Genomic DNA, 144,179 nt, shown 5'->3' on the forward strand with positions numbered 1-144,179 from the left:
ATCATGAATGATTGTAAGGCCTCTCAGTCCAGGAATGGGTTGCAATTGATGCAAAAGATGGATTTGTACAATGGCACAAATCTTCCTTGGTTGCTACTTGCTTTTCAAGAAGAAACTATGAGTCCAATCCCATTTAGAACCAAAGTTGGACATTTCTTGACTTCTTGAGGTGAAGTCAAGATTGTTATGGTTGAGCCAGAGCCTGTATTTTTTAAACTTCCAGATCTCCATAGATACAAAGCAAAACTTCAGTACCATGGCTTGGATGTCAAGAATTGAAAGCTCTGACTGGTTATTTAAGGTACCTAATGTTGTGCAAATGGATAACCTCACCCAATGGCTTCAGGAATAGGCAAACAGAATCAGAGAGAGAAATTAGCCATAAAATAAGGCTCAACATGGACTAATGGCTATATGTCTCATTCCCATCACCCCATATATATAACAACCGGAGAACTGACATTTGGAGAAGAACCAGAGCAATATTTTGCTTCCCATTCTCAACCCCCGATTGGTTTAGATGAATGTCATGATCAATGGTACTGATAACTATCAAGTGACCAGTGAGGGACAGGATAGATGTATTCCCACCATGAGAATGATCAATGCTGTTTTGTTGGTCAAACTTGAAACCAAATTAAAAGGGGTAAGATAATTTGGTTCCAGATCATGCTGAAGCTGCATGCCAATCATCTTCCTAGTAATCTTCACACAAAAAGGAAAAGAGGAAATGGAGAAGAAATTAATCAACACTGTGGTGTTCACTGAAGGGCTAACACCTCCTTGATTACAAATGAAATTTGTATTTCTCTCAAGGAAGAGTTCTTCAACACTTGAACCCTCTACCTTTCACTTCTTGGAATACCAGCTAGGAAGGATATGGATCTAATGCATATTGGTTGTACTAATTGTGCACAGCCTGTATCTTCTTTTCTGGTTAACAAAGTCAAACAATTCCATGATAAACTTGCTAGGTCCTTCTTCAATGAACTCAATGAGGCTTACACACCCTGACCCCCTCCAACTCAGATGTGAGGGACTTTCTTTGAATAATCCTCACAGTGGCCCTTCAGGTAACTTTCTGAGCCATCCCTCTCCAAGATGACAGATCATCATAACAGGATTTGCAAATGGCAATTCACAGATGCAATAAAAGTTAAAAAAAATAAATAACTATGCTTTGCTGTTCTTATCATCAGAATGTAATCCTTATTGGATTTATTTTTGGAGAAGTACCTGTGATTGAATTTGCTTAAAGAAAAAAGAACTCTGCAAGCTGAAAAACTATTAGCACACCCTTGTGACGTTTTAGAGATGAAATGAGTGAGAATCTGGTGAAGTCTGTATCCTATGGGAAAAGATACTGTGGAATTGTGAGAAATAATTCTCATATGTGTGTGACCATGTTTCTATCAAAAGCTAATTTTTTAAAAGTAAAGTCTGCCAAGTGAATAAATTGCTACACCGGAAAGCATAGAGTGGACTGTAACTGGATGATACCGTTGTAACTTTCTTGCTAAAAATATTATCAAGTAGTATGGAAGAGGAGGAAAGAGAGAGAAAAAGAGATAATTCTTTCAAGAAAAATGGGTATTACAGCTCTAGTATATTATATGGACCACCAGAAGACTGAAAGTTAATTTTCTCAGTATCAAATGAACCACTATAGCACTTAATTCTTCTCTCTTAGGATGCTCTGGAAACTACTTTCCATAGCATCCCTGTAATTGGCTACTGATATCTAACAGATAGATAGGTAGATGGGTAAATAAGTTAACTGTTGAAGACTGTACATTTCTCATTGGAACATATAGAGATTATACTTCTCCCTCAATATTCATATTTGCAAACTGAAGAATTAAGAGAAACTGAGCTTGACATAGTCACATTCAGACTGTATAAGAATTAGCATCTGATGTACTATATAATAGTTTCCCATGAGAAAGAATAGAGACATGTGAAATATCCATCAACTAGGACAAGACTTCAACATCTGGCAAATCCCAAACTAGAGCAAGCCTGGACAATTTTGGGCAGACTTGAATTCTCTTGAGGTAGAGTAAATGATTCCAAGCTATCCTGGTTTGATTCAAAAACCTTCACCAAACCTGGTTGTTTTCCTTTTCTGTGCAGTAAGAAGAAAGTCTAGTAGATTCAGAGACTGAGAGATCCATTTGCAAACCAGAATAACTCTTGTAATCAGATCACCATCAATTGTTCCCAAAGCAGTATCTTGGGAGTGAGGGAGAAGTCTTGGCAGGGAACAGCCTAGTTTTATTATTCCATGGATTATTTCTCAGCAATAAAAGTATGGCAGTCCACCACCATAAGGCTGTCTTAAGTGAGCTATTTTAATAAAATAATAATAATAATCAACTCTATCACATTAAAGAAGAGGGATCATTATTCTTCATAGAATCATAGAAGGGACTTCTGGATGGGACCTTGGAGGTCTTCTAGTCCAACCCTGCACCTTGACTTCATCCCATCTTTTTGCAGAAAACCTCTTAACTTTATGTAATTTATCATAAATAGTCCTTTGTCTTTATAATTTTCATGACATTGTGTCTAGAACAAAAGTTATGGATGATTTTTATTAACAGTTTTTTAATCAGCTTTTAAACTACTATAAGTTGAAAATTCCAGAAGAAAATTTTACAGTATTAGATTGTAGAAATTCTACAATCTATAAATTGCATTCTTTTTAGTGAAAACCAAAACAAACTAAAATTATGGATCCTTTAGGAATCACATTTTAAAGAAATAACTAAAAATAACCTGCACAATTTTCTGCAAAAATCTGTATATTTTATTTGTTTATAATGGTTTAAGTTTTATGCTAATTTCATCATGTTCTTTAAAAAAAACTTTAAGAACCATTGCATGTTTTTAGTTCTTATAAACAAAATTAGGGGAGATCAGAATTCTAGATTTCCAAGGCCAGAAAATGCTGAGGATGGCTACGTAGAAACTAACGTAGAGCATGATGGGCTATGTCAAGAGCATCAGAAACAGGTCCTGCAGCTTCTGCAGTCTTATTAGTAAAACATATATTCATATTCTTATATCTATCAGTTTGTCTTCGTTTCCCTTCAGTATGCTAAGCCCTTCTCCGTTACACCTTGTTCTCTTCAGCCTAGGACTGAAACCTGTAGCTGATTACTTGTAGCAACAGCACCTAGCTGATTTTAAAAAGATAAGAAGGAATATATTTATTACTACTTGGAGGAGAGATTATCAGGTAGCTGTAACTATGAATTAATCCTGGAAGAAGGCATTAGTAAACCATATCTGTATTTTTTACTAAGAAAACTAAACAGATTTGTCTATGAAATTGCTAGACACTTAAGGATAAAAAATCATCAGAATATTACAAGAGTTGGGAATGTTGGTACATTGGGTAGAACAAAGATAGATAATATAATAGTAAACATTATTAAACTGTAAAGGAGATTAAGCTACATTGGTAGTATATACTTGCATTAAGATTTAATTGTAAATATGACACCAATAATGATAAGGAACCAGAAACTGTTAATGGAATTGTCCTTGATTTGTTCTTTTTTTCCTGTTTTTCTATGTTGTGTATGTGTTTGTTCATTTATTTTAATTATATATTCAATAAAGTTTGCTTTAAAAAAATTGCTAGAAATTGCACTTGATTCACAGACCTTCTTTTGCCTTATTTAAATCTTTACCCATCTTTCTATTCCTGGAATGTTCCAGGCAGCTAGAAACAACCATTAAAACTAATTAAAAGGCAGCTACAATTATCCTTAATCCAATTAGAATCTTCATGAACTCATCTGAAAAGGCCTGACCAAGAAGCTCTTTGCTTTAAAATGGTGAGTGTGGGTGGCTCTTCAGATCCCAGAGAGGGCCCTGGACAGCTTTAGACTAATGAAGTAGCTAATCCTCGGAGAGTCAGAAAATATATTTTATATATACTTTCTTTATATTCCTATATCAGGTTTCTCATTCTCTACCTCTTTTTTCCACATATTTTTTTTTTTTTTTATAAAAGGTCAGTAATGTGCATAATTTTTGTTTCCCTTGCCAAGATTCGAAGATGACTCAATTTAAAGAATGGTTTGTTTGACTAAATAAAAAGAGAAGTTGCCAATGACGTCGAAGTGAAGTGCCTGATTTGTAGCAAGACAATCTTCTGTCTTTTGGGGATTTACTATAGACTTATGCCTCAAGTCATTCTTAAGGAGATTTCGTATGAATAACCCAAACCTGAAAGTGGTATCTCAGGAGGCTGTACCATTGTGTTCACTGAGGCTCCCTTTGAAATAAAACTGCAAGAATTACATCATATGTAATAAAAATAACAGTTTTGTGCAAAGTAGGAATTTTTTTTTTGCAACATTTTATTTTTATGTTTTTATTATTGTTTATTTTTATCATTGCTATAATTTATTTCAAACCATTCAAGTAAATGCCAAGATTCACTGACTTCAATAGGTCATTATTGATACCTGCAAGATAAGTATCATTAGTTCTCCTTGCTAAAGAAAGAAATATGGTTCCCCAATTGGACAGTTTTTGCTGGCAGGGCAAGACTTGGTTTTTTCCCCATGTTTCTTGGGTTCCGTTTCTCAGTTTTGAGTTCAATAGAATAGATGCATAGTTCTTACCCATTTTCCATATGCCAACAGCCCAAATCTTCCCCATTGGACTGCTCACATGAAATGCTGCTTCATGATGAATCCAAGTTCATAGTCACATATTTTTCAAGATCCAGAGAGGTCTGGTTCTGTCCTTCACCCGTTTGTTCTCCTGAATGCCTAAGACTGCAGCTATGTTCTTACAGTGCATCTAAGATGCTTTTCCAAAGTGATAGAAAATAAAGGAAAAGAGCTAGTGCTATTGTTGGGGAAATGTGAGGAACAGCAATTAGGAGAACACAAGTGGTAGTGAGAGAAGGAACATATAAGTGGTAGGAAGCATTTCCACAAGCATCTTGCCAAGCATGCAAGAGGGCCTACATTCAGTCTCTAGAGAGAGTTTAAATAGCCTTCTGTTTAAAATCCTGAGAATCTCTGTCAGTAAACCACTATATGAAGAACAACAAGCTTGGCCTGGATTATTTCATTCACAGTCTATACTGTGGATCCGCAGTGTACTTCATATGGTTATTGACTCTAGATTCAAAAAAGCAATGTAAGTCATTAAGGAGGAAAAATAACCAAGCTTAATGCTAACCAAGCATTACTTTTGTAACTGATCTAACTTAGCATGGAAGCAAAACCAGTGTAAAGTCTGTAATATAGATGAGGCTGAGTTTAGAAGTTTGCTTTAACAGAATAACAGAGTTGGAAGGAAGTTGGGGGTCTCCTAGTCCAACTGCCTTCTCAACCAGGAGGCCCTATATGAAAAAAGGCTGTCCAAATCTCCTCTTAAAAAACCTCCAGTGATGCTGCAAGTTATTATTAGGATTCTGTGTTCTGATTTAAGTGCAATGCAATATTAATCCTGGTTTTCTCCCAAATTTTAGATTTGTTTATAGAAATAATGCATATTTTTTTACTTGTTTGCCAAATACAGAAACAGAAAACAGTCCTTAGTTCATCTGCTCAATAGCAGAGCTATTAATAAAAATATAGATTTATTTATAAAACATGTATGATCTGCTTTCATCTAGTGCAAAATATCCATACTTGGAAAGCTCCACTGATTTTTAATTCAGCTGAAGATCAGTTGATATCATTTAGTTGGCAGCCTTTTGAATAAAGCTTATTTTTTACTAGAGCCTTCCTTTATTTATTTAATTTACAAAATCTTTAGTGATAGGTCCCCCTTCCCCACACAGTGACACATGCACTCCATTTCCATGGTAACAATATTTTTCTCATCATTAGATCAGGGGTAGGGACAGAGGGCTGAGCTGCATCTCCAGCCTAGTCATTATTGTGAATTGCCAGAAAGGGTAGTTTCTCCCACAGCTGTAAAGACACAGATTTCTTTCTCTGCTTTACATGCTGATTGAATTTCACATTATTATTTTACATTTGGTCTGGGTTCATTCTTCTTCCACATTAAAAAAAAAAGTAGAACTGACTTTTATTTTTTCTTCCCCTTGAACGAAGAGACTGGATGGCTCTGGGAAAGCTGGGCTGGATTAAACCCAAGAGAGCTTGTATAGAGACGATTGCAGCCTTATGAATGACTTGATTAATCGGTCAACAAAGAGCACCTGTTTGATCCATTTCTGCATGCAGCTTGGCTGATTTTCTTATGGATAATGGCAAGAGCCTATAGGAGTTCAGCAATATCGAGAGGGTCACACATCGCCCGCTCTTGTTCCAACATCCGGCTCGACCTCTCCTGAGTGATTTTTCCAACTACGGAAAAGATCCGAACAAGAATTGCAGTACAAAACAGCACTTGTGTTAAAGCGGAGTTTAGAAAGCTACATGATCGAGCAATAGCCAAGATGAATAATACCAAAAAAAAAAAAAAAAAAAAGCGCGGAGGGAGAAATCTAGAGAGATAAATCACCCCACAGGAAAGCAAAAGAGGAGTGGGGAAGAAGCTCGGCAGCTAAGGCGAACATGTCCTCGCTTGTCGGCTCGCCCCGGCACTGCGAACTGCAAAGCCGAACTCGCGTTCCTCCAGCCTCTGATACTCTACTGCCACCTTGGCTAAGCCGAGGAATCTGCAGCGCGGCGGTTCAAACCCCGCGCTCCCGCTCGGGTCTCTTCCCTTGTCCTTTTCGTGCAGCGGCCGTGCGTATCAATCCCGCCGTCGTTTCCACGGTCTTGCTAGAAGAGGTTCAGCTCGGATAAAACCTCTTGAGGGCAACGGGACAGTTCCCTCCCGCCCTTCCCAAGGGAAGCTCAGCGACGGTCCTTCCGATCGCCTGGGTCGTTGGCGTTCCACCCTTCCCCTTTCGCCTCCCAAGGCACCTTCTTGCAAACAGCCTCCTCCTTGCGTCCAATTTCTTCGCCAATTGCCTCTCCCGTTTTTCTTTTTTAAGAGACGATAAAATTCGAAGGAATTGAGGAATTCGACGCTTCCACACCAGCAAAATTGTACACAAAACACGAGCGCGCGCCCAACATACCCGAGAGGCAAAGCCACCTTCTTGTCTCCGGTTCGAATAAGGCTGGGAAAAGAGGCATCGAAAGGAACAAGATGCGTGCCGCGGGGTTTACAGAGTGGAATATCTTCCTGTCTCTGAATTCAGTTGTGGCTAAATTGGAGAAAGCCTTTTCCAGACTCTCCTTGATGTCCAGGCTGGCCAATGAAGTATAATGTAATTTGGAGCAAAGTGATGCTTAGGGAGCATTTACCTCCCCCCCCCCCAAACTCTTGGCACGTCAAAGTTAACGTGGCCGTACAGTATGCGCAGACTGACCAGAAATGGGGTGGGTGGGTGAAGGGGTGCTGGTAGGGGAAGGATGCAAGAAGCTTAACAATTATGGCTTGGAGCAGGATTAAGCAGGAAAACAATAGTTGCTCTATAAATGGAGGGATAGATATGAGACTGTATAAAATGTAGAGTAGGAACGAGATAGCGCCATCAAAGGGGTTTCCAAGGTGTACTCGACCCGGCGATCAATTTTTAATTCGCATCTCATCTCCGAACAGCGAAGCAGAACAAAGTAAAACTTTGTTTCCTCTTAGGTCTATTCGGAAGAGAGAAAGGGAGACCTTTGAGTTAAAACGCCTTCGCAAAACTATTTTGGCGCGTGCTCCGATGATTTGCGGGCAAATTAGTCCCGGAAAATGATCGGAACTGTTTTCTTTCACCGGGTGCACAACCGCCCGGGTGAAAAAATAGTGGGGCGAAAAATTGAGCAGGTGGGAAGGTTCATTAAACCGTGATGTCATTCGATCTCCCCTCCTCCAGAGTTAAGACACAGTGCAGCTCTGCCCTTCATTCTTTCCTTTCCTTCCTTCCGAAGAAGGGGCGGCTAATCCGCAAAGCAATTCTACCCGGGGAGGGGCTTTACTTTCCTCCTCTCCCCTGTCTCCCCCCCCCCTTTAGCGCGTTTGCGTGCGTGTGTGCCGCTTCCTCAAACAAGCCTTCCCCAGACGCGGTGCGGCCAGTCATAACAAAACCCCGTCCCCCCCAGGCAGGAGGAACGTTGGAACGCTGCCCCGCTCTTCCTTTTGCGTTGCGCCCGCAAAGGGTTAAGCGGCCGGCGGTGCCTCTCGCTCTTTGCTAGACGGCGGAGTTTCGAGGAAGGCGCTACGCGTTCGAGGCAGGCGACGCGGCGTGTGGCGGCGGCGGCGTTTGCTGCTGCTGCTGCCGTGGCAACTGTTCTCGCTTAGAAGCCTTTCCGGCTCGTTTGGGAAGACGTTCAACCGCGTTTTGCTTTAGGCCCCGGACCTCAACCCTCTCTGGAGAAATCTGTTGTTGGGAGTGAAGAAGAAGGAGCCGAAGATTTCAAAGCGTACCGGCTGGACTTGCGTCGCCGGGCGCTGCGATTGGACGCCCGGGTGAGCCAGCATCTCCGGGGAATCGTCTTCTCACGCTCTCCCGGAGTGGTGGTTGATTATGAGGACGAGCTTGGCTCTTGCCAACTATGGAACCAAGCCAGACCTTGGCGGCGATCCTTAAACCAGTACAATGCCGGGACTGAGATACTTCGCTCTCCACCTTCCTGACCCAGTGGGGTTTGGGTGACATCCAACTGCAGACCAGCCGCGCGACCACAGGTAAAAACGGCATCCTTAAAAAAAAAAAAAGTCTCTCCCTTGCAGGGCTTCCTTTTCCCCAACCGCTAGAAGAAAGGTCGAGCGAGCGATCCAGAAACGAATAAGCCAAGAACTTAGTGGAACGCGTTTCGCCAAAGTTTAAAGTTGCGGAAGGAACGGCCGCGGGAAAGGAGATTAGGTTCTCGGGAACGTCTAGCAAAATCGAGGAATAATCCACCCAGTAATATGAGCGGGATGATGGTGCTATATGATGTTCTTGAAACCACTCACTCCCCGGTTCTTGTTTTTTTTTTTTTTTTTTACGCCACTGCCAATTTGCTTTTCAGCATGGCAGGTTCAGTTCGGTAGGGGGGCAGTTCGGCACATTGAAACACGGCGCACGCCGGCCTGGAGAGGATCAATTTTTCTTACCCAAAAATTCTGTTTTCCTCCTTCCAAAAGATCCACGACGAGTGGATCCTGGCATGTGTCACTAACTGAACTGTATTTTCAATTCCTAAACCACCGCTTTTTTTAGCGAAGACAGGGTGTGTGTGTATCTGTTGTACGCGTGTTGGTTGCGCCGCTGAAACCTGGCTGTATCCAGTCGCGAAGTAGCTCGGGCGAGTTTAAAAGGATTTTACAGACAAGCAAGAGGCATTGATTCAGGCGGGAGAATAACTACTCCCCCTCCCTTATCCCATGTGTAAAGAAACAAAGACCCTACAAACAAGGGGGCGGAATCAATCAATTGGAAAACAGTGCTTCAATCCTTCTGGGACCCTTTTCCCTAGTTAGCTCCCTCCTCTTTTCATCCCAATACTCTGCTGAAAAAAATAAACCCCATTTATTCCCCCATCAGTCACTCTCGTGCCTCGCGAATTATATTTTTTCCGCCCCCGCAAAAGAGAGGTTTCGTGCTCTAGGGCGGCGATTAACTCATTCCAAGCCCTCCAGTCTTCCTCGTTTCCAAGGTCCTGCGAACTAGCAAAACACAGTTCGAGCTCGTATGATAGAACGGCTCCATTCGCCAAACTCCGGGCTCTCCCAGTGACAGAGCTTGGGTGTATCAGCTCGCTGAACCTCCCCCTCCCTTGCTTGGGCTCGGCAGCGCACCAGCTGTTTGTTTCCAAGAGGTGGGTCAGACCCTCATGGGGGGCGGGGATTCCTCTACAGTGGCGTTGGCAGTGGGAGCCTCTCTGGCACTCCAAGAACTGTTTGTTGGGGAGAGCGGTCAGTACTACCTAGTGATCATGTCTGGGCCCAGATGCCACTCCAAGCCTGGCTGTGGGTTTTTTTTGGGGGGGGGGGTAGGTGTTATACTATTAGAAAGCCTTTACCAACCTACCTCAGGTCAGAGGCTTGAACAGCTAGTCCATATAAATCCTGAAGCAATTTGGATCTATAGCAAGCTCCACTTAGGCCCACAAAATACTAGATACTCCTGGTGATTGCATTTTCTTTAGCCTAGGGTGAAGATATTGCCATTGTAGCTGCCTGGCTAGCTATATACAAATGGCTATCAAAGAGTTGGCCTCTTCTGTTAGCAGACTCTATCTCTATGTTTTTTTCTTAGGCTACATTACTAACAGACTGAAAGTATCCTCTGACTTAAGTTTGTGGTGTTGACCTGGGTGAGAAGAATGTGTGAACACCTACAAGGAGGAGAAAGGCAAGTGAAATATTGCCAACCATTTTTTTTAGACTCAGTATAAGACTTCTGTTTAGACAGCCTTGGCGATTTCCTCACTAATGAAATATGGTGTCATTCAACTATTGCTGCACTGATCTAAGAATAATGAATAAGCAGTTATACAGCCATAATGATGTTAGGATGATGTTATAAATCAGCAGGGAAGAAATGGCTTGTCACAATAAAGATGTTTGAATGTTTTAGGCCTGCTGCAGTGATGTCTCTGAGTTGCTTGCATCCTCTCCTTAAAATAAGTTCTAGTGTACTTAACAGAATTCTCTTCCATGGAATTCTTATGTTAGCTAACACCTAATATTTGAGAATTGCTGTAGGGTTAGTTCTGTGATAGATCTTTCACTTGATCTGTTTATTAGTTTGACATTGCAGTTGCCAAATTATGAAAAAAATGCACATAATATATTCCAAGTTTCCCTAGGTCCATCAGATTAGAAAGCTAAATGATAGAGGTGAAGACAAAATGAATAGAAAAATAGTGAGGGCCTTTCAATGCTTAAATAAAATCCCTCCAAAAGTTCAGACACATGGCATTGATCAGTTTCTCCAATTTGATTTCTACTACTCCTGGCACTAAAAGTAATGTAAAAACATGCAATCTGAATAACATATATTTTAAACAGCAAGAGCTAGCTGGTACACCTCTCCAGTCTGTCGCCTGCTTTAGCACTATAACTTTAAAATTGTGTGAATGTATTCATTTTCCTGTTTGGAGAATAGTTGATGATTGAAATCCTGTCTCTCCTCCTCCTTCTTCTCCCCCTTTGGTTTACTCAAAATAGTATTTAGGAGAAGGCCTTATTATTTTTCTACTATAGTTAGGCTCAGAGTCACATGCAGAGGTAATATATATTTGGTTTTTCTGGAGATAACACAAAAGAGATTTCTGCCCCTCTAAGGACCTATCAGTCTATTCCCTGATTTCATTTTGCTAAATAAAAAAAAAATCAGATAAGTGGAGAGAAGAGAACTACAGGCTCCTTAAGAGTACAAATACCCTTTGGTGGAGATTCACCCCCCTCCAATTTCTCTACCATAATTATTTTAATGTGGTTTAGGCTACTGGCTGCAAATCCCCTCTTTCAAAGGATAGTGTAAAACGAAGTTTCAATTTCTTCTTGGCCTCTCAAAATTATGGTAAAATTAACTGGTAGTGGCTGTTGCTTTTGGAGGAGTGAGGGGATTTTAAAATGTTAACACCAGGAAACTTCGAGGTTCTTTTTCTCCAAGATTTTCTGAGCAGGTGAGGGGCAAATCCGAGAAGTTAAAGGCAAAACCTCTGAATAGTGCCTCCCGTATTCTATCTGAAAGATGAGCCCACCAAAAAAAAAAAAAAAAATGGGCGGAGAGAAATTAATCCGGGCAGAAACGCCTCTTTGGAATGAAATAGGTTATTGGCGAAGGGTGGATTATAGGTGTTTTTGTTCTTTCTCTTTTTAAAAAGGATCTTAAACCTCTTGGAAAGCTTTCAGGTTACGGTCCTGCCTTCCAAGCATTCTTTAAACTAGAAGAAACATGGGAGGGGCTCCAGGAGAGCGATAGAGAGGCGGAGAGCGCGAGATGGCTATCAGCTGAATTCATTACTGTAAACATCTCCCCGGGGTATCAAGCGAGAAAAGCTGGGAGGGCGCAGCTTCCATTAGCTGGGAATAGTCGGATCCGGGACTTCATTACGCCGAAGATCAACCTGCGAAGGAGCCGCTCTCCAGGGCGGCCTCCGGCACTTTTGCGAAAGGAAGAAACGAGGAGGGGGTCCTCAGACACGCTTCCCGCTCCGCACGCGGACGCCTTTGCAAAGCTTGGCGCTTCTCGCGTTTGCTCCGGGTCCTGCTTGACTTGGGCTTTCCTCCTCTCCGGGTGATCGGAAGACCGGAGAAAAAAAACTCCGCGGCAGCCTCGAGCTTCCTCTCGGCGTCTCTTTCCTTTTGCCTGGACTTGGGGAGATTCGGCGCCTGTTTCGCGCCCTCCCCCCCCCTCCCCCGCCCCGCTGCTTCCACCCCGCCACTGGGAGGTGGGAAAAGAGGCGTGTGTGTGTGTGTGCGCGCGCGTGCTTGCGCCTGCCCGGGCATTCTTGGGGATGCTGGAGTCCCAGGCTTCGCGTTGGAGGAGAAAGGGGGAGGATGTGGTCGCTGCCTCGTAAGAGAGCGAGGCGAAGAAAAGGGAAGGAAGCGCTCCGCAGAGCCGGAGCTGGCCGCAGGGGCACCGGAGGCAAACGCCACCAGCCCTCGGTGGAGAACAAGAGGAGGAGGAAGAAATTAGGGCGCCGAGGTCGGGATCCCGCCTGTTTTTTTAAGCTGCACAAGGTAGCCCGAGAGAAACCGGCTGCTGCTGCCAAAGTTTGCTCAGTTCTGCTCGGCCACAAGCGCCCGGGGGATTGTATAAGCACTGGAGACGGAGGAGTACTCTTAACCCAGACCTGCCAGGTAGAGTTGAACGTCTCTTCTGTCTACTCTATTCAGCGATTTCTTCCCACACCAGGCAGGTTGATTCTTTTGCCAGACTATTACAACTCCCACCCACCCACTCACTCCCTCACTGTAAAGGAAAGGCTGGAGATCAAGGTGGCACAAGATTACCTTCGTTTCATCAGAAGAGACTTTGTGTGTGTGTGTGTGTGTGTGTGTGTGAAAGAGTGACCTACACGTAGGCAGAACCAGTTGTCTGACAACTGGAGGAACTGGCGACCGTTAGAAGCTAGACCTCTTTTTCTTAGAGTGTGAGAACCCCAGGTGAATGTAGGTAGAATGCATGCTTGCTGATTTCTCCCTTTTTATTTCCCGGGGCCATTTAACACTTCACAACTTGTGATATCAGGCTCCAAGGCTGTGTGCATCTTGAATGACTAGGAATATTTCCCAGAATGGTGGTGGTGAGGAGAGGAAGAGGGGAAGAGGGAGAAGTTGCAAGGAAGGAACAAATTGAATAGTTTCAAGCATAAGAACAGATCTAGGCGTCAAAACAGACAGGCTGTATGAGATTCAAATGAAAGGGATGCAGGAACGACTTGTAAATTGCTTTGGTATTCTTCAGATTCTCATTAATAAAGACATACTTGGTGGCTTGGAGGAGTAGGCAGAAATGGCATTTCAGGTCTATCAAATGCACAGCAGAATAATTAATTTCATGTAAGTGGTCAGAGCTGATCATTTTGCTCAAGCTGAGGCAAAAGGGACATTTGAAGGAAACAGCTGGGGGAAAAAAGCTCTGCAGAATGTGAAAGCATACATTAAATAAAATGCCAGCTGAAAACTAAGGGAAAAGCTATCAACTTTCTTTGGAGTAGAGAATCAGTCAACAGGAGCTTTTAATTAATTTTAATGGAGGAAATGTGTTTTAAGGCTCACAATAAGCTAATGAACTCCAAAGCACAAATCCATGCAAAATCCTTTCCTTGCATATAGAAAGTGCTGATTAGATTTCTGTAGTGGCTGATTCTCCCCATTCCTTACTCACCCAATATACACTTACGGTTATTTTGCTTTGGTTTGGGTTAGAAAGAGGCATTTTAATGTATTGAAAAAACATCTGTTGTGTTTTTCCTCTCGTATGCAATCATATTCCAGAAGTTTATTTACTGCCTTTTAGCTCCCCTGCGCTTATAAACCAATCAAACCAATTTAGAGCAGAAACTTAATCTTCTGCAGGCAACAGAACCTGACAGTCTTAAAAAATGCCTTGATAAAAGAAAGACCTTTCAGTTCATTCATAGATTTATTCCCTGAAAGGTGTGTATTGGGAATCCCTCTCTGCAGAGTTATTTGGGAATCCGTTTGGAGAAAAAACAGGTCCTTGGTCAAATTATGTGTATTTTGTCAAACATACCTGACTGTACTTGGTATTTTTTTTTAATGCAAGCTACACATCCTTGACATTTACAACAAAAGAATATGATGGGTTCTGCTAATTTAGAAGACAATTCAGTAGTACATAATTTTAGACTCAGCAGAAATAAAACTTCAATGTCAATCCTTCAGAAGTGGTGGCCTTTCTTTTAGAATTGTGGCAACTCACTTGATTTTATTTAAAAAAATCAAAAATATTACTATTGTGTAACTATTTTTTAAAATGTTCAGATATGAGGTCATTATCTTAATGTATGTTTGGCTAAATATTGTAAGATACCATCTCTGGCTATTAAAGCTCTTCTTCCTGCATATTGAGCCTTTCATACCTTCCTTTTGTGATCAGGTTTTTTTTTAAAAAAAAATTTAATTTCTTCCACTACTGTACCACTCAAGGAATGTCATAATGCCTATTTTGAGTCCCCCAACTTCCCAAATTTTCTGTGATACATTAATGAGGCCTAGTGCTGTACTTTTATATATTTTATATAAACCTAGCAAAAGTATGATTTTTAAAATAAATGTAGTTATGAAAGACAGGAAGCTACATGTTAGAAGACTATAAATCAGTGTACTGCTATCTGTCTGTCTGTCTAGTTTAATATATAATATTTTGCTTCCAATCTGGTCTCCAGTCAAAATACTGTGATCAGTTTATGGAAATCCAGCACTTAAAGAATTTGTTGGAATGTATACAAGTGGGAGAGGCAGAATGATTGCGAAATGTTATTTTTATCCACTTTTGGCTTTCACTCTGCAATTTTAATCTGAACTCTTTCTGTAACCCATGATCGGTCGGCAGAAGTGTTTGATACAGAAATAATCTTATCTGCAGCAGACAACTTCATCTGTACTCACAATGAAAATGCATGCCATAGACCACAATTTCAGGCAAGAATCAGAAATACAGATACATTTACAATGGTTAGAAAGCATAGGTAAATAGGAAGGTAGGAAAGAAAGCCAATGTTCAAGAACAATAGTGGAGTTTTCTTCTGCTGCACCTTCCAAATAAAGGAAATAGTTCCTCTAAAAATAAAGCTTTAGTTTTAAGAAGGGCAGATTCTTAGTTACCAATGTACCCTGTGCTCTTAATGTGAAAAAATACATTTTTTCATTGGATTACCTTCATATAACTTTGTGGTTTCTGCCACAGTGATTCAAATTCAGTCCATTAGTGACCTCTATCTGTGAGAAGTATACAGAATCAATGCATGTTCTCTTCACTTTTCCTTCTATGCAGTAGATTGAAAGAGAGAAAGTTGAACTGCTTGGGGTCTTGATAATTTAAGGTGATTCCTCTGCCTGTTATTTTCAATTATATTGTCAGAGCATCCACTGTGTTATCAATTAAAAATAATACAAACTAACTTGGATCTGGTTGATATGTGAAGAAAATCAGCCAGTAGGACAATGTTCCATAGGGACAGGTTGTCTTGTTACAGTCAGAAAATACAATATACAGTTTCAGCTATCTGGCAATCTTTGTTCCAAAGGTTGAGCTGATTAAATGATTTTACATATCATTTACATATAGGAACATATCCATGGAAAATTACTTAGTAAAGATGTACAATAATCAGCATCTGAACACAGGAGAAGCATGATCTCTAGGTAATAGCTTTAAAACAAATTTTCCTGTACTGTGAATACAAGCTGGTGATCAAGGGAATGCATTGCTATTAACAGATGTTCCCTTTTAAAGCATTATTAAATCCAGCTTTCTAGTACTAATTTGTCTCTTGCCTACATCCAGATCCATATTTCATGACTGAGATAATTAATGTGAATTGAAAATTGAATACATTTAGCAAATGATGTTTTGGGTATACTGCTGAATAATCTAGTGGCATTAAACATGTCAGAAGACCATATTCTTTTTAAGTACGTCTGTTTAAGAGTTTATTCTTTAACACATTTCCTTTACTTCACATCAGAAAAGCCCAAGATTAATAATTGCCCCCTTTTTCTATGTTTAAGTGAGAAAGAGAGGGGAAAAAAATATAAGAACTCATGGTGGCTAGTCTAAACACTGGTTCTCCAGACTGATTGTATAGCAGCAAATAAGCTGTATATTTATTTTTAATTTCTTTTTTTTTTAAAATAAAGAACTAAGATTTATAACTGGATGTATTTTTTGACATAAATTAAAAACAAAACAAAACCTTTCAGTTTCCTAGGAAAGACTAGCACCCTGAAGGGAAATAATCCAGTCTTGCCGGAATTTTTTCAAGTTCAGTCAACCCATAAAATGCTTAGTTAGTACAATGCGCTTTATTATTTCAGTCAGTGGCCCAAGTTGTTGTGATCTTCCTGTTCTTTGGTCTTTGGCTGGTGATTTACACAATTAACTGGCTTTATTTCTCTTTGATTCCTTCTCTTGACATAGTTCTTTGAATGAATCCAAAGTCAGCACTAGTGAGATCTTTAAACAAAATTCTTTGTTATAGTTAGCATTATATGAAGGTGTTTCTCAAGCAATTTGAAAATATCCTTAATTTAAAATATTATAAAGAATAATTGCCTGCTTTCCAACCTGCTTCTTAAAAGCCTCCTCTTTTGCTTTCAGTGGGATCAGACCTGCATTGCTTTCTTAGTTTAAAATTACCCCATTAATTTAATTTAATGGGATACTTTTCCTCTGCATATAAATTGGGATAAGCAGAATTTTAAAAGAAATAATGTACTTTATTCTCCACATAGATTTTGACTTAAAACTTTATTCAGAACAAACCTAATGATTACATGGGATTAATCCATAGGGACTGAAAAATAGAATCCTGAAAACTTTTGTTGTGGTTTTTCTTTTGAGATTGCTGAACCCACTTCTTTTCAATTCAAGTAAAATTTTATGATGACAATACACTTTAGATTCCAGTCTTCCAATTGTCAGAACTATTGAAGCAAACTTGAATTCTGTACTCCCCAAACTTTTGAATACCTATCACCATATTTCGTTCATGCTTTGAATAGGGAGCTGCTTAACTTCTTACAATCTTAGTCTTTTCTTAACTCCCATTGGAATATTTCTCTAGATGTTATAATACGTATGGGTTTTTGAGTCCTTCATAATTATTATGGATAGCTAATCAACTGATAAATTAAGTGCATTTTCCTATGATGTGAGTATTGACTACTATCACAGAAATTAAAAGTTTCTCAAAAACTCTTGAAAGTAATATTTAAACAGTGTTGATAATTACACAGTCAGTTCTTGATAAACTTTAGTTCATACAGTATCAGAAACTTCAGAATGTTTTACTTCTGATTCTTTTAAACAGTGGGCTATAGAATCAATTTATTCTCTGATTTTGCTCAGTTCTGCATAAATTGTGTATTATTACCACCAGAATCAGTTTACTCATTTAAAGACTTTTCAAAGTTAAGACAAAGTGCCCAGTTTAGAGAGAAGTTACCTTGAACTGAATCCCATTGAACATACTGCAGCTATGAAACCATATATTTTGAACAGACATACAATGTATATTGTGTTTCTCAATTGGTTAGAATGTTCCCATGTTTAAGAACAGCTTCAAATGTTTTCCTGAAATCCTATTAAGACTGACTGAATAAAACCAAGTGTTTGTATGTTTCCATTCTTTGTATGAAAGTATTGCAGCAATTAGAATTGTTAATATAATGGCACTATAATGTCCTATGGGTGGACAGGTTGAAAACCCATTTGATTTTAGGTTTTGTTCCTTTTTCAAAATTCCTTTCAAGCTTTTCAATTTTATTTTAAGCATTGAAAAATCCCTCTAAAAATCTTTTTACTTTGATAAGACTTTTTGCAAGCAATTTTATTTTGAATGTTCCTTTCACTGATACATGCATTTTCCTTTTATTTAGATAAAACATATTTTTGATGAGACAGTTGCACTGAGAAATTCTAAAATACAGATTTTTTAAAGTAATTTTTTACCAGTTCAATAAAATTAAAATTAATTTTATTAGTTTGTATGGAAATGTACATCACTTTTCTCTTCCATCACTAAAATATATATAATGTCTTCTGTTTTTTTAGATACAGGCATACTTCATTGAATTACCACAAGCTTGATTTAAAATTGTAACTACTTTAAAGTGTGGTAGGCAGCTAAACAGTGATGAAGGGACAAAGTATAAAATGTATAAAAGCCACAGACTAAACTGCTTAAGACCAGAGCCCTAATCAAGCTTTTCTTCTTCCCAAGTAATTGCTTAAGCTTTATATGTTAAGCTTTATTTCCCAGATTCTTTTTTTTTCCTTTGATACTTTTGTGCCATCTGAATCAATGCATATATACATATCTCTGAAGGTAGCTGCTGTAAATTGTCTGAAAAGCCAATACAAGATCCACAGATGTAAAAGGTCAATGCCCAGAATGGAAACAAAATCCAGGACCTTATCAGGATAGAAATGGGTTAATGATGCCAAACAAGACTCTCAACTGCAGCTGGTGGAACTTGTCAGTCTCATAAAGAGAAGCAAATGGGAAATTATAGGTCGCCTTGTGAGGGAAGGATCATGCAAACTTAGCATACAGATAATTGTACAGCACAACATAGATGCCTTGAAAATGTTGCCTATGTTTGTTATGCCATTCAACATTCAAGTTTCTTGACCATTATGCATTTGAAAAACACGAATCACAAACAATTAAATGCTACCCTGAGAAAGTTTTTACAAATATTTGTCAAAGCAATACACAAATCTGTTTTTTATCTCTTTTTCTTCAGGACAGAAGCAGCATTCTAGCCCAACAAAATTTGAAAGAAATTTTGTGTTTTAAAATGCAAAGTAATTAATATCAAGCTTGCAACTCAGATCACATTCAGAGTGCTTTGTGTTTCATTAAAAGACATCTGGAAATGGTAGGTTAATTGATTGGTTGGGTTATTGACATATTTATTTAAATCTGAAATACCAAATTATTCACTTGGACAGCTGTTTAATCATAGAACCATAGTGCTAACAGATACCAAACTTGTTTCCAGACCAATTCTTCTTCCAACAATCAGGCCATCTATCTACTAGATTTTCAGATATTTATGCCAACAGTTAAATACTGAAAGATACTTGTAGTTTTTTCATACTTAGAAGTGTGAAAGTTATTGTTGTTTTACATCTTCTTCAATTGTTTCTAGTGCTTCTTCTTCTTTGAACAATCCTAAATCTATTATGAGTCCATTAGTGTTTAAAATAAAGGAAATACAGGATACTCAGTCCAACCGGGGAGGCCGGGGACTGAGGGGGAATCTGAAACCTTTCACTTCTATATACCATTTATGGGTTGGCTGGCTCTCAGTGAATGAATTATCAAACTAGAAGTGAAAGTGCAAGGATTTTTTTTGTATAGCTTTAGCTAAAACAGCTGAAACTGAGACCACTCTGGGTATTTTAAAATAAGAGGAGAGATGAAACTTCTTTTTACACTTCTGACTGTAATACCTGAAATGGTGACTGCACAGCTTGCCTTAACAGTCAAATCGCACAAACTAGATGCCTAAACAGCATATACAGAACACTTTTGCATCTTTTCTGGATATTGTCTTATTATTCAAAGACAGAGCACCAGGTTACTTTCATTCAGTAAACCTTGCTTACCAGTCTACTCTGAAGAGGACAAACACATTTTTATCATACACACACAAACACATTCACTATAAATTAAGGACATATTTTGCGTAAGCTTACAAAGGTAGAAGGACTGAAATCTGCAGTATATCTTCCAGTTGAATTCTGAAAAGAATCACATTAGCTTACGTTGTAGTACCTGCCAGGTGTGTTAAACATTTGTATTACTATGCCAGTGTATTTGTCAAATGTATACACTGCCTGTCTCACCAGGTGTTACTGGGCAGTTTACAAATAAAGAAAATGATAAGTTTGGCATTATGAGAAGACATTAGATTGACTAAGGAAAGAAAAGTAGTCCCACTCAAGGTTTCATTAAGAAAACAGTCTTTGATAGATTGTCTTCCAGGTTAGCAAATAACATTTTAATCCCTTAATTAAATTAAAGTCGCTTTTTTGTCTTGGCCTCACCCATTCATTTCTCCTGCCCTCCCCATATCTTAGGGAATATGATCCTCAACATGTCACACGAAAGCCATGTGTGACAAGTTGCCTGAAAAAGCTTTTGTATCTCTGCCATACACTACCTTAGATACGTGTTCACTGATTTACTCTTGACTGCAGGACACTGTAGACATTTAACATTGTGTCCCCAACTGTAATCTATGGAATGGGCAGTAGAAATTTTCAGTGCCAGGCGTGATTTCTGAGTTTACACTGAGGTTGAATCCCTACGGAAAAAAAATACTGTGTTCAGTTTAAATAGATGATGATTATGATGATTTGGCTCCTGCTGGGCTCTTGGCAGCTTGCAAGAAAGCACACAACAAATTTATGACAAGGCTAAGAGTTTAACTCTACACATACATGGTATGGGAGAAGTCTCATTCAGCAAGGAAAAACTCACAGCAATTTTGGGCTGCATGCCTACATTTAAAAAACTCTTATGCCAGGGAGTACTGAAATACTGTGAAATATTTGGAGTAACATGTAGGATTCCTTTGAAAGCAACAGAACTTGCTTTAGAAAATGCTGAATTTGGATAAATGCAGGTGACCTTCAGAACTGGGATGGAAGAGTAGCCATTTCCTTGTATACTTGCCTCTCGTTGCAAGCATTTTTTCCTACTTGTATACCCAGGCATTCACAATTGTTCATTTTTATTTTTATCTACTTTTTTTTTCTTGAGCTCAGTGCATAATCTTCCTACCTTTTAGCAATTTGAAAGAGGACAGGTCATTTAAAATTAGGGCTTTGAATAAGTGTCTAACAAAGCAAAAAGACATTATTTAAACAACAGCAGCAGTTTTAAACTTCTCCCAAATTCAAAACTGAAGGCAAAGTTTCCAAAGAAAGGAATCAGAAGCTAAGAAAAACTGATCCCTCTCCCCTGAAACCATCTTACAAATTGGGACCCTTTGCTTCTGTCCTCTCCAAATATTTGCTGCATGCTCTAAAACAGAGAGAAATCAAAATTAGCAATTCTGTGAAACAGCTAAAATGTTACGAAGCTGTATCAGGGAATAAAGATCTAACAAGAATATTAGCTATTAAGACATGTTGGTCATTGTAATTGCTAAGAAGGAGCTATTTGGCGAGGAACTGACCATGTATTCTTAATTTATGATGTGATGGTAATTCTTTGCTAGTTTTTAGACCCATTTCAGTTGAATTTTGCAGAGTTCTTTAGGTATTCTTCTGAGGCTTCAAACAAAACATAATATTTTAAAATCTTCCTATGCTTTTCAAGGTAGGATACCACATGACTCACATTAAATAATTGTTTAAACCTTTTCTGCAGAATATTATTGCAGCTTAGACTAGTGCAATGCGCTCTACATAGGGGTTGTTCCTAAAAAGCATTGGGAAACTTCAACTGGGGCGGAATGTGGGTGCATTGTTGATAAATAGTGCCAGATGTAAGTCACATGTAATATCACTACAGGCAGTCCTCGAGTTATGACCACAATTGAACCAAAAATTTACGTTGCCAAGTGAAACATTTGTTAAATGAGTCTGCCCCACTTTACAACTTTTCTTGCCACTTTGTTAAGTGAATCATTGCATTTATTAATAACATGGTTAAGTGAATCTGGCTTCCCCTGTTGACTTTGCTTGTCAGAAGGTTGCAAAAGCTAATCACATAACCCCAGAACACTGCAACAGTCATAAATATTAACCAATTGCCAAGGATCTGAATTTTGATCATGTGACCATTGCAACGGTCGTAAGTGTGAAAAACCATTGTCACTTTTTTCAGTGCCATTGTATCTTTGAATGGTCACTAAATGAACTGTTGTAAGTTGAGGACTACCTGTACCGTGTGAGCTGCATTAATAATCGGTATGTTTCTGGGTGTGATTCCAGGTGCTGGTTTCCCCTTTAAAACTATATAGCTTGGGACTGGATTACCTGAGAAATTGGCTCTCTCTAAGAGTCTCTATCTGTTTAATTCTATTTAGCAAGCTGGGCATGCTGCAGATCCTGTCAGCCAAATAATGTCGACTAGTGGGAACTAATAGACGGGCCTTTTCTGCAGTAGCAACTGCTCTGTGGAATAGCCTCCCTTCAGAAATTAGAATAGTTCCAACACCTATTGGCCATTCATAAGGCTTTAAAAACTTGGCTGTGTTTTGAGCCTGGGCACTGAATGGATTAAAGGCCCTGTGTTCCTGCCTTTAATGTTAACTGGCCAAGTATCTGGCTGCTGTGTATATTTATTTTGGAGGTGTTTTATTACTTATTTATTTAATTTATATGGTGCCCATCTCCCCAGTAAGACAATTCTGGGTGTTATTGTTTTAAAATCTTTTTGTTGTTGTTATTATTTTAATTGTAGTATATATATTTTGAATTGTAAGCCATCCAGACACATTGGTTGAGCAGTGGTAGTATTCAAAAACTTTTACTACTGGTTCTATGGGCGTGGCTTTTTTTTTTGCAGCCCCCACCCATTTTTTGGGAGCTTCTTAGCCACTGAGGAGCCTCTGGGGGGACGTTTTTGCTCCCCCAAGGCTCCTCTGGGGCTCTGGAAGAAAAGGAACAGAGCATGGGAGGGGCATGCAGCACCACTCCAATCTCTGTTTTGGGAGCTTCCTAGCCTCAGAGAAGCCTGGCGGGGGGGGGGATTTTTGCTCCACTAAGGCTCCTCTGGGGCTCTGGAAGGCAAAAAATGGAGGGGGGTGAGCTCCTCCTTCCATTTTTTGCCTTCCTGGGCCTCAGCAAGGGGAATCCCGGCACAGCTGATCTTATCTAAAGCTGATTATCGGGAGGGAAAAAAAAGAAAGAAATACCTTAGGCTAATGTCAGGCAGGCGGGCGGAGTGAGCGAGCATTGGGTGGGAAAGTGACCGGGTGGGGGGCATGGCCAGCCAGAACTTACTACCGGTTCGGCAACCCATGCCAAATTCTTGCTACTGGTTCACCCGATCCGGTACGAACCAGCTGAATACCACCACTGTGGTTGAGATAGCAGCCATAGAAATTGAATGAATAAACAAATAAATTGTAGAACTGCTAACTTCTTGTAAAAAGTGTTTTTTTTTTAAATAAAACTTTTGTTTTTGTTTATACTGCATTTCTAAATTTGCTGTAGTACATTTCTCTAATCTCTGCATCATTTCTCTACATTGGTGGGTAGCAACTTGCATTTTCATTAATGAACAAGCCATGCTTGCATTCCTATAACGTGCTGTTTCAGGTTTACTGATCTGACAAACGCACTCTGTGGGCTGATGTTGTAACTAAAAAGCTTTTTAAAAATTAAGTCTGCTATGTGGAGTCCTGATACAAAACATTCTTTTGACAGATATCACCCAAATAGCCATCATTTTAACTTGCTGTTATCACAGAAATCAGTTTGATTTCTGGACCTGATTTGGTCCAGAAATACCTGTATTGAATTGAGAGGTGAGGAAAATGAATGTATTTTGCAAGCAGAACAAATGTACTGCCAAGAACTATGAATAAAGACCATTGATTTTTAAAAGTAATCCTGTATCCTGATATAGAAGGGTGCAAAAGTTCAGGACAGTGATCAAGTCAATGAGTCCGTTTCTAAATACAGGATGGGGAAGAGGGTGTTTCCTGCCAAAAAAAAATTAAAACACTAAGTGCAGTTCATTCCAGAAATCATAAAACATGACATTCATATTTAGTGGTTGTAAATTTACACTTTTGTTTGCCTTTGCCAATATCTTACTCTTCCAAAGGAAAACATGGAATTTGACTATTTAGTATGTACATTGATAAGTTTCAAAGCCATCTAAAGGAAGGCAGATTGCACTGTTATCCAAGTAAGATAAACATAATCAGCATTGAACTAAAATCTTCAGCCATAAAAGCTCACTGGACTACTCTTTTTCTTTCTCCACCCTATTTCAGAAAATAGTTGTTTGGGAGAAAAAAATTGAAAGAGGCAGTGCTATCTGTACCGTCTTGAACACTTGGAGGCAAGATAGGATAAAAGATCCTCTAGGGAAGGGTGTCAAACTCACGTCAACATGGTGGCGTGACATGCTGTATTGGAACTTTTTCCCTTTCACTAAACTGGGTGAGGGCATGGTAAGCATATGACACATCGGGCCCGCGAGTCGAGAGTTTGACAGCCCTGCTCTAGGGAGAGTGTACCTTTCAAATTTCATCCTAAAATGATGATCAGAGACAGTATTCTACCTATGTCCAGTTCAATAGTCCAGGAATGTTAAGGCCTAAACTTGTCTGTTTTAGAAAGCCTTTCAGGTTTAATAACATGGTGAGTCCTGTCCTTATGTGTTAAACCAGATATTTATTGTTCTTGGTTTTGAAATGTTGTTCCTTTCTCTTGTTATTTTATTTTTGCATTATTTGTTAGTTGCTTAGAGTCTTTTTGAAATTGGATAGCATATGAATTTCTTTAATAAAAAATAAAGCAAAAAATAAACACTAAGCATAGAAGATAAGAATACAGTAGCTATTACAGAGATGGATTTGTTTTATTAATTTCCTGAGTATTTAATTTCATAACAATTTGAGAACAAAATATTGAGATTTCTTAAGAATCCTTGATGGCAGGGTGCAGTTCATAATCAATTTAACACTTCATAATTTGTAATGATGCCTTCTGTTTTGTAAATGAAAGTTATGAAAAAGTGATCGCCCCCGCAGTGCTATTATAGAAAATACATTGTTGTATCCACAAATTCATTAGCACATTCGTGCTGCTATTACAATAACTGAAAGCAAGAATTGCCTAAGAATTGAGTCTACTTTTAAATAGATATCTTCAGACTTGGTTGTATTCTAAGCAATATATAATTCTAACAACATGTAGGATTCATTGTACTCTCAAAGGATATGATTAAGTACATATTGAAATAGGGTGATTCTTAATTCCTACACTATTGAATGAAGATTTTCTTTGTGCTGTGTGTATCTAGTTTTTCTTCAGATTTGCTTAGGATTGGGAATTTTTGTGTCCCCTCATTTTTTAACATTATTTTGAGATTTAGACCAAAATTAATTCCCACTTTCAATAAACCCCTTTACTAAACTGGGCTGATTCCAGTTGTTTTGTTGCCAGAAGTGAGTCTCTGGTACCTTCTTCCAAAACTCCTGCACTCAAGATTGGTCAAGTCCTTTGATATTCGGGGGGAGGTGGGGAGGGAATTGTACAGCACCGTGGTAAAACCGGTTCTGGTCACAATTGTAATCCTTATGCTAAGCAATGGATTTTTATGTTTGCATGCTAACTTTATGGATCTATTTTGTTTAAACTGAAACAAATAATTATAACAGATCCAAATTGTAATATATCCAAAACCTGTTTATTGGTAACAGATCCAAAAACTGATTATGACTTTTGTCATTTAAGCACATTTTGTTTCTTAACAACATAATTAAAGAGATGTGTTTCTTTAAGATAATTGGTTTTACCATGAAGATAGACATTTCTAAACACATATTGTGTGCTATGTATTGTAGCATGGAAAATATTATATTGATGTGTGTTTGACAATAGCAATAAATAAGAAACAAGCTTTGATTCAAGAATTATGAAAATACTGTCTGATATATGGGTTTTTTGATCCAGATTGCTGAGCCAAATCTGCATAGTACCCATAATATGGCAATAATAGCACTGAGGTATTTTGTTCAAGAAAGCTATTGATTTACTGGTTATGGCACTTGGGTAGAAATTTGGAGAGTCTAAGTTCTAGTTGTGTTTTAGGCACAAAGCCAGCTGAATGACCTTGAGCCAATCATATTCTTTCAGCATTGGGAATGGCAAACCACTTTGAAAATCTTGCCAAGAAAATAGCAGAGACTAGTTCAGGCAGTTGTCAGGAATCAACGATGAATAAAACACAAAAACACACAAAAGTTCAAGGGCAATATCATAAACTCCTTTTAAATTGTTTCAGCCTCAGAAACTTTTAACTGTCTGATATGATTGAAATATATCAAAAGTACCCAGGAAACCTTCCAGAACTGTATAGCTGCAAGTTGCAAATCTAGACTATAAATGTAAAATTGTGGATATTATATTTTCTTTATACTGGTAGTAAAATATATAGTTCATCTTAGCCCCTGTTTATGTTCCTAAGGCATATATTAAAGTGTTAACAGTATTGTAACTGGCTTTTAATAAAGCATGCATTTATATACAACATTTCTTTTCTATGTTGTACTACTTTTACTTTTTTCTTGAGCATGTTGAACAGTTTTTGCACAACACTGTTATGATTCCATAAAGAATTTCTGAATAGGGTATCTATTAAAGAGGAGGAGGAGTTCTTATAAAATATCTTAATGGAATTGTATTTACCTCAAATGCCCAAAGAATTGTGCATCTGGGGTAAATAATTTGAATAGGATGTCAGCAGCTGAATAGGTCTGTTTGACAGTAATGATTCCTTAGGTCAAAACGAACTTTTAAAAACTCATTTTAAAGTAAACTGCTCATCTGGGAATAATTTTTAAATTGACAAAATGCATTCAATTTAAAAAGTCCCAACTGGAGCTTGGCTATTATATTTTAAATTAATCAAAGATTTCAAACAATCTTCAAAAAAGTCCATATATATATATTTATATGTATGTGTAGTATGAATGATTGTATGTGTGTGTGTATGTGTGTATGTGTGTATGTGTATATGTGTGTGTGTATATATATGTATATGTATATGTATATGTATATATATATATATATATATATATATATATATATATATATATATATATATATACACATATATATATATATCTCTCACATTATAGAAGTTGTACCTAGATATTAAACAAAAATGGAAAAGTATAGCAATTCAACGTCTCTTGCCCTGTTGTGTTCATATTTTCTTGTTTTGTGTTCTTAATCTGAAGGCACACAATGCAGCCATTTAAAGTTTAACAAATCTGAGTTTGGGTATGTTCAGGATAGGAAAATATGTGTGAAAAAATTATTCTTTTTGTCTCAAGAACTGCAGGTTCACATTGCATTGAAATAAACGGGTGCTTCCAATAGCTGATTGATTCACTCGAACAAAATCTATTTATATTATAGCTCCTGCTTCTCAATAATTTTCTCTCTCTTCTGATCGCTCTGGAAGAAAGCACCCTGACTATCAGAGTACAGTCTGTATCTTTTTTCACTGGTTTCTCATATGCATTTGATCATTATGGGCATTTAAGAAGGTTCTGAAAAATTTACCAGGCTTTCATCTGTCTGTGAGACAGAAGATTGCAGGTATAATGGCTTTTATGGATACCTCTGTAGACATATGGCACTTTGCATTAAATTTTAACTGTTTGGGATTAGTGAGTTAAATGTCTTCTCTTGTAAGAAGCACACCATGGCTTGGAAAATGAAGAGCAGTCAGATTTTCTCTGGTTTTAACATTTTAGCTTCTCTTGGGAAGACATTTCTCTTCTCCTGCTGTGATTGCTAAATAATACCAGAATGGCTAACACACGTTTGATATGGTAGAAAGAATCTTGCTGGAAGTAATGGGAAAGGAACAGGTAGAACTTAATCCACATTTCACAGTTATAGTCCTGAAAGTACATCTGTGACTCTTCTTTTTCACATTCTATTCTCCTTTTAACCTGAACATTTTGTGGCAATTGATGTTTTCATTTTCTTATTTTGTGGGAATTTTCATTTTCCCCATAGTACCTTGAAGGGACTCTGGAGCAAGGACATTGCACAGGGTTCAAATAAGTTGTTAGGGGCTTATGGTTGCTACAAGAATAACATTCTTTTTTTTTTAAAAAAAAAGAGGGCAAATGGAAGAAAAAATAATGGTGAGAATCATCTCATTCAAGAATTTCTCATTTCACTGGAAGTATTGAATTTTTCTCCAGATCCTTTGCTGACAGAGTGGCAAATTTTAAGATGGCATTTTTGCATCACCCATGTAGCTGCAATATAATTCTGTCAAATTATCCTTATGAGATACAAGCCATTTGTTTCTAGAGCCACTATAATTAGAAGTTGCACAGCTAAATTTCCCAGCACAGCTATGTGAGATCTTTTAGCTGAATATTATTACAGTGACGGGATTTTAAGAATGTAAAAACATTTAATCATACACTTATTTCTGTTATCGCAGTCCAACAAATCCTCAAGGACTGCCACACAAAAGAATGGCAATGACTTTTTTTTCCCTTCAGGAAACTAGAATTCAATCTGTTGAGTTTAAATTACAGAAGGATATATGTGGGAGAATATTAAAATAAATGTTTTGACAATAGTTCAAATATGCCTCCCAATCACCTGTAAAGATGATACTGTCTTTTATTGGAAGTCTTCAATCAGATTTTGGAGAATCATCTGACAAAGATGTTATAGTTCTAGGTTTCTAGTTCCAAGTAAAGTATAAAGTTACATAAAGCTCCTTACAGTTTTATGATTTTGTAGGGACTTTTAGAATTCCTCATATTGGCAGCGTCATTGCCAATACACAATGTTTTAATCTACTAATGATAAAGAAATTCTCATCCATGCTGCGACGAGAGTCCAGGATGGGTATGACCTCCCTCTGATGTCATAGAACTGTGTCTGCCACTATATAAAAAGCCAGCCCCTAGCTGGCTCCCCAGCTTTTGACTCAACTTCTTGTATATGAACTAGTGTCTGTGGGAGAAGTTTAAAAGAGTTTTAAGTGTTTAGTGTTAGGAATAGCAAATTTATTAGAAGCACAAAAAGCAGCTTCTACACAGCTCCTGGGGCTTCGGTTGAGCTGTGTTACAAGGAGAGCAGGAATCGGCTCTCCTGCAGCATCGAGACATTGGTGCTGCCCTTCTGAGAAACTGCGGCCACAAGGAGCATTTGGCTGAGCCTCCCACGCAGTATTCTCGTGCGTGTCGAGCTACAGCTCCACAGCTGAATTTCGGGCCGTTCCACAGCTGATTTTTGGAGTTCCGGTTTTACCACTTCACAGATGTTCACTGGTTAATTGTTGGATTGCTCAGGCCTGGTAAGAGCCTAAGGAGGAACAAGGTGATGAGACTATTCCAGGGCTAGTGCACATGGCGGTCAGCCATTTTGAAGGGCAGTTGGCCATTTTGTTTTGAGGAGCGGCCATTACCAGGGCCTCATAGCTATTACTGCTCACCTGGCCCAAGCAACAGGCAGCACTCTCACAGGGGTAGCTCCCAGCAGTTCTTGTGTCTGTCCTGTTAGCAAACTCTCTAGTGAAGTGGCCCAGTCAGACCTCACTGGCCTGGAAGAAGCTCAAGGTTCTCAAGCCCCAATGAGGAAGAGAAGAAGACAAAGAGGCCATTCAGCAAAAAGAGAGGCTGCAGCAAAGATCGGGGCCAAGGCCATGCCCCCCCCCCCCCAAATATCCAAATCCGAGTTCAGGGCTGAGAAGAGAAGGCATGCTGCTTTGGAAAAACAGTTTGCTAAGACAAAGGAACAGATGAGAAACAGGATCCAGAAGACTTCTCAGTCAGGGGAAGTGCAGGTTTTCCCAGAGATTACGCCCAAGACGGGGGAGGCTGAATCTAGTTCTGCCAGCTATCTTCTAGCTTGGTCTCCAGAGAGGTTGGTGGAAGAGATTTTACCTCAGGATTTAAGCAGATCTGGGCCCAACTTCATACAGGTTGCCTGGGCCCCTGGGCCCTCTTACCCACTAGGTCAGGTGATTCAAGAAGGCCAGTGGCCTAGGCTGAGGCAACTTACACTCCCACTGCTGCAGGTCTGCGTCCAGTGGAACCCCTCCCACACGGAGCAGACCTGATGATATCAGAAACATGGTCTCAGTGGCCATCAGGCAGGGCCTCACTGAGGGGTTTCAGCAACTCCTCCACCCCCTAGGGGGTGGTCAGTCTTGGTTCCCAGGTTACTCCTAAGGGGTCCCTCAATCTCAGAGAGGCTTTCCCAGACAACAACAGTTCAGTTACCCATCTACCCAATCAGATTGGGGCGAGGATGAGGAGCGGGATTACACAAACCCCTCTGAACACAGTCGCTCCTCCATGTCAGAGGAGGTGGAAGGGGAGATCAGGGATCCCAATCTATCTGAAGAAGAAGATCCCAATCTACCTGAAGAACTTAGATCTGATCAACCCCCTTTAGCAGCGGTTTTAAAACCTTCCCTGTTCAAACTGCTCCTGCACAAGGCCCTAGTCACCACCCAATTAAATCCTGAGGAGGTGGCTCCAGAACTCCAAGTGGTTTCCTTTAGCCACAGTGACTCTCTTTTCTAAAGCTAATGGTCCATACAAAGGTACTTTCATCCCATCTGTTATTTCTGGATTTGATTAAGGAGCAGTGTGCCTCACCTGGGGCAGGGCCTCAGCCTTCATCAAACTCTCAAGCACACCCACTAGGCAGCAGCTTGGTGGGGGGGGGGGTCTGGGCCTCTACAGCAGCCTCATTTTTTTACGAGAGCATCTCTGCACCAAATGCGCCAACTTCAAGATCAGCTTCCTACCACTGATTTTAGATCACATCAAGATCTAAATAAAATCATTGCAGCAGCAGAATTTATGGTGGATGAATTCGGTCAAATTTGCATCAAGGGTCATGGCCTCATCGGTGGCGGCAAGAGGCTCCTCTGGCTGTGAAATTGACAGTCTGATTCCTGCCAAAAATGGAAGTTGGCCTCCACCTCATGTGCTGTTCGGCGATGCCCTTGGTGGAAACCAGGGAGAAGAGAAAGGTTCTCTCCTTGGTGGGGAAGAAATCAGAGTATTGTCCCGCACTGTGCTACCAACCTTCTTCCTTCCATCCTGAGTCCAACGCTCGTTTCTCTCAGGGCCAGAGAATGTTCCTTCCTCGTCAGGAGCAATGACCTGAGGCTGCAGGTAGGCAGCAGCAGACTACCAGCAAACAACCCTTTTGAGGAGGAGGAGGTCATTCTTTCCAATGCTCAAAGTGAATGCCCTTTCTCACCCACCCACCCCCATTGGAGGTCATTTGGCCTTCACCTCCAGATGGGAGGAGTAAACATTGGATGCCTGGGTGCTCAAGACAGTGAGGTCGGTCTCCAACTGGAATTCCTCTCCCCACCCCCAAGTTTTTTTATCTGCTGCCCAATATGTAGGGACAGCTCCAAACGGGATCCTGATGGAATTGGCCATTCAACACCTCATGGACATAAGAACTATCCAGCCTGTTCCAATGCATCAATAAGGGTTAGGTTTTTACTCTCACCTCTTTGTGATCCCAAAGGCCTCAGGGTGGTGGTGAGCCATTCTTGACCACAAGTATTTGAACAAGTTCATCCCATACAGGCGTTTTAAGATGCAGATCTTGCATTCAATTCTAGAGAGCATTTGGGAGGGCGATCTCTTCTCTTCCATAGACCTCACTGCTCCTCCGGTTTACGGCATGCACATACACATTTCAGCACTTGCTGCCTTTTCGGCACACAGGTGCTGAAAAGGTTGACCACCACTGGCTTAGTTATTGTTGGATAGGATTTAGATTTCTATTTCTAAATAATAAGGTTCTACTATTCATACTTGGGATTTTTTGAGGAAGAGAAGGATGAACATCCTTGAACATCCATTACTATTCAATCAAATGTAACATCTACAATGGCTCCTACATTTTTCTGATTTTGACCTTGCCTGCCTGCCTGCCTGCCATCCCTCTGTCCGTCCGTCCATCCATCCATCCATCCATCCATCCATCCATCCATCCATCTTTTATGTGGTAGAACTATCTAATATTTATTCATATGTTATTTTTATCTGTAATACAGAAAATTATAGTATTAAGTAATAAATAATACTTACATACTAAGATATATCAGAACTAACCTTTCAGGATATTCAGATGACCTGCATAACATGCCTTCTCCATTTTTTTTCTCCTGTATCCCACTGAGTGGTCTGAAAGAGACCAAGTCACCCATAGCTACCTGGTGAATTTTTATGGCTGAGTTGTACTTAAATCCTATCACATTAACCGCACATTCTATGGAATAATAATGGTGATAAATCCATAGAGTCTGCCATCTACCATGTTCAATATGCATCTGATTGCAATATGTTGAAGCCAGTTTGCCAATTATAGAACCTGGGGAATAATAAAGACAACATTGGAAATATACTGAATTTAAACAACTACAGTTAATGTCATGTGCATATTTTCTTTCTTTATAAGCTAGATTCACAGTACATTAGTTTTTCAATGAATTTCAGTGTGTGGGTAGCACTTCACTTTGCATGTACCATGTGTGCATGCATAGGCACTTGCCAGCTTAGCAAAAAAAATGGTTGTTCATTTCCCCTTGATATAGGCAGTGAAACACCCTTTATGCAGTGATGTAGATTAAGCACCTTGTTCATTATCTGATAATGCCTGCTTGACACAGATGGGAATCATTCTTGCAGTATAATTAAAATCCAAAGAGATTTCGGGTCCCACTGCCAGCAGAAGGGTCACTGAGGACAGCTGTTGAAATGAAGGAATTAAAATAGATTCTTCTGGGCTTTCTTGGGACACACACCCAGAACAGTGTTTGCTTATGTAGCTATTCCCCCCCCCCCCCAAAAAAAAAGGTGTTTTCCTTGGGATCCAGTGAATTCAGGGCTGAAATGAAAGCCCTAGTTCATAAAATCAGTTTAGATGCTACAGCATATCCTAGCATCCAAAGTGGGTGTAGTATGACAATGGAAAAATTATCCTCATCTCTATTTGCTATAGAACATTGGCTAAATTTAGATTGGTGTAGCTCAACCTGTTAATGTTGGATGTGGATGCCAAAAGGTTTTCATAATTCCCTATCAAATTTGAGGGCAAAGCAGTTTGTATGAATAAACTTTCTGAATTTCTCCAGAGGAGGAAGGAATTTTCCAACAATTTGAAAATGAGTACAGTTCTGTCTACATCCCATTTTTGAAAAAGGAACAACAAAAATAGTTTATTTACAGTATTAACTCTTCCGTTTGAGGAATCAGGGAATCAGAGGCAGAAACTGAAATGCAATTTCTTCTCATTGTTATGGTTGGTTGCAGTCAGCCAGATGTTTAGACTGGATTTGGCATTTTTATCCACCTATCAAGTCCTTCCCAAGAATGTGGAATGAGCAAATATTGTTGTTTGATGGTATTAAAGATCACTACAGATAGAAGCTGTTCCAAAATAAAGGTCTCTTTTGCAATTGATTAATGGTGTTTTTGTATTCAAGTAGTGCTCCAGAAGTTTTGGAATTGCACTCAAAATGCCTTTTACTATTGATACTATATTTGCTTTCTTTTGCCACAGTTCTACTTTTATTTACAGGTCTTTGTATTTTTTGTTTTTATGCAGTTCTTTTATTTGCTATCTCTAGGCACTATTAAGTCCACTATCCAGACATTTTGTCTTTCTTATTAGAATTGTTAAATCTGGGATCTTATGTGCAGGCGTTGTTTGAATTCTAAAATCCCAGAATGGTGACTTCTTCATGTTCTATTACTTTGTTTATTTTGTGGTTTCCCCCAGTTCTTGCTTGCAGGCAAATCACATTTCTTTCAGGTATCTGCAACTCTGTTCCCTTCACATCCCCCTCCTCTATGTAGCAGCTTTTTACTTGTACTCTAAAAGTGCTAAATTAGTTTTGAAATTATTTCATTGTCTTAGAAGAGAGGATTACTGTTCATTCTATTAAATTGTGTATATTATTTTTGAAAGATAAAAGGTGGAACAGAACTCTGTGTTTGGAAGAAAAAACAAGTGGAATTTAATAAGTAAAAGGTAAAAATAAATGACCATCTAGGCTGCAGCTCATTTCCCTCTGATCACTCTAATCATTAGAGTCTAATGGGAATAGGAATTTAATTTAAAAGAGAAGGTGTGAAGGGCAATTTCAAATCTAATGCCAAATTATAGTTGGCCTCTATTTACTGTCCTTTTTTAAATTCCACATTTAAATAAATTTCTGTCTTCTAAAGAAATTTATATCAGCTTAAAAAATAGACTTGCCATTATAGTTGCAAACAAAAACAAGAAAGAAAATAAGAGTTGAGGAAGAAAATAGAAAAAGGAGATAAATTCTTCAATGTAAATACAATATCTATCTTCTATCTATATAAAATGGATGTGTATGTATATACGTATGTTCCAGCATAACTCTGGAATGCCTTGAGCAATTTGAACCAAACTTGGTACACAGATGACTGGAAAAAAAATACTGTGGGGGTAAGACACTCCTAACACCCCTTGGTGTGTGTGTGTGTGTGTGTGTGTGTGTGTGTATGTGTACGTGTATGTGTAGATTGGTGAACCAGCTAAATCATCTCACCCCTCCACTCCCAGACACTTCTCACATCGCCCGGCCTCTCCTGAGGCCATTTTGGTATCTCAGCACTCCTCTAACCAGTCTCCAATCCCTCTCCAAGCATGCAAAACCCAAGGCACCTCTGACAAGGCACTCGAAGGGAGGATCTGGAGCTACTAAGGCTGCCAAGCTAGGTACTTGAAGGACCCTACCTGTCACCGTGAGTCCAGGCACCTCGGCGGGCGGTGAGCGAGGCCTTGCCTGGGCTCCTCAGCACACAATGGGATTCTCAGAGGCCCCGATCTAGCACCCAGAGCCCGCTCTGTCCTAAGGAGGCTGAGGACATCATTGGGGCTCCTGCAATGAGAGGATCAGGCCCTGTCCCTGTGTGGTGCCATGATCCACGAGCTGCTACCCAGGCGGGCTCTTATTGGATGGCGGCCTACAAGTGGGCACAGTAGCGGGGTGAGGGGCTGGCCGTCTCTCCCTCCACGGGCTTCCTCCTTCCCCACAGGTGTCCCCAGAGCTGCCACCATTCCTGCACCTGAGTGAGGCCGCCCTCCTAGCCTGTGTCTGCTGCCTGGGCATGTTCTATGTCTTCCTGCATGAGTCCATTGAGCAGTTCGCCTAACCACCACTGGCGCTGCTCCCTACCGTATTGCAGGTGCGCCCTTCCTAGCCTGCGTGGTGGACCATGGCACCTGGTGAGCACAGAGACAGAGAGAGGGGGGGATGAATACATTTATTGTTACTCCTGGAGGCTTGGCATTATAGATACAATTCATTCCTTTTCTTGTCTGACACATGATTGGGATAAATAAATACCCAGGCAACGCTGGGTTATCAGCTAGTGTTTCTCTAAATGTGCAGTATATACTTTGGTGCCCATCCTTCCTTGCCTTTGTGCTAAGGGTTTTTATGTCACTACCAGTGACTAATTTGAGAGAAGTTTCCTATGTTAATCCATTAGTATTTTTTTTTCTAAAGCTGGAAATATCGGTTTCCTAAAACCTGTGAGGAAGCCAATCACTACTTTATAAATTCATTTATTAAGAATATAAGTGTATCTCAAGATTAATATCATTGCCATTTTCCCCCCTTCCATTCAATTGTGTCAGATTCTTAGAGACTATCTGGAGAAGTCCCTACAGTTTTCTTGGCAAGGTTTTACAGAAATGGTTTCCTATTGTCACTTTCCTATGGCTGAGAGAAAGTCATCAGCCCAAAGTTACTCAGCTGGGTTTGGGTCTATGGTGGGACTAGGTGGCTTCCTGTTTCTAGACTGATGCCTTAATCACTATACAAAACTGGTTCTCATCATTTTAAATAAAGGACCTCAATATCCAAAAGCTAACACAGAAGTAGAGAAGGAGAGTACCCCAAGTATATCCTTACAAGTGGGATATTATTGTCAAAGTTGTGCTCCTCTCGGTCTCATGGGATTAGGAGAGGTGTATAGGCACAATGACTTTTCAGCAAAAGAAACACTGCTCTTAGCACCATCCATAGGTTGCCTTCCATGATAAGTTGCTTGGAAAGGAATCATGGTGAAGTTTGAAATAAATTACAGCTCAATTTGGTTTTCATTTTGATGAATCCCACTATTGCTTAGAAGCATTGATTCTTTTGGAAATTAAAGTAACATTCAAGGATAAATTACACTGTCATGATATGCCCAAAATGGTTAGAAAAGAATTGAAAAAAACATTTTATGTTTTTCTGCTCAAACTTTTTATTTTCCTTTGGTTATAGCAATTTTCTCCAAATTACATAATCACATCTGCATGGTGGCAGTTTTAGATTTTACTTCTGATATAGAGTTTCTATACTGGAATGCCAATTGTTATTTTTCTTTAGTTTTCTGCCATCTCATATATGTCTGGGGCTGTGGGTTCGATCATAGATGAGATAGCTGGGGAAAGCCATGTGTGGTACTACCAAAAAAGAAATACGACAGAAAGGCTCTAAATGTGGTGTTATTTATTATTGTCATCATTGCCACCATCTTCATTTGGCCTGAATGTTTAGTATGTAAATGGTGGAAATAAAGGAGGGGAGATGTCAATTTTGGAGCTACTTGCATCCCATGGATCTCCTCCCATCCCACCCTTAAACAAAAGAAAAAAGAAAACCCTGAATACTATTGTTATAAATCGATAACATGACCTCTGCTAATGAAAAGCTGCCTGAGGGGCCCATAAGCCATGGCTTGACTACTCCTATAGTAAGAAACATATTGTTACCATTTTCTCTCTGACATGTCATCTTGATCAGCCTTATATATTTGCTTAAGGCCAACATTTCTTCAGTGATATTGGCTTCAAAACATCTAGTTTTGAAAATGGCAGTTGTGAGTTTTGTTTAAGTGATTTATAAATTAGATAGAATAAAAGTTACTTTCTGATTCTTTTAAATCCTTTTTTTTTATTCTGACTTTCTGGAACATTTAACAGTGGTTTATGCATGGAATTGAAAATGAAGCAGCACATTTTTTCTTCCATAATGTGTCAGTCATGAAAACTGTACAACTTCAACTTCGCTTATTACATTAATTATTTATCTATTTTAAGAGCTGTGGTGGTGCAGTGGTTATAATGTAGTATTGCGGACTACTTCTGCTGATTGCCAATTGCCAGCAGTTCAATTTTCACCGGCTCAAGATTGACTCAGCCTTCCATCCTTCCGAAGTGGATAAAATGAGGATCCAGATTGTTGAGGCAATATGCTGACTCTGTAAACCACTTAGAGAAGTCTGTAAAGCACTGTGAAGTGGTATATAAGTCTAAGTGCTATTGCTATTTTATCTTTTTTAAACATAGCCTTGTTACTCTCAACCTAATTTAGCATATGCACTAAAAACTGCAAGGTTCAAGGGCAATAACACTAAACACTTTTTTTTTTACTGGCAATGTATTAGCATTGTAAAAAAAATTCTTTGATGAATGGATTTAGATTTCATATCTGCAGAAACAACAACAACCATAACAACTTATGTTTCCAAATGATTTTTGTTCCAGAGAAGCATTTGATTATAGTTTGGAATAGGTCTGTCTTTATAAAAAAAGACGAGCATTCAAACTTCATGTATTTTTCATCATATGGAATTGTTACCATGGAAGGTGCATACTGCTGAATTAAACTGGGACATACTGATGCCTGAAACAGAAGAGTTAAAATAATAGTATATCACTACCTGTCTTCCAATTTCCCAGAACTATTCTTCATCTGCAGGAGACTTCTGCTTGAAAGTAGTCTTTGAATTTTTCCTGGTAGGCTTTTTAAAAGCATAATTTGTGGCAGAGGGTATAGGTTTTGTTGTTTTTCTGTTTGACATCTGCAGCTTCCTTGGCTGTTCCTGCTCTCCAAATTGGATGGATAAAGGTAGAGCCTTGCAGAGGTTCTTTTGGGATTTAATGGATTGTGAGAAGCATGTAAATTGAGAGGCGGTAGAGACTTTATTGTTCTGTACAGTAAAAGGCAACATTCACATATACATTTCAATTGCTTATAACTAAGACACGCAGGAAATGTTCAGCCCACTTGATAGAATTTTCTTTTGGGGGAAAAGAGGAAGCATTTTTTCTTATGCGCTTGAACGAGAGTGTCTGAAAAACAGCAGAAGTTACAGCACAGCACTAAGCCCTTTTATAAAACTTCCTGAGGCTTTCAGTTAAACAACATTAATGAAAGAGGATTATTTGTAATACCTAATTAGATCATCTATTTACAATCTTTAATCTGCATTTACTCTAAGAAAAGCAGTGGTGGGATTCAATTTTTTTTACTACTGGTTCTGTAGGCATGGGTTGGTGGGCATGGCAGGGGAAGGATACTGTAAAATCTCCAGTCAGAGGTGGTATTTGCCGGTTCTCACAACTACTCAAAATTTTCACTACCAGTTCTCCAGAATTGGTCAGAACCTTCTAAATACCACCTCTGAACAAAAAGGCCTCACTTCCCATGCCTCTCTGAAAAAGGTGAGTGCCAACTAAATGGAAATACATGCACATATATACACAATTTGCAATCTCTGGGTATGAATAGACTTAGTAAATTAGGGAGGATGGGCCATGCTGAGGGATCTGTCATTTTATTTCAGTGTCTTCACATTCAGTAAAACCTGGTTGAATTATTTTCTTGCTATGTCAAAGATGATTTATCTTTCTTGTTAAATACCAGTTTCATAGAGCAGAACTACACTGCCTTCATACATATTTCTTCCCTGCTCCTTACAGATTGATGGAATGTAGGACAGATTACATTAGCATTGTATATTGTGTGACTCTCTCACAAAACAAAGAAGTTATTACAACTACTTCTATGCCAATGTTGCATTATCTTCATTGAAGATATGTTTCACATGCACATCATTTTTTTAAACTGTTATTGATGTCTGTGCATCCTATAATTAAAATGAAATGATGGAATGGATGTAATTATATATATATTGATGTACACACATTTAATGGTATGGTGAAGAATTTTTAAGCATAACAAATTTAAGAACTGTGGTTTTATTAAAAAAGGAAACGCAGAGAAGGTTTACATATATTGGTTTAGCATTATGGGAATGAGCTGCAGGGATTATCCAAAATATTACCTAAAAATAGGCAAAATATCTTTGCTTTATATTACAGAGACAGCACTATTCACTTCTTTGAGATGGGTGTAATTTACCATGTCTCCTGCTCAAAATGTCAGAGGTAGTCTGGGAAGTGATGGGAATCAAAGTAGCAGTTTTGTTTTGCAGTTTGGAACAGCAACAACATTTTGCACCAAACAGCTTTGGAGAGTCATTGTGCTCAAAACATTAAGGAAACAGGACAGCTCTTAAAATTTTTGCTCAACCTTATTTTCAATTATTATCAGCAATTACACTTTAATTATTGTGCATTTGGAGTTTATCTGGATAGAAAGGTTCTTCCTTTTTTCAGTCCTGATATCTAAGGCAATATACGTTTCAATATTCATTACTAAAAGGCATATATTATTATGTTACTATGTCTGTCTGCTTGTGACTGGACTGTAATTTTGCTATCATCTGTCTATCTGTCCTTTTACAAGGTTTATTGAGCACTCCAATCATAACCAACTCATAGGAAACAGAATGTTAGACTACATAGATGTTTGGATTGGTCTGATATTCTTATACAATTTTTGCTTGCTTTTCTGTTCCTTTACCTCTTCTGCTTAGTTCATCCACAAGCAGGACAATTAAAACTTTAATCTTCCATCATGTAATAGTAGAACTATGTGCTATATTGTACTGCACTAAATATATAAATTGCACCCAATTTCTAAATAGGGTTTCTTCTTGCTTTCGGTAGAAGCAAGACATTTTTTTGAAGGTCGCTTCTTTCAACAAATCATGAAAACGATTAATCAGTTTGTCAGGTTCATATGCAATGCAGATAGAAGTGAAATCTTCTGAAATTGGAGAAGTGGGGGTAGGGATGGGGAAGCAGGAAAATATAAGTATGAGTTAGTGGGCTTAGTCAGTCTAGCAAGATAATACTCACAGTGCTAAACAGAAAAATAACACAATTTTCTCCGGGCAATAACTTTCAGTCAGTAAGAAGTATCTTTAAATCAGGATTGCATTGAGAGTCATAGACAAAAATATCCAATTTTTTAAGGTATCTAGGTGCCTACACTGCAGTAAACTATAGTGTTGTAGTTCAGTATTGACCAAATCATTGTATTGTTTCTTGTATTGCTTTTATGAGACATTCTAAGAAATTTCATGTATGTCTCAGTTCTCGTTCAGAAATGACAGAAATTTCTAGGACAGGAAAGGTTTCTTGTTGCAGAACTGAAGACAGGGATGGGATCCAACCGGTATAACTACCGGTTCTGTTTCTCTGCATCATGCACACGTGTGGAGTTGTGTGAGTCGTGTGAGTGCAATTTACAACCTGCTGAGCTGCCCAGACAGCTAAGCAGTGCTGTGTGCGGGTGCACAGCGGTTGGAAAAGCCCTTTTTTCTGCTTTTTCAACCGCAGCTGTGCTGCGCAAAGCAGCTGAGGTTGAAAAAGCAGGAAATAAAGGACAGGTAAAAGCCCAGGCGGGTGGGTAGCCGGCTCTCTGTCTGCTACTCTTCAGAGCTACTGGTTCTGTAGAGCCGGACAGAACCGGTAGAATCCCACCCCGACTGACATATTGTATCTGACACTATCAGAACTCTCTGTTTGAGGTCTTGTTCATACACTGTAATCTTACTGTGTCTATATTTTTAGGCATCTCTGGTTCTATTCTATATATTTCACAATGCAACTCATATAACACTGGAGTTTTTTCATTCAGTAGTCTATCACATAGGTTGGAGGCCAGCATTCTATATTTAAAAATGATGTAAGGCTTTTGGGAAGATTAGAATTAAATTAAGAATCCTAGTTGCTTTCACCTCCTCAGCTGTCAAGTTAGACCTGGTAATATATTCATGGATCCAGAAGAGAAAATGGGCTAGAATTTACAGCACCAAAAATTACAGCATAATATAATTTAAAATAATTGATTTTCAAAGGGAAATATTGACTGATGGTCTTGAAATACTATTTGATAACACGAGTTTAATAATTACATTTTGATTTTTCAATTGTTACTGGAATGCTTAAATCTAGATGATAACTAATGTGATGTTCTCTCCCTTGTACATACATACATAGAGTTATGCACACACAGACTCCAGATTGACCTCCATAGTTGTAAAAGTGAGATGAATTGTGCTGCTTTTTAATTTCTTCATTATGTTTATTTGGTATAATTTTGAGGATTTGCTTCAAGATAACTAACACAGAAGTGCTTGAAAAGATAATAGGGATGTACAATATGCTCTAAGAGTACTTGGCCTAAACCACTTTTGAAATTTGCTACAGTTGACTGATGTTCTTAAGAGTTTTATACAGCTGAAAGTGTATAAACATTTCTCCTGTTACTTAAACTTATAAACCATAAAATTTGAAATTATTGCATTAAGAAATTATTGACATTGTGAATATCAAACTGTGTTCCGTTTGTTCATGTTGTATGTTTATTTGATCAAGCTGCATTTTTAGTATGAAATCCATTAATTTCATGTGGGAATTGGTAATTGATAATTTTGTGTGCTATGGGTAATTAGTTACTGTTTACAGAGTTTGACTTAATATGTAGCGAATACTGTAAAGATTAATTCAATTACAAATAGAAGAAGAAAATAACTGCAATTTTAAACAGAATGACTTGAAAGTCCTATGAATTTTAGTAGAAAATATATCAATGGACAATAATTAGAAAATACAAACAGAGATGCTTTTTAAATTAAACTAATTAAATACCAGCATTTCCTGACTATAAACTAACTTTGGGCAGTATACAATAAACCCAAACAAAAAAAATTACAAAAATTACAATATAATAAAAACAAAGACTTAGAAAGAGAAAGAGAAAAGAACAATAACATATGATGAGTCCGGCTAACAATGCCCACAACCTAATCCAACGCCTGATTGAAGGGACTCAGAATTCACCAACTTTATTAGTCCATATCAGCTAGAGCAATACTATGAGAGGTATGTGGTCTCTGTGCCAATTTGTTTATTACACATACTTTGCTACAAGCTATTTCTGTAAATTAAATAAATTAAACAGAATTGATATATATCTGGAAAAAATTAAATTTCCTAAGACAGTCATTCTCCAAGTCAGGAGACTTGGGTATCCCCAAGGCCCGTTATTGGATCTGTAATATCAAATAAATATTATAATTTTTTCAGTTTTAATTTCTAATATAATAAATATTCATAAACATAAACCAAAGGAATCCTGAGACCAAAATGTTTTAGAATCGCTGCTCTACAAGAAACTTCAATAAGCCATCTTCTGGATGATGTGGAAACTAGATTTCATTGTAGAAAATCTCTCTGGTTTGAAGAAATAAACTGAAGCTTTATCTAGTCTTAAAGGAAAGTAAACATTAAAAAGGTGTAATTTGAGTTGGTTGACAGGTGAAGAAATGCTTGACTAAGACAGAACCCATCATGAAGATGCATTCACCATGACTAAGAATTTTCTAAAGGTCTTTCAAATGATTTGCAACTGAATCTTGAATGGGGACCAGATATCTCATGTTTAAAAAACTTCAGTTCTACCAAGTGAGATGTTTGAACAATGGACCCTGTTTCATTTGCATCCAATGAAAGGGTCAAACATATATTGGCAACATTTTTTTCCTGCTATATCTCATGATAGTCTTCCTCTTGTGCCCAGACTGTGGATCAGACAGTTATCGCTAATGGTATAGGTATTCAAGTATTTTTTTAAACATGTGCTATCACTATTCATGAACAACCTCATGTTGTATAAAATCTCTAAGGGTTTGTCAGCCATTACTTTGGATGGAATCAAGTTATTGGCAATAGGGACAGCTGGTCTTAAACGGTCCTATTTTAGTTTTCTGTCACATTAAGGATGAGTGGGCAATACTTAAATTTAGTATTTTACTTAACTGGCCTGCTTCCTCTGGAAAAAAAAATCTCATTTTGTCTTGACTCTCTTCTTAGCCACTGGGTTCTGATTCATTATGTCTCTCAAAAGAAATCAATTTTAAAAAGAAAAGATTTGGTGTAACTTTACATGAAAGCTTGACATAATCTTGTTCTTCCACAAATAACCTCAATGCAACGTAGGCATGTTTCTGAGTTTCTCACTATCCTGGTAGTTTCATTTATTTTTAATTATTTTTCATCTAATTTAAACGGCTGCCATTTGGGTGGTAAACAAAATAAAAACACAGAATTTCATTAAAGGACAAGCCAACGAAACTGCATCAAAGCTCAGTAAAACCACAAAGCTGCTACAGATATACACCTATGCTAATGCTCTCATCTCAATTGCACGGGAAAATGTTTATGGGGTAAAACCTGTTTAGCTTAGTAGCAGAAGTGCTTTTGACCTGTGGCAGTAAAACAATTACCTCTGTTTTACACATTCAGCTATCAAAAACCATCCACTGAACAATTCAAACATCTGTGGGTTTCCCAGGCCTATACCTAACTTGCTAGTCAACAACCAAATACAAATAAAATAACCGCATTTCATAATTCAGAAGCAAGAATTGCTTTTCATGCCAAATTGAAATACTTTTTTGGTACTCGTAGATATGAGGGAGGAGGAGAATAAAAATAATTTGCTGTCAGCATTCGATTATGAAGACAAAGTAGGTTATTACATAATAAGAATAGAAATATATACTACCTATGTTTTAATAGTAAGAAAAAATACAATGCAAAACACTACTGTCTGTAGTTTCACAGCATCAGTTGGAATTAACAATTTTCTTAAAGCATTGTATTCAAATAGTAAGAGGTCAGTGTGACGATTTTAGGGCTATTTACTGAATAACATCTCTCTTTTTTAAAAGTTGTTATGCCAAAATTCTGCCACAACTATAGCAACTCAGGAATTTTAGTTAACATATAGTTCAAAGAGAAGAACCACCTCTTAGGAAGTTTCTTCTCTCGTTTTAGCCAGTTACTCTTACTGAACTTGTGAAGTGAAATCCAATACTGTAAGTCAGTAAATCAGAATGTGAGAATGTTGAAATTCCAGAACAGATGCTTTCTATACCAGGGCTGTAAAACTCCTGGCCTGCAGGATCACATGCTGGCCACAGCCAGCCGGTTTAGAGGGAAAAAGTCATGATATGTCACATGATGCTGCTGGGATGACGAGTTTGACACTCTTGTTCTAGACGTACCATTGAAATGAATGGGTAAACAAAATCAATCCGTAGTTTGCTTACTGAATAAATTATAATTGGCTGTATTCTTGCAACATGCTAAAGCCATAAGCTCTTTGTACAAACTCCAGTTCAGAGTCTTCTAAGCCATGCAAACCACGATAGAGCTTGACAGAGTCAGAACAATCTGCACAGTAAAATGAGGATACAAATTGTTGGGGGCAATATGCTGACTCTGTAAACCGCTTAGAGAGGGATGTAAAGTGCTGTGAAGCAGTATATAAGTCTTAAGTGCTATTGCCATTTTTTGCTTCATTCCACTGCAACTACAGACAACTGGTGGAAGAGGGCTTCCGTGGAAGCATATTATGACATACTGTATACTTATGTCATTTCATGACACAAATGGCACAGCTTATATTTTTGCATCAGATGTTGTGATACAAGTATTAAGTACTGTGTGTGTCCACTGCATGGTGATGGCATGACAAACCTGATGTCCTTTGTTGTCATTCTAGCTTATGGTTATTACTGCCTTATACCTCTAATTGATGATACAAAGACTGTACCTTGGGATTTCTGTGCGCTGTGCTTTATTAATAAGCTAGGGCAGTTTCTTGTTCCATTCTGCCTTGTTCACTTTGTAATCTGATTGATAGGCTGAGACTTTAAGATACTGGGGTATCACAGTGTCCTGCAGCATCATAAAAATACCTGAAGAGGACATTTGGCTGGATTAGCAGGAAATTGGCATAGCTGATTGCTTTCAGACTCGTGTATTAAAAGGAATAACATAATATACTTCTATGAATTAATCAATTAATTCATTATACCAACTTCACACTCTCTAGATGTGCTGGGAAGGAAATTTATAGTTGCTTTGGCTTTTCTAAACATGTGGAGGATATTGGTTTGATGAAGAATGCATGATGAGACATTTGATGTTGCAGATGACTGTTTGTCACAGTACAGCAGTAATTAAATAGAGAATTGGCTGGAGAAATATTCCATTATTCATTAAAATTTCATATTTCCCAATTAGTAGCAAAAAATTGTGCCTTAGACCACAGTCTGAAATTTACCTACAAAGGACTAAGCTTGTTTAACTGAGCACAGTGGTTTGTAAATTCTGACCAAGTCCTAGGAATTTCAGGATGATTCTTTGCTTGTAACCTCTACGTCTTGAAATTGTACATTCTTGCTTGTGTCCTATATAATTTGGACCTATTCAAGTCCACATCATCAGACAAGGAAAGCAAAGAAACTAACGAGGAACTGAACGATTATTTTCATCTTGACATTGATAAGGTATTGTGTGAAGCAAACTTCTTCAGGCGGTTAGTTCATATATTTTTCCAGAGTAACAGAGTTGGAAGAGACCTAGGAAGGCTTCTAATCCAACTGCCTGCTCAGGCAGGAAACCCTATATCATTTCAGATGAATGATTGTCCAATCTCTTCTTAAAAACTTCCAGTTTTGGAGCACCCACAACTTCTGGAGGGCAAGTTGGTCCACTGATTAATGGTTCTGCCAGGAAATTCCTCCTTAGTTCTAGGCTGGATCTCTCCTTGATTAGTTTTCATCCAATGCCTCTTCTCCTGCCTTCATGTGCTTTGGAGAATAGGTTGACCCCTCTTCCTTGTAGCAGTCTCTTAGATATTGGAACACTGCTATCATGTCATCCCTAGTCCTTCTTTTCCTTTAGTTTGTTTGCTTTTTTTAAGAGAAACTGGATGAATAAGAGTATGCAGGTACAATATTTCAAATTAGAGTCACTGTGCTTGTAATTTTTGTGCTTGTGCTTCTTCCCTAGAAGAAGGGGCTATAGTGATCTGAAATAATGATCCACTTTTCTGTCTTTTACAGTTTTTAAATTATTAGTTTTGACCTTAGGGAGGAGGCTCACCTGTGTTGGTAACTTGGTGAAGATTTTTGGAATTTTCTGAGACACAAAAAAAGGAATTACTCTGCCTTGGCTAATCCTTATAGGATTAGACATTTTCCAGGGGAAAAAAAATCAAAATAGCATTTTGGCAACATTTCTTCAAAAATAATACTGCCTGAATCGGTTCTTTTTAAGTGTTCAGGCTCAGTGTTCACATTTCTTATCCTCAGAGGTAAGCATTTCCTGTGCTAGTTGCAGCAAGAATAGACCATTATTGTGCATTAATATCTGAATTAGCAGTTACCATGTAACTGTTGAAAAACATCCCTTTTCTAAACTGGGCATCTTGCCTTTGTGCATTAGCAAGACTCAAGAGCAGAAGGTGACAAGCTTTCACAGAGAATCATGCTGTTATAATAACTCTCCCTATGCTATTGCTTCTGGCATTGGAAGGCACCATGAATTTGAAAATTGCTGTCATAAACAGTCTATGTTGCTAATATTATTTCTTTAACCTCTTTGAAAGTTGCTTCCTTGGCAAATTCCCATCACAACATAAAATTTTATTGTAATCTGATTCTAAGGATGTTGAAATGATAACCAGTAGCTTTTGCTGCAGAGAAGTGTGATATGTATAGCAAAAATTTGACCTTGTTCCAAGTAAAGTAATTGCCTAACTCTAGAAGCCCAATAATAATAATAATAATAATAATAATAATAATAATAATAATAATAATAATAATAATAATAATAATAGAAATTAGCTTCAGCTGAACAATTAGTATATATTTTTCCAGTTGTTCCTGTTGCCACTAAAAAGTCCCTTTAGCTCCTTTAGCAACAATTTCAACTATACTTCCTACTTTCAGCAGCCTATTGTATATTGCAGCAAAAAAAAAAAAAAAAGCTAGTTAGAAATAAGTCAATTTCTTTTGTTGCCCTGCCCAAAGCCTTAGAAGAGCAGAAAGTTCAGACATGGTTTTATATTTGAGTTCTGTCATTAAGAGAGTCAGTTTGGTACAGTGGTTAAGGCATCAGATTAGGAACCACAAGATCAGTTTAGGTATAGGCATAAAGCCGACTGGCTAACCTTGGGCCAATCACTTTCTTCCAGTCCTAGCAAGGAGGCAAGGGCAAGCCATTTCCCAAATATCTTGTCAAGAAAACTGTAGGGTATTTTTCAGACAGTCAATAGACGTCATAAACTGACTCTGAAGCACAAAACAAAATAAGACCTTGTCATTAAGGGAGGGCAATATTCAGATATAAAATTGCATCAAATTTTCCTCCTTTTTAAAAGGAGAAGGAATGTAAGGGATTGGTTTATTCTTGATGTGTGCGAAGACCACCAGTGAGACTGAAACTTAGCAATAGCACTTATACATATATACCGCTTCACAGTGCTTTACAATCCTCTCTAAATAGTTTACAGAGTTGGTATATTGCTGAGTCAATCTTGAGTTGGTCAAGATTGAACTGCTGGCAGTCATCAGAGTTAGCCTGCAACTATGGACTATGTTTAAACCTAGTGGCACATTATACTCTAGCTAATAATACACACCCTCCTAAGATAGAACTTGAGCTCTTGCGATCCTTCAAACTTTTTCTTAGAAAATTATAGTCACATTTTCCTCTAATATAAAACAAGCAGAGAAGGCTTAAATAAAAAGCCTGGATACTGAGCCAATTAGAAAAGCTTGGTAGCTTTTCAGCACCTACTGAATTTAACTATTTTTTAAAAGACAAGTAGAGTTGATTAGTACTTTGATGGGGAGACTTCCAGGAAATCCTCATGACCATAAACTAGAGAAGTCAGTTGTTGAGACAAAACATAGACATGGTCATGACAAGTTTAGGATCCTTAGTATCAGTGCTGAGCTTGCTGCTGTATAATGTGTGAAATGACCCTGATGCTGATTGTGACAATACTCAACATTGAGTCTTGATGTGTGAAATCAAAAACTTTCAGCAATTTCCTACTTCATTTCTGTGCCTATATAGCCTTATATATTTAAAAAGGCTACATTGAGACCATTATAACATTGGATTATGTACATGTGCAGAACGGGTGATAAATCAGTTTTACACAAAATGTGTATTTTAGATAATGAAGGTAACCCAGACACAAAATAAAAGCTGCTTTTGTCTTTGTATGCTGACTAGAAATCCAAGACCTATACAAAGTGATTTTGGTGTTGTGTGTAAAATTGTTAAGTTTTCTTGCTAGCTGGAACATTTGCAAGTTGCTTTCTGTTCCCATCCCATCCCCCTACACACACTAGCAAAATTGATCTGAGGGCTAATATTGTATTAGCTATCCTATTCCCTATAGAAAAACTAACACATTTTATGGTAGTTTCCTTGGCTATCTTAATGTTCTTTGAAGGTCACTAAGTGACTAGACTTCATTGCCTTGTTGTCCAGGTCTCAGATAATTCTCAAAATCTCTCCTATTTCATTCATGAACTGAAAAGGGCCATTTGATTTCAGGATGCTCCAATGCTTAGTTACTGGATTGGGAGGCTTTTCATAACCAGAAAAAAAAATGAGAATATGATATCAGTAATCTTTATAGTAACAATTTAAGCATTCAAGATACTATCTCCTGTTAACAGTTTGTCAGGAAGTACAAGGAAGATGGCAATAATAATTACCATTATATTATAATAATAATTATAATAAAATGGTATAATAATAAAAAACCCACCAACAACTATATTACTTTATATACTGCCATAAATCTTGATAATTGTGTTGAAATAAATAGGAAGCAGGGTAGTCATTATCAACAGCTAAAAAAACTTCTGGTTTATAAAGTATTGGCTTTTTAGTTGATAATAAAGTTAAATTGACAACTGTTTGCATTTCATTGAAACTCATTATAGGTATATATCATTCATTATAGGGTGTGTAAGGTGGCCATCTCCAATGTACTTATTTTCCATACATGTTAAACTGCAATTTCCTATTGATTGAACACTGTTACTCATTTAATTAAAGTGGGAAATATAGTTAAGGATTGTTAAAGAAAGGGCTATACGTTATGTGCTGGTACTATCCAAAAATAACCTGGAGATGACATAGTAATCTGAAACATTTTATAAAAAGCTATCTAGGAATTAGGCTTCTTGGTTGGAAGAGTAGTGAACATGAACTGACCTTTTTTTAAAAAAATAATAATAATCAAGCATCCATTGTTATCTCAAAGAGGATCATAAAGTCACAGTGCATGATTCTGTAAATTTGTAATGTAAAATAAGGGGTGGGGGAGTTTGATTTGCACCCTGAAATTGTAAAAGTGGGCAGACTGCCAAGCACCCAAATTTTGATTATGAGACCATGGACATTTTGATTATGAGACAATGGCCATAACTTCTATTCATGTCATCATAATTTTAGACGGTCACTGAATGAATGTTTCTTTAGTTTTAGTTTACTTTATTGTCACTGCACCTCATACAACAAAATCAAACACCATCTTCAGTGCACATCATGACCATGAAAATAAATACAAACACACATTCTTCAAACTCTACACATTGAACTGAAAACCCGCAACACCGCACCAACACTGCACTATGCAATAGAATTCAAAAGAGCTACTGCCCTGGGATAGAAGCTGTTTTTCAGCCTATTTGTGCTTGTTTTTATATTCTGTACCATCTGCCGGATGGTAATAGTTCAAAAAAGGGGTTCCCAGAATGAGATGGATCTTTGAGAATATTTTGAACTTTCTTAAGGAAGTGGGAGCTATAAAGCTCTTTCAGAGAAGGGAGAGGGCAACCAATGATCTTCTGGGCAATGATGTTTAACCCTCTGGAGTGTTTTCCTATCTGCCACTGTGCAATTGGCAAACCTTGTAGAGGTGCAGTAAATTAAGATATTCTCTATGGTACAGTGGTACAAGGTCACCATCAGTTTTTTATTGTTGTTCTTAACCAAGGAGTACCTGTATTGATTTCTGAAAGGCAGAGGAAGAACAAAAGGGAATCAGAAACTAATATAATTCTGTACGTATTCATTCATAAAAAAATTAGGGCCACGAAACGATCTTACAAATCAACTTCCTGAAGAATTGCGAATAAATGCTAGCAAAAACATTGGCAAAACAGAATCAGCAAGCTGGGTGGGGCGACTGAGACAATGAATCTGATTCCATGCACAATGCCGGATTCCCAAATTAGCATCACTGACAGGCAGCTATACACCTTGTGTTTGAACACATCCAGTGACACTCTCATTGCATAATTTCTTTGAAGTTTTGCTGAATCTATACCATACATGTCCTGTTCCTGAATCTGTTATGCAAGCTTTCGATCAAAAGTAGGCTAGATTGTTGTTTTCCCCCGATATGAAAAATGAAGGCACTGTGCTGTGCTATATCTTCTTGCAAATCATCTTTGTTACATAATTTCTGTCAAACTACAAATGGCCAGGCTGTACTGACCCAAGGAATATGACAGCAGAATTAAGGCAAAGGTGTCAGAAGAGAATGTTAAATTGCTTAGGCTGTTAAAGAACAGTTTTACTACAGAATTGGATTCAATTTTTTTTAACAGTCCATTTATTGCAGGGAAAGATACTAGTAAAAGAAAGGAAATGTAAAGTACTGAGCAATCACAACTCAGCTGAATCCCCAGTCCTGCTAGGAGTAATATTGTCTTTTATCACAGAGGATATGTTAGTTATTTACTGGTTCTTTAGAAATGAAATTAGAGACAATTTTTCTTGTCCTGAATTTCAAGAATATTCTACTGTGTCAGATATTTGCATTAACAATATGATTTTATTGCATTTTTTTCTGAGAAGTAGTTTGTTAGGGACAAAATGTCAGCTACCCAGAGATGTTTAAAATGGACAACAGTATACATCTTATAAATAAATCTGAGAAATTTGTTAAGTAAGTTTTGCCCCATTTTATGACTTTTCTTGCGACATTTGTTAAGTGAATCACCACATTTAAGTGAGGGCCAGAGGGCTTCTTCATAGACTTTGCTTGTCAAAAGATTGCAAAAGCTGATCACATGACCTCCCAATCACTGCAACTGTCGTAAATATGAACCGGTTGTCAAACATCTGAATGTAAATCATGTGCTGCAATGGTTGTAAGTGTGAAAAATGGTCATAAGTCATTTTTTAGTGTTGTTGTAACTTTGAACGGTCACTGAACGAACTGTTGTAAGTTGAGGACTACCTGTACACACACACACACACACACACACACACACACACACACTGTTTGTTGTGTAAGGGCCAGGTGTGACAACTGGAGCTAAGCAGAAATGACATTTCAAAATTCTCCACCAACTTTGTAGAGTTTTTTTTTTTTGCCTCATTTTCTTTAGAGAAAAATAGTATTTCCAACTATTTCTGAATGACAGGATTCCCCCATAGCAATACATAGATGTTGCAATTTCCTGGAAAAATGATTCTACAATGAAAGATAAAACCATTCCTGTAGACACAGACACACACTGTGCACTTAGCTCTCTCATCCCTAAGTGTAAAAATACCACCTTTCACCAATGAGAATTTCCATGGAACTCTCTTATCTCTTTAATGAAATTTAAAAAGCAGATATTTTTTTTTGTAATCCAGCTGTTGAAAAGAAATCTTTCCATGTTCATTTCTAAGCCAGGAATAAAGAATGTGCATAGTTGCTTGAATCAGAGGTGAAGTTTACTCTGAGAGTGCAATGTACAAAATCAGCTGTTGGAGGCACACACATTGTCTTTTCTAAGAGCCCCTTTATAAATGAATTTTTGCTCTTTGTTCCTCGAAAGGGTACATTGAGCTGGCATTCCAAGAGGCCCCAATCAGTCACCCTGTTGACTAAAGAGATTTTAGATAGACAAGGAGGAATTCTGGAATACTGAATCCAGTTTTGGTTACCATGATACAAAAAAGATACTGAAACTGCAGAGAAGAGCAACAAAGATGGTTAAGGGATTGGAGGATAAAACCTACAATGAACGGTTGCAGGAACTGGGTATGTCTAGTCAAGCAAAAAGTCGGACTAAGGGTGACTTGATAGCAATCTTCCAATATTTGAGGGGCTGCCACAAAGAGAAGGAGGTTGACTTATTTTCCAAACCATCTGAGGGTAGGACAAGAAGTAACATTTCAAAACTTACCAGAAAGGACGTTAATCTAGAACTAATGAGAAATTTCCTAAGAGTAAAAACAAGCAGTGGAATGGCTTGCCTCCAGAAGTTGTAGTTGTGCCATCATTAGAAATTTTTAAAAAGAGATTGGACAGCCATTTGTCCAGAATGGTATACAGAGTCTCCTGCCTGTGGAGAGTTAGATTAGAAGATCTGCAAAGTCCCTTCCAACTCTCTTATATTGTTATACTGAACGTTCATCCAATTACATTGGCATTTTCCATTGCATTTTGATATTTGTCTAGCATTGATTCTGTTGTGTGATTTTGAACATTTTATCTTGATTATAGTGGAAAGAATATGTGCTGGGAAAACATTATTTCCTTCCTACACAATTAATGAAAACTGGGGATAAATGCAAACATAATTATCTGGCTAGATTAAGAAAAAATGCTTTCCCATGCAGCTTTACCAACATCTAATTTGGGATGATTTCTGAATGATAATAACTTGAATTCTTCTTTTCCAATGTTCGGTTCAAGATCAGAACTGTATTACTTTCTTTCCTTCATGCTGTTTTTTATTGCCATGCCCCCCCCCCCATCTCTGTCAGTTTGGGAATAGGAATAAAAGTATTTATAATGAACAAGTGTCAACTGGATTTAACTACCTCATTTGCATTGAAATCTTCTTCTCCCCAAATTTTCCAGTCTTCCAAAACATGATCCAGTGACATGATTAGTAACCTTGGTGGACTGACCCTCTTTTTAACCATTAAATTCCCCTACACCCACAAAATCAGGACATAAAATCACACCAACACACCTACAATTCACTATCCGCAAAGGCCAAATAACTTTAAAATGTTGCTTCCATCCCAAAATAAGTTCTTCACCCATGGCATATGTCATTGAAGAAATATTGCCAGTTCTCCTCTCAGGAATAGTATTTTCCTTGAAGTCTCTAACCCTACTGTTTTCAGACTTGGCTTTTCTGGCAGGACATGATGCATTTTAAATTTATGTATGTCACTTTAAATCTTCCAATTAGGTGACTTATAAAGTGAATGCAATAAATAAATAAGGGGTGTGATTTCAAATTGCCTCTTATTTTAACATTTTGTTCTCTGTTGCTGCTGAACTTAGAATTACATCCAGATTAACTAATATTTTAGGCTTTAGCGTTGATTATGACACATGGTTTTCTTCTTTGTGTGCTACATAAAAACTAATGAGTTTCACACTTACTCTTCTCACTGAAGGCATTGAATTGTTTACAAGAACGTTTGAATGATCATTAGAAACTAAATTATGAACAGTGCACTGAAATATGAACCTCTTACCAATCACATGAGCCATACATTCCCTGCCCATTTTAATATTCTGAAGTCAAGACAGTGCATAATTTTATCAAGTCAAACATTCTTTCCTACACAGTGATGTGGAATGAATTAGGAAAGCATGAAGCTGAAAAGAAGCTGGCCCAGTGCACAGAAACAAATGCCTATCATATTAGAAGACTGACACATATCCAGTTGAGAAGTTAAATGTTTTCATTCATCCTTCACATTTTCTTCCTGTAGTCACAAAAGAATGCACTCAGCATACTAACAGCTGGCAATGCCAGAATGCAAATAATGCAGCTATGACAATCATTTAACCAATATATATTTGAGGGCTTGGAAACTTGAAGAGGACATCCATGCAGGGAATAGTTTTGCAATTAGATACAGCAGAGAAATAATAGATAAATGTCCCTATTGAACATTTGGTTCAGGCATAAGATTGGAAGGAAGGTAGATTCACCTCCCTTTTTGAAGTGATAGATTTAGTGAGGATTTCATCTTCATCCCATTTCTTCAGATGAGCTGTTCAGAGCATCCATTGTTTGGGATGATGCTTCTGTCGCTGGTTTGATAGGTTGGCTTTAATTGAGAGGACGCTCCTCCTCCTCCATGGGACTCCTCCCTAGCGTCCCCTTGTTTTTGCTCAGCCTTCGTGGATATAGGCAGCTTAATTTCCTTTCCCTTGGCTGGAATAGCAAAGGCTTCAAAAGGAGTCAACAAAAAGGTTTGCTTTTAAACTCTAAACAACTCCTTTAAGGCTTTTAGTTTCAATGAGTCAAGCAGCTCCCTACGATATATAACTCGAGCCAAGGGAGCTCACCGTAGCTTCAGATAATGATCTCTCACCCCCAGGACGATAGGAGGTGATAACACCTCAGCTGCATGGCTAACAACTCACATTACGATCTTTTCAAGCCGAGCCGCTACGATCGCCACCGCCGCTACGATCGCCGCCGCCCGTGCCCAACGGGAGAGGCTCCATTTTAAAAGGGTCCAAGGCCTTTTTCTCTACTCTGGGAACACCGTCTGGGGTGGGGGCATCAGCGCCCATCTGCCCCACCGCGCCTTTTTATTCAAGGGGAAACTCTGCAGTATCGACTCCCCACAAGGCGTGGAAGTGCTTCTGAGCCGATTTAACTCATTACGCGCCTAAAGAGATGACGGCTGGTGCCATTGCAGACTCACTAACCATGCGGTAGTGATCTGCATTTTATTTCTGGAACTGTGAGAGGCTTTTCTTTCCCCAAGCAGGGGTCTCCTTCCTGGAACCCGAGAGAAATCACCCTAATACATATGTATGTGTGGATAGATAGATAGATAGATAGATAGATAGATAGATAGATAGATAGATAGATAGATAGATAGATATTCAGATATAATTATTCTATTTTGGACCCTTATTCATTAAGGAGGAAACTGTTGGCTTATGCCCTCACAGAATTAAACAGCAGCACCACAGCGAGTACCAAGGCCCGTGTCCTCCTGTGCAGGAAGGTGTCGCAGGCCTACATCTTATTTCAACAATTCCTCCTTTCTAGGCCTATGAGGTGTTCCTAATTTGGCTAATTCGGAAATAATATTAATAACAAAATAATAATAACGATAATAATAATAGGAACAAGAATAAGAATTCAGTATTCTTACATAAGATTATACAAAACTGGGGAGCATTGTTTTAGGGTTCCCTGGCCATTGCTGGTTCAGGCCCCTGGGCATGCCAACCGCCCAACATTTCAGCCTCATTAACAGTAAAATTTAATAAGCGGTCACAATGGCAAGCGACAGTAGCTCAAGAGCCATGTCAAATTCTCAAAACAAATTGAAGCATTCTAAGTGTATCTCCATAGCAGCAGAAAAAGATGCTAACAAGCGCCATAAGGTACTAGAAAAACACATGAAGAAGTTCATGTGGGAGGATGAAGAAAATTCTCAAACCTCATCTCCTCCAGGCCTACTTCGGCTCCAATCGCCCTCTGCAACCACCCCTGAATATGTCTGTGTAATCCAGATGCAGCGCAGCTGCACAAGATCAGGTAGCCCATCTAGATCAGTACAAGTGACTCAAAGTGACTCTGTGGCCACATTGCTCCAACAGCGGCCAGATTCTGTCAAGATGATGACTTACCGGAAAAGATCCCCACAAAGATGTGACTGTGGATGGAATTATCAATACGCCAATGTATCTCTGCGGAGGTGCAGCATACTGCTCTGAACAACAGAGCGCTCCTTCTGACTGGAATTCCCTATAACTCTGGTCACTAAGCAGGACAGAGCATCCTTACCCTCAGGTATCACTCCACAGGAGATTCTGTAGTTTCAGATATACTCCCGCTAGGTATATAGAAGAAGCAAGGGCTATTGATCGGGTGGAGCCAGAGGACTCTGAGTTCTCCTGCTCAAATTCTAGTTAGATTCGCATCAGCTCACATTAAAAGGTGATGGTTGATGCTACATCTTGACAACTAAAACAACACCGGCATCATTTTGTTTATAAGAATTCCATGGCATTATCTGGTGAGAAGCCACTTCCCCTCACAAGGATCTCTGTGAGGGTCCAGGGGACATTTATGCCGATTACGGACCTCTTTCTGAGGTTGACTATTGGGCTTCCTTTTTCAGTTGGCAGCCCTCACAGAATTCTAGCAGCACAGTAACAGCGAGCACCAAGGCCTGTGTCCGTCTGGGCAGGAAGCTGTTGAGCGCCAGTGACTGCAGGATCACCCAATTGCAATACAGGTCCTGAAAGGTGTTCTCCATTTGGCCTCACAATTTGATTCCATATTCAGTCACCTAATTATGAGTTTGGTAACAGCACAACAATTTATGTTAGTAGCTGTGCACAGTTTTAACAAAAATATTATAAATAATAACAATATTAATGATATCAATATTATTATGATAAGATAAGATAAGATAGATAAGATAAGATAAGATAAGATAAATTTATTGTCATTGTACTCAGAACCTGAGAACAACGAAATAAGGTGCTCTTTCACAACATACAACTGAACAACACCAAAATAATAATAACATAATAACAAATTGAATTTACCAAAAAACGGGGGTGGGGGGAGAGCAAATATCAAGAGGATTCCCTGCCTCTGTTTATATCAGTCCTCTGAACCAGGCAACCAGTCCATTAATATCTCATACACATAGAGATACATAGAGATAGATATCTCACCTTGTGGGCTTTAGGTCAGAATCTTCAAGGGCAACCAAAAACACCCTCAGAGGACAATAAACCAACTCAAAGTAGGTAAAAATGTCCTAGAGAGACCTCTAAGGCAACAAAGGATGCCAAGAGACACCAAAACGTGTTAGATGAGCGTATCTTAAATTTTTTTAAAAATGCATGAGGGAGGTTGAACAGAAGTCTCAGTCCTCTTCCCCAGCCAGGCTAGTCCCAGTTCCAGAGTGCTCACTTCAGCAGCACATATACTAAAATTGGAATGATACAGAGAAGATTATCATGGCCCCTGCACAAGGATGACACGCAATTTGTGAAGTGTTCCATATTTCACCTTGCCTCCATCCCTGGATCTCTCAACGCCATCCAGGAGAGCCTCAGAGAGACCAGTTCAACCCAGGCCTTCAGCAGCGCTACTTGCCTGACAGACAGTTGTGGGACCACACCAGAATTCCTCCTCCCAGAGGATATCCCTGACAAATTGAAGGCCTGGAGGGACATGGCAACTTGAAGAGGCATCGCAGCTGGGGCACAGTAGAAGTTGATGGCTAGGCAGCCTCCACAATCTGACCTCAATTCTCACTCAATTTAGTTACTATGCAGAATAGACCTTCATTACCAGCAGGTACTTCCTTCAGGGGAGTATTATATAATCCAGTTACACATTCACATGATGCACAGGATGAGGGAGAACTAGAGACCAGATGGAACAGGTTGAGGAAGGGTCTACTCACAACAGTGACCAAAATCTGTCAGAGGCAGATCCCCTAAAAAGGGGGGGGCATGTCAAACATTGAAGGCATTAAGCCAGACCACCGACCTTCAGGTCTGTTTTGCCCTCAGACTTTTTTCAAGTCTCTGTTGTTTCAAAAAAAAAAAAACACTACTTCCTGCCTTGATATTCCATTTCCCCTCAGCCCAACAATCGTTACTATAGGGGGGGGGGGGTCAGATGATTTAATCTTCTCCCAACCAATAATGTAAGAGGAAATCATAACTGTCCCACAGAGGTTCTTGGACCTCATCCAGAAACAAGGGGTCTCTTCAGTGGCGTATACCCCTCTTACAGGATATGATAGCAAATTTTTAATTTGGTTTGGTTTGCTAAATTTCTCATAACCATGATAGTAGATAAAACAATAATGGCAATTATCATCCTCCTCTGCAATTCCAACAGAAGCAGAAGAAGCTCTCAAGTCAAAGGATATACAGGGTTGAGTTGTCCCCATGTAGGGCATGTCGATCTGATGTGAGAGCGGAGTCGGCCTCATCCCCCTTTTTTTACTAGATCGTCTCTCAGATTGCTCCGCCATCTGAGGGAGATTATCTCAAATTCCAATATCAGGGCACACAAGATCGCCACAAAACTCTATTAAATTATCTGCTCAAGCCAGGGCATCTCAGGTTACTCCTCACCTACTGCTATGGCTCAGACATTGGCAAGCAGATATCACACAACTAATGGAAGCTTGCTTCCTCTCCAATATAGGGAGATAGTTTGGTTGGTGGTGCCCCGACCTATCTCTGATAGAGACTAGAAGCAGAAAATAAATTCCTCTCTTTTCATAGACCCCAAAATAGTCCTTCCCAGCTTTTTGGAGGGTTCCTTCGTTCCCTCTACCAGGGACTTTTTCTCTCCAGACTCCAGGGACCGTCTGGACGCATGAATCACCAACAGTCAGATAGTTTCCAATCTGGAGATAGATACTGAAGGGGAGGGCAGAGCAAAATAATCTCTTGAGGAACATGAAATAGAGGTCTCCGAGGCACAACATAGGCCTCACGACTGTGCCCCTATTGGTGGAAGGCTCAAGCCTTTCACGGACAGATGGGATGCTTCTACCTCTGTTTCCTGGGTTAGAGGTATCAGAAGATTAGGCCTGGCTATAGAATTTCCATCCTCTCCCCGGAACCTTTACATTACTTGCCTTCTCTCTGGGGATCCTGTTAAAGGGAGCATGATGGAGAAGAGCTATTGTTCATTTATTGGAGATCCAGGCAACCAACCTGTGGCACCAGATCAGCAGGGGCAATTTTAGTTTTAAAATGACTTAATTGATCCATAGTTCATAGGAGGCTTAAGATGAGTATACTGAACTCCATACTTCTGAGCTTCAGAAGGGGCGATTTTCTACCCTCCATTGACTTAAATGGAGGCCCATCCCCACATTCCAATTAGATCCTCACATGGCAAAACTCTTAGTTTTTGTTCTAATACTCAACGTTTTGAATATTTTGCACTGTCCTTTGGGTTGTCATCTGCCCAAGGTTCTTACGAAGGTTCTGATGGCTCTGGCTGTTCATCTCAGGGGAACACCTGTTAGACGGCAGTGTTATTTATATTACATTTCATTATTATCTTGTTCATATAAACAGGCAAAGGGGAGGCCTCAGCATCGGTCATCACTAGGAGAGACTTGCAGTCCATCTCTCATCACCCATGCATATGCCATTTTCTTGCACGGGGCTACAATCTTACAGCCTCCTGTAGTGCTTTGATATCACACGTGGGACCTCAACAAGATCCTTACCGCACTCAAGAAAACTCCCTTTGAGCCCATGTAGACCACAAGTCTTCATTCCTAATGTACAAGGTGATTCTCTTGGTTGCCATTACATCTGTAGTCCACTTACATCTTGGATCTAGTAGTCTAGTCAGTTAGACAGGAGCTCTGTATTTTTCACACAGACAAAGTGGTCCTTAGTCCAGATCCATCTTTCACCCATAGATAATTTTGGGTTTCCACAGACCATAGGAACTGATACTCCCATACATTTGTCTGAAACTGACATAAAATCTGGCACGACAATGCCACAATCTAGATGTAAGGCGAGCTTTCTGCATATATTTCAACTGCACGGTGTGTGTTAGGAAACAAAGGTTCTCTTCATTTCTTTTCAACCACCCACCATTGGGTGCAAGACCCCTTCCTCAATGACCAGTAAGTGGCTGAGAGCACAATTCCCAAGTCCTATGAGACACAATCTCTTCCTGTACCCAGGGGCATCACTGCTCATTTGACCTGGAGTGCTGCGATGTTGACAACATGGGCCACAAGCGCCAATAGCGAAAATTTACAAGGCGACAACATGGGCCTCACCATCGCCTTTTATTTAGAAACTATTAGAATGATGTCTTCGCCTCTACGGAGGCTGCCTTTGACAGGAAAGTGTTACAAAGGGTCCATAGGGACCAAGAAACGGGGAATCCAAACCAGACGGAAGCCCTCCCGTAGGACACGCCAAGCTTTGGTATGTCCCAAACAATGGATGCTCTGAACAGCTCATCTGGAGAAGGGGCGTTGGTACTTACCTGACATGCCCTTTCTCTGTGAGCTGTGAAGAGCATCCATCCCCACCCTTATTCATCTGGTGGGATGCTATTCCGGCCAAGTATTAGAAACTGTGAAGGAGAAGAAATATTTCATCACTTCGACCTCGCCAAAATTGGGGACGCTAGGGAGGAGTTCCGTGGAGGAGGAGGAGCGTCCTCTCAATTAAAGCCCAGCCTATCAAACGAGCAACAGAAGCATCATCCCAGACAATGGATGCTCTTCACAGCTCACAGAGAAAGGGTGTGTCAGGTAAGTACCAATGCCCCTTCTCTATTCGGTCTTTTCATCTACTCTGCTATTAATTTTAATGTTTTAATTTTTAATATCAAGTGTTCTAAAAAAATTTAACATTCTAATTGTCTGTACTATTATTTATGATGTTGTGAGCTGCTCAAGTCGCTTCATAGTGAGATGGGTGGCATATAAAATAAATTTTAAAAATGTGTAAATGTTGATTCAGCACATCTAAAACTTGTAAATCATTTGGGAAAGAGATTCGTCACCTTTCGAAAGAATTTTAAAAAGTTACTTTAAAATAGTGTTATTTTCTGTGAAATCAGAGGTGTATTTGATTATGCCAACTTTACAATTAAGATCACCATCACCACTCCAAGTTTAGATTAAATGTATTTGTGTATGTCACATTATGTTTTTTGACATGTATTTTGCAATGTGATGTTTTAATATGACATAGTATGGGACACCTTAATTACTGTACATACTTTTATGAAAGGACTGGCTGAGGTTGTCTACTGAAAATGTTCTCCCAGGAAAATACAGACTTCTTTCTCTGTAAAGTATGAATTGGCAATTGACAAAAATAAATTAAAAAATCTGTGCCAAATCTTGATTCTTAGAATGGCTTGCTATGGATTAGCAGGATTGACTGGCAGATCAAAATGACAGGCTCTTAAGAAATTGTTGGGTCAACATTCTTTCCATTCTTAGCTGTTTTTGTTAACACTAGTATCCTCTACACATTTGTTTTGGGACTGAATTGTATAAAAGGCTTGAAATAATCATCTTGCACAAGCTTTTCTGTCATGTAAGATTTGATACAACAGGCATTTTTTCTTGTGTTTATGTCATTTACAGAGCCAAATTTTAATACTATGAAGATAATTTTGGTTTTCCATATTATTTCTATCAACTTGTTTTAAAGACCTAATTACAGGGGTGGGATTTTACCAGTTCGCACCTATTCGTTAGAACTGGTTGTTAACATTCTAAGCAGTTCCAAGAACCGGTTGTTAAAAGAAATTACTGGTCTAATCCTGTAAGGAAGGCAGGAAGGAAACATTCTGGTGTTGCTTACAGAAACTGCCTCTCTGTTAGCCCTTATTACATTCTTGGCAGGACTAGACTTCCTGTCTCAGGAACGTCTTTTTTTCCCTTCCTTTTCTGGTACTTTGCTTGTGTGCAGTGACCATTCAAAATTACAATGGCACTGAAAAAAAGTGACTTATGACCATTTTTCACACTTGCTACTGTTGCAGCATCCCCACAGTCATGAGAGGCCAGGCGAGGAGATGCGTGCCTCGATGTGAGTGATATTGAGTTGGCCACACCCAGCCAATAATATGACCACCAAGCCATGTCCACCCAGTCACATGACCACTAAGCCACACCTACCACCTAAGCAACAGAAAACAGAACCAGTTGTTAAACATTTGAATCCCACCCCTGCCTAATTATATTATCAATTCCAGACTTACAAAATAATTAAAAGGAAGAATAAACAGTTTTAGAAGACCGATGACTTTTTTCATTCTGTTTCTGATTTTCAGAAGACAGTAAAGATAATTTTGGCATTCACTGAAAGACTTTAAAATATTTCATTTTCCATAGGGCAGAGTTAATAATCTGACCTTTTAGAAAGCTCCAGTGCCATTTCACCATGGTAAAGGGGACCTCATCCTTTGGAGAAATGTGTGTGTGTGTGTGTGTGTGTGTGTGTGTGTGTGTGTGTGTGTGTGTGTATTATATCATACACACACACACACACACACACCAACCAAACTAATATTTTTTCTCTGATTCTCCTCTCTTTTGATAAAACACTAAAGGAGATACTACTCATTATTCCAGTCTTGAATCTACTTAATTTTGGAACAGCTACCATTCATACTGATGAAACTGAAGGGTTTGTTCCGAAGAAAATCCATCAGCATATGATAATAATATGATGATGATGTGCCATAGGCTCATGATGCTGAACCTATGGCACGTGTTCCAGAAGTGGCATGCAGAGCTACTTCTGCCTGCACACGAGAGTTTGCTCAGAAGACCTCCATTGCGCATGTGCGTGCACCCCCTGCCAGCCAGCTGATTGTCGGGTAACTGCCACACATGCGTGGGGGGTGATGCATGCACATGCACAGAGGCATGTGGTATGTGTGGGCCTTGCATGCACATGTGCAGAGGCGTGCAGTGCACATGCAGGAGGTCGCATGCACATGCGTAGGGGGCGGGAGGAGTCACATGCACATTGCATCATGAGTGCAGGCACACAAGTGTGTGCACGCACACTTTTGGCATGCAACATGGAAAAGGTTTGCCCTCACGGATAGGGCATTGCTTTGTCCTTTTTTAAATCCTGTGACATATTTGCCATAATGACTTTGCTTTGCTTAGAAGTGCAAGTGCTGCCTTTCTCTAAATTGGTACTCTATAGTGTCAACTTCTACATGACTGGCCATAGCTGAGGATTCTTTCAACCAAAGGGCACACAGGTTGAGTAGAATTGGGTGGATTATGGAGAGTTTGTATGGAAGACACTGTAGTGTTTTATACATCCTCATCATAGCAAAGAAGAATATTCTTAACATTAACCATGTACCACTTTAATTTCTGGGATATTTTTCCCTGTCCTAATAATTTTTGCTTATTGTTTGGAAATATATTGGTGTACCATGGTTACATGGTATGATTAACTTAGACAGCAATACTATTAATAACTTAGACAGGAAAGAACTTTCTGCCTTAAATTCATTTTGCTCAGAGCATCTGTTTGAAGGATAAGATGGAAAGGTTCAGGAGGCTGTTTTCTAAACTTTTCTTTTGATACCATCTTGACAAAATAACTGGGTTTTGTTAAAAACAAAATAAGCAGAACAACAAAAACATAGACCCAGTTCTGCAGTCTAAGGCAGGGGTCGCCAACCTTTTGGACCTCAGGGACCAGCAAACTCATAATTTTAAATCCCAGGGAACACCAGTTGGTGACTGCTGGTCTAAGGGACCCTGCTAACGTTACTTGCTTTAATGTTCAATGAAAGCAAAAACATTTAGAAGTGCTGCACTGAACCATTATGAATGAAAGGAATCCTCTTGTTTCCAAATGACACATCATGAATAGGCTTCTGCAGCAAGGGGTGCAACTTTGATTTGTGAGAGAGACAATGCAAAGACAGCATGATGTTTTTTTGTTAAACCCAATTCATTCTAGGCAAAAGATGCTGGTTTGGGATTGCAATACGTATTGAAAATAACCATTGAGGAGGTCAATATTATCAGAAAGAGTCCATCAAAGAGCCACTGTTTATCAGGGCTGTCTGGGCTGCTTGTTTTTCTTGTAATTCCACCAGTAAATGATCAGAAACCCAGAAATTATTGTGCCTGTCACCCTGTTTTAGAGCCAAGAGTGTTAAGCAATTGCTGGGGACCCATTACAATGTAGTTTGTTTCAAACGATTATTCAGTTTACTACCCTTCTTTCATGATTGCTAGGATCATCCTGGGTCATTGGTTATCTCTCCAAGGTTTTACAGGCCATCAACGAAAAGAACCTTTTCAGCACCTTCTAATCTTAAACACATTTTGCAATTCCTGTGTGCACTGCAAGTCAACATTGCCTGTATATTTTAAGTAGACAATTGAATGTTGAGCAATTTTGTGGGTTCCCTGTGTTAAGTGGGATTTTTGCCTTCAAGGACATCCTTGACTCTTAGCTGTTAAAAGGTATTTATTTCTTAGGAGAAGAAAAAAAGGAGAGCCATTTTGTCGGTAATGTTGGTATTTATACCTGTTGTCATATTTACCCATACAGTCACTGACTTTGTAAACAGTGCCTGAAGAGTGTCATGGAATGATTTCAGCCAGCTCCTTTTGAGAGAAAGCTCTGTCTAATGTGTGCTCATATTTTATCCTTTCATCAAACAAGATCAAATGATGGTTGTTAGATTTTATAGAGTATAGACTAGGTGATGATGAATCTTCAGGCTAAATATTCATTTTGTACAGCAAATTAAACACTAAAGTATCCTTTAGAAGTGATATTGTTTTGTCATTTGGGTCTTTAAAGAATCTCTCTAACATCAATTATTGGCTAGTTTTTAATAGAAATAGGTTTTTTTTAATATAAATTTTCCCTGAATTTATTCTTTGTAAAAAACAGACATAATATGCAAACTGAGTCTTACCCAGAAAAATAAATTGTTTCAATCTTTGTTTTCTTACATTTTCAGTTATTTTTGATAAGGTTCAATATCTTGATATTGTACAGGTGACTAAAAGGTTTATTTAACAAGAAGCTCATGTAAACTTTTGAGTTGTAGGACATTGTTGATGCATTTGACTCTGGTCATGTAGCCAATATGGATGCTAAATACTCCCTTTCCTCAAGCTAAACTATCCCCATTCTCCAAAAGACTCAAGACTTATGTGTGATGATGGCAACAGTGCAAATAGTTACAGCAACAGTACAAATAGTTACGGTAAGTAGTGCCTAAGAGTCACTAAATCACAAATCAGCAAGTCCTTGAATAAAAGCAAAGGAATAATTATTTTCTGTGATTAAACTTGCATAACTAAAATGATATTCTGAGGAAATGGAGAAGTGAATAATCAAAATGAAAGATAAGCAAAATCATCTGACTTAGGAATAAGAATACTTAGTAAGTCTAGAAGAATATTTCAAATGTACAATAAGGGATGGAATTGACACATATGATGAGGCATTCAGAATTAAAAGTAATGAGAACTGTATGAACATATACTTTTCCTTGAGTAAAATTAGTATCTCCTGCTGGAGTAAAGAAATATATGTCTTTGAGAAATCATCATATTTTTCCTATCGTAATGCCATTTGGATCTTTTGGATTCCAACTCTGATAATGCCCCATTAATACAGTCATAACTGAATTCATTTAGGGAGGTTGGAAATTATAATCCAGCTCATCTAGATGGTGACAGATTGTGGGATGATTACTTTTTACAAATGAAAGTGTAGCTTCAGTACTTCAGGAAATGATTAAAATTAGATTTTAATCTGAACTATCCTGATGTTATTGTATGTTCCTGCAATGAATTTCAGTCTGTTCTTTGTGTTACTCCTTACAAGAAAAGAGATTATTATTGCTTTATGAAGAGAAATCAATTCTTTCCCATTGAATAAAATCTGAAATAAACTTTTCTGAGAAGATAAAGCAGTGATAAGTATGTAACTATACATCTTCTCAGCCCGCCTCCAGTTCATTTATACTCATTTTTTTTTAAAAAAAATCAGGATTATGGCTATCAATCTTTATCAGTAATGCCAGTTTCTAAGATTCAAAGTCTGTTTTACATTTGCATGCTTATATTAATACCTGCAATAAATTTTCGTGTTGCAGGAGAACACACAAAATGCCTCTGAAGAAACTGTAGTGATGTTTATTGGAAAGTATATGTAATATCACTTGTGAGGCATTCCTATCTCTTTGATCTTTATAGTCCAGACAGATTTGCCTGAAGGAGTTTAGAAGATGCACATTTCAGACACTCCTAGAAAGTTGTCTTTGAACATTACAAAAACCATAGCGAATTATGCATATCATCAGAGAAAAATGGTATTTTATAGGATTTCCAAAAACCAATTTAAAAATAGATTTGTGTCAGACAAGAACTTAAAAACAGGTCATGGAGGAGGGGAGTAGAAAGAAAGGACAGAAGTAGATATGCAGCTGATTCAGTGCAGTGGATCAGACATAATTATTTTTATTTATTTATATTTATTTATTTTTCAATTGCTTACAAGATAATAGGTACAAGTAAAAACATAGTTATGAATACATGGATACATATAAGAAAAATAAATAAAAAAAGAAAAAAAGAAACAATAGGACAGGGATGGTAGGCACGTTGGTGCGCTTATGCACGCCCCCTACAGACATCTTAGGAAAGGGGTGAGGTCAATAGTGGACAGTCTAAGGTTAAAGTTTTTGGGGTTTGGGAAAAAAAAAACTACAGAGCCAGGTAGAGTATTCTAGACATTGACCACACTGTTGCTGAAGTCGTATTTCCTGCAATCAAGTTTGGAACAATTAACCTTGAGTTTGTATCTATTGTTTGCTCTTGTGTTGTTATGGTTGAAGCTGAAGTATTCATTGACATGTAGGACATTGCAATGTATGATTTTATATACTATACTTAGATTGGACTGAAGGCGGCGTAGTTCTAGGTTTTCTAGGTCTAGAATTTCGAGTCTGGTGGCATAAGGTATTCTGCAACGAGTAGAGGAATGGAGAACTCTTCTTGTGAAATATTTCTGAACTTTCTCAACTTTGTTAATATCAGATACGTAATGTGGGTTTCAGACTGATGAGCTGTATTCGAGTATTGGTCTAGCAAATGTTTTGTATGCTCTAGTTATTAATGTAATATTACCAGAGAAAAAGCTATATTAGATTAGGTTAACGCCTTTTTGGCTATGTAGTTACAGTGGGCTCTAGCACTTAGATCATTAGAGATGAGTACTCCAAGTTCCTTGACAGAGTTTGGATCATCAACAAGATCTTGACTATTCAGCCTGTATTTTTTTTTTCTGATTTTTTTTGCCAATATGTAGGACAGAGCATTTATTTGTTGAGATTTGAAGTTGCCAGTTGTATGACCATTCTGATACATAGTCAAGGTTGTGAACAAAATATACCACTTGACCAATGCTCTTAATTTATTCAGCTTTATCCTTATTCAAAAGGACTCTGAAAATTAAAATGTCATCAATTCATGATATTCATTGAGGCTTCCTTTTTGAAGATGCACACACTTAAGATATGGTTGGAAAACTTCTCCTTGACTAGGTTATTCTTGTGCAGATGCTCAACACATAGGGCCTGGTAATATGAGATTGTAAAATTATATCATGTTCAGATGAGATACACTGTTTGGTAGGCATGAGGCCTTTTTATACTTTTTTAAAAAAAATACTCCTATATTTTTACATCACTGTTTATAGCAAATCATTTACTAATTACATTTCTTTTTTTACTCTGTGGCTTTGACCCTATGTCAGATTGATTCTGCGGGACTGTTCTCTATGACCTTATTTTTTCAACTGGTCCAGAACATCTCAATGTTCATATCAGTCTATGGACTGATGACAGTCAAGCAGTGTCTTTATGCGATCTGCCCTTTGAAAGGAGAAAGTGAAATAAGAGAAACCATTATTAATAATTTATATGAGATGCAAAATAATTTTGTGCTTCACCATGTGGTAGGATTTAGCTGACCTTGTCTGCACTCAGAAGCTAAGCAAAATTGGGCCTGGTTTTTACTTTCATGGGAGTCTGTCAAGAAATACAAAAATTTGAAGAGAATATAATGGCAAATCACATCTGCTCTATTGCCAAAAAAAGTACATTGATGAGTCTATGAAGTCACCAAGAGAAAATTCAATTTGAAGGAGATTTTACCTTCAATAGCATCATTTGTGCTGCTAATGTTGCCTTTCTCTGGATGTCAATAGTACAGCATCCAGAGCAATGGTACTCTCATTTCATTTTAACCTTGTAAATCACACCATCCATTTGTACTGTTCCAGGAAACAGAGGGACTTCAGCAAGAGCTTTCATTACAGTCAATTCCCCACTGTGATTTCCATTCCCTGCTTTGCACTTGCATTGAAGATTGGCACAAGAAAATAAAGAAAGGAGAACAGAAACCTAGTAGGTGTGGTGGTCTCTCATGAGGGAAGACACTGAGACAACGTCTTGAAACAAGATCGGGATGAGAGCCCAGAGCAGACTCTGAAACCCTCTTTTATTAGAAGCAATCCTTGTTAACGTAGCAATTTTTGTTAGCGTCCTATCACAAACGCATTACATCACACAAAATGCACTGATTTTTCGTGTAAGCATACAAAGCTGCAAAGTTTAAGTTTGCTACAATTCTGGGTAAGAAATGGCAACAGTTTGTCCTTGTTCCTTGCTTCGTGTTGCGGTCAACCACCAAAAGGCTCCGTTGTCCTAGCACGTACACAAAGAACAAATAATAATTCCCACAAGTAGGGCTATAGGCAAGATAAGCTATGTATCACCATCTCAGACCAGAATGTGGATTTTTTAGGTGTGAAGAGCTGAGTGATTTTAGAACAAAGCCTGCTTGTAACAGGCTTAAAAACAGGCTTAAAAATGTTGTGAAACAGACATATAAGTGACCCTCCCGTAACCAGGTATAATTCTCTAGATGTATTTAGATTACAACTCTAATAATTCCCATAGAAACAAATTGTCATGGAGAAAATCTATGTGGTTGCTAAGAGTCAACACCGATTTGATGGCACATTATCAATAATCCTCAAGTTACATACAGTCCCAATACATCTGGAGAACATCAGGATAGGAAAAGCTGTTTTATGTCACAGGCGCAAATGAAACATTGACAGATAACACAGTTGTAGGCAACCATAATTAAAATATGAATGTCCCCAGGGATTCCTTTCTGCAAATAACATGAATGGATATCATTTCCATGGCTAGTTTTTTATGCCCAGCATGGTGTACCGGTTTCTTTCAATTGAAGCATGGAAGAAAGGGAATCCTTGACATATTTTTAAAACAAACCAAAAATGGTCGTTATATAGCAGAGGTGGAGAACTATGGGCCCTTTATGACTTCAACTCCCAGAATTCCTGAGCCAGCATGCCATATAGGCATATCAGTCCTGAGGGAGAAGCACGTAGGTGGGTTGACAGTAATTTTTTATATAACCTGTTCCTCAAGTGTATCTGCTCTATGCATTATGCTAACTGGAAGTGAGAAATTAATGTATATTGGAGGGAATGAGCAAGAACAGGCTCATATCACCTTAAAAGAGGGTTAATTATTTTACCCAGCTTTGCTCTGCTGGCAACTGCACAACTCAGAAGTTGGTGAGAAGCTGCTGTTTTGATTCTGTGAGGATTACTGTCTGCCTTTGTGATCTCAGTATGGAGCCTCATTGGCAGATAACACACATATATATAGCCTAAGGAAGTTGTTTTTGGTCTGTCACAGGTTGGCTGAGCACCAGCCTGCTGAACACTGAGATAACCCATGGTTTTAAGTAGTCACATATAATTGACTCACAAAACTTTCATGTCTCCACATAATTCTGAATGAAAAGGATTCACATATCTGCGTTATAAAGTAAATAGGAAATAAATCTGAGTTGCAGAGGTATCACAGAGTAAGAAGGCACTCATTTTAAATATATATGTATATTCATTTATCCATTTGAAATTCCCCTGCCACTCCCACCTTGAAGAGGCCCTGGATGACATTGGCAAGCTAAATGCTCCAAGCCTCATTCTGCATTAGGCAAAAATTAACCAATTGTGTCACAAGTATAGCAATGCAAGCAACCTTATTCTGGTGTCTTTGTGCTGTTCTAAGGTGTTCAGTTATTTTTTTATTATTATTTACTTGGATTTGTTTCTGCCCCACTCGCTTCCTGCAGATTACGGTGAATGATTTGGGGATATGATTTGGGGATATGATATGATTTATATTTGGCAAATAACATTTAAAGTTAGGACAGAGTGCTATCGAGCATGTGAAAAGTATTTCTTACAAAATACAATAACTGTTTAGTGCAGTGAAAAAAGTGACCTAAGGATTTAACACTTTTATTGTAATTTACCTTTTTCTTTGCATATAACAAGTATCTGTGACTGCTTGAGTATCTGAACTTTATCCCAAGTCAAAATACAATTTACTGAAGATCAGTCAATTTATTTTGACACTTTGGGGTACACCATTCATCAATAAAGGACAAAATAATTTGATACTCTTTCACAAGGCTGCAAGTCAAGTACCTGAGGATAGAAATTGGGAGGGACATACTGCCAATCTGAAATCCAAGATTTCTGATTAGTTGAAAAAAATCTAGCAGCCTGTTTAATCAATATAATTCTGCCTGGAATGACAGCAGATTTAGCAAACAGCAGTCCCTGTAAATTGCACAGCAATAACAGTGTACACATTCTCTATGGCTGTGAAGCATATGGAAATGCTTCCTTGTCTCTGTGTTACTTTCACTCTCTCTTCTTCAGCAGCAATTAAACATAACTCTCTCAAAATGGGGTCATGAGGATTAGTTACAAACCCTTAGTTGGCCGCAGTACAGAATTTAATCTGTCCCCTAACAGGAGACATGACACAAGGTGGCCCTTTGGGTTAATTTCAAGGAGAAATTCCTTATCCATCTGACTAATTATGTAATTGCAAACATACTAGAAAATTGGCTGAGTTTCCCCAGTAAGATTGGGTAGTTGTACAGTATGATATAGGCAACACAAGTGACTGTTTATCATGCCCTAATCCCAAACTTGTCCAGGCAAATGGATACTTTATTTATTTATGCAAGTCTGATAATGATATTCTAAAGCCTGGCCATTTGAAAATGAGATGTGGCAGGGTTTTTATGCAAATAGGATACTTGGTTGTTTGCTTGCAGAAGTTCCATGACCTAACTAGGTAACATTCAGTTGATCGTTTGAGGAAACAAAAATACCAGAAAATATCCTTTCCAGCAGTCAGATATCACCCAGAAAAACAGAGATTAACACAAGACAATCAAGCATAAGATTGTATCCTCTGATCAAGGAATTTCTAAGGAGAAAACTGCATCCACCAAAACTGGCAGGACAAGCTTTTGTATAAAAACTGGGATCAAACCCCACACTCACTTGCACTGATGTTACCTAATCAGATTGCACCAGAGATTCCACAGTTCAACTCTGAACTACATATATTCTATTCTACCTTATGCTAAATCAGGGTGGTTTTTTGTTTTTTTAATCATAGGCAGTATTTTGGCTTTTAAACAATTGAGCCCAAAGATTAGAGAAAAAGAGCATGCTGAAGATGCTCTGCAGAAAATAAAATAATTCTATTCAGATGACCATGCTAAAATTGTACAAGGTACTAATGCAACAAGTTATGAAGCATATTTTTTTAAAAAAAATTAGGTTATACTACATTGAATACAAGCCAGCAAAGGATACTGTATCTTGTTTGCTTTCATTATTTTTGCAGTAAATTATCCAGGACAGGCTAGCTACGGAGCATAACAGAGGATGTTCCTTAAAATGCTTGACTTCATTTCTGCTGTTTAATGAATAAGGATACCGTTACTGTAAAAATTTTACTGGAGAGTATTAGTCATATTTATTTAACATTGCAAAATCATGGATACTTTTAAAAGCTTTTTCATTTTTTTTAAAATTTTAAGTATATTTGTATGACTTTTGCCTTTGGATGGTGGTGGCTGCTGCTGCTGTATCTTTCTCCTTCTCTTCCTCCCTCAAGTTGCAATTAGGAAGAAGAGAAGGTGGAACTGTTAGCCTAGGTAAAATAGTGGAAAAATAGTGAAAAATGCCATACCACATGGCATTACATTTTCTCTTCATTCCTAACATCTGTTGACACCAACTTACTTTCCTCCATGCTATTGTGCTCATCTGCAGACTGGAAACACATTTGACATAGTGTTAGTTACTGTATATATTTTCGAGACCAGAGCTTAGACTTGAACTGCAATTAGGCTTTATTCAGTCTCTGCTAAGTCAACAGTTAAATACCCCAAACACGAGCCACATAGCAGTTACTTTCTATGCATCAAGCTTGCATAATACAGAGTTTACTGTTCCCACCAAGGGTTCCCATGCTCCATGAATGAAAAGTTATTCCACCTCCTTTCATAAAACAAATAAAAATGCTTTTATTATGTCCTCCACAGACAAAGCCATACGTGTGTGTGTGTGTGGATAGATAGATAGATAGATAGATAGATAGATAGATAGATAGATAGATAGATAGATAGATAGATAGATAGATATAGACAGACAGACAGACAGACAGATAGGTAGATAGGACCCAGATTATTGTAGACAATATGGTGACTCTGTAAACCACTTAGAGAGGGCTGTAAAGCACTGTGAAGCAGTATGTAAGTCTTAGTGCTATTGCTATTCCTGTGTTGTTTGATGCGACCTTCTATTCTGTTCATTATTTATTTAAAACCTTGTTTTATTGTGTTGTGAGCTGACCAGAGTTTGTCTGGAATTGGACAGTGTTGGAATTGATAAATAAATTAATAAAGAAAGAAATAATCTCAGCAAGTCCAGAACATGTCAGTACACATCAGCAAAATTGCATTTGAGGGCTTCTCCAAAGCAAGAAACAAGACACTAGGATCTGAGTGAAATGCAAGCTAGGAAGTGGCAGCCAGTGTGTGTAATGAAAAAAAAAATGCATCCAAATACAGGATGAATTTACTGGCATATTAATTTCACTTATGGCTTAAGAAAGGAAGAAAACAGAGCTGGTTTTTAAGCACTGACAAAGACCTACAATTTGCATGTGTTTCATATCACATCAGTGCTGCCTCGCTACCAGCAACATACAATGGACAGGAATATCTATAAGAGGAAGAAAGAATAATTTGTAGTAGCATTCAGTTATTCAAATACTTACTACAGTATGCATTTAGCCTTGCAAGTTTTGTAAGAGTACAACTCCCAGTCTATACAGGTGAAACTCGAAAAATTAGAATATCGTGCAAAAGTTCATTTATTTCAGTAATGCAACTTAAAAGATGAACCTAATATATGAGATAGACTCATTACATGCAAAGCAAGATAGTTCAAGCCGTGATGTGTCATAATTGAGATGATTTTAAATGGTCACTCAGTTTGGTTCAGTAGGAATTACAATCATGGGAAAGACTGCTGACCTGACAGTTGTGCAGAAAACTATCATTGACACCCTCCATAAGGAGGGAAAGCCTCAAAAGGTAATTGCAAATGAAGTTGGATGTGCCCAAAGTGCTGTATCAAAGCACATTAATAGAAAGTTATGTGGAAGGGAAAAGTGTGGAAGAAAAAGGTGCACAAGCAGCAGGGATAACCGCAGCCTGGAGAGGATTGTCAGGAAAAGGCCATTCAAAAGTGTTGGGGACTTTCACAAGGAGTGGACTGAGGCTGAAGTCAGTGCATCAAGAGCCACCACACACAGATGGATCCTGGACATGGGCTTCAAATGTTGTATTCCTCTTGTCAAGCCGCTCCTGAACAACAAACAAAATCAGAAGTGTCTTACCTGGGCTAACGAAAAACAGAACCGGTCTGTTGCTCAGTGGTCCAGAATCCTTTTGCATCTCATTTGGAAACCAAGGACCCAGAGTCTGGAGGAAGAATGGAGAGGCACACACTGCAAGATGCTTGAAGTCCAGTGTGAAGTTTCCACAGTCTGTGTTGGTTTGGGGAGCCATGTCATCTGCTGGTGTTGGTCCACTGTGTTTCATTAAGTCCAGGGTCAAAGAAGCTGTCTACCAGGAGATTTTGGAGCACTTCATGCTTCCCTGCAGACGAGCTTTATGGGGATGCTGATTTCATTTTCCAGCAGGACTTGGCACCTGCCCACACTGACAAAAGCACCAAAACCTGGTTCAATGACCATGGGATTACTGTGCTTGATTGGCCAGCAAACTTGTCTGACATGAACCCCATAGAGAATCTATGGGGCATTGCCAAGAGAAAATTTGAGAGACATGAGACCAAACAATGCAGAAGAGCTGAAGGCTGCTATTGAAGCATTCTGGTCTTCCATAACACCTCAGCAGTGCCACAGGCTGAAAGCTTCCATGCCACGCTGCATTGAGGGCAGTAATTGCTGCAAAAGGGGCCCAAACCAAGTACTGAGTATGCATGCTTATACTTTTCAGAGGTCTGATATTGTTCTATGTACAATCCTTGTTTTATTGATTGCATGTAATATTCTAATTTTCTGAGATTGTGGATTTGGGGTTTTCATGAGCTGTAAGGCATAATCATCACAATTATGACAAATCACGGCTTGAACTATCTTGCTTTGCATGTAATGAGTCTATCTCATATATTAGTTTCACCTTTTAAGTTGCATTACTGAAATAAATGAACTTTTGCACGATATTCTAATTTTTTGAGTTTCACCTGTATCATGTCAAGTCATTAATTGTTAAAATCTGTTCATCAAAACAGGAGGAAAATACATCTGATAGGAATATTTTGTCTTCTTTGGTTCATGAATCTGAAACATTGAAATTCAGTTTCTGAAATGATTATTGACATGAGGAAAATGAAACAGCATCAGCATCATCAGTTTTCCTCCAATTGATAAAATTGGCTGAAGATAACTCCATCCCTAACACTGGGGGGAAATGACAAGTCACATTTTCTGGGATAGGAGTCGATCAATTGTGCCAAATACATAATCCTAATTTGCAATGATTATGCAAGCTTTACCTCTGAAGCCCAGTTAGGAATCTTTTGGTGTTGAAAAGCTTTTTGCTATTTCTGCTAACCTGCTAGATGCTGCAACACGTGGGTAGATAGAACACAAGGGCCACACACAAACACACACACAAACACATAATTCACATGCATAGGTCTATTTATCCAGAGAGACTGTGCCCAAGCCACAGTCTCTCTGGATGAATAGATCTGAGCATTGTTGACAAATTATGCTGCATGGATACTCACAGTGCACTAAGCCAAAAAATAAACCCTATTGGGCACTTTTGCCCTTCCTGATTTGTGGACCTGAAAACATATATATATTCTCAGAACAGCTTGAAGAAAGAAAGGCTTTATTTCTAACCATTGTGTTTACAATATGGATGCAAAGAAAAATCACTGTTTCTCTACACTTAAGAGAAATAGTGACACATGAGCATAAGAATAAGAGCAAAGTGACTTCCGGTTGGGCGCTGTGTCGATGTGGAGCTGAGGAGTGGATTGCCACTCTGAAAGATTCTGATTTTCGCTAGTTGGTGGCTTTTTGGAGTGTGTCGGACCCTGGAAGGGTAGGCAAAGAAAGGGGAAGACATGGAGGTCTTGGGGAGGTGCTGCGATCCTGGAGACTGGAAGAAGAACCCCAAAAAAACCAATGGCAGAAGAAGGAGATTGTGACGACCATGATGATCAGAACCAGAGACGCAGCAGCCCAGCCAGTTAAAAGAAGGGAAACAGCAGGCTGAGCACTGGAAAGGCGTATTTAAAGAAGATTTCCAGAATATTGGTGTATATCGTAAAGGAAGCTCCGATTTGAGTGGTGTGGTGAAGCGGAAGAACTATTGACAGGAGCGCTAACCAAAACAATGGCAGAGATTTATGCTGACTAATGGAATCATGAAACTTGAGGAGATGAAGGGTGAGATAATAACATTTGCTTTGCGAGTGGAAGAGTGAATTATAGAACCTTATTGTCCGTTTATTTGAGAAGTGTGGAAAGAAAGAAAGAAAAAGAAGTGAAAGTGGTTAAGTGGTATAGGAAAACGAAGGACAGTTAAGAGTGTAAAACTTGGAAAAGAACTTTTGACACATTGAAAGATCAGAAGAAAGGACTGGGGAAAAGAAACTTTAATTGATAAATATTAATAGACAACTCTGACAATAAAACAAGGAAAATCTATTTAAGGTTTATAAGTGGAACTGTGACTGTGGGAGTAAAAGAACAAAAAGAGTAAGAAGAAAATATACAAATAGAAAGAAGAAACATAATGGAGAAAGTGATTGTGCAACTTGGAATGAGGACATTTTGAATCAAGAGTTGTAAGACAGTTAACAAAAAGACTTTAGATTTGATTTAAAAGATATTGGTAAATATATACCTACTTAAGTGACATAGGTAGAAAACTAACTTGATAGAGGTAAATACATTAGAAATTTGTTTATAGAATATTGCTTAATACTGATTGAACTTTTTGGATTAATTGAATAATTGTTGGAAAGTGATTCCATAAGCATATGAATTAGATGGTCAAATAATAATTATATAATACTATTATCCTTATTGTTTTACTGATAAATTATATTAATCAATATTTGTTTTAAAATATATAAGAAATTTAGAAAAAAAAATAGATTTACTTCAATTAAATATATAATCTTAAGAAAATAGATAAATATAGGAATTCAAATGTATTAATAAGCTGGGTGCTTTAACTATTTATATTAATTAATTAATTAATTAATTATATAGGTCTGTTGTTTTCTGGTTAAGCATATTTATATCTATCTAATTGTATTTATAGTGGATTAACTATATATTGGATTAATATTTAACTTTCTAAATCTTAGAATATTTGAGTATTTAAGAAATAGAAATAAGATTTGTCTGGGACTATCTATAATAGAAAATTCTTAATTACCAATATATGTATTAATACGTATACTGAATTCAAAGGAGAAGACAATATAATTTTACTAGGGATAGTTGATGGTGGATTGGAGAGAGCTCCTACAAATAGTTAAAATGGCAACAATAACTACAACTATAAAATCAGGGAAGAAACCTACAACAGTGACATCTTCACCTCTGGGACAGAGATCAATTGACGCAATGTTACTGGCAGAAAAGACAAGCTCCGCCCAAAGTTTGCAGGCAGTACAGTCAACACTTGCTATTATGCAGGAAATGATGGTAAAAAGCCATGAATTGATAGCGAGGAATTACGAAGACATGAAATTAGAAATGAGAATGGAAATAGGAGGAGTGAAGAACGAGATACAAAATCTGGATAGTAAAATCGGAAAGATGCAGGAGACAATGACAAAAAATGAACAAAAATTAAACACAGTAGAGGCAAGAACAGAGGTGGTGGAAAAGAGATTAGAGGAATCGGAACAAAATTGGAAAGTCTTATATTGTGAACTTCGGGATTCCATGGTGCATATAGAATTAGAAAAAGCATTTTATTTGAGATTCCAGAACGTTGTTGAAGATAAAAAGGAAGATCTACATGAAATAATGGCGAACTTGATAGCAACAGCCCTACAGAAAAACAAACAGAAAATTGAGAATGACATCGATGAGGTTTACAGAGTATATACACATTACGCCCGAAGACACAGACTACCCCGAGAAGTCCACATCCAATTTGCGAGAAAGACAATACGGGACATGCTATGTGGCAAGACCAGAGACGAGCCACTGATATATAAAGATCATGAAGTGGTAACGTTGAAGCAAATACCTAGGAGACTTAGGGAGCAAATAAGGGGCTACTTTTTGTGATCTCAGTTAATTAAGAATGATATATCATTCAGATGGCTCACCCCGGAAGGGCTCCTAGTAGTATGGCAGGACAAAAAATATAAAATCGACACAGTAGTAGAGAAAGCGCATCAATTTCGTGAACAATATCTGGGACCTGAGGAAGAACATGAAAGTGGAGAAGATTCAAATACAAAAAGTCAGGAAGAACAACTCTCTGAAGAGAAAGAACTTCCATCACAGTTAGAATCTCAGAAACCTAGAGAAGAAGAAGAGGACAACAGACCAAGTACAAGAGAACCCAGAACAAGGAAAGAAATAAAAAATGCTCTACACAAGACAGTAACACGAACAGAGAAATTACCTTATTTGCAGTTAATATCAATGGTTTAAACTCAACATTAAAAAGAAAACAGTCATTTAAAAAACTTAAAAAACAAAATGCAGACATAATTTGTATACAAGAAGTACATATCATAGATAAACAGGCAGACCTTCTAAATCTAAAGGATACTAAATTGGGAAAAATGTATTGGGCTCTTTCAAATCAAAGAAAAAGGGGTATTGTAGTATATATAAAAGATTGGTTGCAACACAAACAAGTATATAAGGATGATGAAGGGAGAATGTTATTTATAGAAATAATATTAAACCAGAAAAGGATTTTGTTAGTTACAGCATATGCCCCGAATGTAAATAAGAATTCTATAATAAACTCCATCACAGATAATAGAAACTGAATATACAAGTGTATGTATTGTAGGAGATTTAAATGCTGTTTCACACAAGGACTATAAAAGCTCCAAAAAGAATAAAAATAAAAGGAAACTATTCCCATATTCTTTTAATAACATGGTGAGGGAATTAAATTTGAAGGATGTGTGGAGAGAACTGTATCCAACCAAAAAGCAATACACTTTCTTTTCCAATCCCCATCACTCTTGGTCCAGAATAGACCAGATATGGATGGACCCAGGCTTAATGGAAAACATTGAAAATATAGAGATCTTGCCAAATGTATGGGCTGATTAGGGGTACAGGTAGTAAATAAAGTAAAATATTTGGGGATATTGCTGACAGCTAGGTGCTCATCAATTAAAAAAGATAATTACAATAAATTAACAGTTCAAACATTTAAAGACTTAGATAATTGGGTTAAATTACAAATATCTCTATTAGGTCATATTGCAATAGTAAAAATGAATATTTTGCCGAAATTGTTGTTCTTATTTCAGATGGTGCCAGTCAAGTTGGAAAAAAGCTTTTTTGAAGAACTAAATAAACATATATCCAAATTTATATGGCAGGGGGAAAAACCCAGAATAAAATATAAATTGTTACAGGACAATAGAAAGAAAGGAGGCTTTGGTCTTCCAGATTTCAAAACGTATTACTGTGCTGCGATAGCAACATGGCTCAAAGACTGGGTTAATTTGACAAATAAAAGGATCTTAACATTAGAGGGCTTTGATCTCCATCTCCACACATTTATGTGGGATGGAAAGAGTAAACATCACTTGTACTTTCAAAAGCATTATATAAGGAGCGTGTTATTAACTATTTGGGAAAAGATTAAAAAAATACATTACAGTAAGGTCCCACTTTGGTTATCTACAATGGAGGCAGTTACACATCCAAACGTTTTAGATTTTGATAATATTGTAAGATATAAAGATCTACATGAAACCGGAGAGTTAAAGGGTAGGAATCAAATACAAATCCAAGGAAAAGAGATAGCATGATGGCCCTATGCGCAGATACAAACGCATTACAAAAAAGATAAAGAACAATTTGGTTTTAATATAACTTACCAAGAATTAGATAAGATTTGGCATGGAGAGGAAAGGAAATTGATTAGTAAAATATATAAATATCTTTTGGATTACAAATTAAAAGAAGAAATAGTCAAGGACTGTATGATAATTTGGGCAAAAAATGTGGGCCACAATATCGAATTAGACAAGTGAGAACACATTTGGGAAATAAACTACAAATTAACTATGTCAGCCTCGTAGAGAGAATCTGCATAAAAAGGTGTATCATTGGCACTTGCCACCTGCGAGACTGGCTAAGAGGTTTCCAAACCTCCCCCCAAATTGTTGGAACTGTAACTGCGTCCAGGGAACATACTTTCCTCTGTGGTGGACATGTCCATATGCCCAGAAGTTTTGGAGAAATATTAAAAATTGGATTCTAAATATAACTAAACAAGATGTAAAACTTGAACCCGAAACCTTTTTGCTGGGTATGATAGATTCAAAAATAGAAAAAAAATATCAATATTTAATCTTGCACATTATAACAGCAGCCAGAATAAGCTATGCACAAAATTGGAAACTGTCTATTGTCCCTTCAGAAGAGATGGTCATTAAAAATATTCACGAGTGTGCAGAGATGGATAGCCTAACCAAATTACTAAAAAAACAACAAAGATAGTGAATACTATAAAGTTTGGAACTGTTGGTATGAATGGTTAAAGAAAAAGCAACATTTGACAACTGAATAAGTTATGAAACTATGAAGGACGTGCATTTAATCAAAAAGTATTCTGTGAAATTAAAACATTAAAAGAATGAGAAAAGTATTGTAGCAAGGTAGATCACATCAAAGTTATGGGGTAAAAGAAAAGAAAAGAAAAGTGTAACCAATGCTCAATACCTGCTGCAAAATGTATATATGTGCATATATTTGTTTATGTTTGTTTGTTTTTTTAAAAAAATGTTTTAAATATGTGAAACTTAAATATACTTTATTTTTAAAATTAAAAAAAAAGAATAAGAGCAAAGCCCCTTGGTCCAGCACTTTGCTTTTTTACAATGGTCAGTCAAATACTTTAAGAAGGTCTCAGAAGCTTCTTGTTGGAGACAGCATGCTCTCAACTCAAAAAACAATAAACCTTTGAAATTAATAGTGGTAAACATTTCATGAATTTATCCAATCTCTTTGGATCTTAGTTAATTGTAATCATCATCTAGTTTTTATATTACAGAACAATCTGCTGGTTCATGTCTCCTGAAACCAGAGTAACAGAAACTATAGAAATTAGATAAGGAAAATAGTTTTTTCCCTTTTATTTAATCAGATATTATCCACTTTGTTGGCTAAATCCTGGCTAGTAGTCCTTACCCTTTATTTTATATAATAATAATATAATATAATAATAACTACTTCATTTGTAAGTAAATTGTTAATAAGTAACTATAATCAATCTTATAACTAATGTACATTGAAAGCATCAGGCAAAACTAGCTATTTAAATCAACATGTTGAAAGCAGTGGTGGGATTCAACCAGTTCGCACCTATTCACGAGAACCCATTGTTAACTTTCGGAACAGTTTGGAGAACTGGTTGTTGGAAGAAATCTCCTTTTGGTTTTTTTCCACTTTACAGGGCTAATCCTGTAAAGAAGGCAGGAAGGAAACATTCTGGTGTTGTTTCTAGCTTAATCTTTATTGCCCTGCTTACAGAAACTGCCTCTCAGTTAACCCTTATAACAGCTAAATGTTATACAGTACGCCTAGACTTACTGTCACCTGAGCTCCAGAGTTTCTTTTTCTTTGCTGTTACTTTGCTGGGGCTTGACTTTCTTAAAGGGGAAGGGTTGTTTTAAGCTTTTTACAATGCTGTTGGGAGGAAATACTCCCCTGTTGGAGTTCTTCCAGCTGGGATGCAATGATCAGCACTTCGAAGAAATAATTGAATAACAAAGCAGAGCTGCCAGAAAGAAACTTTTAATGACAAGAAACCAAGATGGCCAGACATCAAGTTGGCCATGCCCATCCAGTCACATGACCACCGAGCCATGCCTACCTAGCTAGTCATTAGGGCAGAGAACCAGCTGTTAAATTATTAGAATCCTACCACTGGTTGAAAGGCTTTATAATAGTAATAAAAATAACCCTAAGTCATAATATACTGTTGGCATGGTGAAAATAAAGAAAACATATTATGAAACACAAATTTTAGGTGTTAGAGGAACCTTAGAATAAAATATTTGGTGGACTGAATATGTATGCACACGCAATACCAAAAACTAGTAGTAATTTAAAAGTGTACAGTATAGCAGTCTTCCTCAATCTGGTGCCTTCCTGATGTTTTGAGACTACAGTTGCCAAACCTCCAGCCATCTCAGAGTTGGATCCCTGGGCAATCTCACCTTTGAAGGATGCAGGTTAAGGAAGGCAGGAAAGCTGTTAGACACAAGGTATGCATGTTTTTTAAAAAAGTGAATGAGATAGTAAATATCAATATAGTTATAAGGAATGAATAATTAAAACAATTTACTGGACTATATAATGCTGTAGTTTAATCTAAATCAAACAAAAACCATATTGTAACCATATCATGGATAATAATGGGCTATCTGCATTAAAAGGATAAGCATACAGTACTATAAACATCCATGTCTTTTTAAAGTATTGCTCATATTTCTCCTATTCCTGGTAACATCTGATATAATTTTCTCTAAGGAAAAAAAACATTTTATGGCAAACTAAGAATGCCTCAATTATCTTTAGTGGTCTCCTTTTAAGATTCTGAAAAGTAATGAAGAGAAATCAAATATAATTTCCCAAGTATCCCTTAAGAATAAGTCCTGCCCTGGAACAACTTTCAATCAAGTGATATTCAGAGACTATAGAGTAACTGAATATGGAACAACACTAATATAGACTAAAGTTTTGATGGCTGATGTGGTAAAATGTTCCCTGCATGTTGTATGATTCTTGTTCTGCTTCATAAACAAAGCAGACCAGAATGAGGGTTTTGGAACTGCTAAAGATGTCTCCAAAAATCTGAGGAGAGAAAGTCTTGACTTTTCAATCACTCTGAAGTTCATAAGATTAACAGAAAACATTTCTCCTCGTCTGGAATAGCAGTGTTCAGTCATGGAAGTATTGGAAGGCTATCAGATAAAGGGAAAATGAATACAAATTTTCAAAAACATGGATCTCATTCATATCCCCCAACAATTCGTATCTTGAAGGCTGAGGAGTCTATCATTCATGCATATTGGTTTTCCTGCAAAAGACAACATCTTTTTAGACTGTTACTCCACCATATATATATCACATCACATTTGGTGTAATCATAAAAGCTCTTAAGACACTGTACAGTGCTTATGCTTTGGTCTCCAAAAGGTGGGGAAAGCACGAACATAACACATGCCTGAAAAATTTCAAGGCAATATATTTTTTCTCTGGGGTTGCAGATATCTTCCACACAGCTGTTGGATAATTCTGGAAAAAAACATAAGTTTCTTCAGTCATATGTGCCAGGATGCCCAATGCACTTTAGACTCAGTGTGCAAAGATAGGGGAATTGAAAGCCCCAGAGAACATAATGGAATCTACCTCCTATTAGCAATGGCATCATGGGAACCTGCCTCCCTTGCCAATTCCCCTCTTAATTAAAGTGACAAGAAAGAAGAGAACACAGACTCATCTTTTTGCCTCTCATGGTGCTGTGCACCCCATTAGTAATGCAATACTAGGCTTGTGGTATTGAAGTGTCAAGATCCACCTCTGTTCAGGCCAGAGAAAGCAGCTTTTTCAAATTATCTCTAAATATTTTGCTAGGCTGCCTAGATAAAAGCAAACTGTGTAGAATAATTTATAGGCAGAAGCCAATTTGCTTGCAAAAACACAGCAAGTTGCTTCTTTCTCCACCTATTTTAAATAGCAATGCACTTTGCCACATTCAAAACTAAGCATTAAGGTTAAAAACATATATTTTAATGAATTTGGCCTCATTATCTTACCAAGCAGCAGACCTTTTTTTTAGATAGAAAAACCTAATTTCTTTGTAATAGGTATTTTATTTAAAAAAAAACATCTACTCTATAAGATCTTGAAAAGTTATTACCATTTTCAGCTATTGCTTCTGGTATCATGCATATTTATGTCATTATTAATGCCACCATTTTGATCAGTGCCTTCCTATCTTTTTGCCCTATCATACACACAATAAGAATGATGTGTTCCTGACTGTTCAAAGCATGTTTATGTGTAGATCAGGGATTTTAATTTCATGTTACAGTTTCATGCTTTAGTTGGAAATAATACCAATAATAATACCAAATCCATTTGTTTCAGGACATGTGACATATTTACATGGCAAATGAGATCTCAGCTAGTCCTTGAGTATTGAAGATTTGTCTTTAAATGAATCCAAACTCCAGCTCCTCTTTAGGACAATGATGGTTTATTCAATATAGCATAAAACAACAAATACTCTAATCAGGCAAGAATGGCTAAAAGCCAGACGAGGTTAGAGTTGGGTTTGAGTTTGCTCCCTTTCCTTTTATCACCATTATGATGAGACACACCCCACCACACCCAGTTCTAATTCTGGCCATGCCTAATCCCATTATCCCTAAATGATATTAACCCTATAACATGTCTACATCCCTACCTTATTCCGACCCTCAATAACTGATCCCCACCTGGTGCCATCTTCACCATGTTTTAATCTAAATCCTAATTACCACCTATATGTGCCCCAACCCACTTTAACAATATGCACCACACCAATAAAGAGCCAGTTCCAGCAGCCCCACATTTGCTATCGGCCAGCACACAAGCAGAAATACACATCCGGCAGCAGCAGAGATAAGGTGATATGGCTAGCTGACTTGCTGCAAGGCATATTCCAAGCTGACAGGCTCTGGGTGAACTCGGAGCCCGACATGAGGTGTCTTTGTAGCTCTTGCTCTTTTAAACTTCCTGTTTTGATCAGGTTTAAGCAAAAACTATTTTTTTGAAGGGAGGTGAATTAAAACACAGATCTATTCCATAGCATTATCCTCCTTGAGATGAAACCTGATTTAATTAGTCCTGAATGGACCATCTGTTCCTCTTGGCCTTTTGGAGTTAAAAATATAGTGATGGAGACAGATTAGCCAGAATAGATTACTTACCATTTTTTTATATCAGAAGAAAGCTAGATCCATTTCTCGATGGGCAAACACTTTATCATCACTGACTCACTGACTCAGGGCTGACACTAAAGAATATGAGCAGGAAGTCAGTGGAGGACACTTGAGTACATTTATTTAGAGGAAATGAACAAATTGTACCTGTGCATTGTGTGCTCTCCATTTGTTTTTCAATATACTCTTAAATACTAATTTTGGAAAAGAATCTTTGATGGCCTGTATCCAACTCACATTACTTTCACATTTTGCCAAAATATACGTGTGTATGTGTGTGTGTGTGTGTGTGTATCCCATGGAATGCTACAACTATTAAAAGCATTGTTTAAGGTTTCAGGGTCTGAGAAAGAGCAGAAAAGAGACATTTGTAGCTGTGGAAGAGCTCCCTCTACTGCTGTTTAGAGACAAAATTATGGTGGACTTCTTTTGAGAGGTTATCTCAAAATATTGATACTGTGGGCTTATTTGCTTTGTATTATATTAACATTCGCAAAAATGAAACTTGCAGCATAAACAAAGAACAGAAGGAAATTCCATAAAAGCAGGGTATCCTGGAAATTATTATGTCAGTTTTGATCACAACTATTTGATTTGTACTCAGACAGTGAAGAACCTCCAGTTGGGAATTTAGCTAAATCTATTATATACAAATGTTTAGTTAAAAATCACAGTGTTTCAGGAAACACTATTGCCTTCAGTTTCTTTCTAGAAAGTTTAAAGGTTTTATATGTAGGCACCCTTTTCTTAGTGTGGAAGGAAGTTCCAATGACACTCCTATATATGTATGTGAGTCAGTGTGAACGCAAGTCTGCATATGTGCATCACAATTAACCACATAAAATACAGTAAGTGCAATATTTAAATAACTTCTTTTAAAAAGACCTTAGTGCCATAATAGTTCGCTTCCTCTGTTTATTACTTCTACATTCTTGAAGCAAGTATTTGTCATGGAGGATTAAATAAAAGATAGGGAATGGGGCCAGGAACACTGGGTACTTATATTTTACTGAAAATTTGTCACTTGGAGAATTAATTGCATGAATAATGAGGGATGCCTGAAAGCAGAGCATTTCAGTTTCTCATGAACAGCATTTCTCCTGCCACAGCTCTGTAAGATGAAACATATTCATCTTTGAAATGCATGGGAAAACATTTAGGATATGAGAAGGAAAAGAGATTTTCCCCTCATCCATTTTTATTTAACAATAATTATATGATATACTCTCTCTAAGATAATAAATACAGCATTATCTATTATCTGTTCATGTGCAGTTTGTTTCTTGAGAAAAAACATTAAGAATCCTGTTTATAGTTATAGGTTATAGTTTAGCTGTGCTTAGAGATTTTTCCTTCAAAAACCTAGGACAAATTTCATAAGAATTTTGTTTCTCTTTGTATCATAACTCTACATTGGAGATAGTTGTTTGAAAGGGATTAGTGAAATTTTCACCTATAATCTGTGTATTTACAGACTACACTGGTCTTCCTTCTTTCCTGGTGGTAAAACAGTCAGACTGAGGCACAATTCAGATAATAGGGCCCACTGTCAAACCTGCCATCGCAATGTTTCAGCCTTTCTTCACTTTGATGGCATCCCACCATAAAGAGGGGCAAGGGCGAGGAGGGAAATACCGGGAGGGAGGATGACAGGAACGAAAGTTGCCAACTCGAGGCAAGACACAATGTCTCGGAAGATCCAAGAGCACAGGTATGAGAGCGGAATGCAAACACCCACCAAATAAGCTCCAAACTTTAGAACTGTTACAAAAACACATAGTTTGAATACTATTGGACATTGGTGAAATGACCAAGGTTCACTGGTTTATGCAGGAATATTCAGCTCTGGCTTTGCTTATGCTCTTACCACTTAGCTTTAATAAAAGTATATCTTTCGCTACAAAATGGAGCCAAGGGTCTTTCTTTCCTAAAAGTCCAAGCTGGGACAGGACCGATACCCACTTTAGTCAGAATGTTCCCCTCAGTAAATAAATCACTTCCATGCTTATGGCATCATCTGCTTGAAATACAGGAATCATTTTTCAAGTTCTATTCAGCAAAATTACAAATGTTGGTTGCATACCACAAAACATTTTTTTCAACTCCAGTAATTCAGAGTGGTGTTTAAGAAATGGCCCATTAAGTCTAACAAATATAAACTATTTGATGTGAAATCATGTGAAATAGTGTTAAATCAAATTCAGTGTGTCATACATATATAGTTTGGTTAGGTTTGATAAGAATATTGATACAAATAGTTACCTTGATTAAGATGGGAGATCTTAAGTAAAATCTAAATGTGGGATTTACATCATGTTATGCAGTTTTCTCATGCAGCATATCATTTGTTTTTTAAATTTCCACAGCTTTAATTTTAATTAGAATTAGACAATTCTCTCCTGGTTTTCTTTATGCTTATGCATGGGCTTTCTTTAAACAGGAAAATCTGCAGTTCTGATTGTCTCCCTGATAAGTGGGGATTTGAGATACAATGTTGATTTGCACTTTACATGTTCTTTGAATATTTGGAAAGACATTCTGAGCTCAAATACTCACTTCAAAATAATCTTAAACTAGTGTCCATTCTCGTTATTTTAAAATGAGGATCTGAAATGGGAAAGGGGACCAATCATGTCATGCACACAATAGCATCATGTAAATTATATCATTTATATACCTACATCAGATAGTCTAAGCCAACTGTGGCATTTGTGTGTGGTGTGTGTATCACTGCTTTGATTTATTGTGCTTTTTTTCTGCTAGAGAGGACAACTTGGAATCAATTATTTTGAACAGATGTTGCTATAAACATTGAAAAGTGTGCAGTTAAATTAAGGTTTCAGATTGTAAATGGGGTCTAGTGATTGTTTTGATTCATGGTAGAAATAGCCATAAATCAGAACGACCTTCTGGGTTAAAGATGTCTCTGTCTCTCAACTACAAACTAAAGGTAATTTTAAAGTAACTTATAAAAATTGGAACTTGGGCATGGCAAAGAAATAAATGCTTATGAAAATATGGAAAAGAGAGAATTCGTTTAAAAAAAAAAGGTTTCCTCCTTTTAGCAGAATGTTTTATTTAAAAGAGATAATGAGATAATTAAATACCTACAGCCCTTCCCTCCCAGAAAAAAAGTATGAGTACCAACGGGGAAGAAAATGACCAAAGGTCAAACATTAAAATGGTTAACACAGTCATACACACAGAATTATTCGTTTTGATTAGTAAGACAAGGGAATATGATAGTATTAAGAAAGTGTAAGAAAATATATTTAAAACTGTTGAATACTAACTACAATGTTAAACATTCACCCAGGTTCTCAGGTTTCAGCATCATAGCATTGAACAGAATATCAGTTAATGTTATTAGTTACTTTAAGGCTGAAGTAATATTATCTAAAGTTTGCCTTATCTTTCCTTTCTCTACCCATGTTAAGAAACTCCAAGAGTGGGGGACTTCCGGTTTGTCGGCTTCGCGAGCGGCAGGGATTTGCGGCTGCGCGATCCCTGCCGCGCTAGCCGTTTCTGGGGCTCCGACCCAGCCGGGTGGAGCTAGGCTGCCCTGCAGGGCAGCTGAAGGTAGGGGATCCGGAGAAGGGTTTGGGGGTGCTGCAGACTCCTCCCTGGCCGGCAGAACTCCCTTTTCCCAGGACGGTGCAGCGGCGGTCTGTAATGGCCGCCACAAAGAAGCTGGCAGCCGGGTAAGAATGCGCAGGAGGAAGTGGAGAAAGTGATTGAGAGGAGAAAGTTTTTCTTGGCTCCTAGAACTCTAAAACATATCTAATAAAATTCCTGAAAAGTATGACTTTCTGAATAATACCTGCCAGAAGAGGAAAAAGCGGCTGTGAAGGTGCTGAAAGGATAGCTTTCCCTCTTTTCCTACGGAATAAATAACTGGATATTAAGAAACCTATTTCTTTTAGGTGAAAATTGGTTTTAAGCGATGAGTGGGAAGAGAGAGGATTAAAAAGAAAACATTTGTATGCTAAGATTTGTTGGAGCAGATGCCTTAAGGATTTGAAGACTAGAATATATTGCAATAAGATTTTAAACAGATTTGGACTTTCTTTCTCTTGGATTGATATTGCCCCAGAAGGAGAAAGTGAGAATTCTGCCTTGGTTTGGACTGACTGATAACTTTGGGACTGTTTTATTTTTTTTTATTTTCTTTTGAATATTCTGGTTGTTGTAAGAAGAAAGAAGGGAAAAGAAAAGAAAAGATTTATAATGGCTCTTTCTGTTGAGGAACTAAGAAAAGAATATGAACAAGCAAAAAAAAAATGGTAAAGATGGTGTGGAAGAAGCTTTCCTTTTCTTAGAAATGGCGCTTATTAATTATCAACAAACATTACAACAGATGAAGACAGCAGAGGAACAAGAAAGAAAGAAAGGAGCCATCTTTAATGAATCTCAGAACTTGATCCAGAAAGAAGGAAGAGAGAAAGAAAAGAAAAGAAGAGAAAAGAAGAAAATTAAAGGACTTAAGGACTTAAGATCTAAAAAATATTTAAGAAAGGGAAAAATAAGGTGCAAAACCAATATGATGATAGTAAACAAAAGGGAAAAGGAATACGACAGAGAAGGGAAGCTGGCAAGGCAGAGGCTAGAAGAAGGGGGGTAGAAAGGTTTGTTGGGAGAAGAAAGAAAGGGAAAAGGTGGAGAAAAGCTACAATGTCTTGAAATTAAATGAAAAAAAGAAACTTTTTTGGATAATGGATAAAGTATAATTTTTTAAAAAAAAAAAAAAAAGATTTTGCAAGGTACATAAGATGAGATGGTAGTATTGTAATGATTTAAGAGTTGATAAGAGATTAAAATGTTAAAATGTTTAAAAATGATTGGCTTTAAAACTTAATAATAGGGGAGGTTTAGAATATTGTTTTAATTAAAGAGTTTAATAAGACTATGGTATTGATGTTATTATAAAATTTTTATTATAGTATTTTTTTTTTAATATTTGGATTTATTGTCTAATTATGTACTTAATTATGTTGGATGTATTAGTTAGATAGAATGTACCAAGCAAAATCGGATTGGGTATTAGATATTATTTTAAAGATTAATTTGATTAACTTAGGGGAGATAGAAAGGCATCATACTCTGATTAATGATTTCAGGAGAAACTTATTTTCTTTTTTTTTTATAAGGAATGAGACAAAGGGATGATAAAAAATGGACAAAAGATATAAATATAATGATTCAAATTAAGATGATTAATTAAGATAGAAGTAAGAAGTGTGAAATATGTGGGAAGTTAATATAGAAGGCTTAGAATGGTAAATAAAATAAGTAATGATATGTAAGATGAGCATGAATATAATTGAAGTCCATGAAGAGAGAGACACCTGGGTCCAAGTTACTTTCCAAAAAGATTTTTTTTATGTTTTGTGTGTTGTGTGTATATGTCTTTTGGGGGAGAATTAGTTAAAAATTGTAGAAATATAGATTGAGAATAATGGTAACTAAGTCAGAAAGAAACAGATGAAATAATAATAATGATATTGAATAAGAGTAAAGAGAAGTAAAGAGAAATTGAATAAGAGGTTTTGGTATGTATGGAAATGGTTTAAAATAGAATTATAATTTATCTGACTTGTTAAATTGACAATGAAAAAAGGTTTAAACATGTAATGAATAATGACAATTTGTGTGTTTTAAAAATTAATAAAACTTGTTTAAAAAAAAAAAAAAGAAACTCCAAGAGTGACATTTCTTGTGAGAGTGTAATACACAAAGAGGCACTGTTTCTTTTTGTTTTTCAAACTAAAAGACTTAATTTAATGCACAACGACACTCTCCTTGTTTTAGAGAAGCCCAGAGCTACCAGCTCACTCTTCATGAGAACCAAGACAATTGATTCTTCTGTTCTTAATAACACTTTTGATTGGTTTCAGAAAAGCTTGAGAATAGGTATATAAGCATAAGGAGATTTAAGTTTCTATAAATATCCCTAAGTATCTTCTAATTTATTTTACTTATTTAAAGTATAGAGTGTCGCCTGTTTATCTCGGAAAACCACTGAAGTATTCCTTATAAAAATGCTTAGCTTCTAAATCCTAACCCTGACAAAAACAGCTTGGTCCTTAAATGTTCACACAGAATAATCAGCTACACGTAATCTGATTGCTTTTCACCTTCACTACCTGTGCTTCCCCAGGAGGAAGGGAAAAGAGGATACGGTTATATAAATATTTTAATTTCCATATTCTATAATTCACATATATTCTTGCAAATATGAAATTACAATTATTTAAATAGAAATACAATATTTTCCTATTTAATGACAGAGATTATGACCAGCTGACCTTGGTATCTTCTCAGTCAATTGCTTAGATATAAAGACTTTTTTCCCCAAACAATACTGTACATGCCATGGGGAAGACTAATCTAAATTCAAGGTGAATGCTTGATAAGAACAATGGAGAATCAGACAGACTTAAAAGAAGTGCATAGAAAAGACCTCTGCCCCAGGGTTGCAACTGAAATTTCATTGTACACATGTTGTGCATTGACAATAAACGTTTGATTGAAACCAGCCTAGAAATCAATCACATAAATATATTTGCGTGCATATATATTCAAGTATGTACACAAACAAACTCTCACACCCACCCACCCCTCCCTACCCACCAACCCACCCTTCTCTCTTTCTCTGTCATACATTTATGTATTCTAACTGGATAGATTTTGGCTAATACTAAAAGCTAAGCAAGGTCATACATGTTTTGTATTTGGACAGGAAACTATCAAGAAATGTGGTCATGTGGGCTAGACTGGAACATTATAAAATTTCCCCCACACACCCCCCCCCCCGAAAAAGAAAACTTGAAACAGGCGGTAGCAAATCACTTCTACATTTTTATCATGGAAAACAATTACTTCTGCTTTGTTGTCATCCAATTTCATAGAACAAAGAAAGAAACAAAGAAAACAAAGAAAACTTAGCAGCCAAGCTCAATTTGAGAGATTTTAATTCACTAAATAAATTCATCCCATTAAAAAAGAAACTCTCATCTGTGTACATCAATAATTATTTCTCACATACAAGCTGCACTAATATAAGTAAACCAACCTTCCTTCCTTCCTTTCCTCCCTCCCTCCCTCCCTCCCTTCCCTTCCTCCCTCCCTCCCAAAAAGGTCAAGGTGAGGAAGAAGGGAAGGGAAAGGCAAGAATAAAACCAACTGCTGTTGGACATTTACTAGAGCTTTTTTGGGGGTGGGGTAACTCTCATTTTGATAAAGAAAAAAAAACAGGATTAAATTAATCTCAAAATACTTTACATTCTTTCTGTGGGTTTTTTTTTTGGGGCATTTTTAGTAGCTAGAAGGGATTACTGAATGTGTTGTGAGTATACTGAAGAAAATCCACCCCTGGTGATTCCATGGGAGAATCTATTGAGACTTTCTGGCAAAGATGTCAAAAATAAGAAAAACAAAAGCAATGCAGGACCTTGACTTTCTATAAGGTGGGGGGGCATGAAGCAGCTTCAAGGAAGTGCTTCATTCTGTTATCAAGACAAAGCAGCCCTTCAAAGCTTTACCCAACAATAATGTCTGCAACCATCAGCAGTTCATACCTACTCCTTAGTTTCGAGTAGTATCTCAGTAAATCCTAAGTGGCATTCCTATCAGGTACATAAAGTAGAGAAAGATAAAGAGATTGTAATTCTTCTCTACAGTTTGGTCATTTGCTATGCTGCTGGTGTTGCTGTCCTAAATTCTTGAACATTCTTTGCTTCCAAACTGAACAAAACTGGTAAATAGATTTGGCTAGTGTAAAGACATCCCTAGTGTCTGAGAACATTGTTCTTTAAGAACAAATATCTCTTGTTTTCTGCAGCGAATGCCTTTAAAATATGCTTTCCCCCCACCCTTCATTTTGACTCTTGTTTTTTTCTTACTGATATATCCCCCTCTAGTTTCACCTCTGAAATTATGCTCCAGGGAATGAGACTGTAGTGCTTAACACTGCACTCCTGACGGAATACTGCTGATCTTAGAATATGTATTATGTTGCTCAGGGGTAATTCTCAACAATCTTTTGAGCCTATGTTGTGTACATTTACAGTCATCTTATACCGATTTCTATTTGCACTTGATCAGCTCATCCAGGGGCCAGTGCTGCCATAAGCTGAAACTGGGTCAGCTATTCTGATTTTAACAGTTCAAACTGTAGGAACTCATAATTTCCAGTAATACAGTAGCGTTGATCCAACTCAGGAGAGGTCAGCATAATCTGACTACTAATGAAAAAAGGAAACAGTGAGAGACAGGATGAGTAAAGAGGGAGGGAACCAATAAAATTGGGGGTGTTCTCCAGTGTACCGAAAAATTGTTGCCAGGGTGTGGATGAGAAGAGAAAATTAAAAGGAAAAATGTTAAATTTAACATAGAACTTTTCCTCTCTTTTTGATTGAGATTTTTCCTAACTAAATATCCATGTTGGCTGTTTGCTTCACATACAGGTTTGAGTTCACGCATTATGCAAAGCCATTGTTTGTTTTACCCATAGCTTTTAAATAACTATAATGGCCAGTTATAAATGTAATACTAAATCCTATACTGGGAGATTTACTACTCAGAATGGCTGGATTCATTTATTGTGCTAGCCTGAAATCAAGCAAGCTCCACTATATCTTGTTTATTCTTAGTTTGTTATTATAGGTCTACATTGGCTAATCTTTTCTACTCTTGGCACTGAATTACTATTTTTCTTCTGTGAAATTATTCATTTGACTTGCTTTATAAATATAGTGGATGATACAGCTTTTGTTCTGAGGAATGCTTGGTTGACAAAGGAAATTGCAGATAGAAACAATGCAGCCATTGATCAGGCTGACAGTGGACACATGCACAGTAAAGCTATAATGTGTTGGTTATTAGCCCTTCTTCCACTTAGCACATTTCCCCTGTGTTCAACCCTCATCTCCCTTTTCTCATTCATCAACTTGCCTTTTCCATCTCATGCCTACGGCTTTGGCTTGTTCCATTTCTAATTCTGAATTCCATTAGTAAATGAGGCAGAAAGACAGGTGTAATTAAAATTGTGTCAAGAGGGATATGAACAAGGAGAAGGTGAATCATCTTTATAGTCTTGCCTCCTAGCATCACACAATAATGTGAGTTTTAATATAAGATGATCTGGTTAAACTACTCCAGATTGCAGTGAGGTGTTTTTTAGAAATTTGAAGGCAAAAGAGAAGTGCTCCCCCTGGGTTTTGTGTATGAACATACAGCACTGTTCTCTGTACCCCAACCCACTTTATGACATTTGAGGCAAAACTGAAATGTGGAGCACTACTTGCTTTCTCATTGAGCTTCAGCTAACCAGAATATTGAGGCCATCTGATGTATTTCCTCAATCCATAACATTGTATTTGCTGATTTATTTTCAGAATTTGAACTCTGTGTGTGAGCTTTCCCTTTCCTCATCTCTTAACCCAACAAACAAATATATTAGGTTTGCCTGAAAAATCCCTACATAAGCCATATGGCTAAAATCAGCATGAAGTTTGGTCTCCCATGTCCAACACTGCAACCATTATACTATGCTGTACAGCAGGGATGTCCAACCTTGGCAACTTTAAGACTTGTGGACTTCAACTCCCAGAATTCCTCAGCCAGTTGAAGTCCACAAGTCTTAAAGTTGCCAAGGTTGGACACCCCTGCTGTACACAGTCTGGGGCAGAAGCAAAATAATCTTATTCTCTTAGTAGCAGATAGCTGGGTTTGTGCAAGTATAGCAAAATGGAGAAAGAAATGGATTTTCTTTCTTGTAACCAGATTGTCTTCAAGCAGTTTTAACTTTGGGGTTAAAAGATTTTCATATGATTTGCTCTATTTGCTTTTTGTCACAAACTTCTAAATCTATGTAGGATCGATAATTCAGTGTTATACAGTGCTGTCAGCTGTAATAAGAAAGATACAGTCTGGAATATTTCCTTTGGTATATATACTTTTCTTATATGCCCATGCCTTCATAGAAATATATAGGTCGATATCTATGGAAAATCTCAGTCATTCAGGTCATGGTTGTCCCAAAGGTGCAAAGCTGAAGAAGCTACTTGGATGAGAAGCGAAACATCTTCAAAGAAAAAACAGAATGTCCAGTTGCTTCTTGAAAAAAACACCTCCAATATAGTTTGTAATAGGTGTTAATTGCCTTTATGAAACAAGAGAGAAACTGGGAGTTAAATTTGTGTAGCAGTTTGCTCAGCATTTCACTTAAATAAATAAATAGTTAAATTATTTACAACATTAATAATTAAATATGATATTGGGTGTGTGGGTGGGTGTGTATCTCACAGAAGTGAGTACACCCCCTCACATTTTGTAAATATTTAAGTATATCTATCTATCTATCCATCTATCTGAAATTATTAGTCATAATTGAATGGCAAATAATCTTGGGGGGGAGGGAAATCTTCTATCAACATGTTTTAAGGAACTAAAAAAGCACTTTTAAATTTAAGTAATGAATATAGACAGAAAGAGAAAATAAAATTAAGGAATATTTGACATGTAATAGAAAGTCTAACAGTGCAGGAAAATGTTCCCCAAACTCTGCAGATTGCAGTGTGGATTCCCAGTGCCTTAATTTTGTGACCTCTAGCTTTGTGTATCCACACAGAGACTTTACTGCAAATAAGTCTTGCATAAGCTTTTCTGTGATATAAAATTACTGGTGTTATCCTTACTTCTTTAATAAAAGTTTAAACTACCATAGTTTCAAAGTACAAAGTGACACTTTTTCTACCCATCCAATGAAAAAGCTCTGCATCTATGAGACTGAATTTCAGAAAACGTGACCTTTGATGTAGTGGTTCTATATGAAATGGATGTAAAGAAACAATTTGCAGGACTACAATCTAACACAGACATGAGAAATTCAAAAAGGTGTTTGGAAGACTTGAAATTTAACAATTGTCTTAATGAAAATAATTATCTGAATAATATTAACTTCTTGAATTACACACCTCCAAGTCATAAATGAAGGAAATTGCCATTCAGTTTCACAAAGACTTTGTTTTTCTTTTTATGACCCCTGTGATCCCTTGCTTCAGGGTGGGGTTGGGGCAACTGAATTGGGCGAGAATTTACTGGTCAGATGCCCTTCCTGGCACCTACCAGAAGTTTGCAGCAGATATTTTCTCCATGCACCCTGATAGAGAAACATCTATTCAGTAAACACTTACTGCTTTTCTGATGTTCCTGTGAAATATATAGATATTCTTAGCTTGCTTTTCCTCTTGTTTCTACTCCTTGCTGTACACCTGTACATTGTCATATCCACATCATAGGAACCCATTCATTCTTCTTTCCCAGCTGATTTTCAATTTAGTTTGAATTATTTATTAATGTGGTCTGGCTTATTTATGTTACCAACTCACACTATTAATGGATTTGTCTTCATAGGATGTGTGTCAGCTGACAATGCAGCCCTTTTTATTTTCTCTTTCTTCTTCTCTCAACAGATTTCTCAAACCCAGCTTAAAGCTGAAATGAATGCCTTTTAGACGGAAGGAACCTGAGTGCACTTTCACTGCAAATACCAGAGTGAAAGGAAAAGCTAATCCAACCATCCTGCCTGCTGTCAACGTTTGGAACTTCACATTGAGGATTGGCCTTCTGTATAGAACATAGTTACTCTGCCATTTAGCATACATGGAGGAAGGCATCAAAATGTGTAAACCTGGCTAACAACACAGTGATTTTTCAGAAGCAGACTGGAGAATAGTCCAGTTGTACAAGGATTATTTTGCATTTAGTTTCTGGGAATATAACAATCATCTGCACAGAGGACAAAACACATCTATTTTGTTTTATTTCTTCTTTTTGCTCAATTGTCCCTTCTTTCTTCAGTTAGAAATGGGCCCGTGGACTAGAATGTGGCCCATGGACAGGTTTGCTTTCTTGAAATCCTGGCTTGTTTTTTTTCTGGGATTGTATGTGCAGTTTTCCAAAGCGTTGGCCTGTCCAAGTGTATGCCGTTGCGACCGAAACTTTGTCTACTGTAATGAACGAAGCTTGACCTCAGTGCCTCTTGGAATACCGGAGGGTGTAACCATACTCTACCTCCACAATAACCAAATTAATAATGCTGGATTTCCTGCAGAACTTCACAATGTCCAGTCTGTGCACACAGTCTACCTGTATGGCAACCAGCTAGATGAGTTCCCTATGAATCTCCCCAAGAATGTCAGGGTTCTCCACCTGCAAGAAAACAACATCCAGACAATTTCTCGGGCTGCTCTGGCACAACTCTTGAAACTGGAAGAGCTTCATCTGGATGATAATTCTATCTCTACTGTTGGAGTGGAGGATGGGGCATTCCGGGAAGCTGTTAGCCTCAAGCTTCTGTTCTTATCCAAGAATCACTTAAGCAGTGTACCAGTTGGCCTTCCAATGGACTTACAAGAACTACGAGTGGATGAAAATAGAATTGCCATCATATCAGACATGGCCTTTCAGAATCTCACAAGTTTGGAACGTCTCATAGTGGATGGTAATCTCCTTACAAATAAAGGCATTGCAGATGGCACCTTCAGCCACTTACCCAAACTTAAGGAATTCTCTATAATAAGGAATTCATTGACATACCCACCTCTCGATCTTCCAGGTACAAATCTACTTAGGCTTTATTTACAGGACAACCAGATATCACACATACCACTTTCAGCCTTTTCAAATCTCCATCAATTGGAACGACTTGATATTTCCAACAATCAACTCCGGATGCTGTCTAAAGGTGTTTTTGACAATCTTCACAGCCTGAAACAACTAACCGCAAGGAATAATCCCTGGCTATGTGATTGTAGTATTAAATGGGTTACTGAATGGCTCAAATTAATTCCTTCTTCCATCAATGTCCGAGGATTCATGTGTCAAGGACCAGAACAAGTCCGAGGTATGGCTGTCAGGGAACTCAACATGAACATGTTGTCATGCCCCACAACTACCCCAGATGTCTCATTTGTTACCCATATTCCCACAACATCTTTGCCAACCACAATGGCCCCTACTTCATCACACTTTACCCCAAGTAATAAACAGACAATCATTCTTCTTGCCCCTGTTATAACCACGTTCCCCACTGTGCCTGAGACAAATGATGAAGAAAAAATGACCCTTCCCACTGTTGAACGATTTCAGCTGTTTATTCACATTGTAAATGGCACTTGCATCCAAGTGAGCTGGCATTCTCTCTTTAATGTGATGGCCTATAAGCTTACTTGGGTTAAAATGGGTCACAGTCTGGAAGGAGGCATTATTCAGGAACGGATAGTTACTGATAAGAGGCAGAACGTCAGCTTGACAAATTTGGAGCCCAAATCTACGTATCGGATTTGTTTGGTTCCCTTGGATGATTTTAATAATTATCGCATTGGTGAGGACACTGTGTGCTCAGAAGGCACAACAAAAGCTTCCCTGTTGAATAACGGAAGCAACTCAGCTAGCCACGAACAGACAACTTCTCATAACCTTGGTTCTCCATTTCTGTTAGCAGGCTTAATTGGGGGGGCTGTTGTATTTGTGCTGGTGGTTCTGCTTAGTATCTTCTGCTGGCACATGCACAAAAAAGGACGCTACACCTCTCAGAAGTGGAAATACAACCGTGGCCGACGGAAAGATGACTACTGTGAGGCAGGAACCAAGAAGGACAACTCCATCCTGGAGATGACAGAAACCAGCTTTCAGATTGTCTCCTTAAATAATGATCAGCTCCTTAAAGGAGATTTCAGATTGCAGCCTATATATACCCCAAATGGGGGCATTAACTATACAGACTGCCACATCCCCAACAATATGCGATATTGCAACAGCAGTGTCTCAGACCTGGAACACTGTCATACGTGATAGTGAAATGTGTGGTGAGGCAATATTACCACAAGCAAAAACCCAGAGGGAGCAAGCAAAATTAATCTACTCACACAAAAATCAACAAAAATTACATTTGATAAATGTTATGCAAATGCATTTGCGCATTTGAATACTCTGTAATTTATATGGTGTACTATATAATGGGATTTAAAAAAAGTGCTATCTTTTCTATTTCAAGTTAATTGCAAACAGTTTTGTAACTTTTTGCTTTTTAAATCTTTAAAATATATATAAATATATATATAAATATATATATATATTGAAGAAGTACTGTACAGGGTTGTACAATAAGAACCCAATGCCATGGCAAAGGAAATACAAAACAAAATGCCTCATTCTTCAAACATTCAATACTTTGATTTTGGAGCTGTTTGGGGGATTTTGGCTCGTATATCCATTAGTTTAAGATAAGTTTGTATTACAAGAGGAAACTTTAGGAATGCCTAAGCAGTGTTACATGAGAGGAAAACAATTTAACTTCATTGGTAATTAAAAGAAATGGAATAGCATTTGTAAAAATTAGATTGGCCACCTTGCCTGCCTCTGTCTCTTTAGCTTCCTTTAGTCAGAGACTAAAACTAGGAACTCTCTGGATATCAGGCTTAACCAACCTGTATCCTTCATTTTATTATTGCTTTTTTTCCCCAAAAGTTTATCACTTTGTTCATTTCTTCTCAGAAAAGCTGGTATGGAATCCATCAAGGCATTTGTTATTAAATTCTCACCAAATTTGGAATGTTTTCTGACCAGCCTTATTAAAAAAAAAAAAAAAATTAAACTGCATCTAGACTTTGTTTTCTCCAGAAAAGCATTTTTGAATTCCCAGTGAAATCACATTAGGTCATAATTTCAAAAATTCTATTAGCAGTCCATACAGATCTTTGGCAGAATACAATCAATACTTTCATTCTACAGGTAGTCCTCAACTTATGACTACAATTGAGTCCAAATGTTCTGTTAATTGAGTCAGTTAAGTGAATTTTGCTCCCTCTTGCCACCATTGTTAAGTGAATCACTGTAGTTGTTAAGTCAGTCACATGATTGCTGAATAAATCTGGCTTCCCCACTGACTTTACAGTCTTGTACACCCATTTACAATTACTTGCCAAACTGATTTTGCCAAATGCATATCTTGCATTATTTCAGATTAAGAAATGTCCTCAACTTTATCTGATGCTCTTCCAGATTATTTTGTTCAGTTTTGTACCTTTGCAAAATGTCTTCCTGGGATTCTAAGCTGTACAGTTCTATTAATATGGAAACATGACAAAAAGAATAGCCACCCCTTTAGTGGTAGAAGAAGAACAGTTTAGTACAGCTCTTAGTGTTAGACAAAAATCCACTGATGGTAAATTAGTTAATGTTTCCCTATCCCCATATGTAGTCTCTGCAGGAAGTTGAGGACAAAAGTGTATGATAGCTTCATATACTGGCATGACTGGGATATTAGCCAAGGGATAAGATTTTAACTGAGATTATAGAATTGTAGTCTACTAAATGTAGAGAGTACCAGGTTGGGGAAGGCTGCACTACCCATTTTTGATTTTAATTTTATTTATTTTAATCAGTAAATTAGTGTGGCCTTCCCTTACACTCTCTATTTTTAAAATCTAATTAAATTCACTCTCTCCAGTCATATTCCGAATACTTGAGAATTAAGCACAATTATCAACTCATTCATTTTTTAAAACAACTACTACTATGTCTCCTTCTCTTCCACAATTATATTGATTTGAAACAGAGGCTTAAAACTGTTTTCTAATAATCAGAAACTACCTGCAAAATTAGTCATCTCAGTAATATATCCTTTAATTAAAGGCTAGCCAAAAATCATTTTTGAAAAAAGAAGAACTTATGGAAATGAGAACCACGGTCAGTGTACCTTCTCAGTTTACCTAACCTGTTATTAATCACAAAACACACCTACAGATACATTAATGTTTAGCAACATTCAAATAGATCACTACTTTGTAAAATAGCAGACTCCAATAATTCTCTAAGGGATTTGTTCATACTGCAATCATCCTTCAATAACAACATAAGAATTTCCATTGGTATTTTAAGCAACTTGTGTGGGTACTGTATCAGTGTAGTTGCTGAAGGTTACTAACTAAAAGATTGCCATATGGTTTGAAATGTATAATTTTAGCTAGAAACTGTTTTTTCCCCTTTTGACTGGACTAGCTGATTATTTGCACACGCTGGATAATGGGATGTCTTCCAAACTGAATTCCTTTATAGAGCATAAGGTTAAACTTTATTTCCAGCATAAGGAATACCTCTGAATTTCAGTTGCTGAGAGTAACAACTGTTACATTCTTACTTCTTCCTAATCAGAATCATGTATTTGATGAGAAATATTATGATAGACTAAATAGGCTTTTTTGTCTAATCTAGTTGTTTCTAGTTATGTTTTTCTATATCATGAACCTAAGCAACACACACACATACACACACTATCTTATCAATAATAAAATGGAGAGTCCAAACAGTAGATCTTGTATCTGTGTTGCAGTATATATGGCATTTACATGAACAAAAGAAAGTAAATACGATGTTCCTCAATGCCATTAGGATTGAACCTGTGTCATCGTAATAATCTTTTTCAGGATTTTACTTTTTCCTTTACATTCTGATTGATGTCAGGAGTACTATGATTATCTGTCTCATCTTTGAAACATGAGCTGGTTTCATTCTGTTCAGAAAGCATAAGCATTATTAAGCAGAACATCAGTCATGAAAACAATGACTTATTCCAAATGAACATTTTCAACGAGTTCTTAACCAAACCACTTTTCAAGTTGCAAAATTCTTAGTGCTTCTATGAGCAATTTTTAGTTGGTTCCTTCCCTTTGAACTCTTCTTACTTCTACTTTTCATAATATAATGGATGATTGGATATATATATATATATCCAATACACACACACACACACACACACACACACGTGCGCGCACACATGAAAAGTCAAAAGTTGAGTTTCCTACAACTTTCTAAATGGAAAACTATCAAGTTTCAATCTACCTATTTTAGATTAGTTAAATATTGTATAAACCTAGTTAAGGAGACCTATAACAATAATTTAAACATGTCAGAATTAACTTTATCCATTATTTTAAAAATTGTCCTGGATAAATTTACTGTTTTATCTTCCAGTTGGGTTCATAATGTTTGTAGGCATTTAATACTTTGTTTAAAGACAGGTATTCTATGCAGAAAATTTACAAGCAATAAGATTTGGAAGATTTGGTGGAAAGCTAGTCATTTGGTCATCTGATGCTTTTGCTAGCAATGTCAATACCACTTAGTATAGTTTGAGAATCCAATCCCAAAACTGTCTTGATCTAATTGGATCATTTCAAAGATAATCTGTTTCAACTTGGTTTGGTTGACTGTAAAGAAAAAAGGGTGGTTCATTGTCCCATAGAGTGATATAGCAAAAAAGAATTGACTGCAACTTTTTCAGCAGGATGGGACTTTTATAGGCATAAAAGAGCATTATGAGAAACTGTTGCCCAATTTTATCAAATTATAGAAATGTTGATGGTGGTGAATGACTTGGCCAAATTTCAAACCTATATAAGTAGATTTTTTTTTCTGCAAAGGAACAGGTATTTGAAAGGAAAGCATATGACTCTCTAAAAGCAGTTGAGTGGACTTAGAATTTGAGCCATTATATAGGATTAACTCTCTATTTTCCATAAAGTAAATCAGTTTATGATAGCTAACTAATGTCATGTAAAATCAAAATTTCACAAGAGAATCAGACTAGATAGCTAATGATAACATTAAAGATTTCTTCCTGCTCCCATGGGTTTGTTTGACCTGGATAAAATTTGCTCAGATCTTATGAAAATATGAATAAAGCACTAATGATTGCAGAGAAATATATGCATCTCACAAAACTTTGATATGAAAGTGAATATCATCTGTTAAAGCATCACTAAATAGTAATTTTGTGTCTTCGTTATTTTTCAAGGGTAATATAGATTTTTCTCCAAATTAAAATGATTTTCTGTAGAGAACTGAGCAAGGAGGTTATTTTATTATATTAAATTTTTTGTGATACTTCTAGTGGGCAAAACAAAGTGATTGATACAAGATCTGGAGGTTAGAAACTTAATTCTGATGACAAAGTAGCTGGCTGTTTTTTCACATATACAATAGCAAATATTTTTGGAACAATGCTTAAAAGCATGTATTAACTCTGGTAGCTGAATGGGATAATGCAAAAAATAATATAATTTGTCCTTTCATTCATCAATGCACCCACCCTCTGGAAGTAATTGCAGTCATTGAGAGAATTGCATCTACTCTCCAAAGTTAAACCACCTTGTACATACCAAGAGTTTCTTACAAATCCTACAGAATCTCAGAAGGTAAGCAGTGTGGGATCAATACAATTTGTGAATCCAATGGTGCATAAGTTTTTAAGTTTCAGATATCTACTGTAGTATCCCATTGTAAAAGGTATCTTTAGAAGTATTCTGTGCAGCCAGAAAATGTCAGGAAGAAAAGTAGGATTGTGCTGTTAGTTCCACCTCCAACATCAGCATGCTCTGCCTCCTGGTGCTTTCCTATTTTACAGATAGGAAAAGAATTCATTTTAGTACTAAAGGTCAGTGAAAAAAGAACAGCCAGTAAACAGTCACAAGTTCAGAGGGAGTTGAAGTACATGTTTTGCAGGTGATATTAAGAGGCCTCAGGTTTGTATTCTGGAACAGTTTACAATAGTGTTTTTCAAACTTGGCAACTTTAAATGTATGGACTTCAAGTTAGCAAAACACTAGTTTGCAACACTTTCAACAAAATTTCAGAGAATGAAAATAATAGAAACAAGTCACATTTTTAAAAGTGCTAAAAATAAAATAACTATTGTTTTTTTGCTATTCCACCTAATAGCATTGCTTTGCTGACAGGCTAACGTTAAGGCTCACATTGTTTTTTTGTGATTGCAATAGTAATTTGAAAAGTGGAAGAAAGAAACTATTCAAAAAAAATTCCTAAGCTTTGGATTATTCTTTTTTCCAAGCTTGAATTGCTATTCTGAAAGCTGCTCTCAGTTATTTCTACGTGTTAGTGCATGCAAACCCACTTAACTTTGCTATTGTAGGTGCATTAAGGAAGTGAATAGAAATTTTTTGTATAGGCTCCCATATGTTCAGAAGCAGTCTTCTGAAAGTTTTGCACCACCTTTGGACATTAAGAGAATGTATTTGTGAATTTCAAGTTGCAATCTCTTATGCCCTAGCTCCTAGAATAATTCATCTGCAAATTCTGAATATGTCCTCCATCCAAAGAAGACATTTCTTCATTGCCACGTCCTCCTGCACCTCATAAAAATGTGGCAGAGTAGGTGAACATGACCCATTTGTTCCTAAATAGCAATAGCATTTAGACCTATATACCACCCCATAGTGTTTTACAGCACTCTCTGAGCAGTTTATAGTGTCAGCATATTGCCCCCCAAAAATTGGGTCCTCATTTTATCAACCTTGAAAACAGGGAGGGCTGAGTCAACCTTGAACCTATCGGGATCAAATTCCTGGCAGTGGGCAGAGTTAGCCTGCAATACTGCATTCTAACCACCACACCCACCAAAAGCATACTACAGCTCAAAGCTACCCTCAGAAAAGCTGTGGAGGATTATTTCAAGATAGAATAAAAGTAAGGTTTTTGTTGGTTTTACAAATACACTGCAGGAGTGAGGAATCCTCACATTGTAGGATATGTGCATTTCCCAGCTCCTTTTTGTGGCCTCAAAACTCCCTCTCCTACCTACTTAAAAATTGAGTCTCCTTATTTAAGGAGACTGCTAAGAAAGACCATGGATATTCCACCATTTTTACTAGAAAAACAAATTGTGTCTAGGGGTTCACCTGAAATATGATCTCACCCCATATTAAAAAATTCCAAATCTGCCTATTCATTATTGATAAGATTTTTCATGTGAATGTGTGTTTATCCATATGTCACCCAATCGCTAAAACTGACAGCCTTGGGGTGGTGGGGGGGTTAACAGATTAAAGTTATAGAAGTATTTGCCTAAATTGCTTGGTCACACTCAATGAAAGAACATATTGTTTGCAAGCAGAACATCTCAAGTTAAAATCCTCAGTTAAAAGGATAATGATGGGAAAAGTACTGATTTTCAGGAGAAATTACATAAGAAAGAATAAATCTTGGCCCACATGATCTAATATTCTTCACATGAAAGGTCTTTATTTGCTTTACCAGGAAGAAAACATATGAGTAGCTACATATTATTAAACTCCAGTTCCCAACATGTGTAATAATCAAGGGTAATGACAACCACTATATATAGTGATTAGTATCCTAAAATGGCCTCAGGCAGAACTTTCTAATGTCGGTGTGTGTGGCTTGCATGACCATAATTATACGAAGCCTGTTTTGCAGTTTCATTTCACACATGGACATGCCATAATGCTTTTATTGCTTTGTTCTTGAATTTCTAGATTGAAGTAAACCTATGGTAAGGCTGATGAAAGAGTTGATGCGAGATTTCAGGTTAAGTCAACCTACTGCATTTGCAATCTGATAGTAACAAGAACTGATTAGTATGTCTTCAACTCTGAAATCTTATCTACTATGACTCTATAAGCTCCCATAGATGCTCTCCCCCTTCTATACAATAGATTCTTCATTATCTAATTTTCAGTATCAAGATCATAAGGACACAACATTTAATAGCTAACATTGAATGGTAATTCTCTTAAACGCCATGAAACAAGTTTGGCTGCATTATTCCTCAAGTGTTTGTAAAATTGAAAGAGTTTTCTGAAAAGAACATTACAGGTAATCATCGACTTACTACAGTTCATTTAGTGACCATTCAAAGTTACATCACTGAAAGAAGTGACTTATGACCATTTTTCACTCTTATGACCGTTGCAGCATCCCAATGGTTATGTGATCAAAATTCAGACACTTGGCAACTAACTCATACTTAGACCTTTGCAGTGTCCTGGGTTCATGTGATCCTTTTTTGCTACCTTCAGTCAAGTTAAGTTAATGGGGAAGCCAGATTTCATGAACAACCATGTTGCTAACTTAACAACTACAGTGATTCACTTAAATGTCTTGCTTAGCAGCAGAAATTTTGGACTCAATTGTGGTCGTAAGTCAAGGACTACCTGTAGTTTCTTTAAAAAAAAATCCAGAAGGCTAGAAAATACATTGTCTCTAAAATGTAAAATTTGCATAACATTTATATTTTGGCTGGATCACTCCTTACCTGCTTTTCAAGATAAGAGGCATTTCTGAAAAGAAAACTATAATGTTAATATAGAATGTTTCTAGAATGTCATTTCTTTTTTTTCCAGTTCTTCTTTCAGGACTCGGCAACTACATTTCTGTGGCATAATGGGTTAAGTTAAGTCATCTTTAGATAGTCTTACACTCCTCACTCTTTATATGCAGTTGTCACATATAGGGAGAAAATGTTATGTTATAATATGCACAGATGCGCAGATACATATATGTGTGATATAGTAATGATTTGAAATAGAATAAGCTGCACAAACAAAAAATGAAAAAATGCTAATTTAATAAAATGTTGATTCTTCATATGCCTTTGACTCTGCAAACCAGTGGTGGGTTTCAAAATAGTTTACCATTTTGGTGGACGTGGCTTGGTGGGCGCACTTTGCGCACATGCACACACACTTTGCATGCACGTGTGTGCCAAACGCGTACTTAGCGCAGGCGCAGAGGCTTTCTGACTCACCTCCTGCAATCCTGCACTCACCCTGTTGCTTCAGCAGCTGACGTGCAGCAATGTGCTGTGCCGCAAAGCAGCTGTGCTTCAAAAGCAGGGAATAAAAGTTAGTATGGGAGCCCAAGTGGGCAGTTGGGCCCAACAGCAGCTCCAGTAGCTCCTCAGAGAGAATCGGTTCAGTCTCTACCAATCTTCAGTGCTATCAGTACACCAGAACCGGGCCAAACCACCACTGCTGCAAACTAATATAAAGTTCATAACTCTAAACTGGAGGAATTTCACAGAATTTCTCAATGTATCATTTATTTGCTTTAGTGAAGTGCATTGAAATGCAAGGGAGTGCGTTTGAAATCTCAGATCAATACCTATACTTTTCTGCAGCAAATGGATTGTCTTTCCATGATTCAGTGCTCCTGGTAGCAAATAAAATAACACTACATACATAAAGACATTCTAATAAGTAGAATGACTAAAAAAAAACAGCTATAAAATGATAAAACCAGAAAACAATCATTACTCTGAAAGAGTAAATCTGAGTTATTCCTGGAACAGCATTATATTATCTCAAAGGTACTTTTTCCAAAAGGTCCAAAACATGTTTTCTTTCCTTTGAAAACCTTTCGTTTCTCATCCAAGAAACTTCTTCAGTTTTGAAGTTTCTGTCCTGTTACCTTTGGGACAGCCATAACTTGGATGATTGAGAATCTCCATAGACATTCAGCATTAAATTACCCTTAGATTTGGTACACATTGGTAAAAAGACACTTTTGCCGGCCAGGGGATTATCTGCAGGAAATTAGTTTAACAATCCTTGGATTCTGCTCTTTAAAATAGGCACATCTGTACATATGATAAAAGTGAATGTTTCATATACAAATACAGCAAAAATAGTCATACTAGGACATGGCCCGATGTAGATTGTAGATGACAAAAGTCCTCTAGAAACAGGGAGTAAGAATGCAATTTTGGATCTCCTCTCTAATGTAAGTGAGATCTATCTTTTAAATGTTGATTCTCTTCCCAGGACCATAGCACTTTAGCCTAACACTACTTTGGGGGGGGGGGGAAATCTGGACCATCCACCTCTCATACAGAAAAATGCACAGAGACAGGTTTTGCATCCCTAAATATTAGCATAGTTAATGCTGCACAGAAACTGAAGATTTTCTATTTTCCTAACACACCTCACACCTAGCATTAACAGACCTGAAAATGTCTAATTTAACAATTATGGGGTGTGTTTTTTTCCTGATAAAAAGAATGTTACATTTGAAGACCTCTTATATAGTTTATTTGTACTGCTTAATCCTGGAAAAAATAATCTGTAATCAGGTACAACTTATATTTCTTTAGATGCTTTCTATGCATTATTTTCACTTTTCTTGCATGTTTTTTTCAAAATAGGTTTTCACTCATATATATATATATATATCATACATACATACATACACAATACAGAAGCCTGATGATGGCAGATGAGATTCTGCCGAAACGTTGCTACAACTTTAAAAGCACAACTATAATGTCGTGGGAAAATACCTGAACAAAGCTGAATACCTGAACAAAGCTGAATACCATACATGTAAGTATCCATGAAAACTTAAGAATATATATATATATGTATGTATGTATGTATGTATGTATGTATGTATGTATATGTATGTATATGTATATGTATATGTATATATATAACTAAGTTGCCGGGGAATTTGAGCTGGTGAGCTGTGATCCTGTTGTTTGGCTTCGTGTTCGTGGTCGTGCCACATCTTCATGGTGGGCGTCCGTTAAAAGGAAGAAGCAGCTGCAAGCTCACATTACTCCGAGAAGCACAAAGCTGAAGACACAAGCCTGAAGATGACGAATGAGATTTCATCGAAACGTCGCCAGGATACTTCCAATTTTACGTGGGAGAAAACCTGAATAACCAAAGATCCACATATAAATACCCGCAAAAACTTCAGAATACACACACACACACACACACACACACACACACATCCCTAATAACCAAGTATAATTCAGGGGAATGTTTGTTGCAAACAAGAACTTCAAACCAATTCTGGTATGCTTTGGGTCCTGGGAATTATTCGGTATCTGTTATGTTATGTGCAGATGGCTCATTTAAGTCTCTTATCCACTATGAGACAAGTATTGCTCTTTTATATGAATTCAGTGCCAGTCATACATACATATTATACAATAGGGATCAAAACTAGATATTCCTTGTGAATATCAGTTGTCGTCTTCCTTGCTTTCAAACAGAAGTAAATGACTGTTAAAGGGCATTTTAGAGCTGAAAAGGCTACTTCATGTTAGTTGACAATAGGGAAAGTAGAAGACACATGTTGCCTGTTAACATTCCCATGATTATATCATAACTAGCTAAAGGCTAGGATTCTAAGATTGCATGCAGAGGAGGGGTTATCATAAGGAAATTGAGGGGCTGATAAACATCCAGGAATCATAAGTAGGGATGTATGACTCCACATTTATGTTGTATTAGTCTGATACATATTTAATAAGATGTTATCCATCCCATTTCTGCATCATTTTGCTGTTTTGGAAAAATGTATTTGTTTTCATGTATATAATATAATTTCATAATATAATGATTTTGTATATATCATTCCCAAATGTACACATTTTATTTACAACTTTCCATAATAGGCATACTTCTGTAATTTGTGTGTGTGACAAGAACTGCATCACAAAATTAACTGAAATGCACAATGAAGTATGTGTTCCAATCTGCATATTAATCTGGAATCCATATATTCATCTGGAAAATGGAAATACACTGACCTAATATATATCTTCAACATCCATAAAAGAAAAAGAAAGAAAGATTCCCCAACATTTTCTCAATCCAATTTAAGTTGTTTAATTCTGTTCAAAAGTTATGTACTCTAGAAACCAGGAATAGCATGGAAATAAGCCATTTAGGGGCTTCCACAACAACAGTTAGTGACATCAAGAGTCTTGCCTGTTTTGAACATGCATTGCATGCATGTAAAAAAGATATGGATTTGATATTTAGGTTACACTCCCTTTTTGACATTCTTGATCATTGGTACACCTAGAATCATCAATATAGAGTATATAGATTGGGGAGGAATCCTTGTCCAAACTTGAGAACACATTTCCAGATGTGGCTTGGGACATCTCAAAAATATAGGTTGAGAAAAAATAGTCATAGACTCATATCCCTGAGAATTTTATTGAATCACAAGGAAAGATCAAAACTCCATGGAAAAAAGAATCTGGAGATTTAAGCCTGGTATTATAGCATTTTTAATAATGCAGCATGTTTTTAAGGAGCAGGTCTCCCCAAAATAAAAGTTTATACTGAATAATTAAAACTTGGCATCTAGAATCTTTTTGATGTCGCCCGAGCTCTAGTTGTTTGCTTTCAATTAAGAAGTGCTTCCAGTGCTACCTATAATATCTCTATCCTGCCTTTGATTTTGCCATTTGCCTTTGATATGTGGGTAGAAAAAGGATATACTGCACATGCTCATAGATACTATTCTTTGGTACATATGAATTTCAAAGTATATTAAATATTATTTAAAATATGTTCTGCGGCTAAATCTTACTGACTCCAGACTGAAAGTGTTCTCTAAATCTGCTGCTTATCATGTCCATTAAAATTACTTAACAATTGTTCTTCACTTATAGATAATGTGCGCTATATTTAGAAACAATTTACCAGTTCACTTTATCTCTAAGCCTAGAGATATTTAAAAACCACTTGGTCTTGGTCTATTTACTTAAGAAGAAGAGCAAAATAGTTTTCTGGGTGGAGATTTGACCTAGCATCATTTTTGGAAATAATTTTCCCTAACAATAAAAAGTGTAAAGTCCCATTTTATCTGATAAACGTGTTGATGACACAAGGTGCAGTGTGTAACCTTACAATTGGTGCCTTTCAGAAAATAGGGAAAACACAGCAGAACACAATTGGAGGAGGAAATATTACAACCCAAATCCAAGCTTAACTGTTCAGCCTATTTACTGAACAGTCCCATTTATTTTAGAATAACATTTCAAAGAAAATATTTCTTAACAAGTGATGAAAGACTTTGGGTAGAAAACAGACACTGTTTTGGCTAGGGGAAAGAACATTTATCCCCTTCATTGAGGCATCTTGTAAAATCTGTAATGTGCCGATGCCATTACTGCAGGAATATGTGACTTCTGATATTCAAAAGACGAGCACTGTCCATTCCATAGAAATATATCATTTGAATTCCCACATATTTTTCAGGCATCTTATGATGAAAAAAAATTATATAGAGAATAAAATCTGACACTTTGGATAAATCATTCTTTGCATCATCTGCCACCCACATCCTGCCTGTGTTTGTTAAGCTTTGTGTGATAAGAACTAAGTGAGCCCCTTATTTTTCTTCTGACTTCAGAAACACATAATTTCAAGCTGTGTTCAGAGGAATCATACAGTTGGAAAGATTAATTTAGGTCATCCAATCCAATCCCCTGCTCAGTGCAGGAATCCAAATTAAATAATCTCCAACAGATGGCTGTCTGGCCTCCATTTAAACATATCAAGCACAGGGGAATCTACCATCTCTCTACATAATTGGTTCCTGTCAAACCATTCGTATTTTCATAAAATCTTTCTAATATGCATTTGGAATTCCTGCAACTTAAAGCCATTATTCTGTGACCTCTACTCCAGGAGAAGTCTGGATCTTCTTCTGTTTCAGGGATTTCCTTTCAGGGCTTTAAAGAATAGAATTATATCCTTCTCTGCCCAAAACACTGCCATTATCTCCTCCCCCCAAGATTAAACAACCCTAATTCATTAAATTTCTCTTTACAAAACTTTTTTAGTCTTCTAATTATCCTTCTTAGTCTTCTCTGAAGTTACCCCAAATTACCTGCATTTTAATTTTATTCATTAACCAAACTTGCATAACTGTTCATCTCATCAAAAGCAACTCTGGGTGGTGCACAACAATCAGAAAAAATACAAATATAAAAGTAAGACATATAAAAATGTAAAAAGTAATATAAATAAAGAGCATAAAAAAGACTTTTAGGCAAAGAGAGGGTAAAAATGGGGAATTCTTAGTATGGTAGCCAGAATGGACCCAAGTAACTAAGTTGCGCTCTGATCAATGTAGATTAAAATGAAAATATTGCCTCCTGTAAATTTGAAACAATACTTCTGTTGATGCAGCCTAAGATTGCATTGGCACTTTTGGTTGCCCCATTACACCTCTGAATTATATGCAGTTTGTCATCAATACCAAATGCTTTGTCACAATTTGTCACAGAGAAGCAGCACAGTTGAATCCTGTTTCTCTCTGCTGCCCAGGAGCCATTTCCCGAAGGGAGGGGAACTTGCAGGCTTTTTGCTCTGGCAGGAGAGGCTCTCTCAGCAAGAGCAGGTGAGAGAAATAGCTCAGAGCTGACACGAGCCTCTCCACTGATCTTCCTGCTCACAGGTAAGCCTGCAAGTTGTGCTAGCTCTTTCCCCACTGTTCCTGGGGCTCCCCAGGCCTCACCCAGCCTACCTAGCTGCCCTGGACTCATCCCTGGACTCAGCTGGCTGGCTTCCCCACCAGTGCATCCCCATCCCACTGGCGATGCTGGCTGGGGCCTACATAGCTGCCCCCCCCAACATCTCTGGACTCAGCTGACTGGCTTCCCCACCAGTGCGGCCCCATCCCAATGGCAGTGCTGGCTGGGGCCTACCTGGCTGCTTCCCCAACATCCCCGAGGTCGGTTGGCTGGCTAAGCTGCCACACGGCGCTCTCCAATCTTTCCCTACCATGTGGCAGTGCTCCGACCGGTTGGGCAGTGGACCTAGCTGCCGCCCGTAAGCAGTGCCGTCACCACAGTGTCTCCGCTGCCTCTGCCAGCTTCTCCCAGGGGCAAAACAGGAGGCAGTCAGGTCTGCTGCCCGCAGAGGTGCTTTGGGAGGGCTGGGACGGCAGGTGCTCAAGGCCCTGCTGCAACCATCATCACCACCGCTGCACACAGAGGTGCTTTAGAAAGGCTGGGATGGGGGGTGCTCAAGGATCCACTGCAGCCATCGCCACCACTGCTGCATGCAGAGGTGCTTTGAGAGGGCTTGGGTGGGAGGTGCTCAAGGCTCCACTCAGCTGCACACCATCCCTCCTCCCCCTTTATTTCTTTTCCCACCACCTGCTGCTGACTGGAGCTCACAGGAGACCAGGTGTGTGTTTGTAATTTTTTTTTTTTGTGTGTGTGTGTGAGTGTGAGTGAGAGGGGGGGAAGAGAGAGGGAAAAAGATAGACAGAGGGAAAGAGAGAGGGGGAAAGAGAGAGGGAAAAAGAGAGAGAGAGAGAGAGGGAAAGAGAGAGGGGGGAAAGAGAGGGGGAGAGAAAGAGAAAGAGAAGGAAGAGACAAGAAAGAAGAAAAAGAGAAAACAGAAAGAAAGAAAAAGAGAGAGAAAGGAAGTGAAAGGAAGAAAGGGGGATGGAAGGAAGGGACAGAAAGAAAGAAAGAAAGAAAAAGAAGGAAGGAAGGAAGGAAAGAAGGAAGGAAGGAAGGAAGGAAGGAAAGAAAGAAAGAAAGAAAGAAAGAAAGAAAGAAAGAAAGAAAGAAAGAAAGAAAGAGAGAAAGAAAGAAAGAAAGAAAGAAAGAAAGAAAGAAAGAAAGAAAGAAAGAAAGAAAGAAAGAAAGAGAGAGAGGAGAACGTGTACGAGATATATGGATGGATAGGTAAATACATGGAAGGAGAGAAAAAAGGAGAGGAAGGAAGGACACAAACCCTGGCTTCTTTGAAGCAACACAGCAATCTAGGGCTGGCTAAAAGGGATCTCGGAGATCATCTAGTCCAACCCCCTGCTCCAGCAGGAGATCCTTACAGAATGAAAGAATTGCAGGGTTAGAAGGTGTGTGTGTGTGTGTGTGTGTGTGTGTGTGTGTGTGTGTGTGTCTGCATGCGTGAAGTGTGCATGGCTATCAAACTCCAAAATCAGGTCAAGTAGCTCTGGGGAGATCAGTCATAAACTAGAACACTTGCTAAGCAACCAGCCATTAAGCGAGGACCACCTGTATTTGGTTTGCCAGTCACATGGCCATCTGGCCATGCCCACCCAGTCACATGGCCACCAAGCCATGCCCACCTGGTCATGTGACCAACAAGCAACACCCACAAATTAAGCCACACTCACAGAACCGGTTGTTACAAAATTTGTATCCTACCCCTACCTGAACCAGTAGCATACCACCCCCTTCTTCCTCTTCGTGTCATCTGCACTGAAAGATGTGGTTGCTGTAGCACATGTAAACATGGCTTACTCTGGGAGTTCTAGATATGTGATATCTAATGATAGGAAACTTATTCTGGCACGAGATTCCCCCACCTTCAAGTGATCCCCAATCTTCCTAAGTAAAAGTAAAAGTAAAAGTAAAAGTAAAAGTAAAAGTAAAAGTAAAAGTAAAAAAAGTAAAGTAAAGTAAAGTAAAGCAAAGGTGCTCTTTTATCACTCCTTCAGACAACTGTGCTAAGAACTTCCAAATCCCACATAATAACTGGCTCTGTGGTTCCTTCGAAAGCTCTGAACGGAACAAACTGTTTGACTAGGAGCATCATTGTTATACACAACAATCCATCAATTACTTCCGTAAAAGCACTCTATTTTACTCAAGTACGGTGTAACTAATCTTAGTCCAGTGAGAAATATGACATTCTTGCTTGCAAAGCTTTAGTCAGTGAAGCCAAACATTCCTCTGATTCATTAAGCTTCTGGGTGCTTCAGAGGTATTCCTCTGCAGACAAATTGAATCCCAAAGCAATAGCAGTGAAAAACATTTAAACTGCAGTGCCTTTTCAAAATAATGCAGATACCATAATACCCAGTAAATATAGGTTAGGTAAATAAGAATAATTCTGTGCTTTTCAAAACTTTTTAAAAGAGCCTAAGAAAAAGCTCCCTAAGAATCTCTAATTTATGTTATGCTATGGGTATATAAATTCAGTCATATAGAAGATATTTAATACCAAAACAGCATTTCAATATTAATGTTAGGTATAACATTGATACCAAATATGGTTTGGGTGAATAAATATATAAAACTTAGATATCATGGTTTAAGTGCTTATCACTTTAAGCAAAATGCAGCAGGCAATTAGCCGATTAAGGGTGCGGTTAGAAGTTACAATATAAGGAAGCATTAGAAGCTGGAAAGCTTACTGTCACTGACTGTAACTGTTAACTGGCTGTAACTGTAACTGTGTGCTGCTGCGAGTAACTGTGTGTTACTGTGACTAACTGTGATTACTGACTGTGAGTGCCTGAGACTGAACTGTTATTGTTTGCTACTGTTTGCTGATTTACTGCGTAATTCTACTGAATATCCAGCGTTTGTTTCTCTGGAGAGTGAAACCGGAGGAGGAGAAGATATCTTTATCGGCTGATAAAGATATTGCAAGGACTCTTAACTTGGACTATACTAGTGAGTCATACTGGATGGAAATACTGTGAATGACTTAATGGACTGAATGACAATGCTTAAACTCTAAATGGATTAAAAACTATTTAAACTACAAACAGTGTTTGTGTTCAGTGTGTGTATACTCTGGGGCCCTTCCGCTCTCCTTTGGCTTCCTGGCTTGACTACTGCTGCAATACTCTTCTAGGGGTTAATCCTCAAACCCTAACATTGGTTATGGGCCCAGCAGCATAGTCTAACTAACCAGGATATAGCAGAGAGAGTTGGTGTGAGTTGCACATTACTGTAAAAACAAATTTTTTTTAATTAGTTTAAAATAGTCAAAATATCTGAAGAGTAATGGCACAAGTAAATTTGTCACAACTGTCCATGATATCCAGGCTGGATGGAACAAACTATGTTTCATGGTCAATGAAATGTAGTTTACTTCTACGCAAAGAAGGTTTGTGGGACATTATAGCAAACCCACCAGATGTGAGTAGATGGGATCCTGCTGATGATGATGATAACGAAAAGTTACAAGACTTTAAACTGAAGAATGAGCAGGCTTTATGCATCATAGGACTGACTCTCTGTGATCAGCAGCTTGTCCATATTCGTGGAGAAGAAAATGCTGCAAACTGCTGGGGAGAACCTCAGGAAGATTTATGTTCGGGACAGTGTAGGAGCACATATAAATCTTACACGGAAGCTTTTCGAACGCATCTTCAGAGGAATGGAGATATGTTAGTTCATTTAAACTGTATGAAGAGCATTTTTCAAGATTTGCAAGAAAAAGAGCTTATATTTAATGAACTGCAACAAGTCTACATAATATTATCTTCATTAGATCAAAGCTATGATGACTATGTGACTTCGTTAGAGGTATTGCCAAAAGAAAGCCTCTCATTAACCGAGACATAACAGGCAGGCTATTAGAAGAAGCCAGAAGAAGGCGTGGCGTGACGAGCTGAGAGAAGATAAGAAAGAAGAGAAATTATCTTCAAAGTTTGAAAGAAACCAGCAAAGCAAAGTAAAGCACCTGGAAGAAGAGAATTTATCTTCAACAGCATACACAATTAAAAAGTGTTTTAATTGTGGAGGCAGAGGACATTTGGCAAGATTCTGCAAAAGAGAAAAAGCCAGAATGTAAAAAAGCCAAAGAAAGCATTTGAACTAGCCACGTTTAGCAACTCTGATGTGAAGAATAATTTATGGGTGGTTGACAGTGGCGCATCCCACTGCATCACAAGAGATAAGACAAAATTTATAAAAATGTCTACAAGTTCTCAACATATATCTCTTGCCAATGGCTGGAACCTGAAAGCGAAAGGTCAAGGTTTTGCACGTTGTCCATACATAAACCAGGATATAAAAATGTTGTATGTACCGCAACTAAAGTTTAATTTGCTTTCAGTAAGGGTATTAGATAAATTAGGTTATGTAATTACTTTTAAGGATAATAATTGCATAATTGAAAAAGATAACAAAAGGGTAACTGCAGCTTTAAATGGAACATTATATGTCTTAGATAATAGTAAGAAAGGGAGGCACAAACTGTATTTAATAATATAAAGCCTCATGAAGAATGTATCCATTTATTGCATAGGCGTTTGGGGCATGTAAATTTTAAAATGCTAAAACGTACAGTTGAGTTATCTGAAGGAATAAGGTTAAAACCTTGTGATAAATATTTGCGTTGTAATGTTTGCTGTGAAGATAAGAGCAAAGTATTGCCTGCAAATAGGCTAAATGGTTTCAAAACAAAAGAACCTTTAGAAGTAGTATTTGCAGACATCATAGGTCCAAAGAAACCCAGTATGGGGGTGCTAGATATATACTGAGCATTATGGACCATTATTCTAGATATGGGTTTTGCTATTTAATGAAAAGCAAAACTGAAACATATCAACATTTTTTCAATTGGCTTAGGTTTGCTGAAAGAAAGTCTAAACGACAACTGATAACCCTGGTGACAGATAATGGTACGGAATTTATTAATAACAAATTCCAAAACAGACTTAAGGTAGCTGGAATAGAGCATAAGAAGTCTGCTCCATACAGGCCAGAACATAACGCTTTTATTGAAAGAAGAGGCCAAACACTACAGGCAATGGTTAGAACAATGTTAAATGATTCTGGGTTACCTGATTCTTTGTGGGGGAGGCTACAATGTGTGCTAATAACATATTGAACAACGTTGTTAATACAACAACAGGTGAAATACCATTTACCAGATGGCATGGCAGGAAACCTGATCTAAGTTACCTGCACACATTTGGTGCACCAGCATGGGTGCATATTCCTGCACAACTCAGAAAAAAGGGCAACATAGAGCTAAAAGATTTTTCTTCGTTGGTTATCAGGCAAACCATAGGGCATATAGATTTTGGGAGAAAGGCACATCTAAAGTGTTATGTAGTGCTAGTGCCCAATTTCTAGAACATGAAGGATGGGAGAAATTAGAACAGGATGCCAATAAAGATGTAATTATTGAATCCTATAGAAATCCCATTAGTTATCCCTGTAACTTTAAAAATAAAGTAAAGAGACAAATACAGGATGAAATAGTGCCCATAAAGGAAGAAACAGATTCAATAGCTGAACAGGATGAGGAAGATGAACAGGTAGTAGTTCAAGAAAGTCCTCCTGTAAGCCCTGTAATTCCCAGAAGAACTACACGTATATCTAGACCGCCTGATAGGTACCAGGCTAACACAGTGTGCCAGATTAATCAAGTTCCTAATTCTGTGAAGAAATTAAAAAGTATCCTACTAAGGAAAAAGAAAGATGGTATGCAGCAATGAATAAGGAACTGAATTCATTAAGAGATATGAAAGTGTATGAAAATGCCAAATTACCTGTAGGAAAGAAATCCATTGGCTGCAAATGGATATTTAAGGTAAAAATAGATAAAGATGGTAATTTAATCCATAAGGCAAGGTTAGTAGCCCAAGGTTTTAGACAGAATGCTAATGACTATGATGAGGTGTTTGCACCTAGTCTTAAGGCAGCAACCTTGAGAGCAGCTTTAGTGTGGGCAGCTAGTAAAAACTATATAGTTAACCATCTAGATGTGGAAACTGCTTACTTGCACGCCCCATTAAAACATATTATTTATATGAAAAAACCTGTTGGTATTAAAAGTGAAAATAAGGATAATAATGATTGTTGGTTGTTAAAGAAAAGTCTCTATGGTCTAAAACAATCAGGCTATGAATGGAACCAGTATATTGTAAAGGAACTAGACAATATAGGATTTAAAGCTGGTTTAGCCGATCCATGTCTGTTTAAGAGGAGACAAATGGGAAAGTATCATTATTATTACTATTCACAGATGACATTGCATTGATAACTGAAACTAATGATGAAGCAAATAAAATAATAGCATCATTAGGAAAGAGAATAAAGATCAAGCAATTAGGGGAGATAAAGAAGTATCTCGGTTTGAATATAAAGAAAACAAGGAAAGGTTTTAAGATATCTCAGGAAGATAAGATAAGCAAATTGCTAAAAGATTACAAGATGGAGCTTTGTAAGCCAGCTAAGACTCCAATGAGTCAGGAGTTTAGCAACACTGATGAACAAAGCCGGAGTTTGATAAGGTGATTTATCAATCTTTAATTGGTAGTTTGAGTTATATTAGTAATTGGTCTAGACCAGATATTTCGTACTGCGTGAATCAGTTGGCTAGATTCAATTCTGCACCATGTGAAAGACACTGGAATGCAGCTAAGAGGATATTAAGATATCTTAAAAAGACAATGAATTATTCATTGTATTTAGAACCAAAGGGTGATTTAATTCTGTGTGCTTATGCAGATGCTAGCTTTGCATCAGAAAGAGACACTAGAAAGTCGACTTCAGGAACAGCCATAATGCTGGGTAATACATTAATAGGCTGGAAGTCAATAAGACAACAGCATATAAGTTTGTCTACTATGGAGGCAGAATTCTCCTGTTTATCATTGTTATGTACAGAATTAATAATGTATAAACAAATGTTAATTGATATAGGTATAACTGTAGATTATCCTATAATTATACATGAAGATAATCAGGCAGCAATTCAAATGGCCACAAATATTGGAGTAAAAACAAGGAGCAAGCATACAGATCTAAGATACCTAAACGTGAGACAATCTGTAAGAAGTAAGATGATTCAGCTAGAGTACTGTATGTCGGAGGACAATTTAGCTGATAATTTTACTAAAGCCCAAGGTGCCAGTAAGCACCAGGAGAGTTGTGAAAAATATGGGATAAGATTGTAAAGGTATTATATATTTATTTCACCCAAAAGGGGAGTATGTTAGGTATAACATTGATACCAAATATGGTTTGGGTGAATAAATATATAAAACTTAGATATCATGGTTTAAGTGCTTATCACTTTAAGCAAAATGCAGCAGGCAATTAGCCGATTAAGGGTGCGGTTAGAAGTTACAATATAAGGAAGCATTAGAAGCTGGAAAGCTTACTGTCACTGACTGTAACTGTTAACTGGCTGTAACTGTAACTGTGTGCTGCTGCGAGTAACTGTGTGTTACTGTGACTAACTGTGATTACTGACTGTGAGTGCCTGAGACTGAACTGTTATTGTTTGCTACTGTTTGCTGATTTACTGCGTAATTCTACTGAATATCCAGCGTTTGTTTCTCTGGAGAGTGAAACCGGAGGAGGAGAAGATATCTTTATCGGCTGATAAAGATATTGCAAGGACTCTTAACTTGGACTATACTAGTGAGTCATACTGGATGGAAATACTGTGAATGACTTAATGGACTGAATGACAATGCTTAAACTCTAAATGGATTAAAAACTATTTAAACTACAAACAGTGTTTGTGTTCAGTGTGTGTATACTCTGGGGCCCTTCCGCTCTCCTTTGGCTTCCTGGCTTGACTACTGCTGCAATACTCTTCTAGGGGTTAATCCTCAAACCCTAACAATTAAGATTGTTTGCTAGAAGAAAGGCATGCCCTGCCTTTCTTCTAGCATCTTAATGGAAGGTTACTCAGTATTTCCTCCTCTGATTATTTGCCATAACAAAATCTTTGTGTGATAAGGGGGCTGAGCAAAAGTGATTATAAGTCACTCAATGAACTTCCAAAGTTGAAGATGGATTTAAGCGAGATCTTACTGGTCCTTGTACTACACATGAATCACTAAATATATTTGTCTCTCTTCTGTAATAAGTAACAAAATATAAACATCAATATGGTATATATTGGAGGGTTCAGTTAAAGATAAATAATTTTGGGTAGGAAAAAGTTAGATTTTACAGAAAAGAGGAAAGTTGATACTTACTGCTATCCTTTTTAGCTGTTCTATATTAAACATAACATCTAGATACTGGAAACTACTTAAATTTAATGCTTTATCAAGGAGATAATTCCTTTCTCCTATGTTGCATGAGTAATTCTGTGCAATAGGAACAAAATGCTAACTGCTTGGCAAAACAAAATTAGAAAGACCTCTCCATATTATTCTTAAGGCCAGGTCGCACTAAATCCTCAGCCCTACATTATTTAAAAGGAAATCAGATTAAACTAGGATATTTTCTGCAGGTTAATTAAATAAAAAGAATCTTGTCTGACTTTGAACCATATACATTATTACACAGCCAGTTTCCAGTCTCTTTAATCTGATAGTTTTTAATACTTTTCCTTTAAAAAAAAAAAAAAGAATGATCAGGAATAAATCCAGGCAAAGTTGGAAACTGTAGACACTGCATTTTTACTGTTTTATATTGGAAGTCCCATCTCATTTTGGCCTTGGATTTCCTTTTGATTCTGTTTTAAATTTCCATGCAATATAAAGATTTAAATACTTCCAAGTATTTTATTCCTGGCAATCTATGCTGAATGAGTTCTGTAAAATAAATTCTCAATAAAACTAAGATGCACAGCACAGTCTAGGGTCACCAACTCTCAGAAGCCATTGTAGCTTGCAAAATGTAGTTTGTAGCTTGCAAAATGATGGTTTTGATCAGCGGTCCCCAACCCCAGGCTGAGGAAGTGGTAGGTGAGTGTGTGCACTTGCAGACTGCCCTGCAAAACCATTCTCCTCACCACTGGTCCACAAAGCTGGAAAGGTTAAAGAACTCTGATTTAGATATAGTGTAAGATCTCTTATACGCAAGAAAACTAAACAATTTATGAAATAGATGTTATTTTTGGACTACCACAACCATATCACCTTATAGTGACCTAAAAAGCAGTTTGTCATCCCACTCTGTGCCAAGTCTTCTAGAAGTGAAACTTATCCATTTCTATCATATATACCACACATGTGGCATTCTTGCTAATGCTAGTTAGATCAATTATCCTGATTTTTTTCCCTTCCTTTTTCTTTCTGATTCAAGTTGATGAAATAGAATTTGCTTTTACATTCTTCAAAGGAGAAAGGAATTCTGGAGAAATTCTCAGAGGTTTGACCCCCCCCCCCAGTATTCTACAGCCACCCTAACTTCCCACTCTTTAATTAACTTTGAAAGGAAAACATCACAAAACAAATTTTCCCATTAGTCTGTTCTAGTACTAGTGCTACAATCTGGCTATAAGTCCTGTATGTGAGAAATTATTGGAAAAATTATCCTTGATAGATAAATGTAGCAATGCTATCAAGTCAGCCTCAACTCTGATGCCTATCTGGACACAGCTCTACATTTTCTTTGCAACAATATAGAAATGGTTTGTCATTTTCTTCTTTCTTCAGGTTGTTTTTGGTCCTTTCAATCTAGTCAAAAGTTTTGAGGTTTTTCTAGTGAAATCCCATTCAAAAGCAAATCAGACTCAATCCTACTTAGCTTCCAAGCCCAGATAACATTGGTAGTATTTTCACCTACTCTTCCCATAAATATAGTGCAGAATTTCAAAAGATCATTTTAGTTGCAATTATAGCACAAGCGCAACTGTTCTTAATATATCACAGAACAAGAAAAGTTGATGAGTATCACCCTAGCAATAGCACTTATATACTGTTTCACAGTGCATTTACAGCGCTCTCTAAGTGGTTTACAGAATCAGCATATTGCCCCCAACAATCTGGGTCCTCATTTTACCCACCTCAGAAGGATGGAAGGCTGAATCAACCTTGAGCTGGTTGGACTTGAACTGCTGAACTGCTGGCAATCAGCAGTCAGCAGAAGTAGCCTACAATACTTCACTCTAACCATTGCGCCACCACGGTTCTAAAGGCCAGTCTCATGTTGACTACTGATGTTCCTTATATTGGTATGAATTCAATTGTCTGGCCATACTTCCAAAGCTTTAGTGAAGCTATAAATGGGAGAAAGAACAGATGGGAGGTGGTCCTACATCAGAAAAAGCAGGACAATAAGATTTAAAAGTATTCTCTTACCAACCAATATACATTTTTTTCTTAGGAATACTTTTTCTTCTTCATTAAAAATGCATGTAAGAAGCAAGTTATATACCGTATATACTCGAGTATAAGCCGAGTTTTTCAGCCCATTTTTTGTGCTGAAAAAATCCCCCTCGGCTTATACTCGAGTCAGATTCCCTCTGAAAAAAAATGGTGTGGAGTCGCTGCCGCGGGCGGCCCAGTCCTGCCGCCTCGGGAAGGGAAAGGCAAAGCGCTTTTGCCTTTCCCTTCCCGGCTGGGCTGTTGGGAGTCGCTGCCCGGCGCGCCCCAGTCCCGCCGCCTTGGGAAGGGAAAGGGAAAGCGCTTTTGCCTTTCCCTTCCCGAGGCGGCGGACTGGGGCGCCCCGGCAGCAGCGACTCCCAACAGCCCAGCCGGAAGGAAAGGCAAAAAGCACTTTGCCTTTCCCTTCCGAGCGGCGGACAAGAGGCGCACGCGCGGCGGCAGGACTCCCTGACTCAGGGGCCTCGAGGGAGGGGAAGAGAGTGACTCCTGCCTCCCGCTGTCATCATCATCTTCTTCTTTTGGGTTAGTGAATCAATTAAACCTTTCATGATAGTGAGATCGTTTCCCAAATTAATTATTTTTATTTTTGAAATTTACCAGTAGCAGCTGCATTTCCCACCCTCGGCTTATACTCGAGTCAATAAGTTTTCCCAGTTTTTTTTGTGTAAAATTAGGTGCCTCGGCTTATATTCGGGTCGACTTATACTCGAGTATATACGGTAAGTCACAGCCTTCTTTTTGAAATCCTGCAGCTGTTGAATACAAACTTAACAATGATACTTAACTAAAGAAATAGATAATTGCATGCATCCCTGCATGCGCACAGACACGTAAACAAACCTTTTTTTAAAATGAAATTCTAAAAACAATGTAATTTCCTCAGTGTAATAATGTGTAATCTAATGGTTTATGATGATTTAGCTGTTACAAAACACACGACATGTTATTTCCAAATAATTGCTCTTTAGAATACAACACATTTAGATATTCTTCTTTAAAACAAATTTTCTTCTCTTGAATTCTTAGCTGAATAATACAATACATTTTTAAAGCTATACTGTACACTGTTTCATTAATAATACCAATTCTCTTTCAGAAAGCTGCTATTATTCCACATTATGAAATTAATGCATTAACTGGAAAGGCCCATGTTAAATTTGTTTTCATTAAACTTTTATTATGAAAACTTTTTAACAGCTGTTTAAATTAAGCATTGTTAGTAAAGTCAGGAAAAGGAAAATACATTTATAAAGGGATTCTTTTAAGATTCATTTCTGGGATAATGTCCGAATAAACATAACAGAAGTTTCAGGAAGACATACCGTAGGAAGAATGAAGGAAGCGAAGGAAACTTTAAGTCCCACTTAATGTGTACAAATCAAGTCTATTGTTAATTTATACCGTATGGCAAAAATATTACTTCCAAACGTATTTATTGCTGAACATATGTTTAAATTAGTATGCATCAAACTATTATATGGTTTTATTATAGATGATACATCAAGAAAATGACTAAAAACTTTTCAGAACATTAATTTAATTCTAGTGCAGCATACAAAATTGTCACAAATTTTCAGCAAGTTGTCCAAGGACAGACTGTTTGCTTCTTTTGGTCTTGCTACTATTTTCCTTCCTCAAATACCTGAGAACAATTCAACTGTACTGTAAATTTTTGCATGAAAACAACTATGATTAGAAATAATATTTTTAGCACTTAATAGGGAAAAAGTCAACCCTTATTCCTTAGATGCACATGTAAAATATTTCTTTAAAGAATTTTTGGAGTTGGGCAGCCAGTAAATTTAAATAAATAAATATTTGAATAGAATTGGCAACTTTTTGGTTGATAGAGGAATTTCACAGCTAGAAAAAATATTCAGAATATTTTCCAATTACTCATTGAAATAATCATGAAAATTGCAATTTTCTCCAGTCTTTCCTTATTTTTCTTATGCTGCTGTTATTACTATAACTGCTAAAACCATAAGTAGCAACCAAAATGTGTTAAATTTTATGCAAAAATCAGTGATAAAATTGCAGAAATGATCTATCAAGGCAAGACCAAGATTCTAAGAAAAGTGCTCTTTTAATTCTACTAATAAATGATGAACATGGCAGAGAACAAGATGAAACAAAAATAATGTCCTAACAAAATTTACCAACTGATATAAAGGACATGAGTCCTCCATGCCCTATTTCCTATCATGATCCCTCAGTATTCAATGTCTTTTGTTGGGAATTCTGAAAGCCTTTACTTGAAGGCATCTAAAAGTATCAGCATAATTAAGAATACTCTCTTAATCAAAGCTTTCAATTCTTCTCTCTTCAGTTAAGAACCCAGGTGGCATAGTGGCTGGAATGCAGTATTGCAGGGTAATTCTTTGACTGCTGAGTTTGATTGTCACTGGCTCAAGGTTGACTCAGCCTTTCATCCTTCTGAGGTGGTAAAATGAGGACCCAGATTGTTGCAATATGCTTTCTCTCTAAACCACTTAGAGAGGGCTGTAAAACACTGTAAAGCAGTATATAAGTCTGAGTGCTATCGCTAGCACTAACGTGGAGAATAAGCCATGTTTAGATGTCATGTTTGGAAAAAGGTCAAATAGCAAATATGCAGATTTTGGAGGCTTGGATGATACACATGGCCTGGCCTAATGCATTAATAAACCCTTCTTGAGAGCAACACAACAAAAAATACTATTAGTTATTAATACTATTTCCATTTCCCAATCTCTCAAAAGTTGTTTCCTATAATTTAATGACTCCATTCTTCTGAATTCTAGTGGAATGGATCGATAATCCATTCACTTCATGACCCATAAACAAATTAAATTGCTTACACCTTCCCCATGTCTTTATTTCATACTTCGGTGCATTTGTCCATGTGCAAAAAAATGGCAACAACAACGACCACAAAAAAACAGAACTATTATAATGATGAGGAGTTCCAAAAGCAACAAGTCATCTTTCCTGTTAAAATATATATTAGGCTGGCTGAAACCCAGGCGTCAGAAAGCGTGGAAAGGCAAGAGTTCTGACAAATGGGGAAAATAGATCTTCTGCAAATGCCGCAGGCTGTGCTATTTCAAACCAAGTATTTTAAAAGGTTCCAAATTCAACCTTAGCTGAACCAGAAATTAGCTTGATGTGCTGCCAGATACCAAAAGCAATGTGAGATCAATAGGTATGATCCTGAGGTGGTATAAAAGCCTCACTTGGAAATCCCCAAATTTTATAAATGCAACAGGTAAGGTCAGGGAAATGACATACTCAACTGATTAAAAGTTGAAGAAAGGTGATACATAGATAAAAGAATATTCTTGTTGCATCTTGATGAATACTGTTAAAATCTTTGTTGCCAAAAGCAAAGGACAATAATTGAGAAGTACTTCAAAGGCTAAGAAGAGATAGATGAATACTGAACTAAGAATTGGATGAAGATGAAATTCAGCAAGTCCTTGATCTACAACAGTTCATTTAAATGACCATTCAAAATTATAATGGCACTGAAAAAAAGTGACTTGTAACAATTGTTCACACTTTTTAGCATTCCCATGGTCACATGATCAAAATTCAGACATGTGGCAACTGACTCATATTTATGATAGTGTCCCGTGGTTATATGATCACCTTTTGTGACCTTTTGACAAGCAAAGCCAATAGGAAAGTCACTTTTTTCAACAACCATATTACTAGCTTAACAAGTGCAGTGATTTGCTCAGCCACAATGGCAAGAAAGATCGTAAATGGGGCAAAACCCACTGAACAATTATCTAACTTAGCACCAGCAATTTTGGGCTCAATTTTATGGAGATTCTTGGTCATCCAGGTTATGATTGTCCCAAAGGTGGTTTTTCAAAAGGCAACTGAACTTTGTTTTGTTTTTCCTTGAAGGTGTTTTCCTTCTCATCCAAGAAGCTTGTTCAGTTCTGACTGAATATTGGAGAATGGAAGGATTTTTATTCAACCAGAGGACTACAAGGAATATAAATCCTTCTGTTCCCTACTATTCAGTCAGAACTGAAGACATTTCTCAGATGAAACATCGTCAAGGAAAAAACTTCAGTTGCTTTTTGAATGTGATCATAAGTTGAAGACTGCCTAAAGTGCTCCCTGGTAAAGACTGCAGAGCTAAAGTCAAATATAGGACAAAAATACTTCTTTTCAGGAAATCGCAGGACAATTCCCATGTTTGCCTTGAGGTTTAATCCAGAGGCACAGAACTTTACAAGTATTTTTTTTTAACGTCTGGTTCATGTAGAGAAGCCAATGAAGAATGCCTTTTACAGTTACTTTATGAACAATTGAGTTCTACTGTGGCAAAACAACAATTAACATATTCAACTGCATCCAATAAGATTTAAATTAGATGTCAGTAAGAACACAAGATTCTTTTTGAGTCAAGCTTAGTTGCTGATGACTTCATGGAGGTATCAGATCTATCTATCTAAGCACCTGAGGGCAAGACAAGAAGTAATGGATGGAGACTTATCAAGAAGAGTTCTCACTTAGAACTAAGGAGAAATTTCCTAACAGTGAGAACAATTAATCAGTGGAAGAGATTAGACATCAATTTGTCCAGAATGGCACAGGGTCTCCTGTTTGGACAGAGGGTTGGGCTAGAAGGCCTCTGAGGTCACTTCCAACTCTGTTATACTGTATTCTGTAAGTAGAGAAATCTCTGGTAGAAGAGGTACTTCATCTTTCAAAATATGGTCAATCACCAGGGAAGTTGTATGTTGATCCTTCCTTAACAGAAACAGTGGAAATACCCTCCTCTACACATTACTTGTTTTGGAAATAGCATTTGTTAAAGCAGTGTGTGATATGAGCTTTATGATGGAGAAAGCTGTTTTAAACCATCTAACAGAATATTCTACAGAATTTTATCCGGTTGGATGATCATGATGATGAAATAACCTTGCAATCAAATTGCTGGTTTACTCCAAGTGAGATACCAGAAGGAAACAAATGATTATGAGACTAAATCGTGCAAATAGCTCAGATACACTTAAATTTCTATGGGATTCATTTTTGTACTGAAATTCATACTTTTCATATGGCAGAATTTTCATCAGACCAAAAACCAAATTATGTTTCAGTAAATGACTGAAAAAATAAGCCTACTGGTGAAAGTGTTTCTGTTCCTATATTTGACATAAAGCTCCATCAATTATTTTATGGGAATATGATGTCACATTGAATGCCATTACGTTTAAAAAAATGATAATCATAGTTAATCTGATACTAAACACAGACTGACTGTCTCCCTTGCTAAATTTCAGAGTATATCTGGAAAATGATAGCACATTATTGCTTTTGTTTGCTTGTTACGGGAATCAGCATTGTAATGAGAAATAAAATATTCTATTATAGTCTGTGCAAATTTGAGGCTAGGCCTGCAAGTAGCTTAAAATTCAGAGTGAGCACAGGAAATTCAGACACTACATATTCTATTACTCTTCTCAGAGATCAGGTATGGTGTAAGCTATGTGCCATTTATAACGCAGCATGAATTTTCCCATGTTAGAATTTTAATACCCAGTTACTCTTGAGGCAATATCAAGCATCTCCTCATGTAATAGATAACAGATAAGACATAATCAGAGTTGGAAGTGACCTTGTAGGTCACCTCGTCCAACCCCCTGCCCAAGCAGGAGACTCTACACCATTTCTGACAAATGGCAATCCAATCTCTTCTTGAAAGTCTCAAGTAATGGCGCCCCCACAACTTCTGAGGGCAAGCTGTTCCATTGGTTGATTGTTCTCACTGTCAGAAAGTTTCTCCTTATTTCCATGTTAAATCTCTCCTTGTTCAGTTTCCATCCATTATTCCCTGTCTGGCCTTCAGGTGCTTTAGAAAATAGCTTGACCCCTTCCTCTCTGTAGCAGCTCCTCAAATATTGGAACACATATAGTATTATATGATGGTTTGATGATGCTTTGAATTATGCTTTTTTCTCTACATCATGAAAAACTTAAGAGAGAATGATAATATCTGGAAATCTAATATCCAATGGCAAAATGTGCTCATTCACACTTCTTTGCTATTTTAGATAGCATATCATAGTTATCATATGATATAATTTTGGCTGATCTATATTTGCACATGCAGGAAAAAAAATTTCAGTGATTCTTTAATTGGTTTTTACAGTCTTTGTTATTTTATTGTGGATACTAATTATGTTAATGTTATGAATAGAATGACTAATTTGAACATAACTAGGTTGTGGAGAATATTTTATTGCTTCTCAACCATAAGCTATTTTGAGGGGAACTGAAAAATGGAAAAGCAACATTTTAATTATATAATAGCAGAAACAAAGAGGATAGAATCACAAATTAAAGAAGAGCACAACCAGATAGTTTATCCATTAGATATATATCTCAATTTTATTTAGTGTGATCCTAATGCACAATACAAAGAATATCCCCCTCCCTCACTCTGTCCATCTTCTTAATGAAGACATTTCTATATTTTTGGGTAGATATTGTTTCAGAGAAATATTTTGTATCTGCCTCTCATATAATAATGCAAATTATACAGACTATTAGAAACATGCTTAACCTGTTTAAGCAAAACATATTTTAAATCCAGAAAACATGAATATCAAAATCCAGACTTTAAACTTCTGAATGTTCAAAGTTGGATGGGCAAATTTATTTATGCTTTCTCCCATTTTTTTTTCCTTTTTCAATCAGTGAATAATTTTCCAAAGAGTACTGGATTCTTTTAGTAAAAGAAGAGAATTGAATTTTCTCCTATTTCTAATAGAACCCAATGTGGCAAATAGATTAGTATTTGAACTTCTTGGCCACTGAAATGTGGAACAGTGAAGTTTCTCTGATAACAGTTCTCCAATAACAGTTCTGAAGGAAAAGCCCATTCTGAAGATTAAAAATAAATAAATATATAAACAGCAAAAGGTTGGTTAAAACTTTGATTTTAAAAAGTCAAAAACTAAGAGTCCAGATAAATTTGAAATAAGATTTAAAATTAATTTTTAAGAACCTTCCTGTGGGAAAACGCTTTTGTTTTAGTTATTTTTAAAATTGTATACCAAAAGAAAATAAGGATTTCAATTAACATAGAAAAACACATAATCTTAACTAACAGTTACAGAATAGTGTAAGTATTCTAACATTGAATCTATCTGAAAGGTGTTAGCTTACCTTACTCAGTCAGAGACTGAGTTGAAAATGGACTTACAAATAAGAGGCTACAAGAATAGTATGGAAAAAGGTGTTCCACTGGACATAGAAAATAAACTAGCTGAATGTTTTAATAAATAACAGGGAAATCCAAACAATAATCCAAGAGTGCATAATTTTTCTATATTGGACTTAATAAAAACTTTGGCAAAGTCAGAAAGTTCTTAAACTTTAAGTTTAAGTTTAAAGCTCTGAACTACAGCATGGGCATCATGTGATGTCATGTGACATATCACATTTTTAACTTTTGTGGAACCTGGGTGGGCATGGCCTGTGGGTGATGCATCCGGCCCACAGGTGACCAGTTTAACACCCCTGGTAGGGAAACCATATATCTTAGGAGTTAAAACTAAGAACGGGACTGCAAATTCCAGATGACATCTAGATGGCAGTATATAGATATTAATAAAGCCAACTTTTTGCTGCCATTTAATAATAACCTGGATTTTTGCAACCCAGAATTTATAGTGCTACTAAAATGATGATGATGATGATGATGATGATGATGATGATACATTTTTAAATGTTCAGTTGACTGAGTTTCATGTTTAATAAATAAAAGAGAGATGATAATAATATTCCCATGTGTTTATGTAAGGGAGAAAACAAAGTTTTATATGTGAAACAGAGAACAAATTGTAGGTGGAAAAACAAAGAGTAGTCAAAAGATCACACATTTATAACAATCAGTGGAAAGGATGATCATCATACATTCTGCATTTGACCATCTTGTTGTAGGGAAAGGATACACTTCAGAGACAATAGAAAGCTGCTAAGCAATAAAGAGGCACTAATATCAGCACTAATCTGTATAGATTTGGTGAGCAGATAAAGGTAAAGATAAAGATTTGTCCTTTCCAGGATGTCCAAATCTAGGAGTGGTGCTCATCCCCATTTCTTAGCTGAGGCAGTCAGCATTGTCCAAATATATTTCCATGGTCATGTGGAGAACATGACTATACAGTAAGCCTAGACACATGGAGCGTTGTTACTTTCCCACCGAAAGTATTTATCTACTCATATTTGCATGCTTTTGAGCTGCTAGGTGGACAGGAGTTGAAGCAAATAACAGGAGCTCATCCTGTCATGCAGTGCTTGGTTCTCAAACCTGGGCTGTCAGCTTTCCAGCTGAGAAGCTCAGTGTCTTTAAACACGGAGCCATCACACCCTGTTGGTGAGCAAATATCTGATATTAATCTTTGATTGTTTAGTTTGTTTAAGCAAGTTAAGATTCTTTATTAAGATTATTGTCCTCCTTTCTTAAGTTCTTAAATTTAATGGATATCTTAGCTATTCTTGATCTTGAAAACAAAGCAGGAATGGGCTTAGTTAGCTTTTGGATAGGAGACACCATGAAATTCTATGGGACTTGACAAGATTGGAAAATTTATATTTTTAAAAAATCCCGGAAGACAATACAACAGAGTTGGAAGGGATTTGGAGACTTTTATCCAAACTCCTGATTAAGCAGGAAAACATCTATCATTCTAGACAAATGGCTGTCCAATCTCTTAAAAAGCTCCAGTGATAGAGTACCCACAACTACTGGAGGCAAGCCATTCCACTGATTGTCAGGAAATTTCTCTTTAGTTCTAGGTTGGATTTGATAAATGTCCATCTCAGTGCTGGTATGCTACCAAGAGGTGGTATTAAGCAGGTTCTGACCAGTTCTGGAGAACCGGTAGTGGAAATTTTGAGTAGTTCAGACAACTGGCAAATATCACCTCTGACTGGCCCCGCCCCCATCTATTCTCTGCCTCCTCTGCCTCCTTCTTTTGTTGCCCTGCACAGGAGAATGGTGCTGGAAAGCAGATTAGTGGGGTGAGGAGGAAATGGGATTTTGCAATAACCTTCCCCCAGGAGTGGGGTGGGAATGGAGATTTTACAGTATCCTTCCCCTGCCACGCCTAAGCCATACCACACCCACCAGGCCATGCCCATAGAACCGGTAGTAAAATTTTTGAATCCCACACTGATGCTACCAGTTCAGTCCAGTTCGGCCGAACCAATAGTAAAAAAAAGCCTCCTATGATCAGCTGAGAGGAGGGGAGAAATCACCTGAGAGGAGAAAGAAGAAAAAAACTCAGGATTGGCCCTCCCACCCACCCCTGTGCTTTTCTCTTCTTTATCCTCTCAGCTGATTGGCGCTGCAAGCCTCAGCTGTTGTGAGGAAACTGCGTGTGCATGTTAGGTACGTGCATGTTAGATGTGTGCACACGTGCGTCCGATCATCAAACCAGTAGTGAAACAGGTAGGATCCCACTGCTGGTCCATCTTGTTCTGGTTTCAGGTGCTTTGGATAATCTATTTTTATATTATTACCAAGAAAGTTAGATAGATCTGATACTTTTGTGAAGTCACCAGCAACTGAGCTTGATGCAAAGAAAATCTAATGTTTTCATTAACATCTAGTTTTAATTTTTATTCGATGCAATTGAATATATTAGTTCTTTTTTATAATTTTTTTTTATTTTTTAAGACAAACATATACAGACAAAACATAAAAACATAAAACCATCTTCCAATTATATACATACAGTGTGTCAGTTGGTTACAAATCTTTTGTGCTATCCTTTCATAGTCCTTAGTCATAGGTTGTATAGGTTCTCACATTGTCAATCTAACATATGCTTATATATTTATCAGTTATTAATCATTCATTTGACTAAACTATTATTGCATCATTTTATACGAGATATTCTAGATTTTATTATACATTTATATTATGCATTCGTCCAATGGTTATATATTTTTGTATTATATTCTATATCAATCTATTAGTCTTCTATTATAAAATTTCCTAGTCTATTTCATTACCATATCTTTTTATTTAACCATTGATAAAATGAGTCCACAATTGAATACATTAGTTCTTGTTTTTCCCCATTATAGAGATAAGAGCTAAATTGTTCATAAAGGAGCTGGTAATGACAGTCTTCATTGACTTCACTCCATGAACCAGATAACCAAACATTTCCAATATTGTAAGGATGGATTTTTTAAAGATCCATTTTCTCCCATCTGAGTAAATGGAGAGTTTTAGTGAAAGAGGCATTTGTAATTTTCTCTGGGGTCTGGACTATGTAAGAAAAGGAATATATTTTAAAAGAAAGGATGTTCTTTTATACAGAGAACATCTGGCAATCCTAAACCAACTGTGACCACCAACCTGTATCTTACCAGCCATCACAAGGAATGACTTTGAATTAATATCACTGGCAGCTGGTCTTGAACTTGTGACCTAGAGATAAAACATTCTATATTCTGTTACCAGCCCCTCCAGCCATCCAGCCTCATTGTCATGCAGCAGCCAAAGATTGCCTTTCCTGATACAAGGGTTGTGGCAAAGACAGCTTAGTTTGGGCCAAATGTTCAGCTCCGGTTTTGTCATCTGGAGATGGTATCTTTCCAAGGAGATAATTGCACTTTGCCCACAGGCTTTGAAAATGTCAAATCAAGTAAAAGGCTTTATGGAAATATATCTATATGTTATCTTAGTAGCCAGAAAAGAAATTTCCTTAAAATCTTTCAGCAAAGCTGGAAGTGTATGTGTGTATGGGGGGGGTGAGAGAAGAGTGGCAGCAGTAATATTCTTTTCTTTAAGCCAAACCGATTCAGCAATCAACTTTGCAATTAACAAGTTCCATTCAGTGGATTTTATAACGGGAGATGAATTGAAAAAAGGAAATGAAATTTCTCTCCACTGGTCTCTGACTTGACTTTTCTTTTTGACATAAAATCTCTGATCTGCAACTGTAAGATGGTTTTCTCTTGCTTTTCAATATGATTTCCTTCATCATTAAATATAAAGAGGAAGACATGCCTGGATTTTGTTTTAAAAACAACTCTCTTATTTGATCAAATGTGGACTTCATTTAATAATTTGTCTCAAAGTTTTCTCCTGACTGAGCTCAGTGAAGTTTTATGTGCCAACGGCACAGAAATGCACAAGAAGAACATCAAACACAAATAAGAGAGAATGAAGAAAAGTAGAACAATTAAACTGCTAGGCTGGGTAGACTTGACTTAGACCAATTTGAACCAACACAGGCGTGCATGCTTCTTTGACACTTTTAGCAGTTTAGCTACTTTCTCACACATTTGGGGGGAAAGAATTATGACCCATTAGATTTTATTTTTAGAATTCACTATTGAGCTCCTGCAGCTAATTTCTACCCATTTATCATTTAAAAGAAGAATTTGCCCTTGAACTGATCTTGGATCCTGGTGACTATGTGAACACAACATGTACTCTGCTCAGCAGCAGTGGTTTTCTGTTGGGTTGTTCTGGGACAAGCTGTTTGTGTATGCATTTTTTTTTTTTTAAAAAAAACTTTTCAGTGTAGCCTAAAGCTCTAGAATTCCCCCATCCAAGTTACCAACCTGCTTAGCTTCTGAGTCTGGTTAGCTTCTAGTACAGGGAATGCTACTGGGAAAAGCAGGTTTCATCAACATAGCAATATAGGCATAAGATATCTTAAAGAAATAGTGACTTATTTCCACAAAATAAGTTTTTGTTCTCCTGAATAGTTATTTTTAGAATTCCAAGATTTCTTTAGATGATACCTTGTTTCAACAGGTGTACTTATATTGGTTTTATTCTGCTGCTTTTAAACTATTTAAAACTGAATAACTAAATCTGAATTTCAACTGAAAATTTGTTGACATAAAAATCTACAAGGAATGGGGAAAAATGATTTCAAGAATATACAAATTTTTACTAGATTTTAAAATGGAAGAGGAGGTGGTCAAAGAAACTATGGTGAAAAATGTTGGCCACAATATAGATTTGGAAAATTGGGAAAAATGTGGGGACTAAATTACAAATTAACCATATCCACAACATACAGGGAAAACCTGTATAAAATGTTCTACAGGTGGCACCTACCCCCCCCCACCAGATTGGCAAAAATGTTTAATTTAAACCCTAATTGTTGGAAGTGCAGGAAAGAAAAAGGCACTTATTTTCATATCTGGTGAACATGCCCAGAAGTGAAAAAATACTGGAATACATTCAGACAATGGCCAGAGGAAATTATAGATCAGAAAATTAAATTTAATCCAGAATTTTTTTTATTAGGTATAATAACACAAAAATGTAGTAGAAAAGATAGGTACATTATATTGCATATACTAACAGCTGCAAGGATTTCGTATGTACAACTTTGGAAGGAGAAAAGGATACCATCAGAGGGCATGGTTATAAAGAAAATAATAGATTATATAGAGATGGACAGGCTAACATTGAAATTAAAAGACAAAGAAGATTCAATATATTATAGAGCCTGGGATGCCTGGTATGAGTGGTTTCCAACATTAAATAAAATGGCAATTAGGAAAAGAATGAGGAAGTATGTAAATATGTATATATGTTATAGAAAAGATTGAAGTGTAAGATGAAATATATTGATTTGTAACAAGAGTAAGATGTAATGGTAATTGAATAAGTAATCATATATTGAAAAATGTAAGAAAATGTAAAAGATGTCTTGATGTTGATAACAATGCATATAGTTTTATTTTATGTTTTTAAACTTTGGAATATCAATAAAATATTTTTTTTAAAGAAATATTGGGTTGGACCTGGACTTTATCACCTGCATGTAAAAGGTCTCCTTTCACCTATGGAAAGTTTCTTTAAGAAAAATATCAACAGACACTTCTTATTAGAATGTGAGAAAAATATGTTCAGCAGTTGTCCCTGAAAATCTGCTTAAAAAGCAGAAGACTTTTTTAATGAAAGAAATAGTACTGTGGGTTGTAGGGGATAAAGAAGTGGGAATATGGTGAGTCTGCTTGCAGAAATGTTCTGGATAGAATTCCATTCAGGGAATGCTACTGCTTGGAAAACCAGCAGATATACTTAATATGTGATTTAAAAATCAACAACTAAAGAAGCCTTTCCATATTTTCTGGTTGTGTTGTCCACTTTGGAAGGTCTTCCACAACCAAGCCAATTAACTGCTGTCTTTGCTGCTATTCCAGAGATCATCTTGTGTACATAGCAGTGCTGTGTATACTCTGGTTTTCCATTGATAGGAACTTTTGCTCTTTCAGGTCCTACTCTCTTAGTTAAGCCATTACAAGACCTTGCAACTACTTCATAGCCTCTTCAGTGGAAGTCTCTCCTACCAGTTTTTTTTCCTCTCAACTTAGATAAAATAGCAATATGCCCAATGAAAGGTGTAATCACTGCCTGGACAACCACTTATATATAACCTATTGGCCTGCTCAGGAAGTTCCCGAGATTCCTTTTTACTTATTGTTGAGGGTATTTCTAGCATGGCATAAATATGAATTTGAGATGGGGAATAGGGTCAAAAATGGTTTCTGTGTAGAAGTACTTTAATATACACATATTACAGAAAAAAGTGACAGCTGTAGCCAAGAGGACTTTTGCACAGCATTGTGTGGTGTGCTAACTGCATTCATCCTGGACTGGGGGACTCTGTTCACAGTCACTTATACATTCATCTCCTGAATGGACTACTGCAATGCTCTTTACATAAAACTGTCCTGAAAGAGCACCTGGAACCTGAAGCTGATGCAAAATGCCCAGAGACATGAGATTAGGATGAGTAGCCATATAACTTATCTGTGTTCTTTTTTAAGAATGGAATGATAATTGTAAACCTAGTTTGTCATTACAGAACCTATATTTTATCTATTTGTAATCAGTTTATTTAATTGTAATCAGTTTTCATTCAGATCAATCTTGGTTTACATTGATCTGGAGCCTGACTTTATTTACTTGAATGCACATTAAATGTTGCCCTGTTCTTCTGGAACTGGAGCAAACATAAAGGTTCTCATGATTGACACATGCTCTAATTCTGCTGAAAATCATCATAGGGTACATAATCTGTAATGGCTGAGTCATACAAGCAACCAGACTCATTCTAGATATCTTAAGCTTGATCAAATGTAGAATAAGTAGTTTAAGAACATATACTGGATGAAATGAGTGAACTGATTTTCTAAAATTCTTCCAAATATCTTGCTGTCACAAGCTTTTTCCCCTTTAAACACTTTGTAACATGAACACTTCAAAATGTTAGCATTCCTAGAAGGTTTTCTCATTTTGAAGGAGCAGTCCTTGCTATCTAAATTTTATTACTAAGTTATGAGCTACAGTTTTCAAATAGGACAAACAATGTTTTGCAGTCAAATAAGGTAACAGCTGCCAGAGAAACTGAAACACTAAAGAGAATATATTAGTTAAAGGATCTTTCCCTCCTATGGTTGTATGATTTAACAAAAAGTCTTACTAGAACCTATGAGCTGCACAATTTTCATACTCTAAAATGGTTTATTCTTCAGAGTACAAATCCACTTCCAAAATTCATTCTAAAGCAAAGTTGTGATATATTGTGCTGAATGTCTCCAAGAACAAGGAAAAAAAAATTCAGTTGCTTTTAAATTTGAACTTGTAGTTAGTGTGGGGAAAATCTTCTTCTCCACTCCCCTCTTATTTGTTTGTTTAATGTTAGGTACTATTGCAAATGTCTTTGCAGAATGATAATTGTTTTGACTCCTTTCAACTCCCCACCTGGTTGGTGAAGGTAGGAAGAAAAAATTGCCATGAATATCTTTTTTTTTTTAAGGATGACTAAGGTATACCCATACCCTAATCACTATTTATTTTCAGGGTAAACAAAGGTAAGAAAAGAAAAATAGTAAGCTAAAGAAATTAAGGCATAGAATACGAAAAAAAAATAATAATCTATAGCCAAAGAGGCTATACGACACCATTTATTATATCTTTACCTAACTCTCAATCCTTGCACATCATCTCAAAACATGGATTCATTCTTAGCATCTTTAAACATTTCACTTCCCTTTCTGGGAATCCAACCATGATTTTCTCAGTCTTACTGTTTGACACCCAGGGATGTCAAACTTCATATTGTCATCACATGATGTATCATGACTCCTTTCCCCTTCGGTAAAACAGGAGTGGGTATGGCCAGTACATGACACATCCAGGAAGCAAGTTTGATCCCCCTGCTTTAACCCTTTCACTCTTTTTTTCCCATAAATTTGTTTTCCAATGTAGTCCTCTGCCTTTCACTAGGTGACCAAGCCCCACCAACATTATTCTTTTACTCCTGAATTCAAGGCTATTACTTCTGTTTTCAATCTACATTCATTAATTATTGACTGCATTTCTTTTGATTCACCTGACCCAGTTCTTAAGTATCCAATTCCCACTGTATTCCATTTACTTTAGCTTATCTTGACATATCTAGCTCTCACTTACATATAAAGAAAGTTGTTAGAAGCATACAGTGAATTTGTATTAGAAGCAAAAATGTATTTTGTGTAATAGACTACCCATTATCTTTTGACTAACATTTGTGATCTTAAAATTTCTCCATCACATTCCCAAAATGTAGTAAGCACTAAACAATGCATGCCCGGTTGGGTCATCATTTCATAAATATTTCCTTACCTAAACAGGGGGACCGAATGATCTTGGGTAAGCAAAAAACAGGAGGAAAGGAGTAGAGGCAATTTCTGATTTCCTGGTAACTTCACCATTGAGTTTCCTTGTGGGAAACTGGCAGGATCATAAGAAATTCCTCCATCTCTTTTTCCTTTCTTTATTTTTATTTATTTATTTATTTGATTTGCCAATTGTTTACAAGATAATAAGTGTAAGTGTATACATAGTTGTGAATACATGAAATGGGTACATATAAGAAAAATAAAAGAATAAGAGAAACAATAGGACAGGGATGGTAGGCACGTTGGTGCGCTTATGCACGCCCCCTACAGACCTCTTAGGAAGGGGTGAGGTCAATAGTAGACAGTCTAAGGTTAAAGTTTTTGGGGTTTGGGGAAGAAACTACAGAGTCGGGTAGAGTATTCCAGACATTGACCACTCTATTGCTGAAGTCGTATTTCCTGCAATCAAGTTTGGTGCGGTTTACTTTGAGTTTGTATCTATTGTGTGCTCTTGTGTTGTTATGGTTGAAGCTGAAGTATTCATTGACAGGTAGGACATTGCAATGTATGATTTTATATACCATGCTTAAGTCAGACCGAGACGGCGTAATTCAAGGTTTTCTAGTTCTAGAATTTCAAGTCTGGTGGCATAAGGTATTCTACAACGAGTAGAGGAGTTGAGAACTCTTCTTGTGAAATATTTCTGGACTTTCTCAATTGTGCTAATATCAGATACGTAATGTGGGTTCCAGACTGATGAACTGTATTCGAGTATTGGTCTAGCAAATGTTTTGTATGCTCTGGTTAGTAGTGTGATATTACCAGAGAAAAAGCTACGTAGGATTAGGTTAACAACTCTTAATGCCTTTTTGGCTATATAGTTGCAGTGGGCTCTAGCACTTAGATCATTAGAGGTGAGTATTCCAAGGTCCTTTACAGAGCTTGGGTCATCAACAAGTTCTTGACTATTCAGCTTGTATTTTATTTTCTGATTTTTTTTGCCAATATGTAAGACAGAGCATTTATTTGTTGAGATTTGAAGTTGCCATTTGTTTGACCATTCTGATACATAGTCAAGATCTTTTTGTAGGGTAGCAGTATTGTCTGTGATATTGAACAGCTTTACATCATCAGCGAAGAGAACGCAATTGCTCTTAATATTAATCTTCCCTGATTGCTTCCCTCTCTGCATACTCTCTCCTTCCTATAATCCTGTCCTTCCTCCCTCCCTCCTTCCCTCTCTCCCTTCCTTCCTTGTAATGTAATGCAGAAAAAAATGTTGATGTCTTTCCTACCAATTCATTTAACTTAAGCTCAGGGTTTCGATATTGTTTTGACCCAGCCTTCACAAGCCCACTGAACAGCCTACTTGTGAGGAAAAAACCCCTTTTTATTTAGAAAGGCAGGAATTCATGGCATTCACTGACAAAGCTCCAGGTCACATGGTGATTCACAAGTCATAACAGTCTCTGAGTTCCCCACAGGGAGCCTCAATTAGCAATTCAATCCCAACACAAAGAGTGCTGACCAACCTGATTAGAGGCAAGGAATATAATGGAAAGGAATCTGCAGGAAGGAACTCTTCTGGAGCATGAAAGGATGTCCCTGACAATCACACCTCCCACACACCTCCTCCTTATATCCCAGCCAGGGAGGAGCTTGTTAATGTCTCCTTTTCTTGGATAGCTGGCCCACAGTCCTGGGTTGCTCTCCTCCCATTCACTCAGCTGAGGTCTTGAAAACAGCTGTCTCTCCATCTGAGTGTGAGTAGATGGGCTCTGCTCTGTATCTGGGTCTGAGACCTCCTGCTCCCCAGAACCTTCCGCCGGCTCAATGGTAACCCAGGCACCCCCTCCATCTCCTCTGACTCAACTGACTCAACTGCCATCTCTGCTGCAGTCAATGAATCACAACAGATATATATTTCAAAGGAGAAGTACATTTTGGTAAATTTCTCATAATAGAATGTCTACCTTCCAGTTTTCTTGGACTCACGTACCCCACACCTCCTCTTATTTCATAATAAAATAAAATTTAATTTGGTCAGCTGAAGAAGCTTCTTGGATGGGAAGTGAAATGTCTTCAAAGGAAAAACAGAAAGTCCAATTGCCTCTTAAAAAAGGATCTTTGGGGCAGCCATGACCTGAATCTCAATAGACATTTAATTAGGAGAAAAATTAAGCAGGTAAAACTCTGCCTTTTACTGTGCAGCAGTTTCTCCTGTGGTCTGCACCCTCCCTATGTTTCTATATTTCATATACGTTGTAAAGAAGACATTATGAAGGAAACTCTGGAAAGTTCTCTAATGGAATTTCTAAAACTGGGAAAAGATTTTTTCTAAAAGTGGAGAGATGGAAATGCATATCCCCATCACATTTTTCTTTCAAATTTCACCAAAAGAAATCCCAAGAACAAGTAAAAAAGGAATCCAGAAGTCCCTTTTACCAGAAGAAAAGAGAAGAAAATGTGAGAAATTGCAAGGCAGATTTCAGCACAGTGTTAGTTCTAATCAGAGTAGTCACTGAGACATGTTATAAATCAGAGATTGGGCAGTTTATATCAATAGCAATGGGCTTTGTGGTAAGAAGAAAATATTTGGGGAAGAGAAGCAAGGAATGTCTGAGCTATCAGCTCAGCAGCAGACCTCTGACATAGAAAGCTGCCTAAGCTAGGGATGAATACTTTCTTTTATAGGGTTCAAATAGAAATCTTATATGCAACCTCATATATCAACTTTTTAAAAACTTCCAGGTTTCATTTTGTTCATTTATTGTTGGGGAGGGAAGGAGTGGTAGGTTGATTTTTTAAAACATTTTTTTATCAAAATAAGCAGTCTCTGTGTGAATGTTACCTTTGATATAAATCACTTTATGTATGAGTTTCAGGAGGCTTCAGGAGCCTGCTGTTTCCTGCAGATTTAAGAATATACTGTGTGCAGTGATCCAGATTAGCCAATTTTTAAATAATCTTTTTTTCTCTCTCCTTCTATATTTTTCACTATAAAACCTTCTTTATTTCAGCTCTGGAAATCTGGTCAAGAGGGATAAATGTTTTATGGAAATGGTTTAAAAACAGAATTATAGTTTATCTGACTTGTTAAATTTATAATGGAAAAGGTTTAAACATGTAATGGATAATGATGATTTGTGTGTTTTGAAAATTAATAAAACTTGTTTTTTTTAAAAAAAGAAAGAAATCTTGCACAACACAATTACCTTGAGATGATATTTTTGTTGTTGTAGAAGTTGCTTACACAGAACATCATTAAGCTACAGCTAAATGTCTATGGAGATTCTCAAGTTATCCAGGTCATGGTTGTGCCAAAGGTGCTTTTTACAGGAGGCAACTGGACTTTCTGGTTTTTTCTTTTAGGACGTTTCCCTTCTCATCCAAGGAGCTTCTTCGGTTCTGACTGGATGGTGGGGAAGGGAGGGATTGGTATTCCTTGCGAACAGCTGGTCATTTGCAGTCTTTGAGAGAGTTGTTAAGATCAACAGTTCCAAGAAGGCTCCACAGCCATTTGCACCAGTCAGGTGAACCTGATGACACAGATAATCCTCCGAGTAGCCTCAACGTCTCTCCAAAGGGATGTGGATGACCAGCTGTCTGCAGGGAGTATGTATCTTTCCATTCCCCACCATCCAGTCAGATCTGAAGGGGTTCTTGGATGAGAAGCAAAACGTCTTCAAAGGAAAAAACAAAACAGAAGATCCAGCTGCCTGTTTTTAAAAAGCATCTTTGAGATTAAGTTGCAGCCTTTCTTCCCAGAATGTTTTGCAATTCTACTCTCAAAGTTTCCCCACCACGGACAGCTTCCAGATATGTGAGCTTCCATTCCCCAAATTCTCAACCATGGTCCTAGCAGATTTCAGCTTTGGAAGCCATGTTGAACCCAGATGCTCCCAAGCTGCCACATTTTGAGCCTGGGAAAGTGGGAGGGTAGAAATTTTGGGGGTATTTGTAGTTAGACGAAATAACATTATTTTTTGTAGCTCAAGGTCATGCTCTTGTGTGTATATGTAAGCAGAAGTCTTTAGGTGGGATGGATGATGATTGAGGCATGTAATGCGATGATGGGTGTAGGGGGTTGGATTTGTAGTTTTGATTATTGCAAGGAAGCCCAGAATTTTCAAATTCAGAATTCCCCCAGTTGTGTCAATTACTATCCCAATAAAAGAGAACTTTTAAGCGGGGGAAAAAAAAAAAAGAAATTCCTCCGTCTCTTTTTCCTTTCTTCCCTGATTGCTTCCCTCTCTGCATACTCTCTCCTTCCTATAATCCTGTCCTTCCTCCCTCCCTCCTTCCCTCTCTCCCTTCCTTCCTTGTAATGTAATGCAGAAAAAAATGTTGATGTCTTTCCTACCAATTCATTTAACTTAAGCTCAGGGTTTCGATATTGTTTTGACCCAGCCTTCACAAGCCCACTGAACAGCCTACTTGTGAGGAAAAAACCCCTTTTTATTTAGAAAGGCAGGAATTCATGGCATTCACTGACAAAGCTCCAGGTCACATGGTGATTCACAAGTCATAACAGTCTCTGAGTTCCCCACAGGGAACCTCAATTAGCACTTCAATCCCAACACAAAGAGTGCTGACCAACCTGATTAGAGGCAAGGAATATAATGGAAAGGAATCTGCAGGAAGGAACTCTTCTGGAGCATGAAAGGATGTCCCTGACAATCACACCTCCTCCTTATATCCCAGCCAGGGAGGGGCTTGTTAATGTCTCCTTTTCTTGGATAGCTGGCCCACAGTCCTGGGTTGCTCTCCTCCCATTCACTCAGCTGAGGTCTTGAAAACAGCTGTCTCTCCATCTGAGTGTGAGTAGATGGGCTCTGCTCTGTATCTGGGTCTGAGACCTCCTGCTCCCCAGAACCTTCCTCCGGCTCCAATAGTAACCCAGGCACCCCCTCCATCTCCTCTGACTCAACTGACTCAACTGCCATCTCTGCTGCAGTCAATGAATCACAACAGATATATATTTCAAAGGAGAAGTACATTTTGGTAAATTTCTCATAATAGAATGTCTACCTTCCAGTTTTCTTGGACTCACGTACCCCCACACCTCCTCTTATTTCATAATAAAATAAAATTTAATTTGGTCAGCTGAAGAAGCTTCTTGGATGGGAAGTGAAATGTCTTCAAAGGAAAAACAGAAAGTCCAATTGCCTCTTAAAAAAGGATCTTTGGGGCAGCCATGACCTGAATCTCAATAGACATTTAATTAGGAGCAAAATTAAGCAGGTAAAACTCTGCCTTTTACTGTGCAGCAGTTTCTCCTGCGGTCTGCACCCTCCCTATGTTTCTATATTTCATATACGTTGTAAAGAAGGCATTATGAAGGAAACTCTGGAAAGTTCTCTAATGGAATTTCTAAAACTGGGAAAAGATTTTTTCTAAAAGTGGAGAGATGGAAATGCATATCCCCATCACATTTTTCTTTCAAATTTCACCAAAAGAAATCCCAAGAACAAGTAAAAAAGGAATCCAGAAGTCCCTTTTACCAGAAGAAAAGAGAAGAAAATGTGAGAAATTGCAAGGCAGATTTCAGCACAGTGTTAGTTCTAATCAGAGTAGTCACTGAGACATGTTATAAATCAGAGATTGGGCAGTTTATATCAATAGCAATGGGCTTTGTGGTAAGAAGAAAATATTTGGGGAAGAGAAGCAAGGAATGTCTGAGCTTTCAGCTCAGCAGCAGACCTCTGACATAGAAAGCTGCCTAAGCTAGGGATGAATACTTTCTTTTATAGGGTCCAAATAGGAATCTTATATGCAACCTCATATATCAACTTTTTAAAAACTTCCAGGTTTCATTTTGTTCATTTATTGTTGGGGAGGGAAGGAGTGGTAGGTTGTTTTTTTAGAACATTTTTTTATCAAAATAAGCAGTCTCTGTGTGAATGTTACCTTTGATATAAATCACTTTATGTATGAGTTTCAGGAGGCTTCAGGAGCCTGCTGTTTCCTGCAGATTTAAGAATATACTGTGTGCAGTGATCCAGATTAGCCAATTTTTAAATAATCTTTTTTTCTCTCTCCTTCTATATTTTTCACTATAAAACCTTCTTTATTTCAGCTCTGGAAATCTGGTCAAGGATAAATTTTCAGAGAGGCAGAATGAAGAAAGCAGGAGTGTTGGTGCACTAGAAGCAGAAAAATATTTTGTAAAACAAGGCTGTGAAGTTAATTGTCCTACTGTGCCAAGGTAGATGTTTTAACGTCGTATTTCAAAAGGGTGGATAGAAGGTAGATTTAAGATTAAAGAACTGGAACACATGGAAGGTGGTTCCATATTTTAAAAAATTCCTATGAGCACTTAGAGAATACATAGAGAAAGGGAATAAATTTCCAAGAAAATCTCCTTGGAGGGGAATATAAGATAACTCTATGGGCTGTTCCCCATGCCCTTTTTCCCCACATCAAAATGCCCTAATAACCATTTTCTTCTGCCATTTTCTCATGATGTTATTTTAGCGATATCTCCTGCTTATGTCACTGCTTTTAAGCACCAGCATATATTCCTCTTAGGAGATGGGCTCTGCCTATAATTAAGACAGTGAAATCTTGGCCAGAAGATGCTTCCCAACAACTTCAGGATTGTTTTGAGAACACAAATTGGGACATCTTTTACCACCCTGATTTAGAGGAGCACACTGCAACTGTTCTGTGCTATATCAAATACTGCACAGATACTTTCACTATGGATAAATGTATTAGGATCTATCCCAATCAGAAACCCTGGATGACCAAGGAAGTCCAGTGCCTCTTGTGTGACAGGACCAAGGCCTTTAGGTCTGGTGATGGGGCAAGATAAAGTGTTGCCAGAGCTAATCTGAAGAAAGGTATTTG

General features: G+C 37.5%; 1 protein-coding gene and 1 non-coding gene across 4 annotated transcripts; both read left to right on the forward strand.

The window, feature by feature from the left end:
- The first annotated feature begins 11,776 nt into the window (after positions 1-11,776).
- FLRT2 (fibronectin leucine rich transmembrane protein 2) lies at positions 11,777-105,698 on the forward strand. 3 transcript variants are annotated; one of them, XM_026664330.2, is made up of 2 exons: positions 11,777-12,780; positions 95,705-105,698. In XM_026664330.2, the coding sequence occupies exon 2, from the start codon at positions 96,099-96,101 to the stop codon at positions 98,085-98,087; it is 1,989 nt and encodes a 662-aa protein (XP_026520115.1). In that variant the 5' UTR covers positions 11,777-12,780; positions 95,705-96,098; the 3' UTR covers positions 98,088-105,698. The 3 variants fall into 3 exon arrangements, with proteins under 3 accessions (XP_026520115.1, XP_026520117.1, XP_087808167.1); XM_026664332.2 differs by lacking the exon at positions 11,777-12,780 and adding an exon at positions 13,070-13,092; XM_087952041.1 differs by lacking the exon at positions 11,777-12,780 and adding an exon at positions 23,643-23,664.
- On the forward strand, positions 56,918-57,023 carry LOC113410163 (U6 spliceosomal RNA). The gene has a single exon (XR_003370630.2). It is a non-coding gene; the product is annotated as a U6 spliceosomal RNA (small nuclear RNA).
- Positions 105,699-144,179: the final 38,481 nt, after the last annotated feature.

This window comes from Notechis scutatus, chromosome 1 (genome assembly GCF_049901735.1).
Source record: "Notechis scutatus isolate UNSWTSFEM ecotype Mainland chromosome 1, rNotScu1.2, whole genome shotgun sequence".
NCBI lineage: Eukaryota > Metazoa > Chordata > Lepidosauria > Squamata > Elapidae > Notechis > Notechis scutatus.

Coding starts and splice junctions, on each gene's coding strand:
- FLRT2 (XM_026664330.2), top strand. CDS start 96,099: ATGGGCCCGTGGACTAGAATGTGGCCCATGGACAGGTTTGCTTTCTTG.